Raw genomic sequence first — 116248 nt, forward strand, 5'->3', positions numbered from 1 at the left:
TCCTTCGTCGGCGTTTCCCGGCGGCGCGGGAATGGCAGCGGGCTGGCTTAGCCCCGTCGGCAACGCTCGTTCTGCCCGCCGGGGGAGCGGCACCCACTTGCCCCGATGCGGCAATCACGTTCACCTCGTTGTCGTCGGACGAGTCGGTCAGCACGTCCCTTCTCTTGGCCGACGTCTTCCACATGTCGGCGTGGTTCGTAGACATTCTGACACCAAATGTAGTGTTCGATTTCACTCGGACAACTTATTTCTTTCTTCGAACACCGCTTTATTTACAACTCTCAGCATGTCCTCCACATTCCACAGTATCCTGGTCGCCACGGCTCGCTCGCCGTGCTTCACTCGACTCGCTCGCCACCTTTGTCTCTCCACTCCCCACGATTACTTCGCTTGCTCCGCACTCAGCGACTCCGCACTCAGCGACTCCGCACACAGCAACTCCGCACTCAGCAACTCCGCACACAGCGTCTTCGCACACAGCGTCTCCAGCTCCGCTATCGCTATGCTCTCTCTCCACTGCTAACTACTTCTCTTCTTCAGCTCCGCTATCGCTATGCTCACTCCACTGCTGGCTATTCTCTTCAGCTCCGCTTCACACTCCGTTTCCAAACTCCGTCTCCAACTCTGTTTCCAATTCTGTCTCCAAACTCTGCTTCCCACTCTGTCTCCAAACTCTCCTCCAAACTCCACGTCTTGCCTTGTCCAGCTTCCAACTCCAACTCCCCTAAGCTCTCCGTTCTTCAACCTCTCTCCAAGCTCTCCACCATTCAACCCATCTCCAAGCTCAACTCCCTTCAACTCAACTCCCCTCTGTTGACTCCGACTCCCGCTCTTATACCCGCTCTCATTACACCCCCAATTAATTAACCCGCGTCCCAACGGCGCTCCGCGTGACCATCCGCACCTGTTTCTCGCCAGACTTCCAGACGCCTCTCCAGCCCCGGCAACAGCACCAACCAATCACAACCGTCCACGGCTACCCCAGCTTAATTGCCCCAACATAACCTGCACTGTATTTGCCTTCGCTACAGGCTGACCCAAGATAACCCGTACTGTCCGTGTGATCATGTAATCATGCTGTTTCCACAACGCACCTTCGTACTGCACTACAGTAGTGTAGTGTATAATATAGTGTAGTATACTAGTATAGTGAGTTCAACTGAGTTGCAGACGTGTACTTGGAGGCAACACATTTAATTAACTCCAACACATGGAGTAACTTCCCCTTAATAGAATAACCTATGGTGGTGACCACGAGGCTGAATACACTAATTACAACGTGACTAGCTACTACGGACCGGGACCACAAATCGGGTCCAAGTCCACGTGTTGGAGACTCGTTGAGCGGAGAACGTAGGACGTAGACAAAGGTTTCTTCAGGATGAACAACAACAACGCCGGTCCCTCTGGGGGACCCGGCTTTTATTCTCTGCGGCGTGGCCGGCTCCGCCCTTGGCCACGCCCACCTTCCAGAATCCTTGAAAAGGATCTGGATGCTAACCACGGGACCACCCCCAGCCCCCATCTGGGCCCCTTTGTAGACTTAACCGGTCATGTGTCCTCTCGGGTCAACCAGAGTGCCATGGCCTTTAGTAACCTCATTCCTACGGCCGGCACTCCCACACCCTGTCCTGTAGGGGCTGGCACTGCACGCCAAGCGTGGTGCCATTTAGCGCCATCAATCAGCGCTCACCGGGTCTCTCTAGGGCCGGCACTGCACAGTGACAGTAAACCCACTAGTGACAGTAAACCCACTACAACATTTACAATTCGTTACTAGTACATCACTAACAGGTTGTGTGTTGGAGAGTAAACCCACTACAACATTTACAATTCGTTACTAGTACAGCACTAACTGGTTGTGTTGTGGAGAGTAAACCCACTACAACATTTACAATTCGTTACTAGTACAGTACTAACCGGTTGTGTTGGAGAGTAAACCCACAACAACATTTACAATTCGTTACTAGTTCAGCACTAACCGGTTGTGTTGGAGAGTAAACCCACTACAACATTTACAATTCGTTACTAGTTCAGCACTAACCGGTTGTGTTGGAGAGTTAACCCACAACATTTACAATTCGTTACTAGTTCAGCACTAACAGGTTGTGTAGGAGAGTAAACCCACTACAACATTTACAATTATAGTGTAGTGTATAGTAGTGTTGTGTATAGTGTAGGATACTAGTTCAGCTCTAACTGGTCGTGTGTTGGAGATATAAACCCACGACGTTTACAATTATAGTGTAGTGTATAGTGTCGTGTATAGTGTAGTGTATCTTGTAGTAAATTCTCCTGTTTGATTTGTACTAGGTGCCTCGGTGAATGTATATGCTCTGACTTTAACATAGCTATTTCTGCGACCAGTTACAAGCTAATCACCCAGCTATTTCAATGCTAAATTCTATGCTAATTCCTTTGTCAAGGGGTGCCTCTGCGGATGTGTATGCTTTAACTTAGCTATTTAAATGCTAAATTCTATGCTAATTCCTTTGTCAAGGGGTGCCTCTGCGGATGTGTATGCTTTAACTTTAACATAGCCATTTCTGTGACCAGTCACAAGCTAATCACTCAGCTATTCCAATGCTACATTCTCCTGTTTGATTTGTACTAGGTGCCTCTGTGGATGTGTAGGCTTTAACTTTAACATAGCTATTTCTATGACCAGTCACAAGCTAATCACTCAGCCATTTCAATGCTAAATTCTATGCTAATTCCTTTGTCAAGGCGCTTTGTTTCTTCTCACAATGCTTAAAGGTCGCGAGCTGAGCGTGGCTTTTTCACTCCAGCGCTGTCCTCCAGACAGTCTCATCCCTTCACCTGATGAAGGCCGCTTGTGTTGTGGCCAAAACCTCGTGAGAATATTATTGTGTTATTTTATTTTATCAATTTATTATTTTATCCTCATTCTACGTGACTTTACCGAAAGAACCAAATAAGTTGTAGTATACTAGTTCAGCACTAACCGGTTGTGTGTTGGAGAAGTAAATCCGCTACAACATTCACAATTCGAGTAGTAACCGTGACATTTTGCCGGTTTTTACAACAACCAGCATCCTCAGGCGAAAGCCAGAGCTGTTTACTAATTGGCTGTGTCGGGGTGGTGGAGGGTTTAACTACACACATTGTATATTTACGTGATCTCACCCACTAATAATCCCCCCCCCCTCTACTTTGGTCATATAATGCCCAAGGGAAAGCCAATCGGAGTCAAGGCGTTGGCCTAATATGTTGGGATTTTTCCGATCCACCAAATCGTCTCTCATCGATCCAGAAATCAGCCGTTCGAGATTTGTATCGTAAAAAAATGACCGATCGTTCCAGTATTCCTTACTGGTGTAGTGACATTGAATGAGCCACTGTAGCACGTGGCGCTGGGAGATTGGTAGACAATGGAATTATGGGTAGCAGCTCGTTCTACCAGTTGGACCCGTGGGTCAAGCCCGGACCCTTCTGGGGGGGGATCCAGAAGGGGGCGTGGCCGAGGGCGGATCCTGGCCACGCTGGGGAGAATAAAAGGCGAGCTCCGACTCCTAGTCGGGGCTGCTGCCATCGGGAATGGAACTCGTCATGCTGGTTTAGTCGCTGTCTTTACCTCTTCAAGCCGTGGGTCTGGAAGCATGTTGGCTGTCCCGAGCCAGTATGGAGTTATCCCCTATGGCTGTGACAGCCGGAATAAACACGAGGGATAACGCCTCCTCCTCCTCGTGTCTCTGAATTAGTACACTTCACTGGTACGCCCAAATGGTCCACACACGGCGCCTAATAACATTGGCGGTAATGTTATCATTCATCATGTCATTATATCTTGAAAAATAGCAGAGGCTTGAACCTATTCTGTCTACACGCATTGTAAACAGTAGACACGCATTGTAGACAGTAGACACGCACTGTAGACAGTAGACACGCATTGTAGACAGTAGACACGCGTTGTAGACAGTAGACACGCACTGTAGGCAGTAGACACGCATTGTAGACAGTAGACACGCACTGTAGAGAGTAAACACGCGTTGTAGACAGTAGACACGCGTTGTAGACAGTAGACAGGCACTGTAGACAGTAGACACACACTGTAGACAGTAGACACGCGTTGTAGACAGTAGACACGCACTGTAGGCAGTAGACACGCATTGTAGACAGTAGACACGCACTGTAGACAGTAGACACGCACTGTAGACAGTAGACACGCGTTGTAGACAGTAGACAGGCACTGTAGACAGTAGACACGCGTTGTAGACAGTAGACACGCGTTGTAGACAGTAGACACGCACTGTAGACAGTAGACACGCACTGTATACAGTCACGCGTTGTAGACAGTAGACAGGCACTGTAGACAGTAGACACGCACTGTAGACATTAGACACGCGTTGTAGACAGTAGACACGCGTTGTAGACAGTAGACACGCACTGTAGACAGTAGACACGCACTGTAGACAGTAGGCACGCGTTGTAGACAGTAGACACGCACTGTAGACAGTAGACACGCGTTGTAGACAGACACGCGTTGTAGACAGTAGACACGCACTGTAGACAGTAGACAGGCACTGTAGACAGTAGACACGCGTTGTAGACAGTAGACATGCACTGTAGACAGTAGACACGCACTGTAGACAGTAGACACGCACTGTAGACAGTAGACACGCGTTGTAGACAGTAGACACGCACTGTGGACAGTAGACACGCACTGTAGACAGTAGACACGCACTGTAGACAGTAGACACGCACTGTAGACAGTAGACACGCACTGTAGACAGTAGACAGGCACTGTAGACAGTAGACACGCGTTGTAGACAGTAGACACGCGTTGTAGACAGTAGACACGCGTTGTAGACAGTAGAGACGCACTGTAGACAGTAGACACGCATTGTAGACAGCAGACACGCACTGTAGACAGTAGACATGCACTGTAGACAGTAGACACGCACTGTAGACAGTAGACACGCACTGTAGACAGTAGACACGCACTGTAGACAGTAGACACGCGTTGTAGACAGTAGACACGCACTGTGGACAGTAGACATGCACTGTAGACAGTAGACACGCACTGTAGACAGTAGACACGCACTGTAGACAGTAGACACGCACTGTAGACAGTAGACAGGCACTGTAGACAGTAGACACGCGTTGTAGACAGTAGACACGCGTTGTAGACAGTAGACACGCGTTGTAGACAGTAGAGACGCACTGTAGACAGTAGACACGCATTGTAGACAGCAGACACGCACTGTAGACAGTAGACACGCACTGTAGACAGTAGACACGTATTGTAGACAGTAGACACGCGTTGTAGACAGTAGACACGCACTGTAGACAGTAGACACGCACTGTAGACACGCACTGTAGACAGTAGACACGCGTTGTAGACAGTAGACACGCACTGTAGACAGTAGACACGCATTGTAGACAGTAGACACGCATTGCCTTTGAAACTACAGCGCCTCCTCCAATCAGCGATGGGCCGTTGCAGGTGCTGCGCCTTCAACCCGCAGCAAATAAATAAATAATCCGCGCCAAAGCGCTGGCAGTCGCTTAGACCGACGATTACGATTCCGTGATTTATATTCCGTAGTGCGCATAAGGGAGTCGAGGGCGAGCGATTGGACGCCGCGGCGCCACGTGACGACCCGGAGACGCGCGTCCTATTGGTTGAAAGTAGCCCGGAGGACTGCGTGCGGACTGGGATTTGTAAACCTTCTGCCCACCCCGCCCCCAGCCGGTACACCTGGACACGTGTCACAGGTGACGAGTGGTTCGCGTGGACACGGAGACACCACAGAGAGACACAAAGACACCACATAGACAAGACACAGAGACACCACAGAGACACAGAGACACCACAGAGACACCACATAGACAAGACACAGAGACACCGACACCACATAGACAGAGACACCACAGACACATAGACAATACACAGACAGAGACACCACAGAGACACCACACAGATAGAGACACCACACACACAGAGACAACGCACAGACAGAGACACCACAGATACACATAGACACCACACAGAGACACCACAGAGACACAGAGACATCACAGGCAGAGACACAGAGACACCACATAGACACATAGACACCACACAGAGACACAGAGACACCACAGACAGAGACACCACAGAGACACAGAGACACCACACAGACACCACATAGACAGAGACACAGAGACACCACAGAGACACAGAGAAACCACACAGAGACAGAGACAACACACAGAGACACCACACAGACAGAGACACAGAGACACCACACAGATAGAGACACCACACACACAGAGACAACGCACAGACAGAGACACCACAGATACACATAGACACCACACAGAGACACCACAGAGACACAGAGACATCACATAGGCAGAGACACAGAGACACCACATAGACACATAGACACCACACAGAGACACAGAGACACCACAGACAGAGACACCACAGAGACACAGAGACACCACACAGACACCACATAGACAGAGACACAGAGACACCACAGAGACACAGAGAAACCACACAGAGACAGAGACAACACACAGAGACACCACACAGACAGAGACACCACACAGAGACAGAGACACCACAGAGACACCACACAGACAGAGACACCACACAGACAGAGACACAGAGACACCACACAGACAGAGACACCACACAGAGACACCACACAGACAGAGACACAGAGACACCACATAGACACAGACACACCACACAGACAGACACGGAGACACCACACAGAGACACAGAGACACCACATAGACAGAGACACAGGGACACCACACAGAGACACCACACAGAGACACCACACAGACAGAGACACCACACACAGACAGAGACACCACGGAGACAGAGACACAGAGGCACCACACAGAGACAGAGACACCACAGAGACAGAGACACCACACAGACAGAGACACCACACAGACAGAGACACAGATACACCACACAGATAGAGACACAGAGACACCACACAGACAGAGACACAGAGACACCACACAGAGACACAGAGACACCACACAGACACAGAGACACCACACAGAGACAGAGACACCACACAGAGACAGAGACACCTCACAGACAGAGACACCACACAGACAGAGACACCACACAGACAGACATAGAGACACCACAGATACATCACAGAGACATAGACACAGACGCACTACAGAGACATCACAGAGACATAGACACAGATATAGAGACACTACAGAGACATCACAGAGACATAGACACAGAAATAGAGACACTACAGAGACATCACAGAGACATAGACACAGACATAGAGACACTACAGAGACATCACAGATGCACATAGACACAGGCATAGAGACACTACAGAGACATCACAGAGACATAGACACAGAGACACTACAGAGACATAGACACAGACATAGAGACACTACACAGACATCACAGATGCACATAGACACAGACAGAGAGACACTACAGAGACATCACAGAGACATAGACACAGACACAGAGACACTACACAGACATCACAGAGACATAGACACAGACAGAGACACTACAGAGACATCACAGAGATATAGACACAGACATAGAGACACTACACAGACATCACAGAGACATAAACACAGACATAGAGACACTACACAGACATCACAGAGACATAGACACAGACATAGAGACACTACAGACACATAGACACAGACATAGAGACATTACAGAGACATCACAGAGACATAGACACAGACATAGAGACCCTACAGAGACATCACAGATGCACATAGACACAGACACAGAGACACTACACAGACATAGAGACACTACAGAGACATAGACAGAGACACCACAGAGACACCACAGAGACACCACAGAGACATAGACACAGACATAGAGACACTACAGAGACACCACAGAGACACTACACAGACATCACAGAGACATAGACACAGACATAGAGACACCACAGAGACATAGACACAGACACACTACACAGACATCACAGAGACATAGACACAGACACAGAGACATCACAGAGACATAGACACAAGACATAGAGACACTACAGAGACATCACAGAGACACAGACACAGACATAGAGACACTACACAGACATCACAGAGACATAGACACAGACACAGAGACACTACAGAGACATCACAGAGACATAGACACAGACACAGAGATACTACAGAGACATAGACACAGACATAGAGACACTATAGAGACATCACAGAGACATAGACACAGAGACACTACAGAGACATCACAGAGACATAGACACAGACACAGAGACACTACACAGACATCACAGAGACATAGACACAGACATAGAGACACTACACAGACATCACAGAGACATAGACACAGACATAGAGACACTACAGAGACACCACAGAGACATAGACACAGACACAGAGACACTACACAGACACCACAGAGACATAGACACAGACACAGAGACACCACACAGACACCACAGAGACATAGACACAGACACAGAGACACTACAGAGACACCACAGAGACATAGACACAGAGACAGAGACACTACAGAGACATCACAGATGCACATAGACACAGACATAGAGACACTACACAGACATCACAGAGACATAGACACCGACATAGAGACACCACACAGACACCACAGAGACATAGACACAGACACAGAGAAACTACAGAGACACCACAGAGACATAGACACAGACATAGAGACACTACAGAGACATCACAGATGCACATAGACACAGACATAGAGACACTACACAGACATCACAGAGACATAGACACAGACATAGAGACACTACAGAGATATCACAGAGACAGACATAGACACAGACACAGAGACACAGAGACACCACAAAGCGCCTTGGTTCAGGCACCGTCGTAAATTATTTTAATTTGAGAACGGAACAACGCTGCGCTGATATTATGCCGACATCGGATTTCCTTAATTGTGTTGCAACTTCATTCCAGTAGACGGCACTGCTTAGCCCAGCGGTTCTTAAACCTTTACTTCAGCCTAGCTCCCCGATTGGTTCTCGACCGTCAATGTGTAAAGCTCACGTGTAATGTTCATGTAGAATGTTAATAACAACGTAGGGCTTGGTGAAACAAAGTCAATCTAGATTTGAGGTTTTCGGTAAAGTCACGTGATTTATCTTCTTTGGTTCTTTCGGTAAAGTCGCGTGGAATGAGAATAAAATAATAAATTAATGAAATAAAATAACACGAAAAAATTCTCACGACGTTTCGGCCACAACACAAGTGGCCACAACACAAGACAGTCTCGTCCCTTCACCTGATGAAGGCCACTTGTGTTGTGGCCGAAACGTCGTGAGAATTTTATTGTGTTATTTTATTATTTTATTATTTTATTCTCATTCTACGTGGTGACTTTACCGAAAGAACCAAAGAAGATGAATCCTTGCAGTCACGAAAGCTTCAAATCACGTGATTTAATTACTCTCATTTCATACTGAATGAACCAAAGAGTGTGAAACAAAGTCAGCTGTAGATACGTGCCCGGTGCTTAATTTTGCGTCGCTTACCATCATTAAGTAGGTCCTGAATGTTGTTATTGTGTACGTGGTTTTTGTCCATGATGACCGTGGCATTGCCCTTGTCGGCTGAGAGGATGACGATGTCACCCCTTATTTTTTTTAGTTGCGATAGCTCAAAACTTTCATGCTCACTGATGTTGCTCCATTGGTGGCTCGGCGTTTTTGAGGATCGCAGCAATTTCCGATTTTGCTACGTCTGCAGCGATGTGGCCCAAATCCTTCAGGGCTACATCGGCATGGGCAATGATATCAGCCACTGGGATGTTGGTATGTGTCTAGGGGTGTCTGGACTGTTACTCAGATTAATAACAACCTTGTCAACGTGTAACTTTGTAATGCGTTTATCTGGCGCCGACCTCGATGTGGCGGCGGCTCTGAGATCACACATTAATATGCTAATTTATCACATTAACATGCTCATTTATCACATTAACATCATGCTAATTTCTCACATTAACATCAAGCCAATTTCTGACATTAACAGCATGCTAATTTCTCACATTAACATCATGCTAATTTATCACATTAACATCAAGCCAATTTCTCACGTTAACATCATGCTAATTTCTCACATTAACAGCATGCTAATTTCTCACATTAACATCATGCTATTTTTTTACATTAACATAATGCTAATTTCTCATATTAACATGCTAATTTCTCACGTTAACATCATGCTACCTTTTACATTAACATCATGTTAATTTCCAACATTAGCATCATGCTAATTTCTCACATTAACATCATGCTAATTTCCCACATGAACATCATACTAATTTCCCACATTAACATCATGCTAATTTCCCACATTAACATCGTGCTAATTTCTCACATTAACATCATGCTAATTTCCCACATTAACATCGTGCTTATTTCTCACATTAACATCATGCTAATTTCTCACATTAACATCATGCTAATTTTTCACATTCACATCACTAGCCCCGCCCACGTTGTTTACGACCCTTGGGCTACGCCCATTTTAAACCTTTAAAACAGCCTGCCTCAGCGGCGTTCACCCTCTTTTATCCTCCTGGTGACGAAACGTCGTAGCTTTTTGTTTCTTTTATTTTAATTCATTTGAACCCATCTACGTGACTTTACCAAAAGACCCAAAGAACATGAATTCCTGCAGTCACGAAAGCTTTAAGTCAAAATTTATATACTACACACGATACACTGCACTAGACTACTATACACTGTGCTATACACTACTATACACCACTATACACTACACTACTATACACCACTATACACTACACTACTATACACCACTATACACTACACTATACACTACACTATACACCACTATACACTACACTATACACCACTATACACTACACTATACACCACTATCCACTACACTATACACCACTATACACTACACTACTATACACTACACTACTATACACTACACGATACACTACTATACGCTACACTATACACTACACTATACACTATACACCACTATACACTACACTACTATACGCTACTTGCCACTAGACGCTACTACACACTACGCTACTAAAAACAATCTGGCCATGTCTCGCAACCTCCCAGGGGCTTGCGTGCACCTCAAGAGCAACCCGCGTAGGCAAAGGACCCTCTCATTAGCGAGTCTCGAGAAACAAACTGAACCGTGTCGCTGCTACTGCCGCCACTGCTGCTGCTGCTGCCGCTGCTACCACTGCCTTGCTGCGCTGTCCTTCCTTCCTGCGATTGTCGCTCCGCCGTTGACGGATTTCCGTCGCCGCGCCAGACAGGAACGTGACGTTGAGGAGCCTCGTGCTGTGCCACAGCGTCGCCTGGAACGCCGCCACGCGGAGCTGGAGATCTCACCGGCACCCGGCTAACGGGACCACGTGAAGACGGAGATCTCACCGGAACCCAGCTGACCGCACCGCGCGGAGCCGGAGATCTCACCGGAACCCAGCTAACCACACCACGCAGAGCCGGAGATCTCACCAGAACCCAGCTGACCGCACCACGCGGAGCCGGAGATCTCACCAGAACCCAGCTAACCGCACCACGCGGAGCCGGAGATCTCACCAGAACCCAGCTAACCGCACCACGCGGAGCCGGAGATCTCACCAGAACCCAGCTAACCACACCACGCGGAGCCGGAGATCTCACCAGAACCCAGCTGACCGCACCAGGCGGAGCCGGAGATCTCACCAGAACCCAGCTAACCAAACCACGCGGAGCCGAAGATCTCACCAGCACCCAGCCCCCGGCCAAGCGGCCGACGCGGCACACCTTCCGGTTGGCTCCATACGGCGCGGAAGACAGAGGTTCAACTCTACGCACGTTAACAACGCAGCTCGCCACAAGCCAAGGAAGCTTCCACAGCTGTCCACGGCTGTCCACAGGCCTTGCCGCCCCCACGCCCGCACCCCAAAGAAACTTTCAAGACGTCTCCTGCCCCCCCCGTTAAACCTCGACCGCGGCTGGCGAGTGTGAGCGAGTCGCCGTACGGGCGAGCGGGCGAGTCAATTTGTGAACATTTTGTGAGCGGGTGAATGGGTGGGGTGAGCGAGCAAGCGAGCGACTGAGAAAGTTAGCGAGTGCGTGAGCGAGCAACAACAGAGCGAGCAAGTGGGAGTTCACGAGCGAGCAAATCGAGAGAGTGCGTGAGAGAGCATGTGAATGAATGAGTGAGTTAGCGAGCGAGTGTGTATGCGAGTGAGCAGTCGAACGAGTGAGCAATCGAGCGAGTGTGCGAGCGAACAATCGACTGAGCGAGCGAGGAGTTCCGTCGCCACCGGTGAGGTCGTGCGTCCGGGCGGGAGCCCGTGGTTGTCCGCGATGCCGCGCCGTGCCGCGTGGGCCGGGCTGCAGCTGCTGCTGCTGGTGGCGGCCGTGCCGCTGCAGACGCTCATCGTACAGTGGAGTGGCAACAACGCCTTCCAGAGGCTGCACGCCATGCGCTGGTAACGCATCGCACCACGCGCGGACCACGCGGCACGCACACAACGCGCACGACCCACAACCCCCCTGCCCCGACACCCGGGCACCACTGAACTCAAAACTATTTTTGATTTCACCCGGTGTAAGGCCCCACTGAGCTGTGTGGCTCTTTTTTTCAGAAGCGACCCGGCGATCACAAATGATTGCTCAACAAAGTGGGCTCATCATCATCATCACCACCACCACCACCATCATCGCGGTCAAATAATCCAAACGTTGATTCTAAAATGTGGAGGGGAAAAAAAACGGAGGACCCGTAGAAAAATCCACACGACCACGGGGAGAGAGAGAGAGAGACACGCAGACTCCGCATACACAAAGCAGGCGTCAGGGTCGAGATGGAACCCACGACCTCCTGCGTACCAGGCGAGGTAGTTAACATCTTCCAGCCACCGCGGACCTCTCGACGCGTTCGCCAAAACCTCCGTGTCCTCCTCCGGCGTGGCGCGTCGCAGTGACGGGCAACTTCGGTCGCAATTGATAACCGGCGCCAGCTCGCTGAACGCACGGCAGTGTCGTCGTGCCGACATCGGCGGGCGCTCGGCCACTCCAAGAGAATTGTCACGCGCAAGGCTGTCCGTGGGGGGCGGCGGCCGCGGCGGCGGCGGCGGTGGCGGTGAGCTTCTTTGCGTTGCCGCCCCGCCAGGCTCACGGAGGAGTTGGGGGGACTGCGGCAGCGGCTGCTGAGACCGGTGCCGTGGCTGTCGTGGGCTCGCGGCTTCGTGCGGCACGCGCGGTGAGAGCCGCCAACCCCCACCGCCACACGCGCACACACACAGACACACACACACACAGACACACACACAGACACACACACACACACAGACACACACACACAGACACACACACACAGACACACACACACAGACACACACACACAGACACACACACACAGACACACACACACAGACACACACAGACACACACGCACACAGCCCCAGTGTTGATGATGTTGATGGCGATGGTGCCGGTGGTGTTGATGGTGCCGATTGATGGTGGCAGCACGGCGCTGGGTGAGGGGGAAGAAGAGGATGCGATGGGGGAGTGCGCTGCCTTGGAAGTTCTCCGACTGGAGGAGATAGACGGACACTTTGCCAGTAAAACGCACGCACACATGCGCACACACACGCCCGTATACGTGCGCACACACACACACGCGCACGCACGCATGCCCATACGCACGTGTACGCACGCACACCAAAGCACACACGCATGTACACACACGTGCCCATGTGTGTATGCACACACCTGCATACAAAGCAAAGGACCCCCGTATAGCCTTAACAGACTGTAGGGGCAAGTGCTGTAAGCGAGCACCTATGAAGGCCGGAACGGTACACGAGGGGGGTGGGTGGCCAGCACCACGCCCGACCGCCTTTGTCTCCCCAGTAGCGATGTTTACACACCGCACCGGGTACTCATTTGAGGCTGAGTCGACCTAGGGGAGGCCCGGGACCGGTTCAGAAAATCGTCAACGGTGTTGGCCGTGAGCGGGAATCGAACCCGGGTCGCGGGGTTCAGAGCTCGGCGTAGCGCTAACCATTTTTCATCTCCACGCTGCTCCGCATGTCTTTGCATGTCTCCGCGTGTGCGTGCGTGCGTGACCCTGCGTGCATCTCCGTGCCCCCCCAGCCTCGGTGTCGGTGCGCTCCCCGCGCCCCCCCCGCGTCTCGTTCCGCGTGGGCCAGGTGATCCGGCACCGGCACGCCGGCTTCACCGGCGTCATCGTCGGCTGGGACGCGCGCACGCACGCACCCCACGACTGGGTGCAACGCTCACACCGCGGGGTCAGTCACACACACACACACATACAGATACAACAACAACAACCGCCATTCGCCACTAAGTGGCGGTGACGTCACCACGACGCTTGTGCCAGGACATGTGCACCTTGAAGCCACGTGAAGTGTCGAACGCCCGCTGGCAGGAGGTCACGGGGCAGACCCAGGTGCCACGGGTCGACTGACTGAGATGACTGGCTGATGCACCACCTGTGCCCCCTACTGTGCCAACCTGCTGTGCTTTAGCCACCCGGCGCTCCGCTCGTTGTTGTGAGCGTCGCTCCTCCGCCCTCCGTTGTTGTTGGAGGGTGACTGCCTCCAACTGCCCAGTAGCGCCCTTCACGAGCCTCCTCCACAGAGGCCGATCTTGACACCGCTGGTACCAGTCATCGGCAAGTCCACTCGGGTCTGCTTTGTGAACACAAAGCAGACCTGAAACACGGACCAACACCTCGGCCGTGGCAGATCACTGTTATAATTCAGTAGGTTCACATGACATTGACTTCTCCAAGACAGAGGTTCTTTGCAAGCCATCTGGCTACCATGAGAGATTCGTTAATGAGGCTATCCACATATACAAACACAGAGACAATTTCAACCGAGAAGATGGATTCTGGCTTAGCAATCATTGGAAGGATTTGATAAACCATTTCGGGTCTTAATTGATTGATCACGCTTAAGGTGGCTTTCAGACCTCATCCATTATTTTTCGTCTACCTCCTCTTTTCCGAACATAGATGGACTCGTCCATCTGAACAACCTGTGAAATCTCTCTCCGTGGTGCTAACGTTAAAAATAACCGCCACTTTTTTCAAATTTTCTTGTTGTGGTTTTCACACCTGATGATGATTGCTTGTGTTGCAGTCAAAAAGTCATGAGAATTTTGTTTTATATTTTTATTATTTTATTGTTTCCCTTCTACGTGACTTTACCAAAAGAACCAAGAATATACATAATGTGGTTGAGCAATAGGGAGCCATTCCTTGACCGCACCCGGGCATCGATCAGCCTCCCATTATATCTGCACCAAACGGAGATTCCCCCGGTACAGCTATTGAAGGCTTCACGAACTACGTGGTCAAAATAGATGTTAAATAATGTGGGAGCCAGAGGACATCCCTGTCGCACCCCAAGGTGTACAGGGAATGGCTCTGACTCCCGGCCACGTAGTTTTACCCGGTTACACACACACGCAGATACACACGCAGATCCACAGTTACACACACGTGGTGATACACACACACGCAGATACACACGCAGATCCACAGTTACACACACGTGGTGATACACACACACGCAGATACACACGCAGATCCACAGTTACACACACGTGGTGATACACACACACGCAGATACACACGCAGATCCACAGTTACACACACGTGGTGATACACACACGTGTACACACGCACGCAGTGAGCGGTGCGTGTCGCCCCCCCGTGTGTGCGTGTGTAGAAGGCGAGTCTCCGCGAGTCCCCCCACTACCGCGTGCTCGTGTCGGGGAGGAACGCCGTGACCTACGTGCCACAGGACGACATCGCCATCCTCAACGGGGTGCAGGTGAGCGCCCCGGCACCACGCACACCCCGACGTCACCACGACGTCACGACGTCACCACGATGCCACCGCGACGTCACCGCGACGCCACCGTGACGTCACCACGACGTCACCACGACGCCACCACGTCGCCACGACGCCACCATGACGCCACCACGACGTCACCACGACGCCACCATGACGTCACAATGACGTCACCACGACGCCACCACGACGTCACCACGTCACCACGTCACCACGATGTCACCACGACGCCACCACGACGTCACCACGACGCCACCATGACGTCACAATGACGTCACCACGACGCCACCACGACGTCAGCACGACGTCACCCACGTGACCGCGTGACCCAGCGACGTCACTGTCGGTCCCCCCCACGTGACCCAGCGACGTCACCGTCGCGAGGTCACGTTGAGTCTACGATCGGCAGGCCACGTGCAGTGGGGCAAACGCGCGACGGGGTAGAGTGTGGGTGCTCCCGCTTCTCTTGCAAGTCGTCTGGCCAGCGTGGAGGAGTAGGCCAAGCACCCCTTGGAGGAAGCTCCATTCGAGCTGCCTCGATCGAGCAGTGGCAAGGGAAAGCAATTAAAATAAAAACCTTAATTTTTTTATTTTACCAGGTGTACGGGCCCCACTGAGCTACGTAGCGCTTTTTCAGAAGTGGCCTGGCCATCACAAATGATAGCTCAACGAAGTGGCTCATCATCATCACCACCACGTGGAAGTTTATAGCTGCAAATACTCCAATCGCGTGACGCTGATTCTAAATGTGGAGGGTAAAAACCTGGAGGACCCGGAGGAAAAAAATCCACGTGACCACGGGCAGAGAGAGAGACGCGCAAACTCCAAACAAACAACAGGCATCGCCAGGGGGTCGGGATCGAACCCAGGACCCGCTGCGCACCAGGCGAGGGAGTTAACATCTCGACTCTCACCCGAGTCAATGCTGCTGATACGACGCACTCCCATGACGAGCGGGCGCCTCCTTCCGTTACACAAATTAACATAATTTCGGATAAATAATGCAAAGTTAACTTTATTTTCATTAACTTTATTTCGTTTGGCGCTTCCGGCGCTTGCTCCCTGCCGACGGTGCCGCGCGCCCGGCATTGTGTCCACCGCACCCCCCACACCGCCGTGCGTGCCGTCAGGTCGCCCACGAGGAGCTGGGCGTCTACTTCCGGGCGTTCGACGGCGCGCAGTACGTCGCGAGGCCCTGGCTGCGCGAGCTCTACCCCCACGACTGACGGCGGCGACTGCGGCGGCGCGGCTCAAACCCCCCCGAGGGCGACGACGTGGACACCGAGCGCCGGAGCTGTCGCGCGGTTGAACCCCGGAGCAGGCCGGAGCGCGTGCAGACGCATGGAATCGGTCCGTCGTGCTGGATAGATGTTAACTACCTCGCCCGGTATGCAGGTGGTCGTGGGTTCGATCCTGACCCTCACGCCTGCTGCTGCTGCTGCTGTGTATTTTGAGTTTGCGTGTCTCTCTCTCTCTCTCTCTCACCGCGGTGGTGTGGAATTATTTTTTTTTTCCTCCGGTTGCTCCGGTGTTCTTCCCTCCACATTCGGCGTTGTAGAGCACTGGGCTGCTGCTGCTGCTGCTGTCAATTCCCAACGTGACGACGATGACGACGATGACGACGACGATGACGACGACGATGACGACGACGAAGCCGCCAACTTCTTTGATGGCCACGTTTTGCGAACGAGAGCTCTACGGCAGCACGCGCTCCCTCTCCATACGCGATGGGGGGAGGGTCCCGACGCTGGCGAATGCAGAGAGCATTCGCGAAATGCCGGGAACCGCGTTCCCGCGCGGATAAAACGGGGTTCACGCTCCCGGTACGAGTGAACATTGGGGTGGGGATCATGGGAAATGTTTAATAGCAATCGATTCCAATAAATAATACGTTGTAAAGAAGGACGTGTGGTGTTTTGTTTTTTTTCTACATTTTCATTTGCGATGGCCAGGTCGCGTCTGTTAAGATCTTACACGGCTCAAGCGAGTCCTCGCCTGTCCAAATGACCCAAACAAAATGACCCAAACAAAATGACCCAAACAAACAGAAATGCGTCGAGTGGTCGAATTGCCGTGATGCTCCGTGCGGGCCGCGTTCACCCCTCGCCAGGCGGTCACCGGATCATCCGGAAGGCGCAGCGACGGGCGGCCTCCTCCGGTTTCACGCGAGCGTGGGTGTCGTTTGGCGGGCCCCCGAATCGCTCTCCCACCACCGCCACCACTGCCGCTGCGACCACCGCCGCCACAGCCACCGCCGCCACAGCCACCGCCACCACCGCCACCACCGCACCCCCCCCCGTGCAGCCTGTAACAGAGACTTGGGGCAAAGTGCTGCTGGCGAGGAGTTTGCAGCGCCTACGAAGGCCGGCACAGCACCACGCCCAGCCGCCTTTGTCTCCCCAGTGGCGATGTTTACACACCGCACCAGGTACTCATTTGAGGCCGAGTAGACTTAGGGGAGGCCCACGAGCGGTTCACATAATCGTCACCCGGTGTTGGTCATGAGCGGGAATCGAACCCGGGTCGCCAGGTTCGTAGCGCTAACTACTACACTACCAACAACAACCGCGATTCGCCACTAAGTGACGTCACCACGGCGCTTGTGCCAGGCTCGGTGCACCTTGAGACCACGTGAAGTGTCGAACGCCCGCCGGCAGGTCATGGGGCAGACCCAGCAGGTGCCACAGGTCGACTGAGATGAGTGGCCGATGCACCACCTGTGCCCCCCCCCTACTGTGCCAACTCGCTGTGCTTTAGCCACCCGGCGCTCCGCTCATTGTTGTGAGCGTCGCTCCTCCGCCCTCCGTTGTTGTTGGAGGGCGACTGCCTCCAACTGCCCAGTAGCGTCCTTCACGAGAGGCCGATCTTGACACCGCTCGTACCGGTCATCGGCAAGTCCACTCAGCTCCACATCCTCTTGTACCACATCACACGCGCGCAGGCAGTGAACGTAACGGAGTTACGGTGGCTAGGAGATGTTAACTACCTCGCCTGGTATACAGGAGGTCGTGGGTTTGATCCTACCCTGACACCTGCTGCTGTATATTTGGAGTTTGTGTGTCTCTCTCTCTCATCATCATCACGGTGGCTAGGAGATGTTAACTACCTCGCCTGGTGTACAGGAGGTCGTGGGTGCGATCCTGACCCTGACGCCTGCTGCTGTATATTTGGAATTTGCGTGTCTCTCTCCCCGTGGTCGCGTGGATTTTGTCTCTGGGTCCTCCGGTTTTTAACTCCACATTTAGAATCGACATCACGCGTTGAGAGTGTTTGGAGAGAGACACACGCAAACTCCAAATATACAGCAGCAGGCGTCAGGGTCGGGATCAAACCCACGACTTCCTGTGTACCAGGCGAGGGGGTCAACATCTCTCCAAGAAGGCCGTGTGGCTGATGGGATGTAAAAACAAAACAAAAAAAAAGGACGGACAGATACAGGGAGTATTGGCAGATCGTTTAATATCGTTTTAGTGGGGTATCAATAAACAGATCACTGTGTATTCGACGCTACTGCGAGATGATTACGGTTGAATATTAAACGAAAAAAATGGAAAATTAATGCGAACACTTTCGAGTTACATTTTGCTGATTACATTTCGTCTAAATATGGTCACACGGCAAACGGAGATGGGGAGGGCCGGGAGGGCCGGGAGGGCCGGGAGGGCCGGGAGGGCCGAGCGGTCGAAGCGGCCGGTGCAGCGTGCCGTCAAACGCGAGCTCCAGTCCCCCCCCCCCCCCCCCCCGGCCAACTTCGGCGGCGAGCGATACATCCGAAGCGATCGTGGGCATCCCAAGTTGACCGGCGTGGTGAAGTATGGTCAAGGGACCCCGCCCAGCCACGCGAGCCGCGATACCCTGGGGGGGGCCGCTCCCTCCGCGTCCCTCCGGATACAAATCCCCCGCTGGTATTTTTTACTCCGCAACCACCCGCCCTCCCCCAATCACCGATCGCTTGCCAATTAATTACTTAACCTGACGATCACCCCCCCCCCACCCCGCTCCACCCCTTGAGCTGCTTGGGGGTCTTACGGCTTTGCTTGGAGTCTGCTCGCGCGCCGCTGCCGCAGAGTCGCACGCCGGCCTGGCTCGAGCGCTCACCCCCACGACGACGGCGATGACGACGGCGATGATGATGATGGCGATGATGGCGATGATGATGGCGATGATGATGGCGATGATGATGATGATGACGACGGCGATGATGATGATGATGATGGCGATGATGATAACCATGGCGATGATGGCGATGATGATGACCATGGCGATGAAGGCGATGATGACAATGACCTCGGGGATGGTGGGGCTAACCCGTGCGCCATTTTCCCGTGTGCCGCCTGTAGGGAGCATGTGGTGCGGTGATGGTGCCGTGGTGGTGCGGTGGTGGTGCTGTGGTGGTGCGGTGGTGGTGCGGTGGTGGTGGTGCGGTGGTGGTGCGGTGGTGGTGCCGTGGTGGTGCGGTGGTGGTGCTGTGGTGGTGCGGTGGTGGTGCGGTGGTGGTGGTGCGGTGGTGGTGCGGTGGTGGTGCGGTGGTGGTGGTGCGGTGGTGGTGCTGTGGTGGTGCTGTGGTGGTGCGGTGGTGGTGGTGCGGTGGTGGTGGTGCGGTGGTGGTGCGGTGGTGGTGCCGTGGTGGTGCGGTGGTGGTGCTGTGGTGGTGCTGTAGTGGTGGTGCCGTGGTGGTGCTGTGGTGGTGGTGCCGCTGTGGTGGTGCGGTGGTGGTGCGGTGGTGGTGCTGTGGTGGTGCGGTGGTGGTGCGGTGGTGGTGCGGTGGTGGTGCTGTGGCGGTGCCGTGGCGGTGGCCTTGCGGTGCTGCCGTGGCGGCGCTGCGGCGCCTAGCGGAGCACACGGAACACCGGGTCCCCCACACGCATCACGCCCAGGCGCTCGATGGTGAAGTTCACCCCGAAGAATGGCGCGGTGCCCCACACGTGCTTCTCCGTGGGCTCGCACAGACGGTAGCTGCAGAGACAAAGACCCCCCCCCCCCAGAGTACGGCCTCCGCAGGACCTCTCGGCGCTCGCGAGCGGCGGCGCCTATGGCCGATGGCGGGGCTGGCACGGAGGAAAATAAAAAAAAATCGGCCCCTACGCATTTTGTGAACACGTCGCACAACGCGTGCTGGGCCACCAATCGGGGGGCTATGGAGTAGCGAGATGACGTCGTCGTTGCCACGACGTCGTTGCGACGTCGTTACCACGACGTCATTGCGACGTCGTTGCTGCGACGTCGTTGCCACGACATCGCGACGTCGTTACCACGACGTCGTTGCGACGTCGTTGCTGCGACATCGTTGCTGCGACATCGTTGCCGCGACGTCGTTGCCACGACGTTGCAATGACGTCGTTGCCACGACGTCGTTGCCACGACGTCGTTGCTGCGACGTCGTTGCAATGACGTTGTTGCGACAGTGTCGCTGCCTGCGACGACGTCATTGCGACGCAGTTGCAAAGTTGTCGCGACGACGTCGCGATGTCGTTGGCACGGCGCACGAGGCGGCTCTTACCGCGTGGGCCCGACCCAACGACGCATTGCTAGCCGCAGAAGCCCACGGCCACTCCCCCCAGTCCAAGCAGGCGCTCGCTCGAGGCCGAGCCGACCTAGGGGAGGTTCGGCCGCGAAGCGCGAATTGGAACGCCGGCTCGGTCCTGAGCCGTGGTCGAGAGTGATGAGCGGCGCTCCCTTGAGAAACGTTTCAAGTCGACAAGAGGTTTAACACCGAATTCCCAAAGAACCGCTCTTCGTTGTGGTTGTTTTGTGCCGGCTACGTACGTTGCAGAAGAAGTTCAACGTGAAGCAAACTCTCCTTTGTAATATGACCAGGTTAGGCCCACTTAGCCGTGTAGCTCTTTGTCAGGAGCGACCCCGGCCAGCAAACCACGGTGCAACGAAGTGGCTCATCGCGTTGAATTGTACAACAGCAGCCAAATATTCTGATCGCGTGGTGACGTCGATTCTCAATGCGGAGGGAAAAACCGGAGGACCCGGAGAAAAATCCACGCTACCACACGGGGGGAGAGAGAGAGAGAGACACGCAAACTCCAAATTTCCAGCGGGCGTCAGGGTCGGGATCGAACCCACGACCTCCTGTGTACCAGGCGAGGTAGTTAACATCTCATAGCCACCGTGATGATGATGAGAGAGACACGCAAACTCCAAATATACAGCAGCGGGCGTCAGGGTCGGGATCGAACCTACGACTTCCTGTGTACCAGGTGAGGGAGTTTACATCTCTCCCAGCCACCGTGGCATCCTACATACGTAAAAATCATAAATAAAACCTCTTGGCCCTCGACGCCAGGAAGGAGCCGTGACTCAAGTCGCCATTGGCTATGAGATGTTAACGACCTCGACAGGTTTACAGGAGGTCGTGGGTTTGATCCCGACCCTGATGCCCGCTGCTGTATATTTGGAGTTTGCGTGTCTGTCTCTCTCTCTCATCATCATCACGGTGGCTAGGAGATGTTAACTACCTTGCCTGGTGTACAGGAGGTCGTGGGTTCCATCCCGACCTTGATGCCCGCTGCTGTATATTTGGAGTTTGCGTGTCTCTCTCTCTCTCTCATCATCATCACGGTGGCTATGAGATGTTAACTACCTCGCCTGGTACACAGGAGGTCGTGGGTTCCATCCCGACCCTGATGCCCGCTGCTGTATATTTGGAGTTTGCGTGTCTCTCTCTCTCCCCGTGGATGCGTGGATTTTCTCTCCGGTTCCTCCAGGCTTTTATCCCCCCTCCACATTTACCATGGACGTCACGCGCTCACAGAGTTATTTGGCCGCTGTAAACGTCCACGCGACGACGAGGACGACGAGGAGGAGCCACCGCTTCGTCGAGCACTCGTTTGCGATAGCCAGGAGGTCACTTCTGAAAAAGAGCTACGCCGCTCAGCGGGGGCCTTACACCGGGTGTAAAGTAAAACAACAGTCCAAAGAAAACGACAAAAACTACGATGCTTCGATCACGACACAAGCGTTCGACATCAGGAAGAGCTGCACCTCGTCACTCGCTCACTCACACTCACTCACTCACACTCACCACCACCTCCTCACTCACTCACCCACCCACACTCACCACCAGCTCCTCACTCACTCACCCACACTCACCACCACCACCACCACCTCCTCACTCACACTCACCACCACCTCCTCACTCACTCACCCACCCACACTCACCACCACCTCCTCACTCACTCACCCACCCACACTCACCACCACCTCCTCACTCACTCACCCACCCACACTCACCACCACCTCCTCACTCACTCACTCACCCACCCACCCACACTCACCACCAGCTCCTCACTCACTCACTTACCCACACTCACCACCAGCTCCTCACTCACTCACTCACCCACACTCACCACCACCACCTCCTCACTCACTCACCCACACTCACCACCACCTCCTCACTCGCACTCACCACCACCACCTCCTCACTCACTCACCCACCCACACTCACCACCACCTCCTCACTCACTCACCCACCCACACTCACCACCACCTCCTCACTCACTCACTCACCGCCACCACCTCCTCCTCACTCGCCCGATGACGGAACGTGTGTGCTGCGATGGAAACGTCGAGGTCTTTGTTATTTTCTTTGAACCTATCTACGTGACTTTACCCGAAAGTCGATATTTAAAGCAACAGTTTTAGAAGTTGTGAACAGTACGAAACGCTGTCACTCGCGGCGGGGGAGGGGGCGAGCTGGTACCTGCGGAGAGTCTCCAGAGGCTCCTTGCCGTCCTTGACTCCCGTGTCCGGGTCAACAGTGGTGAGCACACACCTGCCGATGATAAACACTCACCAGCAAATCCTCACTCACTCACTCACACTCACCACCACCAGCTACTCACTCACTCACTCACTCACCCACCCACACTCACAACCAGCTCCTCACTCACTCACCCACATTCACCACCACCTCCTCACTCACTCACCCACACTCACCACCAGCTCCTCACTCGCTCACTCACCCGCACTCACCACCACCACCTCTCCTCCTCCTTACCCACACTCACCACCACCACCACCTCCTCCTCAATCACAATCACTCACCACCACCACCACCTCCTCCTCTTCATCGGGGAGACTCCATCAGAAACCGCTCTGAGACAGCGTGGATGTGAACCGAGGGCCGTGGGTCAGGGCAGGGAGTGTCGTGGGTGGGGGCAGGGAGTGTCGTGGGTGGGGGCAGGGAGTGTCGTGGGTCAGGGCAGGGAGTGCCGTGGGTCGTGGCAGGGAGTGTCGTGGGTCGTGGCAGGGAGTGTTGTGAGTCGTGGCAGGGAGTGTCGTGGGTCAGGGCAGGGAGTGTCGTGGGTCGTGGCAGGGAGTGTCGTGGGTTGTGGCAGGGAGTGTCGTGGGTGGGGGCAGGGAGTGTCGTGGGTGGGGGCAGGGAGTGTCGTGGGTCGTGGCAGGGAGTGTCGTGGGTCGTGGCAGGGAGTGTTGTGAGTCGTGGCAGGGAGTGTCGTGGGTCAGGGCAGGGAGTGTCGTGGGTCGTGGCAGGGAGTGTCGTGGGTGGTGGCAGGGAGTGTTGTGAGTCAGGGCAGGGAGTGTCGTGGGTCGTGGCAGGGAGTGTCGTGGGTGGTGGCAGGGAGTGCCGTGGGTCGTGGCAGGGAGTGTCGTGGCAGGGAGTGTCGTGGGTGGTGGCAGGGAGTGTCGTGGGTGGGGGCAGGGAGTGTCGTGGGTGGGGGCAGGGAGTGTCGTGGGTCGTGGCAGGGAGTGTCGTGGGTCAGGGCAGGGAGTGTCGTGGGTCGTGGCAGGGAATGTCGTGGGTCGTGGCAGGGAGTGTCGTGGGTCGTGGCAGGGAGTGTCGTGGGTCGTGGCAGGGAGTGTCGTGGGTCGTGGCAGGGAGTGTCGTGGGTCAGGGCAGGGAGTGTCGTGGGTCGTGACAGGGAGTGTCGTGGGTCAGGGCAGGGAGTGTCGTGGGTCAGGGCAGGGAATGTCGTGGGTGGTGGCAGGGAGTGTCGTGGGTGGTGGCAGGGAGTGTCGTGGGTGGGGGCAGGGAGTGTCGTGGGTCGTGGCAGGGAGTGTTGTGGATCGTGGCAGGGAGTGTCGTGGGTCGTGGCAGGGAGTGTCGTGGGTCAGGGCAGGGAGTGTCGTACCGGTCGCATCGCTTCAGCTTCCTCAGCCGCACCGTGCCGATCTCCAGCCGCTCCCACGAATCCTGCACGCACGACGACACGACGATACGGTGACACGACGACGACACGATACGGCGACACAATGACACGTCGACACAATGTCGACACTACGACACGTCATCACAACGACGACACGACACGTCGACACAGTGACACGTCGACACAATGACACGTCGACACAATGACACATGTCAACACAACGACGACACGTCAACACGTCGATACGACGATACGACGATGACATGACGACACGTCAACACGTCAACACGACGTCGACACAATGTCGACACTACGACACGTCGACACGACGTCGACACGACGATATGGCGACACGACAACACGTCAATACTACGATGTGACACGTCGACACGACAACACCGCGACACGACACGTCGACACAACGTCAACACGACGACACGTCAACACTACGATACGACACGTCGACACGTCAACACAACGTTAACACGACGACACGTCAACACTACGATACGACACGTCAACACAACGTTAACACGACGACACGTCAACACTACGATACAACACGTTGACACAACGTTAACACAACGTTAACACGACGACACGTCAACACTACGATGCGACACGTCGACACGACGTTCACGTGGTGGAGACACAAGAGCCCAGCTCCGCCCGTGCAGGCGGAACGTTGAACTTCTGGGGGGGAGGGGCGGGGGGGGCTGGGGGCTACGTGCAGGGAGCGACGATCGTCACCTCGTCGAACGCCGCACAGCCGCTCACGACGATGTTGGGCCTGAAGTTGCGAAGGGAGACAGTTTTCTTCTCCAGCTTGGCGTGGAGGTCTTCCATCGACGCCTCGGTCATCAACATGTAGGGGCTGTAGTCTGAGTAGGCCACCTGGGGGGAGGGGGCGAGGGGTGAGAAGGCGGGGCTAGTGGGCGAGTGTGTGGGTGAGTGACTGTGTGAGTGGGTGAGTGACTGTGTGACTATGTGAGTGACTATGTGATTGGGTGAGTGACTATGTGATTGTGTGACTATGTGAGTGGGTGAGTGACTATGTGAGTGGGTGAGTGACTATGTGACTGTGTGAGTGAATATGTGATTGGGTGAGTGACTATGTGACTGTGTGATTGACTATGTGAGTGACTATGTGAGTGGGTGAGTGACTATGTGACTGTGTGAGTGAATATGTGAGTGGGTGAGTGACTGTGTGAGTGGGTGACTATGTGAGTGGGTGAGTTACTGTGTGAGTGGGTGAGTGACTATGTGAGTGGGTGAGTGACTATGTGAGTGGGTGAGTATGTGAGTGGGTGAGTGACTGTGTGAGTGGGTGACTATGTGACTGTGTGAGTGAATATGTGAGTGGGTGAGTGACTGTGTGAGTGGGTGACTATGTGAGTGGGTGAGTGACTGTGTGAGTGGGTGAGTGACTATGTGAGTGGGTGAGTGACTATGTGAGTGGGTGACTATGTGAGTGGGTGAGTGACTATGTGAGTCTGTGTGTGTACGTTGAACTTCTTTAGCACCGTACGTACCCAACCACGCTAATCGGAGGCTGGGTGAGTGTAGCTCTACGTACGGTGCGAATGAAGTTCATCCCTACATATATATACACACCTACACATTCACACGTACACACACACACGTACATATACACACAAAGCTAACCGTGTCCGTATTACATGTACAGATCCCTCACGCGATAACCCCGGTGTTTGTGTCCTTGCCGATTCACATTTGCTCCATTGTTGCAATTAATTTTATTTTCTTACGTTTGGCGACTCGCACAGGCGAGCCTCTACCCTGGTCACGCGTTAATATCGCGGCCGTTTGTTGCCGCTGTTGCCGGTGTCGTTTTTGCTGTCGTCAACGCGGCAGGAGAGAAAAAACTAGCGTCCCGACGGTGAACTGACGCCGAGCAAGCCCCCAGGAGGGACCTTGTCGGCGGGGGTGTGGGCGATGAGGGGGATGCACGGCGCGGACATCCGGAGCAGCTGCCGGGCCTCCATGTCGTCCTCAAAGTGGACGAGGCGGAGCGGGGCGGCGCTCGCCAGGAACGCCGTGAACCAGGCCGCAGCCTCGTCGCCACAGTCGCGGCCTGGCACGTCCATGCCAAACACCCTGCACGCCACGACACGTCACGACACGACATGACACGTCACGACACGTCACGTCACGTGACGTCACGACACGTCACGTGACGTCACGACACGCTAAGGACATGTCATGACACGTCACGACACGCCACGTCACGACACGTCACATCACGACACGACACGTCACGTCAGGACACGTCACGGCTAGACACATCAAGCCACGACACGTTACGTCACGTATTGTCACGCTATGTCACGCTACGGACATGTCACGTCACGCCACGTCACGTCATGACACGTCACGACACGTCACGCCACGACACGACACGCTAAGGACATGTCACGACACGCCACGTCAGGACACGCCGCCCCCCCCCACCGGTCGATCCTCCCGCGGAGCCCCCGGAGAGCTGAAGGGGGACCTGCACGTGCTGAAGGGGGACCTGCACGAGTGGACAGGGGTCCTGCACGTGCTGACAGGGGACCTGCACGTGCTGAAGGGGGACCTGCACGAGTGGACAGGGGACCTGCACGTGCTGAAGGGGGACCTGCACGAGTGGACAGGGGTCCTGCACGTGCTGACAGGGGACCTGCACGTGTGGACAGGGGACCTGCACGTGCTGACTGGGGACCTGCACGAGCTGACAGGGGACCTGCACGAGCTGACAGGGGACCTGCACGTGCTGAAGGGGACCTGCACGAGCTGACGGGGGACCTGCACGTGCTGACTGGGGACCTGCACGTGTGGACAGGGGACCTGCACGAGCTGAAGGGGGACCTGCACGTGCTGACAGGGGACCTGCACGTGCTGACAGGGGACCTGCACGTGCTGACAGGGGACCTGCACGTGTTGACTGGGGACCTGCACGTGTTGACTGGGGACCTGCACGTGTTGACTGGGGACCTGCACGTGTTGACTGGGGACCTGCACGTGTTGACTGGGGACCTGCACGTGTTGACAGGGGACCTGCACGAGCTGACTGGGGACCTGCACGTGTTGACAGGGGACCTGCACGAGCTGACAGGGGACCTGCACGTGTTGACAGGGGACCTGCACGTGTTGACAGGGGACCTGCACGAGCTGACTGGGGACCTGCACGTGTTGACAGGGGACCTGCACGTGTTGACAGGGGACCTGCACGAGCTGACTGGGGACCTGCACGTGTTGACAGGGGACCTGCACGTGTTGACAGGGGACCTGCACGTGTTGACAGGGGACCTGCACGTGTTGACAGGGGACCTGCACGTGTTGACAGGGGACCTGCACGTGTGGACTGGGGACCTGCACGTGTGGACTGGGGACCTGCACGTGTGGACTGGGGACCTGCACGTGCTGACAGGGGACCTGCACGTGTTGACAGGGGACCTGCACGTGTTGACAGGGGACCTGCACGTGTTGACAGGGGACCTGCACGTGTGGACTGGGGACCTGCACGTGTGGACTGGGGACCTGCACGTGCTGACAGGGGACCTGCACGTGCTGACAGGGGACCTGCACGTGCTGACAGGGGACCTGCACGTGTGGACTGGGGACCTGCACGTGTTGACAGGGGACCTGCACGTGTTGACAGGGGACCTGCACGTGTTGACAGGGGACCTGCACGTGTTGACAGGGGACCTGCACGTGTGGACTGGGGACCTGCACGTGTGGACTGGGGACCTGCACGTGCTGACAGGGGACCTGCACGTGCTGACAGGGGACCTGCACGTGCTGACAGGGGACCTGCACGTGTGGACTGGGGACCTGCACGTGCTGACAGGGGACCTGCACGTGTGGACAGGGGACCTGCACGTGTGGACTGGGGACCTGCACGTGTGGACTGGGGACCTGCACGTGCTGACAGGGGACCTGCACGTGCTGAAGGGGGACCTGCACGTGTGGACTGGGGACCTGCACGTGTGGACTGGGGACCTGCACGTGCTGACAGGGGACCTGCACGTGCTGACAGGGGACCTGCACGTGCTGACAGGGGACCTGCACGTGCTGACAGGGGACCTGCACGTGTGGACTGGGGACCTGCACGTGCTGACAGGGGACCTGCACGTGCTGACAGGGGACCTGCATGTGCTGACAGGGGACCTGCACGTGTGGACTGGGGACCTGCACGTGCTGAAGGGGGACCTGCACGTGCTGACTGGGGACCTGCACGTGTGGACTGGGGACCTGCACGAGCTGACAGGGGACCTGCACGTGTGGACTGGGGACCTGCACGTGCTGAAGGGGGACCTGCACGTGCTGACTGGGGACCTGCACGTGTGGACTGGGGACCTGCACGAGCTGACAGGGGACCTGCACGTGTGGACAGGGGACCTGCACGTGCTGACAGGGGACCTGCACGTGCTGACAGGGGACCTGCACGTGCTGACAGGGGACCTGCACGTGCTGACAGGGGACCTGCACGTGCTGACAGGGGACCTGCACGTGCTGACAGGGGACCTGCACGTGTGGACTGGGGACCTGCACGTGCTGACAGGGGACCTGCACGTGCTGACAGGGGACCTGCACGTGCTGACAGGGGACCTGCACGTGCTGACAGGGGACCTGCACGTGTGGACTGGGGACCTGCACGTGCTGACAGGGGACCTGCACGTGCTGACAGGGGACCTGCACGTGCTGACAGGGGACCTGCACGTGCTGACAGGGGACCTGCACGTGCTGACAGGGGACCTGCACGTGCTGACAGGGGACCTGCACGTGCTGACAGGGGACCTGCACGTGCTGACAGGGGACCTGCACGTGTGGACTGGGGACCTGCACGTGCTGACAGGGGACCTGCACGTGCTGACAGGGGACCTGCACGTGCTGACAGGGGACCTGCACGTGTGGACTGGGGACCTGCACGTGTGGACTGGGGACCTGCACGTGCTGACAGGGGACCTGCACGTGCTGACAGGGGACCTGCACGTGCTGACAGGGGACCTGCACGTGCTGACAGGGGACCTGCACGTGCTGACAGGGGACCTGCACGTGCTGACAGGGGACCTGCACGTGCTGACAGGGGACCTGCACGTGTGGACTGGGGACCTGCACGTGCTGACAGGGGACCTGCACGTTCTAACAGGGGACCTGCACGTGCTGACAGGGGACCTGCACGTGCTGACAGGGGACCTGCACGTGCTGACAGGGGACCTGCACGTGCTGACAGGGGACCTGCACGTGCTGACAGGGGACCTGCACGTGCTGACAGGAGACCTGCACGTGTGGACTGGGGACCTGCACGTGCTGACAGGGGACCTGCACGTGCTGACAGGGGACCTGCACGTGCTGACAGGGGACCTGCACGTGTGGACTGGGGACCTGCACGTGTGGACTGGGGACCTGCACGAGCTGACTGGGGACCTGCACGTGCTGACAGGGGACCTGCACGTGTGGACTGGGGACCTGCACGTGCTGACAGGGGACCTGCACGTGCTGACGGGGGACCTGCACGAGCTGACTGGGGACCTGCACGTGCTGACAGGGGACCTGCACGTGCTGACAGGGGACCTGCACGTGCTGACAGGGGACCTGCACGTGTGGACTGGGGACCTGCACGTGTGGACTGGGGACCTGCACGAGCTGACTGGGGACCTGCACGTGCTGACAGGGGACCTGCACGTGTGGACTGGGGACCTGCACGTGCTGACAGGGGACCTGCACGTGCTGACGGGGGACCTGCACGTGCTGAAGGGGGACCTGCACGTGTGGACTGGGGACCTGCACGAGCTGACTGGGGACCTGCACGTGTGGACTGGGGACCTGCACGTGCTGACAGGGGACCTGCACGAGCTGACAGGGGACCTGCACGTGCTGACAGGGGACCTGCACGTGTGGACAGGGGGACCTGCACGTGCGGACGGGGTTGGTGGGCGGCAGCGAGATGGGCACGGCCAGGGCGGCGGCCACGCCGGGCGCCGTGAAGCGCAGGAGGCCGGCGTCGCTCGAGTCCCACGTGACCTCGACCAGAACGAGGCGTGGCTCCTGGCGAGCCGTCACCTGGGCGCCGCTCTGCTCCGTCACCACGAGCCAGTGCCTGGGGTGGGAGAGACAGGAGGGGGAGGGAGGGAGAGAGAGAGAGGGGGAGGGAGGGAGAGGGAGGGAGAGGGAGGGAGAGACAGGAGAGGGAGGGAGAGGGAGGGAGAGAGAGGGAGGGAGGGAGAGGGAGGGAGAGGGAGGGAGAGACAGGAGAGGGAGGGACAGGAGAGGGAGGGAGAGAGAGACAGGAGAGGGAGGGAGAGACAGGAGAGGGAGGGAGAGACAGGAGAGAGAGGGAGGGAGAGACAGGAGAGGGAGGGAGAGACAGGAGAGGGAGGGAGAGAGAGGAGGGAGAGACAGGAGAGAGAAGGGAGAGAGAGATACAGGAAAGACAAAAAAACCGAAGTGATGAAAGAAGCAAAGTGCCGACTACACCGAGCATCTTCTTGTTTCCTCTGATCGTAACAAAAGAGGGAGGGAGGGGGAGGGAGAGACAGGAGGGTGAATTTTCTTGTTGGTGTCTATGAACACAGTAGCGCACAATGGCATTTATGTTACATGGGAAAACCGTGTGATCTCTTCGATTTAAAAAAGGGGGCACAAAAGCAAACAACAAAAAGCGACATGATGAATGAAGCAAAGTGCCGAAAAATTTAGCATCTTTATGAATCTTCTGATAGTAAAAAAAGGGAGGGGAGGGAGGCAGGAGGGAGGGGACGGAGGGGACGGAGGGCGGAGAGGGATGAGAGAGAGTAATGAAAGGGAAGGAGTGCAGTGACCTCGCCGTGACCTCGTCTGTGTTGTGCCTACGAGTGGCTCATTGAGGGTGACCTTGAACTTTGCAGGTGTGGTACTCGCTGGCTGTGGATGTGTGGGACCAGCACAACGGCACCCGGGCCAGCCCACGAGCGTTTCGTCTGGACAAAGTCATCTGAAGAATGGAGTGATGAAGTTTGACGAGGTGTCGAGGCGGAGTTACTGCCGGCCGATGGAAACGATGATCGACATCCTGCACGAGTACCCAGACGAGGTGGAGCACTTCTTTCCGGCCGTCGTGCGTGCCGCTCTTACGCTGCCTCTGGCTGTTGCAACGACGAGAACCAGGAATGTCTCCCCACAGAGACCGCCAACATCACTCTACAGTATGAGACCTCCTTCGCCAAAGGAGGTCTCAAAATGTAAATGCTCACCCCGAGCCCTCAATACTCTTGATAGTGCGCTGTTTTTGAGTTGTACGCCTTTTGGCGTCATCTGGTCCAACACCAGTGGAGACGAGGCTCTAAGAAAAGCCGTCTCGGGTGTGGACCAATCAACTTCAAGGACAGTGCCAATACATTATCAGAGTTCTTGTTTGCATTTTGACTGCTTGTGTTGTGGTTATTGCAAACACGATCCCCCTTGTATAAAGGTGTCAGTTTTGGTGCCGGATAAAAGGGTAAAAACCTATTACTATCACTCTACAGGTTTATAAATTCGAACTACGCCACAATGCAGGTTACGAAGAAATGTCATTTCAGCAGCACACCAAATGCGAGCGTAGACCACGAGCAGCTTGTGCAAACCATGCGCGGAAAGGCCAGACCCTGACACCTGCATGCAGGTTGCTTGTGCAAGCTGTCAGTGGCACGTTGCAAACATCGGAGCCAAGAGCTGAATGAGCACAGCTACAGGCGCGAAAGACCAAGGAGATGGAAATACCATCCCATCCGCCAACGCCGATGGAGAAGAAGTCGCCCAGTGTAGCAAAGAAGCTGGTGTCCATCTCCCGGCAGAGGCGCGCTTGCTCAGAGGCGCGCTTGCTCAGGATTTGTCTTGGTGCATTTTTCTTCCCGGCGTTTTTTGCACTTGATGGGCCCCGTGTGGCCCACAGGAGTCGGCTCTGCCGTGCATGGGACTCGTTCCTCTGGTGTCTGAAGCAACAGCTGTGCACTATTGTGGTCTAATAATGTAATGACAACACAAAAAGGACGTATAAAAATGACCACATGGTATCACGTATTTTTTTTTTAGATATCCATATCGCAAGCAACATCATTAAACAGCAGGAATCACCCGAAGTTTTTTTTTGTTTATAAATTAGCAAAACGCATGACAACTGGAATATCGGTTGCGAAATTTGTCGCAGATAAATGAACTATTTGACATTAAAATAAGGAGGGAGAGACAAGGTCCTGAGAAACATCCTCCTAAGGTTCAGCCTCCACTTCTCCCCGACGGTCCTCATCTTTGGATACCCGAAGGGCGACGGACCCCAACAACTTCAGGGGCCGGTCAACGTGCTCGTCGGCTACGCCAAGCTCGCCGTATACAGGGCGAGGAAGGTGGCCCTGGAGGGGCAACGTCCAGCCAGCAGCCTGGGCATCTTCCGCGCTCTGGTCGGAGCCAGGGTGTGGCCGGAGTTCCGCCGTGCGCGGCTGACCCACGCCGTGCCGGCCTTCAAGGAGCAGTGGGCAGCTGGAGGAGGCCGTGTGCTCGGTGGCAGATGACGGTAGAGAGCTCTGTGCGTGCACATTGTGAGCTACCCGTCGGAGGCCGTTGAGTGTGGGAAGGGCTGCGTGCAGATGCAGCACTTGTCGTAGTTATATAGAAAAGATAGAGAGCGAGAGAGAGCCAAATGGAGTAGGAAGAGAGGGGGCAGAGAGAGAGGGGGCGGAGAGGGGGTAGAGAGAGAGGAGAGGCAGAGAGGGGGGTAGAGAGAGGGAAGGGGTAAGGAGAGCAGAAAAAAATATTGTGTTAAATCTTTCATTTAAAAGGGGGGGGGGGAGGGTTACATAAAGCAAAGCATAAAAAACGAAATGATGAACGGAGCAAAGTGCCGACTACACCGAGCATCTTCTTGTTTCCTCTGATCGTAAAAAAGAGAGGGAGTTGAGAGAGAGGCAGGAGAGGGAGGGGAGAGAGAGGGGAGGGAGAGGCAGGAGAGGGAGGGGAGAGAGAGGCAGGAGAGGGAGGGGAGAGAGAGGCAGGAGGGAGGGGAGAGGGAGGGGAGGGAGAGGCAGGAGAGGGAGGGGAGAGAGAGGCAGGAGAGGGAGGGGAGAGGGAGGCAGGAGGGGAGAGAGAGGCAGGAGAGTGAGGGGAGAGGGAGGGGAGGGAGAGGCAGGAGAGGGAGGGGAGAGAGAGGCAGGAGAGTGAGGGGAGAGAGAGGCAGGAGGGAGGGGAGAGGGAGGGGAGGGAGAGGCAGGAGAGGGAGGGGAGAGAGAGGCAGGAGGGAGGGGAGAGGGAGGGGAGGGAGAGGCAGGAGAGAGGGAGGTGACTGTCTAACAAAGCCAACAGTGTCTGACCACTGGGTCACTCCTCCCAACTCTCTCCACAGTTGGCAGGAGTGCACCCTTCAAAATGCCCCCTCCCCCCCACCGTGTGTGTCTGTGCGAACGCCCCTTCTATGAGCCCACTGACCCCAATTCCACGCCGTGACCCATCCCCCCTCCCCCCCCCCAACTCGCCTGTCTTTCACGGGCCCAAGGGACATGCCCCTGGGGCCGCACGCGGCCTCGGTGAGCGCCAGCGGGCGACACGACTTGACGGGGAAGATCGCCAGCGCAGACACCGTGCCCACACGCACCCTCACCTCCCTCCTCCTGCTCAGCCACAGCCAGAGGCCCCCCACGGCCAGGCAGCCCCCCACGGCCCCCCACGCCACCCAGCGCCAACCACCACCATCAGCGGTAACGGCGGCGGCGGCGATGCCAAGATCCCGACTCCAGATCATCATCGTCTCTGGGCTGGGCGAGATGGAATTGGTGTTCGTGGTCGTGAGGTGGTGGTTGGGTGGTGGTGGTGATGGCTGTGGACGGCATTATATTGTTCGCGATCGGAGGATGGGCGAGTTTGTTGGGTGTGTGAGTGGGTGGGTGACTATGTGTGTGAGTGACTGTGTGAGTGGGTGAGTGACTTTGGGAGAGTGAGTTACTATGTGAGTGGGTGAGTGAGTGGGTGAGTGACTTTGGGAGCGGGTGAGTGACTGTGTGAGTGGGTGAGTGACTATGTGAGTGGGTGAGTGACTATGTGAGTGGGTGAGTGACTATGTGAGTGGGTGATTGACTATGTGAGTGGGTGAGTGACTGTGTGAGTGGTTGAGTGACTATGTGAGTGGGTGAGTGACTGTGTGAGTGGGTGAGTGACTGTGTGAGTGGGTGAATGACTATGTGACTGTGTGAGTGGGTGAGTTACTGTGTGAGTGACTATGTGAGTGGGTGAGTGACTATGTGAATGGGTGAGTGTGTGAGTGGCTGAGTGACTGTGTGAGTGGGTGAGTGACTATAAGTGGGTGAGTAACTGTGTGAGTGGCTGAGTGATTGTGTGAGTGTGCGAGTGACTGTGAGTGGGTGAGTGACTGTGTGAGTGGGTGAGTGACTATGTGAGTGGGTGAGTGACTGTGTGAGTGGGTGAGTGACTATGTGAGTGGGTGAGTAACTGTGTGAGTGGGTGAGTGACTGTGTGAGTGGGTGAGTGACTGTGTGAGTGGGTGAGTGGCTATGTGAGTGGGTGAGTGACTGTGTGAGTAGGTGAGTGGCTGTGAGTGGGTGAGTGACTGTGTGAGTGGGTGAGTGACTGTGTGAGTGACTGCGTGACTGTGAGTGACTGTGTGAGTGGCTATGTGAGTGAGTGACTATGAGTCTATGTGTGTGTACGTTGAACTTCGTTGGCACCGCACGTTTTAAGTCAACCGAGCTAACCGGAGGTCCTAAGACTCCAGAGAGAGATAAATCGAGATGCGAGAGTGGGCCCCCCACACACAGCGCGTGTGTGTTGGGGTCTCACGCGCCTGGGATCTGCTAGAGGCCGCAGAAGCAACGTAGGGGCGCCCGTAAGAACTGGTGGAATGAACCACGGGTGGACTATAATATAAACTAGAATATAAACAACAGTATAAGAACATAAACTAGACGTACCCGCGCGAAGCACTTAGCAGCTGATCGCAGCCCTCCGAGTGGACTTTGCAGCAAAGTGGGCGTGCCTGTGTGTGTGTACAGTGCGCGTGCCTGTGTGTGTACAGTGCGCGTGCGTGGTCCAAGTGCACTTAAAGAGACACCTGAGTTGGGGCATCAACGCTCGATCTACAACAACCGTGTCAGCCACCAGCGGGTTCACCCTGTGTTCGTGTAGCAGGCGACATTGAGTCTTCATGCATGCCGTACACTACTATACAACACACTACACCATACCTTTTTGATTTAAAGCTTTCGTGACTGCAGGGATTCATATTCTTGGTTCTTTCGGTAAAGTCACGTAGAAGGGAAACAATAAAATAAAATTATCACGACGTTTGGACTGCAACACAAGCAATCATCATCAGGTGTGAAAACCACAGCAAGAAAATTAGAAAAATTTGAAAATTTCTTGCTGTGGTTTTCACACCTGATGATGCTTGCTTGTGTTGCAGTCGAAACGTCGTGATAATTTTATTGTTTTATGTTTTTATTATTGTATTGTTTCCCTTCTACGTGACTTTACCGAAATAACCAAATATATATACCATACCTGTTAACACATACGGTTTAGGGGCCGTCCATAAATGACGTCACGCGATTTTGGACGATTTTTGACCCCCCCCCTCGTCACACAGTCAGATCCCCCCTCAAATATGACGTCACAAAGCTCTGCCCCCCCCAAAAAAAACATGCTTCAAATCGCTTTAAACTATTGTCATTGTAGTGCGTGTTTAATGTGGCGCTGCACTCTGATGTAGGATAAAACATTAAAAAGTCTTTAATTAAAGTAGAACGTGTTGTCTATATTTATTTAAAGTTGCGCATTTTGATGTGACGCCATATTTCTCAACCCCCCCCCCCCCAGGTGCGTGACGTCATGGATCTGTAATAACGTAGGGCACCGATAAGTGGTTGACAGGAATGGATCATCATCCATAGGCTTGAAATTGCTTCTTCAATGCACACACTTTTACTAATTAGCACGCAAAAGGTATAAAACACATTATCTAACAAAGGTCTCGGGTGTGGTTTGCACAAAGAAAGTTAAATGCATCGAAAATCTCGAATTGAGTCTTGCGTAGAAAACACTTCCACTCGCTAGGGCTTCTCAGATCCGAAGCAATTAAAAGCGTAAAAGATGCCGAAGAATATAAACAGACGGCGGGGAAAGTTCAATAAAAGTGTGCAAAATAAAAATGGAGAGGTATCCGATGAGCTTTAAAGCTCTTTAACCAACCCCGCCGTGGGAACGTCACTTAAACGCGACGTTTTTCACCACCCTTGGCAGTCGTTGTTTCAGAGCTTTCGCGACCAACATTATCCACAGAGTGCTACGTGCGGCTCGACGTCCAACCTCCTCCGCCTCGTCCCTGCCTGGGTAGCGGTGACGTCACCACGACGCTTGTGCCAGGCCAGGTGCACGTTGAGGCCACGTGAAGTGTCCCGCTGGCAGGAGGTCACGGGGCAGACCCAGGCGCCACGGGTCTACTGACATGACTGGCTGGTGCACCACCTGTGCCCCCTACTGCGCCAACCTGCTGTGCTTTAGCCACCCGGCGCTCCGCTCGTTGTTGTGAGCGTCGCTCAGTTGCCCTCCGATGTTGTTGGAGGGCGACTGCCTCCAACTGCCCGGTAGCGTCCTTCACGAGCCTCCTCCGCAGAGGCCGATATTGACACCGCTGGTACCGCTCATCGGCAAGTCCACTCAGCTCCACGTCCTGTACCACATCACTCCATCTCTTCTCCAGCCCGTGCCGCGCCCGTTTAGCCCCCTCGATCCAGCCGAACAAAAGCTGTTTGGGCATGCGGTGGCTGGGCATGCGGGCTACATGACCCAGCCAACGCAGCCTTGCCTGCCGGAGAAGCTCACCGATGGAACTTTATCCAGATCTGTCAAGGATTTGTGAGCTCCTCACACAATCCAGTCTGGTTAAACCCAGGATGGATCGTAGGCACGCCAGCCTGAATGTTTCTAACCGGCGAAGATGTTCCATTAGAGGGGGGGGGGTCCACTTTTCGCAAGCGTAGAAACCCACACACACACCGACACCCACACAGCGCTTGTACGTGCACGGTGTAGGGCACAGCCCCGCGACTCTTCTCGATCGAGCCACTCTGAAGTGGACTTTGGGCCTCCGCGCAAGCACCCAAAGACGTCCGTCTTGGTAGAGGTTGGTGGGGGAGGGGGGTTACCCACGCTTTACCCTACCGCACGTAACCTGCACGGTCGGCCGTGGTGGAACCCATTCACGCTGCTGGGTCGACCGAAGCGGAGTGAGCGTGTACGTACCGACGTATGTTCACGTTGAACTTCTTTCGTACCGTGACGTAGCCAACCGTGCTAATCGGAGGTGCGGGTGAGTGACTATGTGAGTGGGTGAGTGACTGTGTGAGTGGGTGAGTGACTTTGTGAGTGGGTGAGTGACTTTGTGAGTGGGTGAGTGACTATGTGACTGTGAGTGGGTGACTATGTGAGTGGGTGAGTGACTATGTGACTGTGAGTGGGTGACTATGTGACTGTGAGTGGGTGACTATGTGACTGTGAGTGGGTGACTATGTGACTGTGAGTGGGTGACTATGTGACTGTGAGTGGGTGACTATGTGACTGCGAGTGGGTGACTATGTGACTGAGTGGGTGAGTGACTATGTGAGAGGGTGAGTGACTGTGAGTGGGTGAGTGACTATGTGACTGTGAGTGGGTGACTATGTGAGTGGGTGACTATGTGACTGTGAGTGGGTGACTATGTGACTGTGAGTGGGTGAGTGACTATGTGAGTGGCTATGTGAGTGGGTGACTATGTGAGTGGGTGAGTGACTATGTGACTGTGAGGTGAGTGACTATGCGAGTGAGGGACTTCGAGTCTGTATTGAACTTATTTTGCACCATACGTAGCCAACCGTGATAATTGGAGGCTGGGTAAGTGTGTGGGTGACTATGTGAGTGACTATGTGAGTGTGGGAAGGACGACAAACTAAACACAAAGCAGTTTTCAATGTAGTATAGTGGTGTAGTGTATAGTTGTGAAGCATAGTGTAGTGTAGTACATAGTGTAGTGTATAGTGGACTGTGTAGTGTATAGTAGCGTGTGTATAGTGTAGTGTAAAGTGTAGTACATAGTGTAGTGTATAGTGGACTGTGTAGTGTAGTACATAGTGTAGTGTATAGTGGACTGTGTAGTGTATTGTGTAGTACATAGTGTAGTGTATAGTGTAGTGTATAGTGTAGTGTAGTACATAGTGTAGTGTATAGTGGACTGTGTAGTGTATTGTGTAGTACATAGTGTAGTGTATAGTGGACTGTGTAGTGTAGAGTGTAGTGTAGTACATAGTGTAGTGTATAGTGGACTGTGTAGTGTATTGTGTAGTACATAGTGTAGTGTATAGTGGACTGTGTAGTGTAGAGTGTAGTGTAGTACAGTGTAGTGTATAGTGGACTGTGTAGTGTATAGTAGCGTGTGTATAGTGTAGTGTATAGTGTAGTACATAGTGTAGTGTATAGTGGACTGTGTAGTGTATAGTGTAGTGTAGTACATAGTGTAGTGTATAGTGGACTGTGTAGTGTATAGTAGCGTGTGTGTATGTATGTTGAGCTTCTTCTGCACCGTACCTAGCCAACCGTGCTACTTGGAGGTGCGGGGGGGAAGGACAACAAACTAAGCACACAAAAAGCAGTTTTTAAATAAATGCATTTTCAATCGAGGTGATGATTTAAAAGTGCACAGCTCCCAGCGGCTTCCGAACATCAGGAGGAAGAGCGTTCCAGACGGCCGCAGCAGCGCCATCAGAAGGCGCCGCGCGACGATGCGGTGACCACCGCCGTGTTTGTTCGACGGCCCGGCCACAAGTCGCCACCGCCGCCGCCGGGAGGATGACAGCCTCCGACGAGACCAGCCGCGACGTTTTGCTGTTCATTGCTGTGGCGAGCGACTGTGCGTGGCGTCATGAGGGCGATGACGAGCGACGTTTCGGGTGGCAATGGCCCTGGCTGCACGGCACATTGGAGGCCAGTAGAGAGCGAGAGAGAGAGCGAGAGAGAGAGCGCGTGGGTGATAATAAGTGGGAGGCCGCACGTGTTTTTTGTACGCACCGTGGACGCGGTGTTTTTGCCCGATGGGGATCACAGATTGCCAAAGAGCCTCGCCCCCTCTCCACCACGATCCACCATCGGCGTCGCCGTTCTCGCCGAGCGAGGCTATCCGCCGCATGGCCGCCGTTTCACGGACACGGCGAGCTTCCCCTCTCTCTCCCCCGACGTCCACCCCCCCCCCCCCACCCCGTGGTCACGTGGATTTTTCTCCGGGTCCATCCCGGTTTCCCCCCCCCCGTCCCCCACTCCACGTTAACAATCGGCACCGCTGTAAATTTCCCCGCACTACGACGACCCACTTCATTGAGGCAGCCGTCTGTGGCGGCCAGTGTCGCTCCTGAAAACAAGCACTATTATTACTACTACTACTACTACGCTCGCTCAGCGTGGCCCTTGCCTGGTAAGTTTACCCGCGGGGTGACGGCGGCGGTGGCGGCGAGCGAGGCTGGCACGGCTCGGGTGTGCCAGTGGAAAAGCGGTGAGTACGGAGACCCGCCCCCCCCCCCCCTCCACCGCTAGCCCCCCACCCCGCTAGGCGGTGCCGCGCGGCGTGGGCGGCGGCAGCAGCAGCTGCTTCCAGCGGCGCAGGCGCACGCCGTAGCGCTGTGAGGGCAAGCGCTCCTCGCTGGCATGCAGCACCACCACGCGTGCCACCGCCTCCCCCTGGGCGCCTCCTCCTCCACCTCCTCCACCTCCTCCACCTCCTCCCCTCCTCCCCTCGTCGGTCTTCGCCGCAGAGACCGACGCCGCGGCCGGCGCCCCCGTGGGAAGCGGCAGCAGCAGGTCCAGGACGTCGCCCTCGCGCACCTGCGGGAGTGGGGGGGGGGGGGGCAGAGAGTCGTGGGGGAGAAGCCCCGGGGGGCCCCCGCGAGTATGAATGATGCGGTCGTTAAAACCACCGCGGCCCATCATGGCGACGACTCGGCCAACTGCGTGAGGGGCTGTCACGTAAACTAAACGTGCCCAACTTTGCCACGAAAAGTGCCCGATCGGTGACTTGTTCAGCACTCACCGGTCGTGTGTTGGACAAGTAAACCCACGACGTTTACAATTATAGTGTAGTGGATAGTAGTGTATCATAGTGGATAGTAGTGTAGTGTATAGTAATGTAGCCTTTCGTGTAGTATACTAGTTCAGCACTAACCGCTTGTGTGTTGGAGAGTAAACCCACTACAATATTTACAATTCGTTACTAGTACAGCACTAACCGGTTGTGTGCTGGAGAGTTAAACCCACTACAACATTTACAATTCGTTACTAGTACAGCACTAACCGGTTGTGTGTTGGAGAGTAAACCCACTACAACATTTACAATTCGTTACTAGTACAGCACTAACCGGTTGTGTGCTGGAGAGTTAAACCCACTACAACATTTACAATTTGTTACTAGTACAGCACTAACCGGTTGTGTGTTGGAGAGTAAACCCACTACAACATTTACAATTCGTTACTAGTACATCACTAACAGGTTGTGTGTTGGAGAGTAAATCCACTACAACATTTACAATTCGTTACTAGTACAGCACTAACCGGTTGTGTGTTGGAGAGTAAACCCACTACAACATTTACAATTTGTTACTAGTACAGCACTAACCGGTTGTGTGTTGGAGAGTAAACCCACTACAACATTTACAATTCGTTACTAGTACATCACTAACAGGTTGTGTGTTGGAGAGTAAACCCACTACAATATTTACAATTCGTTACTAGTACAGCACTAACCGGTTGTGTGCTGGAGAGTAAACCCACTACAACATTTACAATTCGTTACTAGTTCATCACTAACCGGTTGTGTGTTGGAGAGTAAACCCACTACAACATTTACAATTCGTTACTAGTACAGCACTAACAGGTTGTGTGTTGGAGAGTAAACCCACTACAACATTGACAATTCGTTACTAGTACATCACTAACCGGTTGTGTGCTGGAGAGTTAAACCCACTACAACATTTACAATTCGTTACTAGTACATCACTAACCGGTTGTGTGTTGGAGAGTAAACCCACTACAACATTGACAATTCGAGTAGCCGTGATGCTTCGCCAGTAATAATAACAAGAACCAGCTGAGCTCCCGGGTTCGTCATCCGCTCGTCCTGTGACCTGACCGCTCATCCCTCACCCCCCTCCCTCCCCCCGCCCCCTCCCTCCCCCCCGCCCCCTCCCTCCCCCCCTGCCCCCTCCCTTCCTCCCCCCCTGCCCCCTCCCTCCCTCCCTCGTGAGTGGAGGGCTCTTGCACCAGCAGTGGCGGGGAGCAAATTGCAGGGCCCCACGCCTTCGCCCTGTGCGGCCGTGCGTTTGCGCGAGTGAAGGTGTGTCCATGTCCGTGTGTTTCCGTGCGAGTCTGTGCATTTATATGCGAGTCTGTGCGAGTGCGTGCGAGTCTGTGTGAGTCCGTGTGAGTTCGTGCGAGTCCGTGTGAGTTCGTGCGAGTCCGTGTGAGTCTGTGCATATCTGTGCGAGTCTGTGCGAGTGCGTGCAAGTCTGCGTGAGTCTGTGTGAGTCCGTGCGAGTCCGTGTGAGTCCGTGCGAGTCCGTGTGAGTCTGTATTTCTACGCGAGTCTGTGTGAGTCCGTGTGAGTCCGTGTGAGTCTGTGTGAGTCTGTGTGAGTCTGTGCATTTCTACGCGAGTCTGTGTGAGTCCGTTTGAGTCCGTGTGAATTCGTGCGAGTCCGTGCGAGTCTGTGTATTTCTATGCGAGTCTGTGTGAGTCCGTGTGAGTCCGTGTGAGTCTGTGTGAGTCTGTGCATTTCTACGCGAGTCTGTGTGAATCCGTGTGAGTCTGTGTGAGTCTGTGTGAGTCTGTGTGAGTCTGTGCATATCTATGCGAGTCTGTGCGAGTGCGTGCAAGTCTGCGTGAGTCTGTGTGAGTCCGTGCGAGTCCGTGTGAGTCCGTGCGAGTCCGTGTGAGTCTGTATTTCTACGCGAGTCTGTGTGAGTCCGTGTGAGTCCGTGTGAGTCTGTGTGAGTCTCTGTGAGTCTGTGCATTTCTACGCGAGTCTGTGTGAGTCCGTTTGAGTCCGTGTGAATTCGTGCGAGTCCGTGCGAGTCTGTGTATTTCTACGCGAGTCTGTGTGAGTCCGTGTGAGTCCGTGTGAGTCTGTTTGAGTCTGTGCATATCTATGCGAGTCTGTGCGAATTGCGTGTGAGTCTGTGTGAGTCCGTGTGAGTCCGTGCGAGTCCGTGCGAGTCCGTGTGAGTTCGTGCGAGTCCGTGTGAGTCTGTGCATATCTATGCGAGTCTGTGCGAGTGCGTGCGAGTCTGTATGAGTCCGCGCAAGTCTGTGTGAGTCCGTGCGAGTCCGTGCGAGTTCGTGTGAGTCCGTGTGAGTCCGTGCGAGTTCGTGCGAGCCCGTGTGAGTTCGTGCGAGTCCGTGCGAGTCCGTGCGAGCCCGTGTGAGTCCGTGTGAGTCCGTGTGAGTCTGTGTATTTCTAGGCGAGTCCGTGTGAGTCCGTGTGAGTCCGTGTGAGTCTGTGTATTTCTACGCGAGTCTGTGTGAGTCTGTGTGAGTCCGTGTGAGTCTGTGTATTTCTACGCGAGTCTGTGTGAGTCCGTGTGAGCCCGTGTGAGTCTGTGTGAGTCCGTGTGAGTCTGTGTATTTCTACGCGAGCCCGTGTGAGTCCGTGTGAGTCCGTGTGAGTCTGTGTATTTCTAGGCGAGTCCGTGCGAGGCCGTGCGTGCCGGGGTCGAGCCGGCTTCGCCGCCTACCGTTCGGCTCTTCTTGATCAGCCTCTGTCCGTTGAGCCGCAGGCGGCTGGCGTAGAAGGCGTCCTCGATGGCCCTGCGCCACACCGCAAGGGGAAGGGGCGCGACCTCGTGACCTCGGGGGGGGGGGGGAACTCGAGGTTGCGACGCTATGCAGCACTACGGAGCGACGTAACGCTACGGTGACGCTAGGTGACGCTAGGCGACGCTGGGTGACGCTAGGGTGACGTTAGGTGACGCTAGGCGACGCTAGGCGACGCTAGGTGACGCTAGGTGACGCTAGGTGACGCTAGGTCACGCTAGGTGACGCTAGGTGACGCTGGGTGACGCTAGGTGACGCTAGGCGACGTTACGGTGACGCTGGGTGACGCTAGGTCACGCTAGGTGACGCTAGGTGACGCTAGGTGACGCTAGGTGACGCTAGGTGACGCTAGGTGACGCTAGGTGACGCTGGGTGACGCTAGGTGACGCTAGGTCACGCTAGGTCACGCTAGGTCACGCTAGGTGACGCTAGGTGACGCTGGGTGACGCTGGGTGACGTTACGGTGACGCTGGGTGACGCTAGGTGACGCTGGGTGACGCTAGGTGACACTAGGTGACGCTAAGTGACGCTAGGTGACGCTAGGTGACGCTAGGTGACGCTAGGCGACGCAGCGCTACGGTCACGCTAGGTGACGCTAGGTGACGCTAGGTGACGCTAGGTGACGCTAGGTGATGCTAGGTGACACTAGGTGACGCTAGGTGACGCTAGGTGACGCTAGGTGATGCTAGGTGACACTAGGTGACGCTAGGTGACGCTAGGTGACGCTAGGTGACGCTAGGTGACGCTAGGCGACGCAGCGCTACGGTCACGCTAGGTGACGCTAGGTGACGCTAGGTGACGCTAGGTGACGCTAGGTGATGCTAGGTGACACTAGGTGACGCTAGGTGACACTACGGTGACGCTGGGTGACGCTAGGTCACGCTAGGTGACGCTAGGTGACGCTAGGTGACGCTAGGTGACGCTAGGTCACGCTAGGTGACGCTAGGTGACGCTAGGTGACGCTAGGTGACGCTAGGTGACGCTAGGTGACGCAGCGCTACGGTCACGCTAGGTGACGCTAGGTGATGCTAGGTGACGCTACAGTGACGCTAGGTGACGCTAAAGTGACGCTAGGTGACGCTAGGTGACGCTAGGTGACGCTAGGCGACGCTAGGCGACGCTAGGTGACGCTAGGTGACGCTAGGTGACGCTAGGTGACGCTAGGTGACGCTAGGCGACGCTAGGCGACGCTAGGTGACGCTACGGTGACACTAGGCGACGCTAGGTGACGCTAGGTGACGCTAGGTGACGCTGGGTGACGCTAGGCGACGCTGGGTGACGCTAGGCGACGCTAGGTGACGCTAGGCGACGCTAGGTGACGCTAGGCGACGCTAGGTGACACTAGGTGACGCTAGGTGACGCTAGGTGACGCTAGGTGACGCTACAGTCACGCTAGGCGACGCTAGGCGACGCTAGGTGACGCTAGGTGACGCTGGGTGAAGCTGGGTGACGCTAGGTGACGCTACAGTCACACTAGGCGATGCTAGGCGACGCTAGGCGACGCTAGGTGACGCTAGGTGACGCTAGGTGACGCTAGGTGACGCTAGGTGACGCTAGGTGACACTAGGTGACGCTAGGTGACGCTAGGCGACGCTAGGTGACGCTAGGTGACGCTAGGCGACGCTAGGTGATGCTAGGTGACGCTAGGTGACGCTAGGTGACGCTAGGTGACGCTAGACGACGCTAGGTGACACTAGGTGACGCTAGGTGACGCTAGGTGACGCTAGGTGACGCTGGGTGACGCTAGGTGACGCTAGGTGACGCTACAGTCACGCTAGGCGATGCTAGGCGACGCTAGGCGACGCTAGGTGACACTAGGTGACGCTAGGTGACGCTAGGTGACGCTAGGTGACGCTAGGCGACGCTAGGTGACACTAGGTGACGCTAGGTGACGCTAGGTGATGCTGGGCGACGCTGGGCGACGCTAGGTGACGCTAGGTGACGCTAGGTGACGCTACGGTCACGCTAGGCGACGCTAGGCGACGCTAGGCGACGCTAGGCGACGCTAGGTGACGCTAGGTGACGTTACGGTGACGCTAAGTGACGCTAGGTGACGCTAGGTGACGCTACGTGACGCTAGGCGACGCTAGGCGACGCTACGTGACGCTAGGCGACGCTAGGCGACGCTAGGCGACGCTAGGCGACGCTAGGTGACGCTAGGTGACGCTAGGTGACGCTAGGTGACGCTAAGTGACGCTAGGTGACGCTAGGTGACGCTACGTGACGCTAGGCGACGCTAGGCGACGCTAGGCGACGCTAGGCGACGCTAGGTGACGCTAGGTGACGTTACGGTGACGCTAAGTGACGCTAGGTGACGCTAGGTGACGCTACGTGACGCTAGGTGACGCTAGGTGACGCTAGGTGACGCTAGGTGACACTAGGTGACGCTAGGTGACGCTAGGTGACACTAGGTGACGCTAGGTGACGCTAGGTGACGCAGCGCTACGGTGACGCTAGGTGACGCTACAGTGAAGCTAGGTGACGCTAGGCGACGCCAGGTGACGCTAGGCGACGCTAGGTGATGCTAGGTGACGCTAGGTGACGCTAGGTGACGCTAGGTGACGCTAGGTGACGCTAGGTGACGCTAGGTGACGCTAGGCGACGCTAGGTGACGCTAGGCGATGCTAGGTGACGCTAGGTGATGCTAGGTGACGCTAGGTGACGCTAGGTGACGCTAGGTGATGCTAGGTGACGCTAGGTGACGCTAGGCGACGCTAGGTGATGCTAGGCGACGCTAGGTGACGCTAGGTGACGCAGCGCTACGGTGACGCTAGGTGACGCTAGGTGACGCTAGGTGACGCTAGGTGACGCTAGGTGACGCTAGGTGACGCAGCGCTACGGTGACGCTAGGTGACGCTAGGTCACGCTAGGTGACGCTAGGTCACGCTAGGTGACGCTAGGTCACGCTAGGTGACGCTAGGTCACGCTAGGTGACGCTAGGTCACGCTAGGTGACGCTAGGTGACGCTAGGTCACGCTAGGTGACGCTAGGTGACGCTACAGAGAAGCTAGGTGACGCTAGGTGACGCTAGGTGACGCTAGGTGACGCTAGGTGACGCTAGGTGACGCTAGGTCACGCTAGGTGACGCTAGGCGACGCTAGGTGACGCTAGGTGACGCTAGGTGACGCTAGGTCACGCTAGGTGACGCTAGGTGACGCTAGGGTGACGCTAGGTGACGCTACACTAAGGTGATGCGAGCCGTCCGTCCGAATCGCTTGTCACAACGCACGCTGATTGGTGCACGTGGGGGAGGGGGGTGGGGGGAAGAGGCGAGACCGACCTATGGCGTCGACGTAGCCAAGCGTTGCGAACGGGAACAAGGGTTCGTCATCGTCGTTTGTCGCGAACGACACGGGCGAGGTGGAATGAGGTGTGCAACACGAATAAACGAGATGGAGCAGGCCGACGACGTGACAGTGAGAACGTACCGGACGGCACAAACGTAATGGACGACGCAGACATCACGGACGACGCAAGCGTACCAGAAAGCGCGCACGAGACGGAAGACATCAGACAGTGCACACATGCAGTGATGAGCACGCTCGCAACGACGACGATGACAACGTGCGTACGGAGAACTTCTTTCGCACCCTACGTGATAGCCAACCGTGATAATCGTGAGGCGCTGATGACCATGATGTGCTTCTCACTTGTTTGAGATGTCCAGGCCGGCCTTCATGACGAGGTCAAATCGGAAGGAAGCCACCGTCTTTTCAAGGTCCTTGTAGTCCTTCACGACACCTTCCTGCGTCACGAACGGAGCCTCCTCCTCCTCATCCTCCTCGCCAGGCTGCTCCTGCAGAACGACGAGCGGCAGGGTCTCACCGCGGTGACCACGGCCTCCCCGTTTGTCGCGACGAAAAAGGGACGATGGAATAACCGGCCCTGAGATCTCTCCCAAAGCTCCCCCATCCAACTGCGCTGTCGACTCCCCGCTCCCCAAATCGGCTCCAGACCTTCACTGCGCCCTCCCCGACAGAAAACTACCCCACACGTGCCTCGACTAAATATCCCACGAGCCGCCCCCGAGCGTAATTCCGCGCCGCCGTCTGGAGCATGGCGGTCGCCTCCCAAGGCGCGCCTCTCGTAAACGCGGCGCGGCCGTCGTTTCTTCGCGACCGCTTGCCCGTCGCGACGGAATAAAATGGAGGGTGGAATCATCGACTCCCCCGCTTTTGACCCCGTCGCTCTCCGTCCCCCACCGCCCCTCCATTGACACCCAGCGCTGTCAACTCCCTGCTCCCATTCAGCTCCGGCGGTCAAAAGAGACCCTCCGCTCTTCGTCCGAACTCCCTCCCTTCTCTTGCCAGATGTCAAAACGCAGCCTCCCTCGAAAGTAACATCCTCCCGTCTCCCCTTTCGCGCGGCCGCGATTCGCAGGCCTGAGCTTTTGAAATGATCATGGACACACACGCGCCCGCTCGCCTCGTCGCTCCCTAACACTCGCCTCGTCGCTCCGTCCCGCTCGCCTCGTCGCTCCCTAACACTCGCCTCGCCGCTCCCTCCTGCTCGCCTCGTCGCTCCGTCCCGCTCGCCTCGTCGCTCCCTAACACTCGCCTCGCCGCTCCCTCCTGTTCACCTCGCCGCTCCCTAACACTCGCCTCGTCGCTCCGTCCCGCTCGCCTCGTCGCTCCCTAACACTCGCCTCGTCACTCCGTCCCGCTCGCCTCGTCGCTCCGTCCCGCTCGCCTCGTCGCTCCCTAACACTCGCCTCGTCACTCCGTCCCGCTTGCCTCGTCGCTCCCTAACACTCGCCTCGTCACTCCGTCCCGCTCGCCTCGTCGCTCCGTCCCGCTCGCCTCGTCGCTCCGTCCCGCTCGCCTCGTCGCTCCCTAACACTCGCCTCGTCGCTCCGTCCCGCTTGCCTCGTCGCTCCCTAACACTCGCCTCGTCACTCCGTCCCGCTCGCCTCGTCGCTCCGTCCCGCTCGCCTCGTCGCTCCGTCCCGCTCGCCTCGTCGCTCCCTAACACTCGCCTCGTCACTCCGTCCCGCTTGCCTCGTCGCTCCCTAACACTCGCCTCGTCACTCCGTCCCGCTCGCCTCGTCGCTCCGTCCCGCTCGCCTCGTCGCTCCGTCCCGCTCGCCTCGCCGCTCCCTCCTGTTCACCTCGTCGCTCCCTAACACTCGCCTCGTCGCTCCGTCCCGCTCGCCTCGTCGCTCCCTCCCGCTCACCTCGTTGCTGTCATCTTCCTCCGGACGAGCGTCCTTGCCGTGTCCCTTCCGCCCACGCCGGTACGAGGAGCCACCGCCGCCCCCCTGCGTTGCCGTGGAGAGGCCTCGCGACCACGGCGACCGCAAAGGGGGGCCGAGGTCGCGGGGTCGCGCGTGGTTCACGACCCCCGCAGGGGTGCCCCAGTGGCCCCCCCTCCACCACCGCCGCCGCCGCTGTTGCCCCTGGGCCTACAACAGGCGAAGGGCACGGGGGTGAATCAAAGAGACGAGAGGAAGCAATGGGAGGCAAATCTGCGAAGGATCGACCAAGGGGGCCTCTCTTTCTTGCCGTTCGCCGATTTGAGCCAGGGCGACGGGGGGGGGGGACGGGGGAGAACGCAGAGCGAAAAACGAACGCCCGGACACGCGGCCGCCACCACCACCACAGTGGCGGTGGTGGCGGTGATGTAGGCTGCACTGAGCGGTCTTCACCACCACCACCACCACCATCGCAACCACAAAGGTGGCGCTGACGTACATGCGGGACGATGGTGGTGGCGGTGATGAAGGCCGCACCGAGCGGCTGCACCCCGAGGGGAGATCTCCAGGCCTGGGCGCAGGCGCGGGGAGCCAGGGCGGAGGCCAAGCGGGAAACCGGCACCACCAGCATGAGGGCTACGGCAGAGCTGCCTACACCTGCACGGAAACACACAGCAAGTCGACACACACAGCAAGTCAACACTTCAAGCCGACACACACAGCAAGTCAATGCAGCTTGCCAACACAGTGCACCAACACAGCGCATCATCAACACACAGCAAGGCAACACACACAGAAAGTCAACACAGCAAGTCAATGCAGCTTGGCAACACGCACAGCACGTCGACACGCATAGAGACCCATGGACTCATGTAGAGGCCCAGACTCACGCAGACCCATAGACACACATAGAGACCCATGGACTTACATATAGACCCATAGACTCGCACAGAGACTCACAGACTCACAGAGACTCAGAGATTCACACAGAGACCCATATACTTACACAGAGACCCATAGACTCACAGAGAGACTCATTGACTCATATAGAAACCCATAGACATACAGAAAGACCCATGGACTCACGCAGAGACCCATAGACTCACACATAGACCCCGTAGACTCACACAGAGACCCATAAACAACGTAGAGACCCCATCGACTCACGTAGAGACCCCATACTCACGTAGAGAGTCTGCGAGACCCACAGACTTAGAGAGTCATGTCTTGTTTAAATTTGCTCACCTGTTTAAGGCCGTCACATTAGAGGCCTATGGACGTGCATGGATCCACTGGGTAAGTGACTATGTGAGTCTATGTATATACAGTACGTTGAACTTATTTCGCTACGTACGTAGCCAACCGTGCTAATCGGAGGATGGATGAGTGTGTGGGTGAGTAACTATGTGAGTGGGTGAGTGACTATGTGAGTGGGTGAGTGACTATGTGAGTGGGTGAGTGACTATGTGAGTGGGTGAGTGACTATGTGAGTGGGTGAGTGGCTATGTGAGTGGGTGAATGACTATGTGAGTGGGTGAGTGACTATGTGAGTGGGTGAGTGACTACTCTAGATTTAAAGCTTTCGTGACTGCTAGGATCCATACTCTTTGGTTCTATTGGGTAAAGTCACGTAGGTGAAAATAAAATAACAAAAAATCACGACGTTTCGGCCACAACACAAGCGGCCTTCATCAGGTGAAGGGACGAGACTGTCTGGAGGACAGCGCTGGAGTGGGAGAAGCCACGCTTAGATCACGACCTTTAAGCTCACCTGATGAAGGCCGCTTGTGTTGTGGCCGAAACGTCGTGATTTTTTGTTATTTTATTTTCACCTACGTGACTTTACCCAATAGAACCAAAGAGTATGGGTGAATGACTGTGTGAGTGACTGTGTGAGTGACTATGTGAGTGGGTGAGTGACTATGTGAGTGGGTGAGTGACTGTGTGAGTGGGTGAGTGAGTGACTATGTGAGTGGGTGAGTGACTGTGTGTGGGTGAGTGACTGTGTGAGTGGGTGAGTGACTATGTGAGTAGGTGAGTGACTGTGTGAGTGACTGTGTGAGTGACTATGTGAGTAGGTGAGTGACTATGTGAGTGGGTGAGTGACTGTGAGTGACTATGTGAGTGGGTGAGTGACTATGTGAGTGGGTGAGTGACTGTGTGAGTGGGTGAGTGAGTGACTATGTGAGTGGGTGAGTGACTATGTGTGTAGGTGAGTGACTATGTGAGTGGGTGAGTGACTGTGTGAGTGGGTGAGTGAGTGACTGTGTGAGTGGGTGAGTGAGTGACTATGTGAGTGGGTGAGTGACTGTGCGAGTGGGTGAGTGACTGTGTGAGTGACTACGCGAGTGACTATGCGAGTCCGGCAGAATGTTCCAGACGGCCGGCAGAAGGGCGTCCGAACGCACGCGGCGACCGCCGTCTTTGTTCCACGGCGTCAGCCAGAAGCCGCCGCTCGCTCTACAGCCGCGTGGGTCGGGGTGTGTACTTGGCCTACTCCTCCTCCACGCAGCGGCGCACACTCACCCCGGGTGAACTTGAGCGGCGAGGCGGGCGAGGCGAGGGCTCCGTTGGGGCCCGCAGGCCTGAAGGTCGCCCGGCTTAGGTGACGTGAGGAGTGTTGTTACCCCGACACCCGCGTGTGTGTGTGTGTGTCGCGCGTTGTTGTCGTGGTTGTTGTTGTCGTGGTTGTTGCTGTGAATGTTGTTTTGTTGCAGTTGTTGTTGTGGTTGTTGTGGTGGTGTTTGTCGTGGTTGTTTCTGTGGTTGTTGTTGCTGCTGTGGTTGTTGCAGCAGTGTGGTTGTTGTTGCTGCTGCTGTTGTTGTTGTGGTTGCTGCTGCTGCTGTTGTTGCTGTGGTTGCTGTTGTTGTGGTTGCTGTTGTGGTTGTTGTTGCTGTGGTTGTTGTTGCTGTTGTTGTGGTTGCTGTTGTTGTGGTTGTTGTTGCTGTGGTTGTTGTTGTGGTTGTTGTTGCTGCTGTTGTTGTTGTGGTTGTTGTGGTTGCTGTTGTTGTTGCTGTTGTTGTGGTTGTTGCGGTGCTTGACACGAGCCTCGGCAAATTTCCCAGCAGCTCGCGACCCGAATCGCAACGCGATTCCAACTAGGAGCGCGGCTCGATTCTACAATCGATTCACACCCCCTTCTTCCCCCACGACGATATGAACCGAGATGTAAATCGATACCTCTTCGATTCGTCAATCTTAGTTTAGATTCTAAAGCCCTCCGACAACTGCGCTTGGCCAACGGCGCGCGATCCGTGCTTGTCGATTACACGCAATCGATTCTTCAAATGTACCCGTGTTCAACGTTAAGTGCTCGTGCCGCGCTAATTTAATTTTTTTGAAATAAAAAAAATAACATCAAACCCCTGGGCCGATGGTGCTGCGTTGGCAGCGGTGAACAAACAAACAATTCAACACTTTCGTCAATAAAATCGCGTGTGGCCTCAACAAAAGTAAAATGTAAATGATGGGGCTTATTCTTTGGCATTTGTGAAAAAAATAGCTTCATAGCTCGTATTCTTGGTTCTTTCGGTAAAGTCACGTTGAAGGGAAACAATAAAATAATAAAATATATATAAAACTATAAAATTCATCGGATTCCACCTCCACTACGAATGAATACTCCGATTCTAAACTTTACAATAATGTTGGTGACGTCACCACGCGCACACCAACGCTGTGAGGTGACGTCACCACGACTGCGATCGGCGACTTCAGAGTGCGCGGTGAACAATGACGTCACGTAGCGTGCGTTTGAATGCCGTCACAACTGCATTTGCTGCCTGGCGTCGGCGGTTACGTCACGGCAACTTCGATCGCCAGCCCAGCGTACGCTGTGACGTCCGTTTTGGGGGGCGGGGGGGGGTCCAGTTTAATTTATTTTGGTATAGCCCTGTGAGCCATTCGGCTCTTGAATCGGGTGCAACCACAACAAGCAAAAAGACTAAAACACGAACAAGAAAAACATCTTAAAGTGACTTTGTGTGACTGTGCAAACAGAAAATCTAGGGGGGAAAAAAACCCAACAAAAATATTCCTGAAATAGCACCGTACACCAACGCTGTGTGCAAAATAATCCCAGTGGGATGCAAGTCAAACAACAACAACAACAACCACAAGACAACTTAGATTAAGGCCATCAGTCTAACTCCGTACTACAATAAACAAAAACACGGCCAAACCAAAAAACTTTTCGAAATCACCAAATTAAAGCCATAAATGCAATGTAACAGTGATCATAGGAACTGTGACCGAATTTTTAATAATGAACTACGTAAATAACATGGGGGGGGGGTTTCAGTTTTTTTCAGTTTAATTTATTTTGGTATAGCCCTGTGAGCCATTCGGCTCTTGAATCGGGTGCAACCACAACAAACAAAAAAACTAAAACATGAACAAGGAAAACATCTTAAAGTGACTATGTGACTGTGCAAACAGAAAATCCATGGGAAAAAAACCCAGCAAAAATATTCCTGAAAAAAGCACCGTACACCAACGCTGTGGGATGCAAGTCAAACAACAACAACAAGAAGAAATTTAGATTAAGGCCATCAGTCTAACTCCGTACTACAACAAAACAAACATGTCCAAACCAAAACACTTTTTCAAAATCGCCAAAAAATAAAGCCATAATTGCAACGTAACAATGATCACAAGGACTGTGACCGAATTTTTTTACAATAAACTACATAAATAACATGTAACACCAAATCTTAGAGCCATAGCTGGCTGCATGAGTTACTCCACAACAACAGAACCATCAGTCGGAGTATCAAATTTTTCAATGCACCTTTAAGATCAGCACGCTAAATCAAAATACAGATAATACTTTGCAGCGTCATCCGGAGCGAAACATTTTATTTTATTTTACGCCAATGAATAGCAGTGGCAGCTAGGGGTGTACAACTCCTCTAGAGCAGTTTTGAGAGAAGATCTCATTGGTCGCGATTCAAGTTGCAGTTTATTGGCAATAGCATTCCAGACTCTGGGGGCATCAATAGCAAAGGCCCTTCCTCCAGTTTTTGTACGGCAAATAGGGAATGTGAAGCTGGTAAATGAGCGAAGACCTGAGGTCAAATTTGTTCTTTGAAACAGAGAGGAGATCCAGCGGCAGCTAAGTCTGCGGATTTTTTTTGTAAGTACATCGTGAATGAATAAGATCTGGTGCACAAGCCGTCTGTCGGGGTACGTGCTGACGTCACGACAACTGCGATCGCCAAGCCCAGCGTACGCGGTGACGTCAGCGGGGGGGTAGAGGGGAGGGTGGTGACGTCATAACTACAGCGATTCCACAGCCCCTCCCCCTCTCCGCCACGCGGGGACGTCCCCTGCGGAGGCTGGTGAGGGGGAGGCGTGTACGCGGTGACGTCACGACCACCGCGTTTGCCCCTCCCGTACGCGTTGACGTCACGGCGTACGCCCGTTACCAAGGGCGACGGAGATGGCGGCGCGCGTTTTCGCGACGCTGATGGCGGCGCCCAGGAGCTGTGGCGGGCACCCCGCGGCCTCCTCCTTCCCCCCCTTCCCCTCCTCCTCCTCCTGCCCCACGTCGCCGCCGTCTCGCGGCCGCGAGGTGCGCGTCGTGGGCCGCGCCGAGCTGCGCGGGGCCCCGGACCGCGCGAGGCTGAGCGTGAGGGTGAGGAGCGCGGCCAAGAGGGAGGCGAGGAGCGCCGAGCGGAGCGCCGTGAGGAGGGCCGAGTACGCGGAGAGCAGCGTGAGGCGGGCCCGCGGAGTCCAGGTGACTGTCTCTGTGTGTCTCACTGTGTGTCTGTGTCTCTGTGTGTCTCACTGTGTGTCTCACTGTGTCTCTGTGTCTCTGTGTGTCTCTCTGTGTCTCTGTGTCTCTGTGTGTCTCACTGTGTCTCTGTGTGTCTCTGTGTGTCTCACTGTGTCTCTGTGTGTCTCACCGTGTCTCACTGTGTATCTCACTGTGTCTCTGTCTCACTGTGTGTCTCTGTGTCTCACTGTGTCTCTGTGTGTCTCACTGTGTCTCACTGTGTCTCACTGTGTCTCTGTGTGTCTCACTGTGTGTCTCACTGTGTCTCTGTGTGTCTCTGTGTGTCTCACTGTGTCTCTGTGTGTCTCTGTGTGTCTCACTGTGTGTCTCACTGTGTCTCTGTGTGTCTCTGTGTGTCTCACTGTGTCTCACTGTCTCACTGTGTGTCTCCGTGTCTCTGTGTGTCTCACTGTGTCTCTGAGTGTCTCTGTGTGTCTCACTGTGTCTCTGTGTCTCTGTGTGTCTCACTGTGTCTCTGTGTGTCTCACTGTGTCACCGTGTCTCTGTGTGTCTCACTGTGTCTCTGAGTGTCTCTGTGTGTCTCACTGTGTCTCTGTGTCTCTGTGTGTCTCACTGTGTCTCTGTGTGTCTCACTGTGTGTCTCACTGTGTCTCTGTGTGTCTCACTGTGTCTCTGTGTGTCTCACCGTGTCTCTGTGTGTCTCACCGTGTGTCTCTGTGTGTCTCACCGTGTCTCACCGTGTCTCTGTGTGTCTCACCGTGTGTCTCACCGTGTGTCTCACTGTGTGTCTCACTGTGTGTCTCACTGTGTGTCTCACTGTGTCTCTGTGTGTCTCTGTGTCTCTGTGTGTCTCACTGTGTCTCTGTGTGTCTCACTGTGTCTCTGTGTGTCTCACCGTGTCTCACTGTGTCTCTGTGTGTCTCACTGTGTCTCTGTGTCTCTGTGTGTCTCACTGTGTCTCTGTGTCTCTGTGTGTCTCTGTGTGTCTCACTGTGTCTCTGTGTGTCTCACTGTGTCTCTGTGTGTCTCTGTGTGTCTCACTGTGTCTCTGTGTGTCTCACTGTGTCTCTGTGTGTCTCTGTGTCTCACCGTGTCTCACTGTGTCTCTGTGTGTCTCACTGTGTCTCTGTGTCTGTGTCTCACTGTGTCTCACCGTGTCTCTGTGTCTCTCACTGTCTCACTTTGTCTCTGTGTGTCTCTGTGTGTCTCACTGTGTCTCACCGTGTCTCTGTGTGTCTCACTGTGTGTCTGTGTCTCACTGTGTCTCACCGTGTCTCTGTGTGTCTCACTGTGTCTCTGTGTGACTCACTGTGTCTCTGTGTGTCTCACTGTGTCTCTGTGTGTCTCTGTCTCTGTGTGTCTCACTGTGTCTCTGTCTCTGTGTCTCACCGTGTCTCTGTGTGTCACCGTGTCTCTGTGTGTCTCACCGTGTCTCACCGTGTCTCTGTGTGTCTCACTGTCTCACTTTGTCTCTGTGTGTCTCTGTCTCTGTGTGTCTCACTGTGTCTCTGTCTCTGTGTCTGACCGTGTCTCTGTGTGTCACCGTGTCTCTGTGTGTCTCACCGTGTCTCACCGTGTCTCTGTGTGTCTCTGTGTGTCTCACTGTCTCACTTTGTCTCTGTGTGTCTCTGTCTCTGTGTGTCTCACTGTGTCTCACTGTGTCTCACTGTGTGTCTCACTGTGTCTCTGTCTCTGTGTCTCACCGTGTCTCTGTGTGTCACCGTGTCTCTGTGTGTCTCTGTGTGTCTCTCTCACCGTGTCTCTGTGTGTCTCACCGTGTCTCTGTGTTACTGTCTCACTTTGTCTCTGTGTCTCTGTCTCTGTGTCTCACTGTGTCTCTGTGTGTCTCACTGTGTCTCTGTCTCTGTGTCTCACCGTGTCTCTGTCTGTCTCACTGTGTCTCTGTGTGTCTCACCGTGCCTCTGTGTGACTCTGTGTGTCTCACCGTATCTCTGTGTCTCACTGTGTCTCTGTGTTTCTCACTGTGTGTCTCACTGTGTCTCTGTCTCACTGTGTGTCTCACTGTGTGTCTCTGTGTGTCTCTGTCTCTCACCGTGTCTCTGTGTGTCTCACTGTGTGTCTCACTGTGTCTCTGTCTCTGTGTCTCACTGTGTCTCTGTGTGTCTCACTGTGTCTCTGTCTGTCTCACTGTGTCTCTGTGTGTCTCACCGTGTCTCTGTCTGTCTCACTGTGTCTCTGTGTGTCTCACCGTGTCTCTGTCTCTGTGTCTCACTGTGTCTCTGTGTGGCTCACTGTGTCTCTGTCTCTCACCGTGTCTCTGTGTGTCTCTGTGTGTCTCACTGTGTCTCTGTGTGTCTCTGTGTGTCTCACTGTGTGTCTCACCGTGTCTCTGTGTGTCTCACCGTGTCTCTGTGTGTCTCTGTGTGACTCTGTGTGTCTCACTGTGTCTCTGTGTGTCTCTGTGTGTCTCACTGTGTGTCTCACCGTGTCTCTGTGTGTCTCACCGTGTCTCTGTGTGTCTCTGTGTGACTCTGTGTGTCTCACTGTGTCTCTGTGTGTCTCTGTGTGTCTCACTGTGTCTCTGTGTGTCTCTGTGTGTCTCACTGTGTCTCTGTGTGTCTCTGTGTGTCTCTGTCTCTGTGTCTCACCGTATCTCTGTGTGACTCTGTGTGTCTCACTGTGTCTCTGTGTGTCTCACTTTGTCTCTGTGTGTCTCTGTGTGTCTCACTTTGTCTCTGTGTGTCTCTGTTTGTCTCACTATGTCTCTGCCTCTGTGTGTCTCACTGTGTCTCTGTCTCACCGTGTATCTGTCTGTCTCACCGTGTATCTATCTGTCTCACTGTGTCTCTGTCTCACCGTGTCTCTGTGTGTCTCACCGTGTCTCTGTGTGTCTCACTGTGTCTCTGTGTGTCTCACCGTGTCTCTGTGTGTCTCATTGTGTCTCTGTGTGTCTCTGTCTCTGTGTGTCTCACTATGTCTCTGTCTGTCTCACCGTGTCTCTGTGTGTCTCACCGTGTCTCTGTGTGTCTCACCGTGTCTCTGTGTGTCTCACTGTCACTGTCTGTCTCAGTGTGTCTCTCTGTGTGTGCCACCATGTGTCTGTCACTGTCTCTCTATATCTGTCACTGTCTCTCTATCTGTCACTGTCTCTCTATCTGTCACTGTCTCTCTATCTGTCACTGTCTCTCTATCTGTCACTGTCTCTCTATCTATCACTGTCTCTCTATCTGTCACTGTCTCTCTATCTGTCACTGTCTCTCTATCTGTCCCTGTCTCTCTATCTGTCACTGTCTCTCTATCTGTCACTGTCTCTCTATCTATCACTGTCTCTCTATCTGTCACTGTCTCTCTATCTGTCACTGTCTCTCTATCTGTCACTGTCTCTCTATCTGTCACTGTCTCTCTATCTGTCACTGTCTCTCTATCTGTCACTGTCTCTCTATCTGTCACTGTCTCTCTATCTGTCACTGTCTCTCTATCTGTCACTGTCTCTCTATCTGTCACTGTCTCTCTATCTGTCACTGTCTCTCTATCTGTCACTGTCTCTCTATCTGTCACTGTCTCTCTATCTGTCACTGTCTCTCTATCTGTCACTGTCTCTCTATCTGTCACTGTCTCTCTATCTGTCACTGTCTCTCTATCTGTCACTGTCTCTCTATCTGTCACTGTCTCTCTATCTGTCACTGTCTCTCTATCTGTCACTGTCTCTCTATCTGTCACTGTCTCTCTATCTGTCACTGTCTCTCTATCTGTCACTGTCTCTCTATCTGTCACTGTCTCTCTATCTGTCACTGTCTCTCTATCTGTCACTGTCTCTCTATCTGTCACTGTCTCTCTATCTGTCCCTGTCTCTCTATCTGTCACTGTCTCTCTATCTGTCACTGTCTCTCTGTCTGTCACTGTCTCTCTATCTGTCACTGTCTCTCTATCTGTCACTGTCTCTCTATCTGTCACTGTCTCTCTGTCACTGTCTCTCTATCTGTCACTGTCTCTCTATCTGTCACTGTCTCTCTATCTATCACTGTCTCTCTATCTGTCCCTGTCTCTCTATCTGTCACTGTCTCTCTATCTGTCACTGTCTCTCTGTCTACCACTGTCTCTCTATCTGTCACTGTCTCTCTATCTGTCACTGTCTCTCTATCTGTCACTGTCTCTCTATCTGTCACTGTCTCTCTATCTGTCACTGTCTCTCTATCTGTCACTGTCTCTCTGTCACTGTCTCTCTATCTGTCACTGTCTCTCTATCTGTCACTGTCTCTCTGTCTACCACTGTCTCTCTATCTGTCACTGTCTCTCTATCTGTCACTGTCTCTCTGTCACTGTCTCTCTATCTGTCACTGTCTCTCTATCTGTCACTGTCTCTCTATCTGTCACTGTCTCTCTGTCACTGTCTCTCTATCTGTCACTGTCTTTGTGAGGGGAGCAGGGAAGGGAGCAGAGTGGAGAGTGGAGGGGGTAGGGGAGCGGGGAGGGGAGCGGGGGGGGGGAGCGGGGAGGGGAGCGGAGGGGGGAGCGGGGGGGGGAGCGGAGGGGGAGGGGAGCGGGGAGGGAAGCGGAGGGGGGAGCGGGGGGGGGGCAGAGGGGGGAGCGGGGGTTGCGTTTCCCGCAGAGCAGTGGGCTGCACGCTCCAACCCACCCCGCCAGCGAGGGGAATGCGTCGTGGTGGTGGTGGTGGTGGTAGTGGTGGTGGTGGTAGTGGTGGTGGTGGTAGTGGTGGTGGTGGTAGTAGTGGTGGTGGGTGGTGGTGGTGGTGGCGTCTTCGCGTGTTCGTGGGGCCCTCGTGTTGTGCAGTTTGTACTTTTTAAAACTTTTTATTTATTTTTGAGTGACTTTGCGTCACCTTTTCTCGAGACCGCACTCAGATCGTCTTTTGTTGTTGTTGTTGTTGTCGATGTAACTCGCTGTACCCCCTCGTGTGCCCCCGACCGGACATTTGTTGGGATACAAAAACAAAACAAAAGAGCTTTACAGCTCATCAGATTCCTCCCTGCAGTTCCAAATAAAGATTCCGATTCTGTTCACCTGGCTGTGCAGGACGCTGATGTCACTGTGCTCAAGAGCCTGGACCGCCTCGACGGCCTCTACGTCATGACAGTGGAGGTGCCGCTGCTGCTGCTGCTGAGCACACGTGTGTCAGAGAGATCGTGTGTCACAGATAGTGTGTCAGAGATCGTGTGTCAGAGAGATCGTGTGTCACAGAGATCGTGTGTCAGAGATCGTGTGTCAGAGATCGTGTGTCAGAGATTGTGTGTCACAGAGATCGTGTGTCAGAGATCGTGTGTCAGAGATCGTGTGTCAGAGATTGTGTGTCACAGAGATTGTGTGTCACAGAGATTGTGTGTCACAGAGATTGTGTGTCAGAGAGATCGTGTGTCAGAGATCGTGTGTCAGAGAGATCGTGTGTCACAGAGATCGTGTGCCACAGAGATCGTGTGTCACAGATCGTGTGTCAGAGATCGTGTGTCAGAGATCGTGTGTCAGAGATTGTGTGTCACAGAGATTGTGTCACAGAGATCGTGTGTCAGAGAGATCGTGTGTCACAGATCGTGTGTCACAGATCGTGTGTCAGAGATCGTGTGTCAGAGAGATCGTGTGTCACAGAGATCGTGTGTCAGAGATCGTGTGTCAGAGATCGTGTGTCAGAGATCGTGTGTCAGAGATCGTGTGTCAGAGATTGTGTGTCACAGAGATTGTGTGTCACAGAGATTGTGTGTCACAGAGATCGTGTGTCAGAGAGATCGTGTGTCAGAGATCGTGTGTCAGAGATCGTGTGTCAGAGAGATCGTGTGTCAGAGATCGTGTGTCAGAGATTGTGTGTCACAGAGATCGTGTGTCACAGAGATCGTGTGTCAGAGAGATCGTGTGTCAGAGATCGTGTGTCAGAGAGATCGTGTGTCAGAGATCGTGTGTCACAGAGATCGTGTGTCAGAGATCGTGTGTCACAGAGATCGTGTGTCAGAGATCGTGTGTCACAGAGATCGTGTGTCAGAGATCGTGTGTCACAGAGATCGTGTGTCAGAGATCGTGTGTCACAGAGATCGTGTGTCAGAGATCGTGTGTCAGAGATCGTGTGTCACAGAGATCACGTGTCAGAGATCGTGTGTCACAGAGATCACGTGTCAGAGATCGTGTGTCAGAGATCGTGTGTCAGAGATCGTGTGTCAGAGATTGTGTGTCACAGAGATCGTGTGTCAGAGATCGTGTGTCAGAGAGGTCGTGTGTCAGAGATCGTGTGTCAGAGAGATCACGTGTCAGAGATCGTGTGTCACAGAGATCGTGTGCCACAGAGATCGTGTGTGTGAGAGAGATCGTGTGTCACAGAGATCGTGTGCCACAGAGATCGTGTGCCACAGAGATCGTGTGCCACAGAGATCGTGTGCCACAGAGATCGTGTGTCACAGAGATCGTGTGTCACAGAGATCGTGTGCGAGCACATGTTCACGTGTCACGTGCGTCTTTGTGTTGGCTGGGTCATGTAGCCCGCATGCCCCTTCACCCGCATGCTCAAGCAGCTTCTGTTTGGCTTGATAGTTGGGCTGAACGGGCGCGGGAAGGGCCAGAGAAGAGATGGAGCTGATGTCCTACTGCAGGAGGATATGGAGCTGAGTGGATTTGCCGATGACCAGTACCGGCGGTGTCAAGATCGGTCTCCGTGGAGGAGGCTCGTGAAGGGCGCCGATGGGAAGTTGGGAGGCAGTCGCCCTCCAACAACAGCAGAGGGCAGAGGAGCGACGCTCACAACGACGAGCGGAGCGCCGGGCGGGTTAAACGCAGCAAGTTGGCACAGCAGGGGGCACAGGTGGTGCATCTGCCTGTCGTCTCAGTTCAACCCATGGCACCTGGGTCTGTTCCGTGACCTCCTGCCAGCGGACCTTATCAACTTCACGTGGCCTCAAAGTGCACCTAGCTTGGTGCAAGAGTCGTGGTGACGTCACCACCACTTAGTGGCGAACAGCGGTTGTTGTTGTTGTGTGTAGCACCACGTGTTTAGCGGGGAGTGGCGGCGCGCTGCACTACGGACCCAGCTCACGGCCAATAACAGTGGCGAATATCTGAAGCGGTCCTGGGCCTCCCCTATGCCGACTCAGCCTCAAATGAGCACAGGCAGACTTCGCTTAGCGCTCGAGATGCGTTCACGGAGAAGTGAGCGCTCATCGAATCGGTGTGCTGAAAGGGGTCGTTATGTCATTGCATGTGTGGGGGATGTCTTCCCTACAGTGCTATTCGTCTGTGTCTACGTTGATAGGGGGATAGGTGAGTGTGTGTGTGAGTGACTATGTGAGTGGGTGAGTGACTGTGTGAGTCTCTGTGTGTATGTTTAACTTCTTTAGCACCGTACGTAGCCAACCTTCCCATGAGGAGGATGGGTGAGTGTGTGTGTGAGTGACTATGTGAGTGTGTGAGTGACTGTGTGAGTCTCTGTGTGTATGTTTAACTTCTTTAGCACCGTACGTAGCCAACCTTCCCATGAAGAGGATGGGTGAGTGTATGCGTGAGTGACTATGTGAGTGGGTGAGTGACTGTGTGAGTCTCTGTTTGTATGTTTAACTTCTTTAGCACCGTACGTAGCCAACCTTCCCATGAGGAGGATGGGTGAGTGTATGCGTGAGTGACTATGTGAGTGGGTGAGTGACTGTGTGAGTCTCTGTGTGTATGTTTAACTTCTTTAGCACCGTACGTAGCCAACCTTCCCATGAGGAGGATGGGTGAGTGTGTGTGTGAGTGACTATGTGAGTGGGTGAGTGACTGTGTGAGTCTCTGTGTGTATGTTTAACTTCTTTAGCACCGTACGTAGCCAACCTTCCCATGAGGAGGATGGGTGAGTGTATGCGTGAGTGACTATGTGAGTGGGTGAGTGACTGTGTGAGTCTCTGTACGTATGTTGAACTTCTTTAGCACCGTACGTAGCCAACCTTCCCATGAGGATGGGTGAGTGTATGCGTGAGTGACTATGTGAGTGGGTGAGTGACTGTGTGAGTTGGTGAGTGAATATGTGAGTGGGTGAGTGACTGTGTGAGTGGGTGAGTGACTATGTGAGTGAGTGAGTGGGTGACTATGTGAGTGGGTGAGTGACTGTGTGAGTGGATGAGTGACTGTGTGTGTGGGTGAGTGACTGTGGGAGTTGGTGAGTGAATATGTGAGTTGGTGAGTGACTGTGTGAGTCTCTGTGTGTATGTTGAACTTCTTTAGCACCGTACGTAGCCAACCTTCCCATGAGGAGGATGGGTGAGTGTGTGTGTGAGTGACTATGTGAGTGGGTGAGTGACTGTGTGAGTCTCTGTGTATGTTGAACTTCTTTAGCACCGTACGTAGCCAACCTTCCCATGAGGAGGATGGGTGAGTGTGTGCGTCAGTGACTATGTGAGTGACTGTGTGAGTCTCTGTACGTATGTTGAACTTCTTTAGCACCGTACGTAGCCAACCTTCCCATGAGGAGGATGGGTGAGTGTATGCGCGAGTGACTATGTGAGTGGGTGAGTGACTGTGTGAGTTGGTGAGTGAATATGTGAGTGGGTGAGTGACTGTGTGAGTGGGTGAGTGACTATGTGAGTGAGTGAGTGGGTGACTATGTGAGTGGGTGAGTGACTGTGTGAGTGGATGAGTGACTGTGTGTGTGGGTGAGTGACTGTGGGAGTTGGTGAGTGGATATGTGAGTGGGTGAGTGACTGTGTGAGTCTCTGTGTGTATGTTGAACTTCTTTAGCACCGTACGTAGCCAACCTTCCCATGAGGAGGATGGGTGAGTGTGTGTGTGAGTGACTATGTGAGTGGGTGAGTGACTGTGTGAGTCTCTGTGTGTATGTTTAACTTCTTTAGCACCGTACGTAGCCAACCTTCCCATGAGGAGGATGGGTGAGTGTATGCGTGAGTGACTATGTGAGTGGGTGAGTGACTGTGTGAGTCTCTGTGTGTATGTTGAACTTCTTTAGCACCGTACGTAGCCAACCTTCCCATTAGGAGGATGGGTGAGTGTGTGTGTGAGTGACTATGTGAGTGGGTGAGTGACTGTGTGAGTCTCTGTGTGTATGTTTAACTTCTTTAGCACCGTACGTAGCCAACCTTCCCATGAGGAGGATGGGTGAGTCTATGCGTGAGTGACTATGTGAGTGGGTGAGTGACTATGTGAGTGGGTGAGTGACTGTGTGAGTGGGTGAGTGACTATGTGAGTGGGTGAGTGACTGTGTGAGTCTGTGTACGTATGTTGAACTTACTTTGCACTGTACGTAGCCAACTGCGCAAATTGGAGCTGCGGTGTTTGATGGGACAACAAACTAAACACACAAAATGAACAAATTCGTTTTCAATCTAGATTTCTTACGTATGAGCAATGTTTGAGGGCTTGATTGGGCTATCGGTAATAGCACTAACAATAATAATGCAGATGGTGAAGACTATTTTACAAAATAAATCTATTTTTTTTCATTCACAAAGAATGTTTTCTGGGTTAGATCGCGTAAGTATAAATGTGTCGTGAACCTCCACCGCCCGACGCGGCCAGTAAGGTTGAGTCACATAAACAAAACGTGCCAATTACAGATAGTCCCCGAGTTACGTTAGTCCCCGAGTTATGACAATCCCCGAGTTACGATAGCCCCCGAGTTACGATAGTCCCCGAGTTACGATATTTCGATTTTACGATGGCGATAGCGATACGAACAAAATTGTAAAATATTTTACATTTCGCGCGGCAGCCACACGCAGCAGCGTACGAGGTACGATACTGTACGTTCAGACGCTGCCGGGATGTACGCATCTCCCGCCTTTCTATTAAATTGCAGTCCATATAGGTAGGCTAAGAATTTACCTTGTTTTTATTTTACTTGCCATTTTACTGTGCAATACAGTATTGTAATTAATAAATGCATACAGTACAGTACGGTACTGTAAATTGCTCTGGTTTGCTCAATTATCACCATTCTCTAAGACTCCTGCGTAGGCTAGGCCATCTTCGACTTACAATATTTTTGACTTACGATGGGGGTCGTCGTAACGCATCTCTATCGTAAGTAGAGGACTACCTGTAGTTACTACTTCAGCCCACCGGTGTGTTGGAGAGTAAATCCAGAACATTTACAGTATTTTTTATCGTAACATCAGAACTATGTACTGTGTGGTGGGAGAGCTGCTGCCACGATCCCAATCCGGGTCTTAGCGATGCCCACAGAGCTGCTGTTGCCACAATCCCAATCCAGGTCTTAGCGATGCCCACAGAGCTGCTGTTGCCACAATCCCAATCCGGGTCTTAGTGATGCCCACAGAGCTGCTGCTGCTGCCACGATCCCAATCCGGGTCTTAGTGATGCCCATAGAGCTGCTGCTGCTGCCACGATCCCAATCCGGGTCTTAGTGATGCCCATAGAGCTGCTGCTGCTGCCACGATCCCAATCCGGGTCTTAGTGATGCCCATAGAGCTGCTGCTGCTGCCACGATCCCAATCCAGGTCTTAGTGATGCCCATAGAGCTGCTGCTGCTGCTGCCACGATCCCAATCCGGGTCTTAGCGATGCCCATAGAGCTGCTGCTGCTGCTGCCACGATCCCAATCCGGGTCTTAGTGATGCCCATAGAGCTGCTGCTGCTGCCACGATCCCAATCCAGGTCTTAGTGATGCCCATAGAGCTGCTGCTGCTGCTGCCACGATCCCAATCCGGGTCTTAGTGATGCCCATAGAGCTGCTGCCGCGTTCCCAATCTGGCCTCGTGAAGTTCTCACCCGGCTAACACTGAAAACTAAAAGATAATGATTACAAATAAATTCGAAAATATATTCGTGACCACAAATCACGATAATCGAATTGTGGGTGGGTTGGGTACGGAATCAGAATATGAGAGTATTTACAGTGGGAGGAATCCGATGAGCTATAAAGCTTTTACCACAGATGTCAAATAGAGGCACGGGGTAAGAACGTTACAACAACATAGTTACACAAACACAATAGGAGGGCAAAGTATAAGAAAGGTAACAAATCACCTGAACACATACAAATACAACTAAACCATCCCCATCCTACCAGACAAAGCCCACTGAGATTGGCTCAGAGATGTTAACTACCTCGCCTGGTATACAGGAGGTAGTGGGTTCGTTCCTGACCCTGACGCCTGCTGCTGTATATTTGGAGTTTGCGTGTCTCTCTCTCTCTCATCATCATCACGGTGGCTAGGAGATGTTAACTACCTCGCCTGGTATACAGGAGGTAGTGGGTTCGATCCTGACCCTGATGCCTGCTGCTGTATATTTGGAGTTTGCGTGTCTCTCTCTCTCTCATCATCACGGTGGCTAGGAGATGTTAACTACTTCGCCTGGTATACAGGAGGTAGTGGGTTCGATCCTGACCCTGACGCCTGCTGCTGCTGTATATTTGGAGTTTGCGTGTCCATCTCCCCGGGTCCTCCGTTTCTTTTCCCCTCCACGTTTAGAATCAGCATCACGCGTTCCGAGTTACTTGGCGGCCGTAAACTTCCTCACGGTGACGATGATAAGCCGCCACTTCGCGACCTTCCTGGGCTATCATTATTCGTGATAGCCCAGGAGGTCGCTTCTGAAAAAGAGGTGCCTAGCTCAGTGGGGCCTTACACCTGGTGAAATAACAAGCAGTTGAAATAGTTCCAGTTGCTCTCGTTGGGCCGAGCGAATATCACCCACCCCCCCGTCATGCGCCGTGGCGGCCTTCAGAGGCGCTGCTACTCGCTTAACAGCGCTTGCCCCCCACAAGTCTGTTAAGGCACCACGAGGCGGGGGGGGGACGTTTGTGTTTGTGCGCGAGCGCGTTTGACGGGCGCACACGCGCCGGTCGGCGTGCACGTGCGATGCCCCCCCGCGACCTCCAGGTTGTGGCCGAGTTCAGTGATTTCCAAGCGATGCACGCGGTGCGGAACCAGCTGGTGGAGAAGCTGGACAGCTGTGTGGACGTGGCCTCCCCCGTGTACCACCTCACGGCCTTGGCACGCGACAACTACAGGTGACAACGCACGGAGGGCGCCACTCACACCCCCCCCCCCCCGCCCCCCGTAGGCGCAGCTTATTGGAGCAATAAGTCTTGACGCGTGTTTGACGTGTCTTAAACTGTTTCTTTATTTCTTAGTTGCACAAAAACGAGCGATTTCCAAAGTTATATCTTCGCCCGTTCACGCACTTTATCACGTTGCCACACGGTCAAAGACTGTGTCCACTCGCTCCCGCCTGGCTCTTCTCCTGGCTTCCCGTTTATACTGTCAGACCGGAAGTGACGTCATGGGTCGAACCACGGGGGGCGGGGGGTTCTAAACAGTTGGAATATTCCAAGTCAAGTATGCCCAATCTGTCAACAAATGTATGACAGATGTACATCAAATGTACACACAGAAATAATGCATTCACTTTCTGTCTTATGACTCTTACACCCCCCCCCCTCCCCCCACCCGGTTGTAGCCTAGCGCCTCCTCGGCACTGCAATAAGTCGTGCCCGCGTCGCGTAGAAGTAACGATAATAATAAACTCAAAGTCATCCCCACCCCCTGCCTTTGCTTGGCCCTGAGCCAGGCTCGGAAGCCTCATGAAGAAGCCAGCATCGGGCAGTTTGGGTTTCGGCTCTAGTCCATAAAGATAACAAATTGGAAAGCCACCCATGTAGGCATGTATTACCGTTGAACTTCATTCGCACCGTACGGAGCCAAACCGTACGTAGCCAACCGTGCTAATTGGAGGTGTGCGTGGAAGGACAGCAAACTTAAGAAATTAGTTTTCAATCTACCACTCACATAGTCACTCACCCACACACTCACCAATCCTCCGATTGGCACAGTTGGCTACGTATGGTGCGAAAGAAGTTCAACTTGCATACATAGACCCGTACAGTCACTCACCCACTCGCATATCATAGACTCATGGCGCACAAAGTGCCGAAGGCCTTTAGTGTACTGCCAAGTGGGCAGGTCCCTGGATCAAACTCCGTCCATCCTGTCCCACCTAACTTCCCTCCTGCTTGGAAACTTTCTCTTCACTCCCGTCTCCCGTAGACTCTCACCATCTCATTCACACGCACTCACAGCTATGTCGATGGCTCCGCTCGTGCCGGGCTAACCCCACCAATGAACCACAGCACCTCGCTGATCTCGTCAGGGGGCGTCGACCGTGATGCGAACTCCGGTCATCCTCGCAGCAGCAGCGGCGGCGGCGGCTTTTGGCTATTGACCAGAGGCGGCGGTAAACCGCATCGCGCGGCGCTTTCAGGTGCGCTTCTGCGGCCGTCTGGAACGCTCTTCCTTCCGATGTTAGGAAGCCCGCTGGAGCTGTGCACTTTTAAATCATCATCTAGATTGAAAACTCATTACTATATAGCACACTATACACTACACACGACACTATACATTACACCATTATATACTACGTTGAAAAAACTCTCTTCTTTAGAACTGCTTTTTGTATTTAGTATGCTGTCCTTCCCCCGTACGGTGCGAAAGAAGTTCAACAGACGTGTACGTACCAACATAACCCCTAGCGTCGCCTCTCGCGTAGCGACCACTCGGCGCGTCCCGGGGCCCTCGTGCCCTTGGTTGGCGACTTAAAATAAAACCCCGAAAAACTCTCGCACGATAAAACAAACAAACAAAAACAAACAACCAAAAACGCCTCTCCCAATCTCACCGCGTCTCGCACGCTCAGGCCGCACCGTCCCTCGCTCCCCTCCCCTCCCCTCCCCGCGCAGACGTCAGGCGTGCCTCCTGGCCGTGGCCAGCGCTCGCCGCAAGGCCCACGAGGTCTGCCGCCTCCTGGGCCTCTCCCTGGGCCGCCCCCTCTCGGTGCACGAGCTCCCCGCCGCCGACGCCGCCGACGCCGCCGCCGCCGCCGACGACGAGTGGCCGCTTCCGGCCGTGTGCTCGGCCCGCCGCGACCGCGGCCTCGCCTCCGCCGATCCAAACGCGGCGGTGGCGTCGACGCCGCCGTCGCTGCGGGAGCACGTGGAGGCGGCGACGGAGGCGGTGCGGAGCGGCGTGGCGGCCGTCTTCGAGCTGCGCCCCCCCCAGCGCGCCGGCGCCGGGCGGCGCCGCGGCCGCTGAGCGCAGCCGCGGCGCCGAGGGCGCCGTCGAGCCTGCCGGGTTCCGGCGTCCGCGGTCGTCACGTGGAAGGGCTGAGCTGATGAGCGCTGGAGGTGGGGGGGGAGGGGGGGGGGCGAGCGTTGTATGCGACGTGCGCGTGTTTGTGTGCGTTGGACTTCTTTCGCACCGTACGTAGCCAACCGTGCTCGTCGGAGGCAGCGGGGGGTGGGGGGGGGGGAAGGGCAAGCCGAGGGCAACATTGCCGTTGCTGTCCGGATTGGCTGAGGCTTTGTGACGTCGTCGGTGGGCGTGGCTCGCACGGGGGGAGGGGGGTGGGGGTTTACAAACTTCGGGTGGCAGAGTTGTCACGGGTCTTAATTGATCAAACCACAAAGAAGTTACGTTATAATTTGTAGTCGATCGATCGACGCTCCCCCCCCCAGACCCCCTCATTGTCCACTCGTCCCCAGCGCTGCATCGGCACGGCCCCCCGCTGTCAAGGTGCCTCAGCGGGCCCCCAGGTCAGCCCGTCAGTAAAATTCACGTCCGACGTCCGTGAGCACAGGTGAACTCCTTTTTTTTTGTAATCACCGCCCTCTTTTTTTAACCCACGACTCCTATTATTATCCGCAGGAGCTGTAGGGTCCCGGACAACTCCTGTCACCCACGGCCCAAATCTTCTACCGCCGTCCACGGCCTTTTTGCCACGGGTCGACGCGCGAGCGGCTTCCGGCTAACCCACGGGTTGCTTTTTTCAGCGTTTGACAAGGCTCACGTGGCAAATCGCTCCCGAGTTGCTCGTGGGTTTATGCGTTGCAACTACTGCGATTGGTTTTTGTCGACGGGTGAGACCAAAACGACGACGCGAGAGAAGGGCGAGCCGGCAATGCGGCGCGCCGAGCGCGTTCAACCATGTGGCGCTTGGCAGCACCGGCTTCTCATCGTGCGGAGACGTGCGGTGACGTGCGGTGACGTGCGGTGACGTGATGTGACATGCGGTGACGTGCGGTGACGTGCGGTGACGTGCGGAGACGTGCGGTGACGTGCGGAGACGTGCGGTGACGCTCGGAGACTTGCGGTGACAAGCGGTGACGTGCGGAGACGTGCGGTGACGTGCGGTGACGTGCGGTGACGTGCGGTGACGTGTGGTGACGCTCGGAGACTTGCGGTGACAAGTGGTGACGTGATGTGACGTGCGGTAACGCTCGGAGACTTGCGGTGACGTGCGGTGACATGCGGAGACGTGCGGAGACGCACGGAGACTTGCGGTGACGTGCGGAGACGTGCGGAGACAAGTGGTGACACGCGGAGACGCGCGGAGATGCGCGGAGACTTGCGGTGACGCGTGGAGACGCTCGGAGACATGTCGTGACACGCGGAGACGTGCGGTGACAAGTGGTGACGTGATGTGATGTGCGGAGACGCTCGGAGACATAGTCTTTGGGTCTTTCGGTAAAGTCACGTAGATAGGTTCAAAGAAAATAACTATGTACGTGACTTTACCGAAAGACCCAAAGAATATGAATTCCTGCAGTCACGAAAGCTTTCAAGAAAAGCTTTTTAAGATTTTACACTCAGAGAAGCGCAGAGACGGGCGGAGACGGGCGGAGACTCGCGGAGAGAGAGACAGAGATTCAGAGGCACGTCTCTGAAGCGCGGCGGGTTTGCGCGAGGGCGATGGCAAAAAAAAGATTGGACCCACAATTATTTTGCGCGTTTTTTTTTTTGGCTTTCCTTCCCCGCTCACGGCTCACGAATAACCGGAGAAGTAAAATTTGTCAGGTGGCTCGGCAGGCGACGTGGGAATCGGCGATACCCAGGTGAGAGGAGATTGTCCTCTGCGCGAGTCTTCAACAGCAGCGTTAGCGGCATGGATCCTCCAGCGGACGTTGCGTGTCAAGCGACGTCGCCGTTCCTTGCGTGCATCCTAATAAACACGCGGCGCTGTGGTGGACCGCGAGCTCCGGAGAGAGAAACAACAACGACCGCCGTTCGCCACTAAGTGGCTGTGGACGTCACCACGGCGTTTGTGCCAGGCCACGTGCACTTCAAGACCACGTGATGTGTCGAACGCCCGCCGGCACGAGGTCACGGGGCAGACTCAGGTGCCGTGGGTTGACTGAGGCTCAGTCAGTCCCGAGAGGCGCACACGCAGACGCACACGCACGTGCTGGGAATGCCACAGCTTAACACTCGGGAGGCTTTCGCGGTCAATATCATCCATAATCTATTTTTTTTTGGGGTTCGATCGTGTAAATATATAAATGTGTCGTCAAACCCGCCGCCACCCGACACAGCCAATTAGGAAAGCTTGTCACGTAAGCAGAACGTGCCAATTCGTTACTGCTACAGCACACCGGTAGTGTGCTGTAGAGCAGATTGTTAATGTCGGCTTGCTCTCCAGTACCGGTGAGCTGTACTCGTAACGAAGTGGCCACGTTTATGCCACCTAACCCCAACAAAGCCCGTATTATAAATGCCACAACTGCAGTTCTTCGTCAACCCACTGTTTGCGTGAGCACCTCCCACGCACCACGGGGGGATCACGGGGGTGGTCGTCGGGCTTGTTCGACCATACTTCACCAGCGGCGTGTCGGCGAAGGCAAGGGTCCGCGTGGACGTTGGGGGTGGCGGTTGCGGTGCGATGACCTCTGCCGACGGGGGTACGGGCGGGCGTCTGCTGCGGCGGTCGGTGAGCGTGATCCGTCTGCGGGTACCTCCGTCGACTTGTGAAGGCCCTCGGAATCGGAGGTGGCGTTCATTTTCCCACCGAGCAGAGCCGGCAGACGGCAACCTTCCGTGGTCCGTCCGAACAGCCGAGGAAAAGGTTGGCCTTGATGGGAGTGGATGGCCGAGCGTTTTTCATTGGGGGGTTAGATCGCCTCGGCGTAAACGTGTGACGTTAAACCCGCCGCTGCCGCCGCCGCCGCCGCCACCCGACGCGGCCGCTCAGTGATGGTTGTGTCACGTAAACAAAACGTGCCCAGTTAGTCGCTAGTTCGGCCCACCGGTGCGTTGGAGGGTGAACCCATGGGCTGGAGCAGTAACTAATTTGGACACGTTTTGTTCACGTGACAGACCATTACCGAAAGCCCCCACCGCACGTCAACCTTTGACAAGTGCGCCGTCGTGTGTAGGGGGAGACGCGCGTGTGGGAATGCTCTCGAGTAAAATGCCCTTGTCAATTCCCTCCCGACGATTTTACCGCGACGGACCTGCAAATGGATTGCCCTGTGCTGCGTTCCGGGGAGGTCAAAGGTTGGCATACGAGGCTCGTTAACTCGCAAGCCTCGTCCTGTGACTGTGCCAGTAAGATTTGACGTCGTGCTCGGATTGCAAATGTTGTGGCTTTGCTCTTCAACGCACAACCGGTGTGCTGTACTAGTAACTAATTGGCACGTTCTGTTTACGTGACAAACTTAATAATTGGCTGTGTCGGGTGGTGTCTGGTTTAATGACGTATTTGCATATTTTCGCGATCTAACCCAAAAAAACCTGTATTATGGAAGATTTTACTGATTAAAAAAAGGACTGTTACCGTCTCCCACTTACGCCGTGAGTCGTTTAATTTTCTGGCAGAGCTCCAGCCGGGAGAGGCTTGCCCAGTCGAGGGAGGATTGCCGAACGTTCGCACGGCAAACGAGCGAACGTTCACACGGCAAACGAGCGAACGTTCACACGGTGAACGGGTGAACGTTCACATGGTGAACATTCCCACGGCGAAGGTTCACATGGTGAACATTCCCACGGCGAGCGTTCCCACGGCGAACAGGTGAACGTTCACACGGTGAATGAGCAGAAAAAACCCACGCGCACTTCATTGTCATTGTGCTCAGAATTTTCTTGTTTTTACATTTGGGCTGACTGCATTGTACGGTCAAATTCAATCGTGGCACGCTCCCCCCCCCCCCCATCCCCGTGGGTGTTGTAATGGTTATCGTGCCGGTCGCGTGCAGCCAGAGGGCTCTCCGGTTGCATGCTACAATAACGAAAGGCGCCGTTTAATATCCCTCCCCCCCCGCCACCCCTCGCCGCAGCGTCTCCTCGCGCAGATGTGTGACGCAGCAGTCGCCGCGGCGATTTGCTTTCGCAGCAGCAGCAGCAGCAGCATCATCATCAGCAGCATCATCGGCATGAAAATAACGAGGTCCCTGCCTGGCCTGCCCGCTGGCCGATTGGGCGCGCAAGCAACGACGACGACGACGACAACGGCCTCAACGCCGATGACGCCGTGGTGCGCCGTTAGAAGGCGATGCGTACGGCGGGCGACGTTGCAGGCAAATGGCCTGCTTCGCAGCACACAGACCGACAGCGCGTAAGACCGCCTGGCTGTCGTGAAGAAAAGAGTTTGCGTCAGTCTAGATGACGGTGATGCAGCAGCAGTGCCCCGTGGCTCCCCAGTGGCTTCCTGACATCGGTGAGGAAGGGAGCGTTCCAGACGGCCGCTGAAGCGCGTAAGAAGGTGCCGCGCGACGACGCGGTGACCGCCGCCGCCTTTGTTCGGCGGCTTGGCCAGAAGCAGCCGCCGCCGCCAGGATGATAACCGTGCGACGAGCGAGAAGGGTCAATGCCCCGGGAACGTAACCCCACATTGCGCATATTTTTCCTTTTAAGGCCACGCACGCTCGCACGCACGCGCGGCGGGCGACGGCGGTGTGTTGGTATTATTATTACTGACGAGTGTGTGTTTTTGTCAGACGTGAAAATCATGGGTTGCCCGCGTCCGCGGTAACGAATATCTGTGGGAAAGCGAAAAGCGTGCGGCGGCGGTGGTGCTGCTGGCGGCGGTGGTGGTGGCGGCGGTGGTGGCGGCGGTTGTGGTGGCGGTGGTGGTGGCGGTGGTGGTGGTGGTGGTGGCGGTGGCGGCAGTGGTTGTGGTGGCGGCGGTGGTTGTGGTGGCGGTGATGGCGGTGGTGATGGCGGTGGTGGTGGTGGCGGCAGTGGTGGTGGCGGCAGTGGTGGTGGCGGCAGTGGTGGCGGCGGTGGTTGTGGTGGCGGTGATGGCGGTGGTGGTGGCGGTGGTGATGGTGGTGGTGGCGGTGGTTGTGGTGGCGGTGGCGGCGGTGGCGGTGGCACCCCCGAGGCCAGGCCACTGCGGTCAGCACCGCACGAGCCGCCCAACCGGTGGGCAAATTCATTCCACGCGAGATGCGAAAATGGAATGTCTGGAGCCGTCAGGCGTCGCAAGTGCCGAGACTGACGGCTCGCGCTCCATTAGCTACTGGTGGGGGGATTAGATCGCGTAAATATAACAACATTTTAACAATTGTAAATGTTATAAATTAAATATAAAAATATACAATTACAGGCAAGGTTACAAATGTTACATTTACATGAGACTGTCTATGAGAGGTAGATGCTCTCCATGTCTATGAGACTCTCTGTCTATGAGAGTGCCAATGGGAGGTGGAGACTACTGCTGTGGCCTCTCTACGTGCTCTGCAGGAGGGCCATTGTCCGAAACGTCATCTCATATTTTCGAGGTTTATGCGTACAGCGGTATTGACCAACATTGTGAGCTTTTTTTTTATTATTAATGTCGAACAAATTTCATTAAGTCTGCGTAAAATATAGGGCAGTGAAACATCGCTATGGAATCTAAAGAAACGGCTGATAATGATAATCGTGGAAACACTAACCGCGAGCTTTGTAACGCGTGACATTTTATCGAAAACACGCAATCATAGGTGTTCAGCATCACATTAAACAATTAAAATGTAACTGCCGAGGAATGCGCCTCTTCACTCGCTGCCACCAGCCTGCCACCCGTAATGGATGTCAAGAGCTCTCGCTGCAATTGAACTTGTCACACCCCTAATGTCTGAGGCACTCACGCGCTGACAGGTTGACGGGCTCACGCCCATCTCACGAGGCATGGATAGATACCTCGCGAGATGACGGCAAAGATACGGGCAAGAGGTCGGAGGTTTCGCGAGATGAGACGGGGGTGTCGTGAGATGGCAGAGGAGATGCAGGCAGGATCGAGACGAGGGAGACCAACCGGTGTGCGTGATTGTCAATCATCCCAATTCTGTCTAGATTTGAAAGAACCAAAGAGTGTGTGCGCCCCAAATTCTCTTCAAGGTCACCATCGGGTCCGACGCGTGACGATGCGCCCGTGTTTTTCACGACGCTGAATCCGCGGCACTCTGCGCCGCTGGTGTCCCCTTGCGCCGTCTGCTTCAGTGCTCTTCTCTCGCACGGCGGCCGATGTCGATGCAGAGCGCAACAGCTGCAATTTCACACTCAGGCGGTTAAGCCAGACGCCCGCGTCAGGCGCAGCGGGGTAGTGCGTCATCACTGTGACGATGTCGCCTTCGTATTTGTTGATCGGGGCGTTGCGTCGTTATATGTCGTACGGTCTCTGTCCTGAGAGTTTTGATGTTCCATTTGTGCATCAGCTATCCGCATCCGCTGCCACGGTTTGTGCGGTGGATGCGATTCAGGGTGGACCATGAGCTTCTTGGAACGGCAAACCCAGGGGAGTTCTGTGTTGGGTCTTTCTCAACAAGGTGTTTGTGGGTTCTTTTGAACTCCATTCAGCTGTCTGAGATTCGTGGGGGTTGAAGTCGCATCGTTGAAGGTGAAGCGCCGTGGGTCCAAAAGGGCTTGCCGCGCGACTTCAAGCGATGACGAGGGATGTTGTTGAGGTCCCGATGATTGAGAAGGGGCGACTGTTTTCCTCGATTCGCGGGGCTTCCCGGTGGGTTGCAGCGTTGCGGCGGATGGGTGGGTGAGACATTCGGTGAGAACACGGGCAGCCCCAGGGTGTTGGGGTCGACTTGAGGGTACCAGTGATAGGCCGCATTGCAGGGTTCAGTTGGACATCATCGAGTCAAGTGGTGACTACCTCTGGTCCATGCTGGTGCAAAGTATTCGGCTACACAAGCGCCATCGTTGATGCCCCTAGCACTGAGGGTGCTCGCCAGTTTCTGGACCAGGCCGACCTTTGTTTTGGTCTTGGCGGCTTCCTTTTTCAGGTGGTCACGGAAGGTTGGCGTCAGGTCCAGCTTCACGGCGAGAAAGGTCGGAGCGGGGTCGTGTCGCACGGTGCTACCGCAGAAGGTCACTTCCACAGTGTGCTTGGGGCTCTTACTATCAAGATTAAATGCAGGATCTGTTTAGGTCTTGGTTCAGAGTGGATTCGAGTTCCTCGAAAGTTGTTGCTTGCGTTGCCAGGGCAAGGTCATCCGCGTGTACAAATTTGCATGACCCGGTTGGTGGCATGTTGCTCGTCTAGACATTGAAGAAGAGCGTTGGGGTGAGTACTGAACCTTGCGGCAAATCCACTGTTGAGGAACCGTAGTGAGCCGGTTTCGTCGCCCATTTAGACACGCGGTCGCCTATTTCTCAGCATCGTTAATATCAGGTGCATTGTTTTGAGGCAAGGAATGGTCCTTGCGAGCTTCACCATCAAGTTGTTATTCCAGACGGTGTCGTAGGCCCATGACAAGTCCACAAAGGCCGCGCCGGTCTTGGATTTCTTCTGGAATCCGGCCTCGATGTGGGTCGCACGGAGCCAAAACTTGGTCACAGCAGCTGCTGCGTCCAGGCCGGAATCCCGCTCTCGTTCTTCAGAGATCACCGACTCGACGAGGGGGCTGATTCTCCGGAGGATGATGATGATGCTTTCCAGGCGTTTATAGGTCGTGCACAGGAGTGATATTGGCCAATAGCCCGGTTTGGGTATTGCAATTCTCATCGCCTCCTGGCGTGCATTTGGGACGCATCCTTTTTACATGGTTTTGGTGTCCAGGTTTGCCAGCCACTCGAGTCCCCTAGGGCCTAAGTGATGGAGGCATTTCTTGGGGGGGATACCATCTCTGCCAGCAGACTTTGCCTTTCTTCATTTCAGCCAGGCCCTCCCTCGCTTCCTTCTTGCTGATGGCGGTTGGGGGTATTGTGAGGAAATCGAGGCCCCATTGCCTGGTGGTGTAATTGGCGGTGGATTTCTCGTTTGTTGTTTTTTTGTCGGGCGGTCCTTTTGTTTAACACGTGGCGGGCTTCCGCGACCAATATCATCCACAATACAGGTTTTTGGTGGGTTAGATCGCGTAAATATATAAATGTGCCGTTAAAGCCGCCACCACCAGACAGCCAATTATTAAGGTTTGTCACGTAAACTGAACATGCCAATTCGTTACTAGTACAGCACGCTGGTGTGTTAGAGCCTAATGAAACTAGTTGTGATTACTGGCGAAACGTCGTACTCAGATTAAAAATGTGGCTTTGCTCTCCAACACACTACCGGTGTTGCTGTACTAATAACGAATTGGCCACGTTCTGTTTACGTGACAAACCTTACTAATTGGCTGTGTCGGGTGGTGACGGCTTTAACAACACATTTATTTCCGCGATCTAACCCAAAAAACCCTCTATTATGGTCCTTTTGTGTTCCCCACTAGTTTGGAGGCTATAGAGTTGGGCAGGACTCTTGTGGCCCGGTATTCCCTGTTGGGTCAGCAGCGCCCAGATGTCCAGGCACAGCGTGGCTGGAGTCTGCGAAGTCCAGGCCCTGCAATGCACTCAACCCACCGCTGGCGTCTGGCCGAGTCTAAAGACTTCAGCAGGGCCTTTTCAACCTGTGGGCTGCCTGACTGGTTGCACTGTCGGAGCAGGTCCTCTGGGTCTCTTTCTGTCCATCAGGGAGTTGATTCTCTCCGGAAGCTTCCGGAGGATGCTCTTCTTGGCGGTTGCAATGAAGAGGCCAAGAAAACTGTGATAGCATTCCGGCGTCGCGGGGAATTCGGCTCGCCACTCTGCCTGCAGCCTCCTTACAGGTGGTCCCAGGCAGCTTTGGCCAGGTTTCCACCCTGGTAATAATTTTGACAGAATCACGAGGCGGGATTTCGATCGATCGATGATCGATTATTGGATTGCCGCATCAATAGCGCTCAACAGTGGGGCCGCGGCGAAGGCTGCCCGTCTTCCGCTCCTGCCGCAACAATTGCATCAATCGCCCAAGATGCTGACAAGCGGCGAACGGCGACCCTCTGGACAAAGCGATGCCCGTCAGACGCTCTCGAGCACAGGGTGTGAAGATCCATTGCAGATCGTCTTTCAGATCGTGCAGGTCAAAGCAGGAGGGCCATCGCCCGAAACGTCATCTCTTGCGTACCTTTGTTTTTCATTTCCGAGGTCACGAGCGCAGCCGTATCGAGCGATAATGCTGAGTTGTGCTTTTTTTATTATTATTCAGTTGCCGAACAAATTTAATTAAGTCCGCGTAAAGTATAGGGGCGGTGAAACGTCGCGATGGAATTCGAAAGAACGGCTGATAATGATAATCGTGGAAACTCTTAACCACGAGCTTTGCAGTGCCGTGACATTTACATCTTAAGCACGCACTCGTAGATGGTCGGCATCGCATTCCAGAATTAAAAGGTGTTAATGTAACTGCCGAGGAACGCGACTTCTCACTGCCACCGGCTGGCCAGCCGTGATGGATGTTCAAGAGCTCTTGGCGCAATTGAACTTGTCACCTGTAATGTCCGAGGCACTCACCCGCTTGACAGGTTGCTGGGCTCACGCCCAGTGAGGGGGAAGCCGCCACATTTGGGGGGGGGGGGGAGGGGGGCCCAATGAGCCCCCCTCCCCCCCCCCCCCCCAGTTTAAATGTATGAACACCTCGGGAGATAATACATTTTTTGGGGTTAATTTAAGGATTTATCCACAAATGTGGCTGTTGCCTGATGATGCTGGTGGTTGTTGTAATTACCGGCGACACGTCAGGTACTCGAATTGTAAATGTTGTAGTGGGTTTACTCTCCAACACACAACCGGTTAGTGCTGTACTAGTAACGAATTGTCAATGTTGTAGTGGGTTTACTCTCCAACACACAACCTGTTAGTGATGTACTAGTAACGAGTTGTAAATGTTGTAGTGGGTTTACTCTCCAACACACAACCGGTTAGTGATGTACTAGTAACGGATTGTAAATATTGTAGTGGGTTTACTCTCCAACACACAACCGGTTAGTGCTGTACTAGTAACGAATTGTAAATGTTGTAGTAGGTTTACTCTCCAACACACTATAATTTACACTACACACTGCACTATATACTACACTATACATTTCTCTACTATTCACTACACTATACACAACATTATACACTACAAACTACACTATATACTACACTTTACACTACTATACACTATTTTACACTACTATACACTAAACTATAATTGTAAATGTTGTAGTGGGTTTACTTCTCCAACACACAACCGGTTAGTGCTGAACTAGTAACGAATTGTAAATGTTGTAGTGGGTTTACTTTCCAACACACAACCGGTTAGTGCTGTACTAGTATAATACACTATACACCACACTATAAACTACACTATACACTACACTATACACTACACTATAATTGTAAATGTAGTGGGTTTACTCTCCAATACACAAACTGTTAGTGCTGTACGAGTAACGAATTGTAAATGTTGTAGTGGGTTTACACTCCAACACACAACCGGTTAGTGCTGTACTATTAACGAATTAAATTTTGATTGAAAGCTTTCGTCACTGCAGGGATTAATATTCTTGGTTCTTTCGGTAAATTCACGTAGAAGCGAAACAATAAAATAATAAAAATATGAAACAATAAAATTCTCACGACGTTTCGACTGCAACACAAGCAATCATCATCAGGTGTGAAAACCACAGCAAGAAAATTTTAAAAAAGTGGCGTTTTTTTTATTCACGTTAGCACCACGGAGAGCGATTTGGCAGTTATTCGAGTCCATCTATGTTCGGAAAAGAGGAGGGGGGAGACGAAAAATAATGGATGCGGTCTGAAAGCCACCGTAAGCGTGAACAATCAATTAAGGCCCGAAATGGTTGATCAAATCCTTCCAATGATTGCTAAGCCAGAATCCATCTTCTCGGTTGAAATTGTCTCTGTGTTTGTATATGTGGATAGCCTCGTGAACGAATCTTTCATGGTAGCCAGATGGCTTGCAAAGAACCTCTGTCTTGGGGAAGTCAATGTCATGTGAGCCTACTGAATTATAACAGTGATCTGCCACGGCCGAGGTGTTGGTCCTTCCGTGTTTTAGGTCTGTTTTGTGTTCACGAATGCGGTCCGAGACATGTCGTTTGGTTTCTCCAATGTAACTACTACCACAGAGGCAACTTAGTTTGTAGACGCCAGGGTACTGTATGTCCGGAATCACATCTTTTACAGACGGAACCAGATCACGGATTTAAAAAAGCCACTTTTTTCAAATTCTCTTGCTGTGGTTTTCACACCTGATGATGATTGCTTGTGTTGCAGTCGAAACATCGTGAGAATTTTATTGTTTTATATTTGTATTATTTTATTGTTTCCCTTCTACGTGACTTTACCGAAAGAACCAAGAATAGTAACGAATTGTAAATGTTGTAGTGGGTTTACTCTCCAACACACAACCGGTTAGTGCTGTAGTAGTAACGAATTGTAAATGTTGTAGTGGGTTTACTCTCCAACACACAAGCGGTTAGTGCTGTACTAGTAACGAATTGTAAATGTTGTAGTGGGTTTACTCTCCAACACACAACCTGTTACTGATGTACTAGTAACTAATTGTCAATGTTGTAGTGGGTTTACTCTCCAACACACAACCGGTTAGTGCTGTACTAGTAACGAATTGTAAATGTTGTAGTGGGTTTACTAGTAACTAATTATCAATGTTGTAGTGGGTTTACTCTCCAACACACAACCGGTTAGTGCTGTACTAGTAACGAATTGTAAATGTTGTAGTGGGTTTACTTTCCAACACACAACCAGTTAGTGCTGTACTAGTATAATACACTATACACCACACTATAAACTACACTATACACTACACTATACACTACACTAAAATTGTAAATGTTGTAGTGGGTTTACTCTCCAACACAACAACCGGTTAGTGATGTACTAGTAACGAATTGTAAATGTTGTAGTGGGTTTACTCTCCAACACACAACCGGTTAGTGCTGAACTAGTAACGAATTGTAAATGTTGTAGTGGGTTTACTCTCCAACACACAACCTGTTAGTGCTGTACTAGTAACGAATTATAAATGTTGTAGTGGGTTTACTCTCCAACACACAACCGGTTAGTGCTGTACTAGTAACGAATTGTCAATGTTGTAGTGGGTTTACTCTCCAACACACAACCGGTTAGTGCTGTACTAGTAACGAATTGTAAATGTTGTAGTGGGTTTACTCTCCAACACACAACCGGTTAGTGCTGTACTAGTAACGAATTGTCAATGTTGTAGTGGGTTTACTCTCCCAACACACAACCTGTTAGTGCTGTACTAGTAACGAATTGTAAATGTTGTAGTGGGTTTACTCTCCAACACACAACCGGTTAGTGCTGTACTAGTAACGAATTATGAATGTTGTAGTGGGTTTACTCTCCAACACACAACCGGTTAGTGCTGTACTAGTAACGAATTGTAAATGTTGTAGTGGGTTTACTCTTCAACACACAACCGGTTAGGGCTGAACTAGTAACGAATTGTAAATGTTGTAGTGGGTTTACTCTCCAACACACAACCGGTTAGTGCTGTACTAGTAACGAATTATGAATGTTGTAGTGGGTTTACTCTCCAACACACAACCGGTTAGTGCTGTACTAGTAACGAATTGTAAATGTTGTAGTGGGTTTACTTTCCAACACACAACCAGTTAGTGCTGTACTAGTATAATACACTATACACCACACTATAAACTACACTATACACTACACTATACACTACACTAAAATTGTAAATGTTGTAGTGGGTTTACTCTCCAACACACAACCGGTTAGTGATGTACTAGTAACGAATTGTAAATGTTGTAGTGGGTTTACTCTCCAACACACAACCGGTTAGTGCTGAACTCGTAACGAATTGGCACGTGTTGTGTTACGTGACAAACCTCAGGTTGTTTGCCGGCTTGACGGCACATTCACGAGGTCTAACCTGTGACAAATATCACGGATAATATTGGTCGCGAAAGCCCGAACGCTTTCAACTACCTCGCGAGATGACGGCGGAGATACAGACAGGACAGAGATGAGAGAGAGAGAGATGAGAGAGAGAGAGATCCACCCGTGTATTTAACGTGAATTGTATCCCAATTATCGTCTAAGATTTCAATCGTTGTTTTTTTCTTGATTCGAATAGGTGACTCGCCCTTCGACCGCAGTAACCCATGGTCAAAACCTCTGCCTCGTTGTAATTCCCAAGCGGCGTGCCGACAGACAATGGGACTGGGTAATAATAGCCCTCCGCGCAAGATTAAATGAAAAAGACATCAATCACCCACGATGCTGACAGGTATAGGCAGACAAGCCCCTTCTTATATAAAGCGATGCCCGGGCAGACGCTCTCGAGCAGAGGGTGTGAAGATTCGTTCCAGATCGTCTTTCAGAGCATGCAGATCAAGCAGAGCATGGGCAGGTGAGTTGTCCGCCTCGTCGTGATGATGCAGATCGCGGCCAGGTGAAGTGCTCCACCTCGTCGTGATGATGCAGATCACGGCCAGGTGGGTTCACCACCTCGTCGTGATGATGCAGATCACGGCCAGGTGAGTTCACCACCTCGTCGTGATGGTGCAGATCACGGCCAGGTGGGTTCACCACCTCGTCGTGATGATGCAGATCACGACCAGGTGAGTTCACCACCTCGTCGTGATGATGCAGATCACGGCCAGGTGAGTTCACCACCTCGTCGTGATGATGCAGATCACGGCCAGGTGAGTTCACCACCTCGTCGTGATGATGCAGATCACGGCCAGGTGGGTTCACCACCTCGTCGTGATGATGTAGATCACGGCCAGGTGAGTTCACCACCTCGTCGTGATGATGTAGATCACGGCCAGGTGAGTTCACCACCTCGTCGTGATGATGCAGATCACGGCCAGGTGAATTCACCACCTCGTCGTGATGATGTAGATCACGGCCAGGTGAGTTCACCACCTCGTCGTGATGATGCAGATCACGGCCAGGTGAAGTGCTCCACCTCGTCGTGATGATGCAGATCACGACCAGGTGAGTTCACCACCTCGTCGTGATGATGCAGATCACGGCCAGGTGAGTTCACCACCTCGTCGTGATGATGCAGATCACGGCCAGGTGAGTTCACCACCTCGTCGTGATGATGCAGATCACGGCCAGGTGGGTTCACCACCTCGTCGTGATGATGTAGATCACGGCCAGGTGGGTTCACCACCTCGTCGTGATGATGCAGATCACGGCCAGGTGAGTTCACCACCTCGTCGTGATGATGCGGATCACGGCCAGGTGGGTTCACCACCTCGTCGTGATGATGTAGATCACGGCCAGGTGAGTTCACCACCTCGTCGTGATGATGTAGATCACGGCCAGGTGAGTTCACCGCCTCATCGTGATGATGCAGATCACGGCCAGGTGAGTTCACCACCTCGTCGTGATGATGCAGATCACGGCCAGGTGGGTTCACCACCTCGTCGTGATGATGCAGATCACGGCCAGGTGAGTTCACCGCCTCGTCGTGATGATGCAGATCACGGCCAGGTGAGTTCACCACCTCGTCGTGATGATGCAGATCACGGCCAGGTGAAGTCTACCTCGTCGTGATGATGCAGATCGCGGCCAGGTGAAGTGGTCCACCTCGTCGTGATGATGCAGATCACGGCCAGGTGAGTTCACCACCTCGTCGTGATGATGCAGATCACGGCCAGGTGAAGTCTACCTCGTCGTGATGATGCAGATCGTGGCCAGGTGAAGTGGTCCACCTCGTCGTGATGATGCAGATCACGACGAGGTGAATTCACCACCTACCTGGTCGTGTTTTTCGTTTATTGCCATCACCCCCCTCCATCGCCTCCTGCTGCCTAAGCCATTCTTGTTGAACATTTTGTGTCACTTTCCATTCGGCGAAATGACGCTGTCCTCCTACAATACCACCAAAGACTTAAAGCTTTCGTGACTGCGGGAATTAATATTCCTTGGGTCTTTCGGAAAAGTCACGTAGATAGGTACAAATTAATAAAAATAGTAAATACAAAATACACAATGTGGTACCTATCTACGTGATTTTACCGAAAGACCCAAAGAATATGAATACCACCAGAGTTCAAGTGGCGCTTTAACCCCGTTTACACCGCTCGGCATAATTCACCCCCGCACTGTGCATTACAAAGACAAAGATCCCCCGCGTAGCCTTAACAGACTGTAGGGGCAAGTGCTGTTAGCGAGCACCTATGAAGGCCGGAACGGTACACGGGGGGGTGGGTGGCCAGCACCACGCCCGACCGCCTTTGTCTCCCTAGTGGCAATGTTTACACACCGCACCAGGTACTCATTTGAGGCTGAGTCGACCTAGGGGAGGCCCGGGACCGGTTCAGATAATCGTCACTGGTGTTGGCCGTGAGCAGGAATCGAACCCGGGTCGCCAGGTTCATAGCGCAGCGCGCTAACCGCTACACTACCGCTCCCCCACACACACACACACAGACACACACACACAGACACACACACAGAGACACACACAGACAGAGACACACACACAGAGACACACACACAGAGACACACAGAGACACACACAGAGACACACACAGAGACACACACAGAGACACACACAGACAAAGATAAAAGACAAAGATCCCCCATATAGCCTGTAATAGACTGTAGGGGCAAGTGCTGTTAGCGAGCACCTATGAAGGCCGGAACGGTACACGAGGGGGTGGGTGGCCAGCACCACGCCCGACCGCCTTTGTCTCCCTAGTGGCAATGTTTACACACCGCACCAGGTACTCATTTGAGGCTGAGTCGACCTAGGGGAGGCCCGGGACCGGTTCAGATATTCGTCACTGGTGTTGGCCGTGAGCGGGAATCGAACCCGGGTCGCCAGGTTCATAGCGCAGCGCGCTAACCGCTACACTATCGCTCCCCACACACACACACAGAGACACACACACAGACACAGAGACACACACACAGACACAGAGACACACACACAGAGACACACACACACAGAGACACACACACAGACTCACACACACAGACACACACAGATACACACACAGACATACACACACAGAGACACACACAGACACACACACAGACACACACACAGAGACACAGAGACACACACACAGACACAGAGACACACACACACAGACACACACACAGAGACACACACACACAGACTCACACACACAGACACACACAGACACACACAGAGACACACACACAGACATACACACACAGAGACACACACACACAGACACACACACAGACACACACACACAGAGACACACACACAGACACAGAGACACACACACAGACACAGAGACACACACACAGAGACACACACACACAGAGACACACACACAGACTCACATACACAGACACACACAGACACACACAGAGACACACACACAGACATACACACACAGAGACACACACACACAGACACACACACAGACACACACACACAGAGACACACACACAGACACACACACAGAGACACACACACAGATACACACACACACAGACACACACACAGACACGCACTTTTTGTTTTTCGGTACAAATAGTTGGGCGCGATTTGTGTGTGTACCGCCTACACAGCGTTGCGTTTTGTCCACCTGTGCGCAATCAAAACTGTCCCTGGCTCTCACCGCGGGCCTCCCTCACACACGCAACGCCGCTCGCTGTCCCTTGCGTCTCCACGGCTTCATCAACCGTGCGTTGTTCGTTCAATATTCGTCTCCCGGTTCATTAATCGTTCAATATTCGTCTCCATGGGTTCATTATCCGTGCATTGTTCTTCTTTGGTTCTTTCGGTAAAGTCACCACGTAGAATGAGAATAAAATAATAAATTGATAAAATAAAATAACACAATAATATTCTCACGACGTTTCGGCCACAACACAAGTGGCCTTCATGTGTTGTGGCCGAAACGTCGTGAGAATTTTATTGTGTTATTTTATTAATTTATTATTTCATTCTCATTCTACGTGACTTTACCGAAAGAACCAAAGAAGATGAATCCTTGCAGTCACAAAAGCTTTAAACCGTGCATTATCCGTTCAATATTCGTCTCCCGGTTCATTATCCATTCAATATTCGTCTCCATGGGTTCATTATCCGTGCATTGTCCGTTCAATATTCGTCTCCCGGTTCATTATCCGTTCAATATTCGTCTCCCGGTTCATTATCCGTGCATTGTTCGTTCAATATTCGTCTCCCGGTAGAAAAGAAGGGCAAAGAACACCGCTGTCGTGTAGCCTTCACAGACCGTAGGGGCAAGTGCCGTTAGCGAGCAGCACCTGTGAAGGCCGGAAGGGCACACGAGGAGGGTGGGCTGGCCAGCACCACGCACGGCCGCCTTTGTCTCCCCCGGTACTGACGTTCCCTACACACCGCACCCAGGTACTCGACCTTGGTGGAGGGCGCTACAAAACATCTTTAGATAATCGTCACCGATGTTGGCCTTGAGCTGGAATTGAACCTGGGTCGCTGTGTTAGCCGAACCAAGTCGCTTCCGCTTCTCCTAGTGAATACGCAAAGGACAGCACGTGACACCCCCCGTATTTAAAACCTAAAAAACTACAAACTACACGTGTTTTTTTATTTTATTTCACCCTCGCCATCTCAAATGATAGCTCAGCCAAGCGGAGGATCATCTTCTCGTCGCCGTCCTGGCAAATCACGTAGGTAAAACTAAAATAACAAAAATCACGACGTTTCGGCCACAACACAAGTGGCCTTCATCAGGTGAAGGGACCGGACTGTCCAGAGGACAGCGTTGGAGTGAAGACAGCCAAGCCCAGGTCGCGTCCTTTAAGCTGTGTTGTGGCCGAAACGTCGTGATTTTTGTTATTTTATTTTTTTTACCTACGTGACTTTACCGAATACAACCAAAGATCCTTGCAGTCACGAAAGCTTCAAATCTAGAAGTCCTGGCAAATCACCCGACGATGATGCTGGGCGTGATTACCAGCGAAACGTCGTACTACTCGGAGTGTAAATGCTGTGGATTCGCTCTCCAACACACCGGTGGTGCTGAAGTAGTGAACTCATTGGCGTTTTGTTTACGTGACAAAATCAATGAATGATTGGCTGTGTCGGGTGGTGGAGGGTTACGACACAACATGTATACTTACCCCAAAACAACTATATTATGAGGAATTTATGTAGCTACGCAATTTGTACTTCATTATTTTTTCACGTTTCGCAACTTTATGTCTGCACTCCCTATCGGTGGCCTTCCCCCCCCCCCACCCAGCCCCCCCCCCTTCTCGTACCGTTTGTAACTCGCTCACCCCGTGGCCTCCCGACCGCACCCCCACCCGCTGACTGCAACATCTGCTGCGCAAAAGAGCTTTGCGGCTCACCGGATTTCCTCCCCCGGTCTCCGGAACGCAATTTTTCTTATTCTGTCGCGTGGTGACCGCCGCGTGACGGCAGTGCGGCGACGGTGCTGCTGGTGCTGGCGCTGGCTCCCGTGCCGGGCACGGAGGGCGCTCCGGCCAGCACGGTGAGCGACTGGAAGTCGCTCAACACCTCCCAGGCGTCCGTGCAGAAGGCCATCGTGGACCTGCACAATCAACTTCGCCGCAGCGTGAGCCCCGCGGCCAGCAACATGCTCCAGATGGTGAGGGTCGGTCGGCGGGCGGCCGCGGCGGCTGCGGCGTCGTCGTCATTGTTGTTGTCGGTCGTCGTCGTCATCATCGTCGTCGTCATCGTTTTCGTCATCATCGTTGTCATCGTCGTCATCATCGTCGTCGTCATCGTTGTTGTCGTCGTCATCATTGTCGTCATCGTCATCATCGTCGTCATCGTCGTCATCGTCGTCATCATCATCGACGTCGTCGACACCGTCATCATCGTCGTCGTCGTCGTTGTCGTCATCGTCGTCATTGTCATCGTCGTCATCATCGTCGTCATCATCATCGACGTCGTCGACACCGTCATCATCATCATCGTCATCATTGTCATCGTCATCATCGTTGTAATTGTCCATGGCCGATCCACGGGTGGACGGAGGCCTCCTTTTCCACCCAACAACCGCCACCGCCTCCTCGCGACTCGCGGCCGTATCGGCACGTTTCATAAAGTTCCTCGTCCGAGCGAATCGCCACCCATCGAGACTGCGCGGCTCATAAAGGAGATGTAAGACAAACGAAACAAAAACACCGAGCAAACGATATCAACACGACGCAAAGTAAATTAAAAAAAACAACCCAAAAAAGCATCTGGCTCAACAATTACGCGCGTTTGCCATTTTTTTATCGTTTCCACCTCGACGGTGTTTTCGCATAAAAGAGTTAAAGAGAGAGAGAGAGCGAGAGAGAGTAAGAGAGCGAGAGGGAGAGTAAGAGGGAGTAAGAGAGTTAAAGAGAGCGAGTAAGAGAGCGAGAGAGAGAGAGTAAGAGAGCGAGAGAGAGAGTAAGAGAGCAAGAGAGAGAGAGTAAGAGAGCGAGAGAGAGTAAGAGAGTTAAAGAGAGCGAGAGAGTAAGAGAGAGTAAGAGAGAGTAAGAGAGCGAGAGAGAGTAAGAGAGCGAGAGAGAGTAAGAGAGCGAGAGAGAGTAAGAGAGTTAAAGAGAGAGAGTAAGAGAGCGAGAGAGAAAGAGAGCGAGAGAGAGCGAGAGAGAGTAAGAGAGCGAGAGAGAGTAAGAGAGCGAGAGAGAGAGATGGAGTAGGAAGAGAGGGGGGGGGGGCAGAGAGGGGGGCAGAGAGAGAGGGAAGGGGTAAGGAGAGCTGAGCGAGAAATATTTTGTTAAATCTTTCATTTAAACAGGGGGGGGGGGAGGATTTACATGAAGCAAAGCATTAAAAAAAACGAAATGATGAACGAAGCAAAGTTCCGACTACACTGAGCATCTTCTTGTTTTCTCTGATCGTAAAAAAAGAGAGAGAATAAAAGAGTTACAGACTTTTGACTTTTAAACAACTTTTATTGCCGCCAGCCAGCAGCAACAGCACTGGCGGCGATTCCAATATGAGACACGCAAAGTCACCAGCAACACAAATACACAAAGTCACCGGCAACACAAACAATCGCTATACATCCACAGGCGCTGTGGCGCTAAAATGCAGCGCGCACAAACACGAAAGAAAAGTCACGTGAAAGAGTTACAGAGAGAGAGTATGTGTCCCGTCGGTGTCCCATCGGTGTCCTGTCAATGTCCCATCGGTGTCCCGTCGGTGTCCTGTCGGTGTCCCGTCGGTGTCCCGTCAGTGTCCCGTCGGTGTCCTGTCGGTGTCCTGTTGGTGTCCCGTCGGTGTCCTGTTGGTGTCCCATCAGTGTCCTGTCAATGTCCCATCGGTGTCCCATCGGTGTCCTGTCAATGTCCCATCGGTGTCCCATCGGTGTCCTGTCAATGTCCCATCGGTGTCCCATCGGTGTCCCGTCGATGTCCCGCTGATGTCTCGCTGATGTCCCGTCGGTGTCACGTGCCCACGGTGCAGGTGTGGAACAAAGAGGCTGCCAATAACAGCGCAGTGTGGGCCAAGTCGTGCTCCTTCAACCACAGCCCCACCGCCAACCGCAAGACCTCGGGTGAGGAGGCTCCCCCCAACCCTCACCACCCCCCCCGGTTCACCAGCGCAGGGCAGCGAGTCACGGCGGCCAAGCAAGGCCACGGGTTCACAGCAGGGGGTGATTGGTGGCGGTGGTGGCGGTGGTGACGATGCCACGTTCCTTTACCGAGTTCAGTAAAAAAAACCTGCGGCAGGTGATTGATCAATCGTGGCAGCTCCTTCTTTGTTTTCTTTGTCGATGCGGTATTAACCAGGGAGGGGGGGGCGGTGGTTCGAACCGTGCCGATTCTCGCTCGGCACCGAGGTACGCGGGGGGTAGGCGGGGAGGACCACGTGGGAGCGGGACCGATTCCCTGGGCCCTCTCCATCACCGCTGTCACCGCCGCCGGCTTTACATCAGGAGGGACCGCGCTGACCGTGTCTGGGGTGGCCGCGAGATGTTAACTACCTCGCCTGGCGTGCAGGAGGTTCCCGGGTTCCATCCCCGCCACCGACGATGCCTGCCGCTGTGTGTATTCGGAGTTCGCGGCGTCTCCCTCTCTCTCGCTCGCTCTCTTTCTCTCCGTGGTCGCGTGGAATTCCCTCTACGGGGTGCTCCGGGGGTTTCTTTGTCTTATCGCGCGCACTTTTAGAATGAACATCGTGCACTTTGGAGGGCGTCCGGCTGCCCCCCCCGTGAACGTCCACGACGACGATGATGTCGGCCGCTTCGACGTTGAGCTGTCACTCGCGATAGCCGGGGTCGCTTCTGGACAAGCAAACGCACGCACTAAAGAGCGAAATGCGGTCAGCTCGGTGGGGGCCTGACCCTGTGTGAAATAATAACTTAGTTTGAGTTCAGGTCGCCACCTCCCCACGCACCCAAGCATTGCTGCCAAGCTCCTGGGTCTACAATCGGAGGGAGGTGGGAAAGTTGATGGTTCCAAAAGTGAGCGGCGCTTAACCCTTTGTGGCAGTGAAACAGGAGGTGTTTTTAGACGTTCAAACACCAAAAAAATGCACCGATCGCAGGGCATCGAGTCTGCATTAACCCACGCGCACGTGACTTGTGGGAAAACATGCAAACAAAGTGCTCTCATGGTAATAATAATAATGTTTGCGTTGTCTTTGAAACTGATTGGCCTCCACTCAGAGGCAGCAGCCTTGTCTCACTGCCAGTGTTAGACCAGAGAACAACACCAATGGGCGAACAGTACAAATACAACGCAAGTATCAGTGTATTTATACCTCGGGTTGAACAGTTACATCTATGGGATCTTTTTTCCAGTATCTAAAAATGACGAATCGATAAGAATAGGTGAACCATCAAGGTTTTTGGGTGAGATCGCGTAAGTATAAATACGTCGAAGCCCTCCACCACCCGACACAGCCAATCAGTGAGGGATTTGTCACGTGGTTACTGCTTCAGCCCACCGGTGTGTTGGAGAGTGAATCCGCAACGTTAACTCTCCAGAACACCGATTCACTCTCCAACACACCGGTGGGCTCAAGCAGTAACTGTTCGGCGTATTGTTTACGTGACAAAATCCTTTACTAGACTCTTTGGTTATTTCGGTAAAGTCACGTAGGTATAAAGTAAAATAAATCACGACGTTTCGGGCGCAACACAAGCGTCCGTCATTAGGTCGGAAAGCGTGGCTCTGATGCTGAGGCAGACTTTTTAAAAGGTTTGAAATGGGCATAGCCCAAGGGTCATGAAGAAATGGGCGGGGCTAGTGATGTTAATGTGAGAAATTAGCATGTAGCTGTAAGATAGGAAGAGAGCGGCCTACTCTTTCCTTCTTTGCTACAGTTACATGCTAATCTCTCACATTAACATAGCCACTTCCGTGCCCTCGTCCAGGAGGCCGCTCTCCTCCTATCTTACAGTTACATGCTAATTTCTCACATTAACATCACTAGCCCCGCCCACTTCTTTATGACCCTTGGGCTACGCCCATTTGAAACCTTATAAAACAGTCTGCCTCAGCAACAGAGCCATGCTTTCCCACCTGATGACGGACGCTTGTGTTGCGCCCGAAACGTCGTGATTTATTTTATTTTATACCTACTACGTGACTTTACCGAAAGAACCAAAGAGGATGGATTCCTGCAGTCACGAAAGTTTCAAATCAAGAAATCCTTTACTGATTGGCCGTGTCGGGTGGCGGAGGGTTTAGACACATTGATACTTACGCAATCTCACCCAACAACCTTTATATCATGAATAATATTGGTCGCGAAAGCATGCCACGTATTAAACCGAATAAGAATAGGCTTTTGCCCTTTCTGGCAATAAAGCAGGCCAAGTTGTGTTCAGATGTTGACACGCCAAATAGACAACACACTTCATGATGATGATGATGATGTACGCATGAACTTCCAACACAGGCGAGTGTTGACTTCTTCAAGCGTACGGCAAAACCCGTTGTTACAAATCACACGGCCGAGTTTGTTTGAGTCCGCGAGCCTAGGCGACAGCTTACGGGGGTCAAGCCGCGACTCAACTTTTGACTTTTAAACAACTTTTATTGCTGCCAGCAGCGACAGCGCTGGAGCCGATTTCGATACGAAACACGCAAAGTCGCCAGCGACAAATAACCAAACCCCCACTACCCACAACCCACCCACCAACCACCCCCCACCACCACCACCCCCCACCACCACCCCCACCACCCACACCCCTCACCCCACCCACCAACCACCCCCCCCAGCCTTCACCTGCGGCGAGAACTTGTTCATCTCGAGCGCGCCCTTCACCTGGGACTACGCGGTGCGTGACTGGCACAGCGAAGTGGTCAGCCCCGGCTTCGAGTTCGGCAAGGGAGCCAAGGGGCCCGGCATGATCGGCCACTACACTCAGGTAAGGAGCGCGGTGTGCTGAGCGCGGTGTGCTGCACGGTGTGCTGCACGGTGTGCTGCACGGTGTGCTGAGCGTGGTGTGCTGCACGGTGTGCTGCACGGTGTGCTGCACGGTGTGCTGCACGGTGTGCCGAGCGTGGTGTGCTGCACGGTGTGCTGAGCGTGGTGTGCTGCACGGTGTGCTGCACGGTGTGCTGCACGGTGTGCTGCACGGTGTGCTGCACGGTGTGCTGCGTGGTGTGCTGCCCGAGTGTGCTGCCCGGTGTGTGCTGCCCGGTGTGTGTGTGTGTGTGGCGATGCTTTCTGGGTAGACTGGGGGATCTTGGCATGAGCGGCCACTAGACTCAGGTGCTGCGCGGTGTGCTGCCCGGTGTGCTGCCCGGTGTGCTGCCCGGTGTGCTGCCCGGTGTGCTGCCCGGTGTGCTGCGCGTGGTGTGCTGCCCGGTGTGCTGCGTGGTGTGCTGCACGGTGTGCTGCCCGGTGTGCTGCCCGGTGTGCTGCGCGTGGTGTGCTGCCCGGTGTGCTGCGTGGTGTGCTGCCTGGTGTGCTGCCCGGTGTGCTGCCTGGTTGTGCTGCCCGGTGTGTGTGTGTGTGGCGATGCTTTCTGGGTAGACTGGGGGATCTTGGCATGAGCGGCCACTAGACTCAGGTGCTGAGCGTGGTGTGCTGAGCGTGGTGTGCTGCGTGGTGTGCTGCGTGGTGTGCTGCCCGTGTGCTTCCCGGCATGTGTGAGTGTGTGTGGCGATGCGAAATCTCCCCAGTGGCGATGTCTACACACCGCAGCCAGGTACTCGTTTGAGGCTGAGTCGACCTAGGGAAGGCCCACGACCGGTTCAGATAATCGTCACCGGTTATGGCCTTGAGTGGGAAGTGAACTCGGGTCGCCGGCTTCGTAGCGCAGCGTAGCGCTAACCGTTACACTACCGCTCCCCACACCACCACCACCACCACAACTAACACCACCATAACTAACACCACAACTAACAACACCACCACTACAGCTAACACCACCACCACCACAACTAACACCACCACCACCACAACTAACACCACCATAACTAACACCACAACTAACACCACCACCACCACAACTAACACCACCATAACTAACACCACAACTAACAACACCACCACTACAGCTAACACCACCACCACAACTAACACCACCACCACCACAACTAACACCACCATAACTAACACCACAACTAACAACACCACCACTACAGCTAACACCACCACCACAACTAACACCACCACCACCACCACAACTAACACCACCATAACTAACACCACAACTAACAACACCACCACTACAGCTAACACCACCACCACAACTAACACCACCACCACCACCACAACTAACACCACCATAACTAACACCACAACTAACAACACCACCACTACAGCTAACACCACCACCACAACTAACACCACCACCACCACAACTAACACCACCATAACTAACACCACAACTAACAACACCACCACTACAGCTAACACCACCACCACAACTAACACCACCACCACCACCACCACAACTAACACCACCATAACTAACACCACAACTAACACCACCACCACAACTAACACCACCACCACCACAAGACAGACGCGCGAACGCACAAGTGCAGACACAACGAATCGAATCGCTGTGCCCCTCTGGTGGTGGGGGGGGGGGGGTGGTGATGGGGGGTGGGGTGGTAGTGGGTGGTGGTGGTGGGGAGTGGTGGTGGTAGTAGTAGTGGGGGGGGGGCTCCCTCGATCTCCCCCCCCGCCCACCACCACCACCACCACCGTTCCGCCCCCAGCGGTGTGCGGCGAGCGAGCGGCGCAGTTGCAGGGGCTGCGCCTTTACCCGCCGCTGTCCCGTGTGCCGCGCGTGCCGTGCAGGTGGTGTGGCACAGCTCCTACCAGGTGGGCTGCGCCGTCAACTACTGTGGGGACTCCGCCAAGTACCTCTACGTGTGCCACTACTGCCCGGCGTGAGACGATCACAACGCGGGGGAGCTGGGAGAGTGGTGGATGGGTGGGGGGCTGTGGCCCCCCCCAACCCCTAGCCTCGGGGGGGGGGATTTCCCCCCCCCCCCAAACCTCCCCCCACCACGCCCACCCCCACCCCCCCAACCCTCCCCCCCCCCCCACTCACCCCCTCCACTCAACACCCACCAGACCCAAACGAAGGCGACTCGACGCAGTTTGTGTCGAGTTGACAGGTTGTGAGAAGCGTGGTGCTGCACGTTGAACTTCTTTCTCGCCGTACGCTCGCCGAGCGTGCAAATCGGAGGGTGGGTGAGTGTGTGGGTGGGTGAGTGACTGTGTGGGTGGGTGAGTGACTGTGTGAGTGGGTGAGTGACTACGTGAGTGGGTGAGTGACTATGTGAGTGAGTGACTGTGTGAGTGACTGTGTGAGTGAGTGAGTGACTGTGTGAGTGGGTGAGTGACTGTGTGAGTGACTGTGTGAGTGAGTGAGTGTGTGGGTGGGTGAGTGACTGTGTGAGTGGGTGAGTGACTGTGTGAGTGACTGTGTGAGTGAGTGAGTGACTGTGAGAATGGGTGAGTGACTATGTGAGTGGGTGAGTGACTGTGTGAGTGGGTGAGTGACTGTGTGAGTGGGTGAGTGACTGTGTGAGTGGGTGAGTGACTGTGTGAGTGGGTGAGTGACTATGTGGTGGGTGAGTGACTATGTGGGTGAGTGACTGTGTGAGTGAGTGAGTGACTACGTGAGTGGGTGAGTGACTATGTGAGTGGGTGAGTGACTGTGTGAGTGGGTGAGTGTGTGGGTGAGTGAGTGACTGTGTGAGTGGGTGAGTGACTGTGTGAGTGGGTAAGTGACTATGTGGTGGGTGAGTGACTATGTGGTGGGTGAGTGACTATGTGGGTGGGTGAGTGACTATGTGGGTGGGTGAGTGACTGTGTGAGTGGGTGAGTGTGTGGGTGGGTGAGTGACTGTGTGGGTGGGTGAGTGACTGTGTGAGTGGGTGAGTGACTGTGTGAGTGACTGTGTGAGTGAGTGAGTGACTGTGTGAGTGAGTGACTGTGTGAGTGGGTGAGTGACTATGTGAGTGGGTGAGTGACTGTGTGAGTGGGTGAGTGTGTGGGTGAGTGAGTGACTGTGTGAGTGGGTGAGTGACTGTGTGAGTGGGTAAGTGACTATGTGGTGGGTGAGTGACTATGTGGTGGGTGAGTGACTATGTGGGTGGGTGAGTGACTATGTGGGTGGGTGAGTGACTATGTGAGTGGGTGAGTGACTGTGTGAGTGGGTGAGTGACTGTGTGAGTGGGTGAGTGACTGTGTGAGTGAGTGAGTGACTATGCGAATGGGTGAGTGATTACGTGAGTGGGTGAGTGACTACGTGAGTGGGTGACTATGTGGGTGGGTGAGTGACTATGTGAGTGGGTGAGTGACTGTGTGAGTGGGTGAGTGACTGTGTGAGTGGGTGAGTGGCTGTGTGAGTGAGTGAGTGACTATGCGAATGGGTGAGTGATTACGTGAGTGGGTGAGTGACTACGTGAGTGGGTGAGTGACTGTGTGAGTGGGTGAGTGTGTGGGTGAGTGAGTGACTGTGTGAGTGGGTGAGTGACTGTGTGAGTGGGTAAGTGACTATGTGGTGGGTGAGTGACTATGTGGTGGGTGAGTGACTATGTGGGTGGGTGAGTGACTATGTGGGTGGGTGAGTGACTGTGTGAGTGGGTGAGTGTGTGGGTGGGTGAGTGACTGTGTGGGTGGGTGAGTGACTGTGTGAGTGGGTGAGTGACTGTGTGAGTGACTGTGTGAGTGAGTGAGTGAGTGACTGTGTGAGTGAGTGACTGTGTGAGTGGGTGAGTGACTATGTGAGTGGGTGAGTGACTGTGTGAGTGGGTGAGTGTGTGGGTGAGTGAGTGACTGTGTGAGTGGGTGAGTGACTGTGTGAGTGGGTAAGTGACTATGTGGTGGGTGAGTGACTATGTGGTGGGTGAGTGACTATGTGGGTGGGTGAGTGACTATGTGGGTGGGTGAGTGACTATGTGAGTGGGTGAGTGACTGTGTGAGTGGGTGAGTGACTGTGTGAGTGGGTGAGTGACTGTGTGAGTGAGTGAGTGACTATGCGAATGGGTGAGTGATTACGTGAGTGGGTGAGTGACTACGTGAGTGGGTGACTATGTGGGTGGGTGAGTGACTATGTGAGTGGGTGAGTGACTGTGTGAGTGGGTGAGTGACTGTGTGAGTGGGTGAGTGGCTGTGTGAGTGAGTGAGTGACTATGCGAATGGGTGAGTGATTACGTGAGTGGGTGAGTGACTACGTGAGTGGGTGACTATGTGAGTGGGTGAGTGACTACGTGAGTGGGTGAGTGACTATCTGGGTGGGTGAGTGTTTAACTTCTTCACTACCCCTATCACTACCACTATCACTACCCCTATCACTATCAGGACCCCTATCACTACACCTATCACTACCCCTATCAATACCCCTATCACTACCCCTTTCACTACCACTACCCCTATCACTACCCCTTTATCACTACCCCTATTACTACTCCAATCACTACCACTACACCTATCACTACCCCTATCACTACCCCTATCACTACCCCTATCACCACCGCTATCCCTACCCCTATCACCACCGCTATCACCACCACTATCACCACCCATATCACCACCCCTATCACCACCGCTATCACTACCCCTATCACTACTCCTATCACCACCCCTATCACCACCGCTATCACTACCCCTATCACCACCGCTATCACTACCCCTATCACCACCCCTATCACCACCCCTATCACTACCCCTATCACTACCCCTATCACCACCGCTATCACTACCCCTATCACCACCCCTATCACCACCGCTATCACCACCCCTATCACCACCTCTATCATCACCGCTATCACTACCCCTATCACTACCCCTATCACCACGCCTATCACCACCGCTATCACCACCCCTATCACCACCGCTATCACTACCCCTATCACTACCCCTATCACCACCCCTATCACCACCGCTATCACTACCCCTATCACCACCCCTATCACCACCGCTTTCACTACCCCTGTACAAACCCGTCCTTAACTACTCCCGCCCGTCCCCCTGTCACCAGTAACTACACCGCCACCTTGAATCACCCCCACTCTCAATCTCCACCACTATCATCGGGCGTGCAATTTTACGATTGTTGTTGTACAGCAGCGCCTTGCAATAAGGCGATGCAACATACAGGGACTAACGAACATTCGACTTACGAACTTTCAGAGATACGAACACACCCAGTCCGTATGTCCAGATGCCTGTTCGGACCAAGAGTTGTAAGTTCAACCACCACGCAATCGATGGCGGTGGTGGCATCTACATCTGCAGAACGTGAGGAACCAGTGGCATCTACATCTGCAGAACGTGAAGAACCAGTGGCATCTAAATCTGCAGAACGTGAAGAACCAGTGGCATCTACATCTGTAGAACGTGAACAACCAGTGGCATCTACATCTACCGGACATGAAGAACCAGTGGCATCTACATCTGCAGAACGTGAAGAACCAGTGGCATCTACATCTACAGGACATGAAGAACCAGTGGCATCAACATCTGCCGAACGTAAAGAACAAGTGGCATCTGCATCTACAGAGCGTGAAGAACCAGTGGCACCTACATCTGCAGAACGTGAAGAACCAGTGGCATCTACATCTACAGAATATGAAGAATCAGTGGCATCTACAGAATATGAAGAACGAGTTGCATCTACATCTGCAGAACGTGAACAAACAGTGGCATCTACATCTACAGAATATGAAGAACAAGTGGCATCTACATCTGCAGAACATCAAGAACCAGCGGCATCTACATCTGCAGAACGTGAAGAACCAGTGGCATCTGCATCTACAGAACATGAAGAACCAGTAGCATCTACATCTGCAGAACGTGAAAGAACCAGTGGCATCTACATCTGCAGAACGTGAAGAACCAGTGGCATCTACATCTACATAATATGAAAAATCAGTGGCATCTACATCTACAGAATATGAAGAATCAGTGGCATCTACATCTACAGAATATGAAGAATCAGTGGCATCTACATCTACAGAACATGAAGAACCAGTGGCATCTGCAGAACGTGAAGAACCAGTGGCATCTGCATCTACATAACATGAAGAACCAGCGGCATCTACATCTGCAGAACGTGAAGAATCAGTGGCATTTACATCTGCAGAACGTCAAGAACCAGTGGCATCTACATCTACAGAACGTGAAGAACCAGTGGCATCTACATCGTGGGACCTCCTTTGCATTCTGACCACACGCATTGTGGGTAATGCAGACGTGATTCCTTTTAACATCTTAACACAGCTGTTTTGTTGCCAGAAAAAAGGGGAAAAACCTTTTCTCACATTTTGGTACTGGCAAAGGAAGTCCCATGATGTATATACTCACCCCGAGCCCTCATTACTCTGATAGTGGCATTGTCTTTGTGGTGTGTGCGCCTTTTGGCGTCCTCTGGTCTAACACCGTTTGAGACGAGGCTCAAAGAAAGCTGTCTGTGGTGTGGACCAATCAGTTTCAAGGACAATGCCACATAGATTATCAGAGTATGTGTTTTTGTTTGCATTCTGACCACAAGCATTGTGGGTAATGCAGACATGATTCCTCGTCAAAGGTTTCAGTTTGGTGTTTGAACATCTTAACACAGCTGTTTTGTTGCCAGAAAAAAGGCGAAAAACCTATTATCAGTGGAATCTACAGCTGCAGAACATGAAGAACCAGTGGGGTCTGCGGAACGTGACGAACCAGTGGCATCTACATCTAAATGAGATTAAACACTTCTAAAGCCGTTCCCCGTGTCTGGTGTACACGCCGTACGACACATTTGAAATCGACAGGAGTAAAGTTTGTACCTACGAACAAGTCGACTTACAGACCTTTTGGAACCTGACTCGTTCGTAAGTTGAGGAGTCCCCGGATAGAAATACTTTGCGATGAGATCGATGACTAAGGCGGCTCCGCGGGATGTTGACGGTGACCCCCACCCCCCCACCCCCCCCGTGTTGCATCCCACGCAGCGGCAACCTGAACACTCGGCTCACGCGCCCCTACGACAACGGCCCGGCTTGCAATTCCTGTCCGAAGAACTGCACCAACAAGCTGTGTAGTGAGCCCTCCCTCCTGCCTTACACTCACACACTCACTCACACTCTCACTCACTCACACTCTCGCACACTCACTCACTCATGCACTCACTCACCACACACTCACTCACACTCACTCGCGCATGCACTCACGCACTCACTCACACATTCACTCACTCACTCACCCACTCACTCACTCATGCATTCACTCACTCACTCATGCATGCACTCACTCATGCATTCACGCACTCACTCACGCACTCACTCACACACTCACTCACGTGCTCACTCACTCAGCACGTGCTCACTCACTCAGCACTCACTCACTCACACACTCACGCACTCACTCACGCACTCACGCACTCACTCACTCACACGCTCAAACACTCACTCACGCACTCACTCACACACTCACTTACACACACTCACTCACACACTCACACACTCACTCACACTCACGCACTCACTCACTCACGCACTCACTCACTCACGCACTCACTCACACACTCACTCGCGCACGCACTCACGCACTCACACACTCACTCACTCGCTCACTCACTCACTCACCCACTCACTCACACTCACTCACTCACTCGCTCACTCACGCACTCACTCACTCACACACTCACTCACACACACACTCACACACTCACGCACTCATGCACTCACTCACTCATGCGCTCACTCACGCGCTCACTCGCGCACTACCACTACTCCCACCACTACTACCACTACTACTAACACCACTACTACTACCACCACTACTATTACCGCCACTACCACCGCCAATATTACCACCACTACCACCGCCACTACTACTACCACCACTACTAACTACCACTACCACCATCACTACCACCACTACTACCACTGCTACTACCACCACTACTATTACCGCCACTACCACCGCCAATATTACCACCACTACCACCGCCACTACTACTACCACCACTACTAACTACCACTACGACCATCACTACCACCACTACTACCAGCGCTACTACCACCACTACCACCACCACTACTACCACTACTACCACCGTCACTACTACCACCACCACTACTACCACTACCGCCACTACCACCACCACTACTACCACCACTACTACCACCACCACTACTAACTACCACCACTACCACTATTACCACCACGACTACGACCACCACTACGAACTACCACCACTACCACTACTGCCACCACTACTACCACTACTACTAACACCACTACTACTACCACCACTACTATTACCGCCACTACCACCGCCAATATTACCACCACTACCACCGCCACTACTACTACCACCACTACTAACTAGCACTACACCATCACTAACACCACTACTACCACTGCTACTACCACCACCACCACCACTACTACCACTACTACCACCGCCACTATTACCACCACCACTACTACCACCACCACCACTACCACCACCACTACTACCACCACCACTACTAACTACCACTACTACCACCACGACCACTACTACCACCACGACTACGACCACCACTACGAACTACCACCACTACCACTACTACCACCACTACTACCACTACTAACTACCACTACCACCACTACCACCACTACGACCACTACTACCACCACGACTACGACCACCACTACGAACTACCACCACTACCACCACCACTACTACCACCACTACTACCACTACTAACTACCACTACCACCACTACCACCACCACCACGACCACTACTACCACCACGACTACGACCACCACGACTACGACCACCACCACCACTACCACCACCACCACTACCGCGTCAACCGAGGTCTCGCCGCGTGCATTTTCTGTCCTCCTGCTTCTAAGCCCCGCCCCTCTCGGGGGCGTCGCCCTCTGACGCGCCCGCTCCTTCTCTGTGACGCAGGCAACGCGTGCCCCTTCGCCGACTCCTACGCCAACTGCGCGCAGATGAAGAGCGCCCTGGGCTGCGGCGACACCCCGTACGGGCGCGTCGTGCGCGCCGCCTGCCCGGCCTCCTGCCAGTGCGCCGACAAAATCTACTGAGGTCCTTCGACGACCGGGCCCACAATCAGCGATCCACCGTGGGATGGCGGAGGGTGGGGGATGGGGGGAAGAGTCCCTCCCCCACCCTCCTCCCCTCCTCTCTCCGCCAGACGCCGCTCCGCTCGGCTGACCGCCTCTCTAATCATTATTGAAATTAAAATTTGTTGAATGTCACCCCGGTTCTGAACATCCTGGCTCCGCCCCTGTTTAGACCCCGCGTCTAAATATGACAATAGAGAATTCGAATCGACGTTTAGTGAAATGTACCAGGCGGAGAGCAGAGGCCCTCATCCAACGGTGGATGGACCATGGCTAAGACTGACCACGACGATGAATCCAAACTATAATATAAAAGCAAATACTCTTATCTATCGCTCTATCGTCTTTATCATCTCTCTATCTCTCTGTCTCTCTGTCTCTCTATCTCTCTGTCTATCTCTCTGTCTCTCTGTCTCTGTCTCTCTGTCTCTCTATCTCTCTGTCTCTCTGTCTATCTCTCTGTCTATCTCTCTGTCTCTCTGTCTCTGTCTCTCTGTCTCTCTATCTCTCTGTCTCTCTGTCTGTCTCTCTGTCTATCTCTCTGTCTCTCTGTCTCTCTGTCTCTCTATCTCTCTATTTCTCTCTATCTCTCTGTCTCTCTGTCTCTCTGTATCTCTATCTCTCTATCTCTCTATCTATCTCTCTGTCTCTCTGTCTCTGTCTCTCTGTCTCTCTGTGCGTGTGGACACACGGCGCTCCGTGCTTGCACCACGCGCGCCCAGCACCTTGCCGCTTTTGTTTTTGTGGGGGGTGGGGGGGGGGTCTCGTGACTTTTCTGCGCGAGTCGTGGGGTGTCAATCAATAAACCTTCCCGTGAACATTGCCTACACGCCTTCGCTTCTGGGTGGGGGCCGAGGGGGCGACGGCCGGGGGGGGGGGGGGAGGAGCTGGGAGGGGGGGCGTAGAGGTACGGTACAACCGCGGATTTGTTACTCTCCTCTATTGCCCTCCGCTGCTCGCAACGTAGCGCCGCGTCATCAGCAGCAGCATCATCAGCAGCAGCCTATGCCACCTGTTATGCACGGTGGCTGAAAGCTGCTTTACCTTCCGAGGGCGGGGCTGATGGAAGTTCTGTCACGTGGCCCGTCCACTGCGCGTGACATCGGCGGCGCGGCACGGCTTCCCCGCAGTGGGAAAACATTAAAACGACTCGGCGGCTCGGTATGTGCAGCGGGAAGAGAAGGGAGTCACAGGGATGGCCCCAATGAACGTTGCTCACACGTGGTTGCTTCTGCCCCTCTACTGAGTGGGGACGGGTAGGGGCGGGGGGGGAGTAGGAGCGTAGAGGTACGGTACAACATGGGATTTTTCTTTCCCTGCACTGATCTCCGCTGCTGGTAACGTAGTGCTGCAGCAACAGCAGCAGCAGCCTATGACACCCATTGCACACGGTGGCTGCCCATCCGATGGCTGTCCGAGCTGAACGCTGCTTAGCTTCCGAGGGCGGGCTGATGGGAGTTTTTTGTGTCACGTGGCCAGTCCACTGCGTGTGACGTCGGCGGCGCGGTACGGCTTCCCCGCATTGGTGGGGAAAAAATAAAACAAATCACGTGACTCTTATTCCAGAAGCGACCCCGCGCGTCGCGAGTGAAAGCTCAACGAAGCGGCTCGCCACCGCGTGGCGATTTCACGGCACGCCACGTGCTCTGAACGCGTGGCGATGTTGATACTCAATGTTGCGGTGGGAGGAGGAGGGGGGAGGGGAACCGGAGGACCCACGGAGAAAAATCCACGCGACCGCGGGGAGAGAGACGCGCAAACTCAAGTGACACTCTGGTTCACACACAGAACGGTCGGTGGAAGTGGATATCACAGAGCTTCTTCATGTGTGATCGCTTCTTCTTCTTCTCCTTCTTCTTCTTCTTCAAGTGACGCACTGGTCCCCACACACAGAAGGGCCCGTGGAAGTGGATATCACAGAGCTACATCTGAGATCGCTTCTTCTTCTTTTCGATCGGATCATTTGGGCCCCCCCCCCCCCCCCGGAGGCTACGCCTGTGGTTTAATCCGCCGAGGATTAGCCCGCACCCTTTCACAACAAACCACTCCCGATGTGAGAATCGAAGTCTATGCAATTCCCCCCCCCCCTCTCCACCCCCCCCAAAATCTCAACAATTCTTGAAAAGTACAAACGCAGAGCGCACGCCCACACTTTGCATGCGACCAAGTTGCGCAACCGTCTCGTTGCATTGGCAAACTTAAAAAGAGTTAAGTGATTGTTGTTGATATTTGAGCACGTGTAAGGCCCCCGCTGAGCTGCTGTGTAGCTCATTGACCTCCTGGCCATCACGATTAATAGCAGCTCAACCAAGCGGTGGCTGCTCGTCATCGTTCGGAAAGAAACAGGCGAGGTGCAGTAGTGAAGATCCCATAACCACCGTGATGATGATGAGAGAGAGGGAGACACGCAAACTCCAAATATACAGCAGCAGGCATCAGGGATCAGAATCGAACCCCCGACCTCCTGTATACCAGGCGAGGTAGTTAACATCTCCTAGCCACCGTGATGATGATGAAAGAGAGACACGCAAACTCCAAATATACAGCAGGCGTCAGGGGTCGGGATCAAACCCTCGACCTCCTGCATACCAGGCGAGGTAGTTAACATCTCCTAGCCACCGTGGTGCCCTCTAAAAAATAAAAATACACGATTCGGCTTGGGGAGCTCTGGTTGTGCGTTGGGACAAAGTAAAAAACGAAATCAGAGTGAGCGATGTGATAGAGGAGGCCCAAAATCCGCTCGCGTCTTACGCAGCGTCAGGGTGGCATCTTTCCACGTTCACGCGAGAGGCGCTGAGATTCAAACAACCGTGGGGGTGCGTCCCGAGTCACCCCCCCCCCACCCCCCCAATGGTGGAGCCAGGATTCTCAGATTGGGGGGGGGGAAACCCCTCCAGCAATGGAAAATTATAGAGTTGTTAGTAAGCAAGGAGTTGTTAGCAAGTAAGGAGGTGTTAGTAAGGAGTTGTTAGTAAGTAAGGAGTTGTTAGTAAGTAAGGAGTTAGCAAGCAAGGAGTTGTCAGCATGTAAGGAGTTGTTAGTAAGTAAGGAGTTGTTAGTAAGGAGTTGCTAGTAAGCAAGCAGTTGTTAGCAAGGAGTTGTTAGAAAGTAAGGAGTTGACAGTAAGGAGTTGTTAGCAAGGAGTTGTTAGTAAGCAAGGAGTTGTAAGCAAGCAAGGGTTGCTAGTGAGTAAGGGGTTGTTAGTGAGGAGTTAGTAAGTAAGGAGTTGGTAGTAAGTAAGGAGTTGTTAGTAAGGAGTTGTCGGTAAGTAAGGGGTTGTTAGTAAGGAGGTGTTAGCAAGCAAGGAGTTGTTAGTAAGTAAGGGTTGCTAGTGAGTAGGGAGTTGTTAGTGAGGAGTTAGCAAGCAAGGAGTTGTCAGTAGGTAATGAGTTGTTAGTAAGGAAGGACTTGTTAGTATGCAGGGAGTTGTTGGTAAGTAAGGAGTTATTATTAAGGAGTTGTTAGTAAAGAATTATTAGCAAGTAAGGAGTTGTTAGTAAGTGAGGAGTTGTTAGCAAGGAGTTGTCAGTAAGTAGGGAGTTGCTAGCAAGCAGTTGTTAGCAAGGAGTTGGCAAGTAAGGAGTTGATAGTAAGCAAGGAGTTGTTAGTAAGCAAGTAGTTGGTAAGTAAGGAGTTGTTAGCAAGCAAGGAGTTGTTAGCAGGTAAGGAGTTGTTAGTAAGGAGTTAGCAAGTAAGGAGTTGTTAGTAAGCAAGGCGTTGTTGGTAAGGAGTTGTTAGTGAGCAAGGAGCTGTTAGTAAAGAGTCAGTAAGGAGTTGTTGGTAAGGAAGGAGTTGTTAATAAGGAGTTAGTAAGTAAGGAGTTGTTAGCAAGTAAGGAGTTGTTAGTAAGGCGTTGTTAGTGAGTAAGAAGTTGTTAGTAAGTAAGGAGTTGTTAGCAAGGAGTTGTTAGCAAGGAGTTGTTTGTAAGGAGTTGTTCGCAGGTAAGGAGTTGTTAGTAAGCAAGGAGTTGTTAGTAAGTAAGGAGCTAGTAAGCAAGGAATGTTAACAAGTAACGGAGTTGTTGTTAAGTAAGGAGTTGCTAGTTAGTAATGAGTTGTTATTGAGTAACGAGTTGTTAGCAAGGAGTTGTTACTAAGCAAGGAGTTATTAGTAAGAAGTTGTTAGAAAGTAAGGAGTTGTTAGTAAGTAAGGAGTTGATAGCAAGTAAGGAGTTGTTAGCAAGTAAGGAGTTAGTAAGCAAGGAGTTGTCAGTAAGCAAGGAGTTAGTAAGTAAGGAGTTGTTAGTAAGTAAGGAGTTGGTAAGTAAGGAGTTGTTAGCAAGCAAGGAGTTGTTAGCAGGTATGGAGTTGTTAGTAAGGAGCTAGTAAGCAAGGAGTTGTTCGTAAGCAAGGCGTTGTTGGTAAGGAGTTGTTAGTGAGCAAGGAGCTTTTAGTAAAGAGTTAGTCAGTAAGGAGTTGTTGGTAAGGAAGGAGTTGTTAATAAGGAGTTAGTAAGTAAGGAGTTGTTAGCAAGTAAGGAGTTGTTAGTAAGGCGTTGTTAGTGAGTAAGAAGTTGTTAGTAAGTAAGGAGTTGTTAGCAAGGAGTTGTTAGCAAGGAGTTGTTTGTAAGGAGTTGTTCGCAGGTAAGAAGTTGTTAGTAAGCAAGGAGTTGTTAGTAAGTAAGGAGCTAGTAAGCAAGGAATGTTAACAAGTAACGGAGTTGTTATTAAGTAAGGAATTGCTAGTTAGTAATGAGTTGTTAGTGAGTAAGGAGTTGTTAGCAAGGAGTTGTTAGTAAGCAAGGAGTCATTAGTAAGAAGTTGTTAGAAAGTAAGGAGTTGTTAGTAAGTAAGGAGTTGATAGCAAGTAAGGAGTTGTTAGCAAGCAAGGAGTTAGTAAGTAAGGAGTTGTTGGTAAGCAAGGAGTTAGTAAGTAAGGAGTTAGTAAGCAAGGAGTTGCTAGTAAGTAAGGAGTTGTTAGTTAGTAAGGAGTTGTTAATAAGTAAGGAGTTGTTAGTAAGTAAGGAGTTGTTAGTAAGTAAGGACTTGTCCCTTGCTTGTTACTCGACGCGTGTGTGGCGATGACACAGACATCGATGGCGAGGGGTCGAATTGGAACCGCATCGTGCTCGCTGAAGGTGTCGATGTCTTCAGGGAAGTCGTGGACTCTGTAGACGCAACTACGCACAATTCTGTGAGTCACTTACAACTGCTTTTACATTACTTGTTGTCAATTATGGACTCGGACTATTGTCCTATCATCTCATAGAGTCCCTGGCACGTCGTAAAACGCTACACAGTGGCAGTGGGGGTCGCACAATGCCGATTTATCACTAATAAACCCCAATGATCCGATCGTAATTTAGGGATTTCGATAGGATCGTTGGGGGGGGGCACGTGCCACCCCCCCACCCCACTCACCGCCCCCCCCCCCCCCCCGGAGGCTACGCCTGTGGTTTAATCCGCCGAGGATTAGCCCGCACCCTTTCACAACAAACCACTCCCGATGTGAGAATCGAAGTCTATGCAATTCCCCCCCCCCTCTCCACCCCCCCCCCCCAAAATCTCAACAATTCTTGAAAAGTACAAACGCAGAGCGCACGCGCCCACACTTTGCATGCGACCAAGTTGCTCAACCGTCTCGTTGCATTGGCAAACTTAAAAAGAGTTAAGTGATTTTTGTTGATATTTGAGCACGTGTAAGGCCCCCGCTGAGCTGCTGTGTAGCTCATTGACCTCCTGGCCATCACGATTAATAGCAGCTCAACCAAGCGGTGGCTGCTCGTCACCGTTCGGAAAGAAACAGGCGAGGTGCAGTGAGGGAAAAAAAGTATTTGATCCCCTGCTGATTTTGTACGTTTTCCCAAAGACAAAGAAATGATCAGTCTACAATTTTAATGGTAGGTTTATGTGAACAGTAAAAGACAGAATAACAACAACAAAATACGGAAAAACGCATGTGAAAAATGTAATAAATTGATTTGCATTTTATTGAGGGAAATAAGTATTTGACCCCTCTGCAAAACATGACTTAGTACTTGGTGGCAAAACCCTTGTTGGCAAACACAGAGGTCAGACGTTTCTTGTAGTTGGCCACCAGGCTTGCACACATCTCAGGAGGGATTTTGTCCCACTCCTCTTTGCAGATCTTCTCCAAGTCATTAAGATTTCGAGGCTGACGTTTGGCAACTCGAACCTTCAGCTCCCTCCACAGATTTTCTATGGGATTAAGGTCTGGAGACTGGCTAGGCCACTCCAGGACCTTAATGTGCTTCTTTTTGAGCCACTCCTTTGTTGCCTTGGCCGTGTGTTTTTGGGTCATTGTCATGCTGGAATACCCATCCACGACCTATTTTCAATGCCCTGGCTGAGGGAAGGAGGTTCTCACCCAAGATTTGACGGTACATGGCCCCGTCCATCGTCTCTTTAATGCGGTGAAGTTGTCTTGACCCCTTAGCAGAAAACACCCCCAAAGCATAATGTTTCCACCTCCATGTCTGACGGTGGGGATGGTGTTCTTGGGGTCATAGGCAGCATTCCTCCTCCTCCAAACACGGCGAGTTGAGTTGATGCCAAAGAGCTCCATTTTGGTCTCATATGACCACAACACTTTCACCCAGTTGTCCTCTGAATCATTCAGATGTTCATTGGCAAACTTCAGATGGGCATGTATATGTGCTTTCTTGAGCAGGGGGACCTTGCGGCCGCTGCAGGATTTCAGTCCTTCACGGCGTAGTGTGTTACCAATTGTTTTCTTGGTGACTATGGTCCCAGCTGCCTTGAGATCATTGACAAGATCCTCCCGTGTAGTTTTGGGCTGAGCCCCAGGCCGAGGGAGATTGACAGTTCTTTTGTGTTTCTCCATTTGCGAATAATCGCACCAACTGTTGTCACCTTCTCACCAAGCTGCTTGGCAATGGTCTTGTAGCCCATTCCAGCCTTGTGTAGGTCTACAATCTTGCCCCTGACATCCTTGGATAGCTCTTTGGTCTTGGCCATGGTGGAGAGTTTGAAATCTGATTGATTGATTGCTTCTATGGACAGGTGTCTTTTATATAGGCAACAAGCTGAGATTAGCAGCACTTCTTTTAAGAGTGTGCTCCTAATCTCAGCTCGTTACCTGTATAAAAGACACCTGGAAGCCAGAAATCTTTCTGATTTAGAGGGGGTCAAATACTTATTTCCATCATTAAAATGACAATCAATTTATAACATTTTGACATGCGTTTTTCTGGATTTTGTTGTTGTTATTCTGTCTCTCACTGTTCAAATAAACCTACCATTAAAATTATAGACTGATCATTTCTTTGTCAGTAGGAAAACGTACATAATCAGAAGAGGATCAAATACTTTTTTCCCTCACTGTAGTGAAGATCCCATAACCACTGTGATGATGATGATGAGAGAGAGAGACACGCAAACTCCAAATATACAGCAGGCGTCAGGGTCGGGATCGAACCCACGACCTCCTGTAAACAGGCGAGGTAGTTAACATCTCATAGCCACCGTGATAATGATGATGAGAGAGAGACACGCAAACTCCCAATATACAGCAGCAGGCATCAGGGTCGGGATTGAACCCACGACCTCCTGCATACCTGGCGAGGTAGTTAACATCTCATAGCCACCGTGATGATGATGATGAGAGAGAGACATGCAAACTCCAAATATACAGCATGCGTCAAGATTGGGATATAACCTACGACCTCATGTATACCAGGCGAGGTAGTTAACATCTCCTAGCCACCGTGATGATGATGAGAGAGAGACGCAAACTCCAAATATACAGCAGCAGGCGTCAGGTCCGGGATCGAACCCACGGCCTCCTGTATACCAGCAGCTGGAGTTACCATATCATAGGCACGAGATGAATGAATAACACGTGAACGTGGGGGGTACTGCACCCGGCTACCCCGGAGGGGGAGGTGGCTGGGCTGCTCGGAGGTTCTTGGTGCTAAGCCAGTATAGCTGGCGGCATGGGTTCGAGTCCAGGCTGCAGCCGCTAGCCTGTGGGAAACCAAGCATAGTGAGTTGATGGTGTTTCGCCTGATCACCAATCACTCGCGTAGAGATCCATAGACTTAGGCAGAGATCCATAGACTCTAAAGACTCTCACAGAGATCTATAGATTCGTATAGACGGTGTTGTTGTTAAACTGGGTTCTCAGGTGTAGTGGGTTGATGGTGTTTATCCTGATCACCAATGACTCACACAGAGACCCCACAGACTCATATAGAGACCTATAGACTCGCATAGACCGGGTTGTTATTAAACTGGGTTCTAAGGTGTAGTTAGTTCATGGTCTCAGGGTGGTCACAAATGACTGCATAAAACACCAATCCCTTTAAGTATGGCTCTCCACTTAATTTATCCAAATTACAGCTCTGATCATTTGAGTATCGGGTTGACTGTCACACGACGAACATCACTCACGTATGGCAGAGCGGGCGGGAAAGTACCGCCCTCTGCTGTGTGGTCCAGCGTGTCACTTGAAGAAGGATCGATCTCGGAGGAGGCTCTGTGATATCCGCTTCCGTGGGTCCCGTTCTGCGTGTGGTCCAGAGTGTCACTTGAAGAAGAAGGGATCTCGGAGGTAGCTCTGTGATGTCCACTTCCGTGGGTCAGAGGTAGCTCTATGATATCCGCTTCCGTGGGTCCCGTTCTGCGTGTGGTCCAGAGTGTCACTTGAAGAAGAAGGGATCTCGGAGGTAGCTCTGTTATATCCGCTTCCGTGGGTCCCGTTCTGCGTGTGGTCCAGTGTCACTTGAAGAAGAAGGGATCTCGGAGGTAGCTCTGTTATATCCGCTTCCGTGGGTCCCGTTCTGCGTGTGGTCCAGAGTGTCACTTGAAGAAGAAGGGATCTCGGAGGTAGCTCTGTGATGCCCACTTCCGTGGGTCAGAGGTAGCTCTATGATATCCGCTTCCGTGGCTCCCGTTCTGCGTGTGGTCCAGAGTGTCACTTGAAGAAGAAGGGATCTCGGAGGTAGCTCTGTTATATCCGCTTCCGTGGGTCCCGTTCGGCGTGTGGTCCAGTGTCACTTGAAGAAGAAGGGTTCTCAGAGGTAGCTCTGTGATATACACTTCCACGGGCCGTTCTGTGTGTGGTCCAGAGTGTCACTTGAAGAAGGAGGGATCTCAGAGGTAGCTCTATGATATCCGCTTCCGTGGACCGTTTTCTCTAACACGGGGACGGGGCGGATATCTAAATATTATTGAAGGTGGCTGCTGTGACCGGGGATCAACATTGGGATATAAAAATAAATAAATAAAATAGCAAAAAAAGGAGTTAAAAAAAGAAAAGATATAAAGAAGAAAAGGAAGACAAAAAGATAAAAGATAAAAAAGAAAGAAAAAATAGAAAAAGAAAGGAAAATGAAATAAAAATTAAAGAAAGGAAATAAAAAAGGGATTTAAATAAATAGAAAGAAGGAAAAAATAAGTAACAACAAAGACAAAATAAACCTTCAATATGCAAAACGTCAAATTGGCACAGAGGGACGGAGTCGACGAATCCTTTTGGTGCAGAGGAAAAAAAAAACATAAACTATGAGAGGGGCCAAGCCTCCTTTTAAATATAAATTTAAAAAATGGATCGCCCGCCCGATTTAAAACAAACCATCCGCCTGGGGCTTCAGCGACTGCAAGTGAAAACGTTGCCACATTTTTCGTAACAAATCAACGGTTATGTAAGCGGCCTCGCTGTCGTATTTCATCGTCGGTGTTGTCATCGCAATTCCTAAAAGCGCCTCCGCTTTTAGGAATTGCGTAATGGGGGAGTACATTTCTGTTGCAATTCACCATCGTCCACACCCATTACTCAACACGGTGGCTATGAGATGTTAACTACCTCGCCTGGTATGCAGGAGGTCGTGGGTTCGATCCCGGCCCTGACGCCTGCTGCTGTATATTTGAAGTTTGCGTGTCTCTCTCTCTCTCATCATCATCATCACGGTGGCTATGAGATGTTAACTACCTTGCGTGGTACACAGGAGGTCGTGGGTTCGATCCCGACCCTGACGCCTGCTGTATATTTGGAGTCTGCGTGTCTCTCTCTCACCGTGGTGACGTGGATTTTTCTCCGGGTCCTCCGGTTTTTCCCTCCACATATAGAATCTTTGGCTGCGATGCATTTCCACGCGATGTATGCACGTTGAACTTCTTCCGCACCGTACGTAGCCAACCGTGCTAAATCGGCGGTGTGGGGGGGAAGTCCAAAAAGCACTCACCACAAAAAGCAATTTTAGAGAAAGTAGTTTTCAATCTAGATTTAAAAGTGCATAGCTCCAGTGGCTTCCTAATATCGGAGGGATGGGGGTGATGAGCCACCTCGTAAGCTATCGTTTGCGATTTCCAGGAGGTTCCGTCTGAAAAAGAGCTAGGGAGCTCAGTGGGCCCTGGTAAAATAAAACAAAGTTTCAATATTCTTGGTTCTTTCGGTAAAGTCACGTTGAAGGGAAACAATAAAATAATAAAATATATAAAACAATAAAATTCTCACGACGTTTCGACTGTAACACAAACAGTCATCATCAGGTGTGAACAAAAAAACCAACGGCAAGAAGCATTTAAAAGAAGTGGCGGTTTGTATTTATTAATTTATTTTCAAACGGTGTTTTATTTATTTTCAAAACGGTGTTCGCATTTACTTATTTATATATATTTATTATTTTATTGTTTCCCTTCAACGTGACTTTACCGAAAGAACCAAGAATATGAATCACTGCAGTCACGAAAGCTTTAAAGCAAAATTTTAAGTTTCAATAGTTTACAACCCACACCGTTTCCCCCCCTCACTCGGCTCCACTCCGGAATTTCCTCAAATCGGCTCTCTCCCTGACCTCTTATTGGCATCATTAAAACCTTGCTGAATCCAAGAAACGTCTGGACTCATGGGCTCTTATCTCTAACGACCATAAGAGTGCTGTTTGTTGCTGGCTACTTGGCGTATTGGGCCAGTGGGACGTTCTGTGCTCAGCAACCACGAAAAACAATCTCATATTTACACGTAAGAGGTTTTTGGGTTAGATCGTCCAAATATAAACGTGTCGTGAAACCCGCCATCACCCGGCGCTGAGTAAAATCCACGCTCCAGCACACAACCGGTTAGCGCTGAACTAGTAACGAATTAAAGGAATAGGTTTTACCTATTCAAGGCATCATGTTTGCAATAACCACAACACAAGCAGTCAAAATGCAAACAAAAAAGACAACTCTGATAATAATATGCACTGTCCTTGAATTTGATTGGTCCACACCCGAGACAGCTTTTCTTAGAGCCTAGTCTCCATTGGCATTAGACCAAAAGATGCCAAAAGGCTTACAACTCAAAAACAGCGCACTATCAGAGTATTGAGGGCTCGGGGTGAGCATTTACATTATGAGACCTCCTTTGCCAGTAACAAGATAAAAAAACTGACACCTTTATTCAAGGCATCATGTTTGCAATAACCACAACACAAGCAGTCAAAATGCAAACAAAAAAGACAACTCTGATAATAATATGCACTGTCCTTGAATTTGATTGGTCCACACCTGAGACGGCTTTTCTTAGAGCCGTCTCCATTGGTGTTGTACCAGAAGACGCCAAAAGGCGTACAACTTATCTTGTTACTGGCAAAGGAGGTCTCATAATGTAAATGCTCACCCCGAGCCCTCAATACTCTGATAGTGCGCTGTTTTGAGTTGTACGCCTTTTGGCGTCTTCTGGTCCAACACCAATGGAGACTAGGCTCTAAGAAAAGCCGTCTCGGGTGTGGACCAATCAAATTCAAGGACAGTGCATATTATTATCAGAGTTGTCTTTTTTGTTTGCATTTTGACTGCTTGTGTTGTGGTTATTGCAAACATGATGCCTTGAATAAAGGTGTCAGTTTTTGTGCCAGTTAAAAGGGTAAAACCTATTCCTATATCTTGTTACTGGCAAAGGAGTTCTCATAATAGTAACGAATTGTAAATGTTGTAGTGGGTTTACTCTACAACACACAAGCGGTTAGTGATGTACTAGTAACGAATTGTAAATGTTGTAGTGGGTTTATTCTCCAACACACAACCGGTTAGTGCTGTACTAGTAACGAATTGTCAATGTTGTAGTGGGTTTACTCTCCAGCACACAACCGGTTAGAGCTGAACTAGTAACGAATTGTAAATGTTGTAGTGGGTTTACTCTCCAACACACAAGCGGTTAGTGATGTACTAGTAACGAATTGTAAATGTTGTAGTGGGTTTACTCTCCAACACAACCGGTTAGTGCTGAACCAGTAACTAATTGTCAATGTTGTAGTGGGTTTACTCTCCAACACACAACCTGTTAGTGATGTACTGGTAACGAATTGTTAATGTTGTAGTGGGTTTATTCTCCAACACACAACCGGTTAGTGCTGTACTAGTAACGAATTGTAAATGTTGTAGTGGGTTTACTCTCCAACACACAACCGGTTAGTGCTGAACTAGTAACGAATTGTAAATGTTGTAGTGGGTTTACTCTCCAACACACAACCGGTTAGTGCTGAACTAGTAACGAATTGTAAATGTTGTAGTGGGTTTACTCTCCAACACACAACCGGTTAGTGCTGTACTAGTAACGAATTGTAAATGTTGTAGTGGATTTACTCTCCAACACACAACCGGTTAGTGCTGAACTAATAACGAATTGTAAATGTAGTGGGTTTACTCTCCAACACACAACCTGTTAGTGATGTACTAGTAACGAATTGTAACTGTTGTAGTGGGTTTACTCTCCAACACACAACCGGTTAGTGCTGTACTAGTAACGAATTGTAAATGTTGTAGTGGGTTTACTCTCCAACACACAACCGGTTAGTGCTGTACTAGTAACGAATTGTAAATGTTGTAGTTGGTCTACTCTCCAACACACAACCGGTTAGTGCTGTACTAGTAACGAATTGTAAATGTTGTAGTGTATTTACTCTCCAACACACAACCGGTTAGTGCTAAACTAATAACGAATTGTAAATGTTGTAGTGGGTTTACTCTCCAACACACAACCTGTTAGTGATGTACTAGTAACGAATTGTTAATGTTGTAGTGGGTTTACTCTCCATCACACAACCTGTTAGTGATGTACTAGTAACGAATTGTAAATGTTGTAGTGTATTTACTCTCCAACACACAAGCGGTTAGTGCTAAACTAATAACGAATTGTAAATGTTGTAGTGTATTTACTCTCCAACACACAACCGGTTAGTGCTAAACTAATAACGAATTGTAAATGTTGTAGTGGGTTTACTCTCCAACACACAACCTGTTAGTGATGTACTAGTAACGAATTGTTAATGTTGTAGTGGGTTTACTCTCCAACACACAACCGGTTAGTGCTGAACTAGTAACGAATTGTTAATGTTGTAGTGAGTTTACTCTCCAACACACAACCGGTTAGTGCTGAACTAGTAACGAATTGTCAATGTTGTAGTGGGTTTACTCTCCAACACACAACCTGTTAGTGATGTACTGGTAACGAATTGTAAATGTTGTAGTGGGTTTATTCTCCAACACACAACCGGTTAGTGCTGTACTAGTAACGAATTGTAAATGTTGTAGTGGGTTTACTCTCCAACACACAACCGGTTAGTGCTGAACTAGTAACGAATTGTAAATGTTGTAGTGGGTTTACTCTCCAACACACAACCGGTTAGTGCTGAACTAGTAACGAATTGTAAATGTTGTAGTGGGTTTACTCTCCAACACACAACCGGTTAGTGCTGTACTAGTAACGAATTGTAAATGTTGTAGTGGATTTACTCTCCAACACACAACCGGTTAGTGCTGAACTAATAACGAATTGTAAATGTAGTGGGTTTACTCTCCAACACACAACCTGTTAGTGATGTACTAGTAACGAATTGTAACTGTTGTAGTGGGTTTACTCTCCAACACACAACCGGTTAGTGCTGTACTAGTAACGAATTGTAAATGTTGTAGTGGGTTTACTCTCCAACACACAACCGGTTAGTGCTGTACTAGTAACGAATTGTAAATGTTGTAGTTGGTCTACTCTCCAACACACAACCGGTTAGTGCTGTACTAGTAACGAATTGTAAATGTTGTAGTGTATTTACTCTCCAACACACAACCGGTTAGTGCTAAACTAATAACGAATTGTAAATGTTGTAGTGGGTTTACTCTCCAACACACAACCTGTTAGTGATGTACTAGTAACGAATTGTTAATGTTGTAGTGGGTTTACTCTCCATCACACAACCTGTTAGTGATGTACTAGTAACGAATTGTAAATGTTGTAGTGTATTTACTCTCCAACACACAACCGGTTAGTGCTAAACTAATAACGAATTGTAAATGTTGTAGTGTATTTACTCTCCAACACACAACCGGTTAGTGCTAAACTAATAACGAATTGTAAATGTTGTAGTGGGTTTACTCTCCAACAAGCAACCTGTTAGTGATGTACTAGTAACGAATTGTTAATGTTGTAGTGGGTTTACTCTCCAACACACAACCGGTTAGTGCTGAACTAGTAACGCATTGTTAATGTTGTAGAGGGGTTTACTCTCCAACACACAACCTGTTAGTGCTGAACTAGTAACGAATTGTCAATGTTGTAGCGGGTTTACTCTCCAACACACAACCTGTTAGTGATGTACTAGTAACGAATTGTAAATGTTGTAGTGGGTTTACTCTCCAACACACAACCTGTTAGTGATGTACTAGTAACGAATTGTAACTGTTGTAGTGGGTTTACTCTCCAACACACAACCGGCTAGTGATGTACTAGTAACGAATTGTAACTGTTGTAGTGGGTTTACTCCCCAACACACAACCGGTTAGTGCTGAACTAATAACGAATTGTAAATGTTGTAGTGGGTTTACTCTCCAACACACAACCGGTTAGTGATGTACTAGTAACGAATTGTAAATGTTGTAGTAGGTTTACTCTCCAACACACAACCGGTTAGTGCTGTACTAGTAACGAATTGTCAATGTTGTAGTGGGTTTACTCTCCAACACACAACCGGTTAGTGCTGTACTAGTAACGAATTGTCAATGTTGTAGTGGGTTTACTCCCCAACACACAACCGGTTAGTGCTGAACTAGTAACGGCCACGTTCTGTT

At 52.8% G+C, this 116248-nt stretch overlaps 5 protein-coding genes, 1 long non-coding RNA gene and 1 pseudogene across 9 annotated transcripts; 4 read left to right on the plus strand and 3 right to left on the minus strand.

Moving 5' to 3' along the window:
- Window positions 1-244: 244 nt before the first annotated feature.
- On the minus strand, window positions 245-2477 carry LOC142905977 (uncharacterized). Its single transcript, XR_012930003.1, has 2 exons — window positions 2066-2477; window positions 245-2006 (listed from the first exon to the last, which is right to left on the minus strand). It is a non-coding gene; the product is annotated as an uncharacterized LOC142905977 (long non-coding RNA).
- A 1080-nt stretch (window positions 2478-3557) lies between these two features.
- On the plus strand, window positions 3558-17752 carry FBXO21 (F-box protein 21). 4 transcript variants are annotated; one of them, XM_076053267.1, is made up of 8 exons: window positions 3558-3734; window positions 5570-5739; window positions 11281-12451; window positions 13135-13224; window positions 13491-13585; window positions 14177-14275; window positions 15725-15829; window positions 16981-17752. In XM_076053267.1, exons 3-8 carry the CDS (start codon window positions 12198-12200, stop codon window positions 17157-17159), a joined length of 822 nt encoding a protein of 273 aa, XP_075909382.1. In that variant the 5' UTR covers window positions 3558-3734; window positions 5570-5739; window positions 11281-12197; the 3' UTR covers window positions 17160-17752. The 4 variants fall into 4 exon arrangements, with proteins under 4 accessions (XP_075909382.1, XP_075909384.1, XP_075909385.1 ...); XM_076053269.1 differs by having other exon boundaries at window positions 11285-12451; XM_076053270.1 differs by having other exon boundaries at window positions 11321-12451.
- A 1540-nt stretch (window positions 17753-19292) lies between these two features.
- On the minus strand, window positions 19293-36013 carry LOC116955591 (mitochondrial amidoxime reducing component 2-like). Its single transcript, XM_032976740.2, has 8 exons — window positions 35910-36013; window positions 34461-34739; window positions 30887-31075; window positions 26904-27087; window positions 25720-25863; window positions 24952-25013; window positions 23562-23633; window positions 19293-20806 (listed from the first exon to the last, which is right to left on the minus strand). The coding sequence occupies exons 2-8, from the start codon at window positions 34727-34729 to the stop codon at window positions 20680-20682; spliced, it is 1047 nt and encodes a 348-aa protein (XP_032832631.1). The 5' UTR covers window positions 34730-34739; window positions 35910-36013; the 3' UTR covers window positions 19293-20679.
- On the plus strand, window positions 31839-32760 carry LOC142905961 (vascular endothelial growth factor A pseudogene; annotated as a pseudogene).
- A 3604-nt stretch (window positions 36014-39617) lies between the features above and the next one.
- MTRES1 (mitochondrial transcription rescue factor 1) lies at window positions 39618-52634 on the minus strand. The gene is made up of 6 exons (XM_032976743.2): window positions 51539-52634; window positions 49512-49669; window positions 48995-49222; window positions 47472-47617; window positions 43743-43815; window positions 39618-40842 (listed from the first exon to the last, which is right to left on the minus strand). Exons 2-6 carry the CDS (start codon window positions 49641-49643, stop codon window positions 40567-40569), a joined length of 855 nt encoding a protein of 284 aa, XP_032832634.2. The 5' UTR covers window positions 49644-49669; window positions 51539-52634; the 3' UTR covers window positions 39618-40566.
- Window positions 52635-54295: 1661 nt separating this feature from the next.
- Window positions 54296-72272, plus strand: IRAK1BP1 (interleukin 1 receptor associated kinase 1 binding protein 1). The gene is made up of 4 exons (XM_032976744.2): window positions 54296-54749; window positions 59745-59810; window positions 66535-66665; window positions 68391-72272. The coding sequence occupies exons 1-4, from the start codon at window positions 54453-54455 to the stop codon at window positions 68740-68742; spliced, it is 846 nt and encodes a 281-aa protein (XP_032832635.2). The 5' UTR covers window positions 54296-54452; the 3' UTR covers window positions 68743-72272.
- A 6767-nt stretch (window positions 72273-79039) lies between these two features.
- LOC116955592 (serotriflin-like) lies at window positions 79040-101971 on the plus strand. Its single transcript, XM_032976742.2, has 7 exons — window positions 79040-82135; window positions 87134-87320; window positions 89138-89228; window positions 91903-92051; window positions 93941-94032; window positions 99088-99176; window positions 101045-101971. Exons 1-7 carry the CDS (start codon window positions 81978-81980, stop codon window positions 101182-101184), a joined length of 906 nt encoding a protein of 301 aa, XP_032832633.2. The 5' UTR covers window positions 79040-81977; the 3' UTR covers window positions 101185-101971.
- The last annotated feature ends 14277 nt before the right edge of the window (window positions 101972-116248 follow it).

This window comes from Petromyzon marinus, chromosome 60 (assembly GCF_048934315.1).
Source record: "Petromyzon marinus isolate PM22_M1 ecotype Great Lakes invasive population chromosome 60, UKy_Petmar_22M1.pri1.0, whole genome shotgun sequence".
In the NCBI taxonomy this organism is placed as follows: Eukaryota; Metazoa; Chordata; class Hyperoartia; order Petromyzontiformes; family Petromyzontidae; genus Petromyzon; species Petromyzon marinus.

Bases quoted from the DNA above. Each gene is read 5' to 3' on its own strand.
- FBXO21 (XM_076053267.1), top strand. From the start codon at position 12,198: ATGCGAGTGAGCAGTCGAACGAGTGAGCAATCGAGCGAGTGTGCGAGC. The intron at 14,276-15,724 runs GTCAGTCACACA...GTGCGTGTGTAG, and splicing joins TGCAACGCTCACACCGCGGG to AAGGCGAGTCTCCGCGAGTC. The intron at 15,830-16,980 runs GTGAGCGCCCCG...GCGTGCCGTCAG, and splicing joins CCATCCTCAACGGGGTGCAG to GTCGCCCACGAGGAGCTGGG.
- LOC116955591 (XM_032976740.2), bottom strand. From the start codon at position 34,729: ATGATGATCTGGAGTCGGGATCTTGGCATCGCCGCCGCCGCCGTTACC. The intron at 27,088-30,886 runs GTCCCCCTGTCC...CGTGGCGTGCAG, and splicing joins AACCCCGTCCGCACGTGCAG to GGTGTTTGGCATGGACGTGC. The intron at 23,634-24,951 runs GTACGACACTCC...TATCATCGGCAG, and splicing joins AAGCTGAAGCGATGCGACCG to GTGTGTGCTCACCACTGTTG.
- MTRES1 (XM_032976743.2), bottom strand. From the start codon at position 49,643: ATGCTGGTGGTGCCGGTTTCCCGCTTGGCCTCCGCCCTGGCTCCCCGC. The intron at 47,618-48,994 runs GTGAGCGGGAGG...GTCGTTCTGCAG, and splicing joins AGGAAGATGACAGCAACGAG to GAGCAGCCTGGCGAGGAGGA. The intron at 40,843-43,742 runs GTAGGCGGCGAA...CCACTCCCGCAG, and splicing joins TGATCAAGAAGAGCCGAACG to GTGCGCGAGGGCGACGTCCT.
- IRAK1BP1 (XM_032976744.2), top strand. From the start codon at position 54,453: ATGGCGGCGCGCGTTTTCGCGACGCTGATGGCGGCGCCCAGGAGCTGT. The intron at 54,750-59,744 runs GTGACTGTCTCT...CTGGCTGTGCAG, and splicing joins GGCGGGCCCGCGGAGTCCAG to GACGCTGATGTCACTGTGCT. The intron at 66,666-68,390 runs GTGACAACGCAC...CTCCCCGCGCAG, and splicing joins TTGGCACGCGACAACTACAG to ACGTCAGGCGTGCCTCCTGG.
- LOC116955592 (XM_032976742.2), top strand. From the start codon at position 81,978: ATGAAAAAGACATCAATCACCCACGATGCTGACAGGTATAGGCAGACA. The intron at 82,136-87,133 runs GTGAGTTGTCCG...GCGTGACGGCAG, and splicing joins ATCAAGCAGAGCATGGGCAG to TGCGGCGACGGTGCTGCTGG. The intron at 99,177-101,044 runs GTGAGCCCTCCC...TCTGTGACGCAG, and splicing joins CTGCACCAACAAGCTGTGTA to GCAACGCGTGCCCCTTCGCC.